At 38.5% G+C, this 144,179-nt stretch overlaps 2 protein-coding genes across 14 annotated transcripts in view; both read left to right on the top strand.

The window, feature by feature from the left end:
• Positions 1–4,268: 4,268 nt before the first annotated feature.
• On the top strand, positions 4,269–120,117 carry LOC127455032 (DNA (cytosine-5)-methyltransferase 3A-like). 12 transcript variants are annotated; one of them, XM_051722570.1, is made up of 23 exons: positions 4,269–4,398; positions 9,019–9,195; positions 16,189–16,293; positions 34,121–34,421; positions 69,026–69,072; positions 69,951–70,097; positions 86,709–86,999; positions 88,563–88,721; positions 89,109–89,216; positions 89,342–89,498; positions 93,354–93,503; positions 96,092–96,136; positions 96,251–96,330; positions 103,291–103,403; positions 103,494–103,677; positions 105,980–106,064; positions 107,982–108,127; positions 111,927–112,017; positions 112,187–112,335; positions 115,033–115,118; positions 115,475–115,544; positions 115,643–115,761; positions 115,947–120,117. In XM_051722570.1, the coding sequence occupies exons 2-23, from the start codon at positions 9,118–9,120 to the stop codon at positions 116,086–116,088; spliced, it is 2,853 nt and encodes a 950-aa protein (XP_051578530.1). In that variant the 5' UTR covers positions 4,269–4,398; positions 9,019–9,117; the 3' UTR covers positions 116,089–120,117. The 12 variants fall into 12 exon arrangements, with proteins under 12 accessions (XP_051578530.1, XP_051578527.1, XP_051578528.1 ...); XM_051722567.1 differs by having other exon boundaries at positions 69,951–70,096; positions 86,693–86,999; XM_051722568.1 differs by having other exon boundaries at positions 69,951–70,096; positions 86,693–86,999; positions 111,927–112,008.
• A 17,831-nt stretch (positions 120,118–137,948) lies between these two features.
• LOC127455040 (dihydropyrimidinase-related protein 5-like) overlaps positions 137,949–144,179 on the top strand; it is a 26,669-nt gene continuing 20,438 nt past the window's right edge. Inside the window, exons 1-2 of one of the 2 annotated variants that reach the window (XM_051722592.1) lie at positions 137,949–138,075; positions 142,518–142,786. In XM_051722592.1, the coding sequence (XP_051578552.1) occupies positions 142,526–142,786 (261 nt within the window). In that variant the 5' untranslated portion in view covers positions 137,949–138,075; positions 142,518–142,525. Of the gene's footprint in view, positions 138,076–139,818; positions 139,991–142,517; positions 142,787–144,179 lie in introns of those variants that run through there. The other variant, XM_051722593.1, reaches the window with a different exon arrangement.

Below are 144,179 nucleotides of genomic sequence, written 5' to 3' on the forward strand. Positions count from 1 at the left end.
GTCTCCCCCAGAGGAACCTGAACAGTCTCGCCTCAATGAATGGTTCCTGCAGTCCGGACGCCGTCAAACGGCAGCGTCCCGCAAATCTGCCCCATTCTTCCCTGAAGTTCATAACAAACTGTCTAAGTCCTGGCGCACGCCCTTCTCGGCGTGCGCGCAGCGCATCCTCTCTATTGTGGATCATGGGGAAGAAAAGGTTATGCCCAACTACCCCCTGTGGAGGAGGCGGTAGCGGCACACCTCTGCCCAGTGAGTAACAGGCCGTGGAAATCACGCCCCATACATCTTTCCAAACCATGCTGACAAACGTCCACACTGACGGGAAAAGCTTACTCAGCAGCAGGACAAGCTGGATCAGCACTCCATGCAATGGCAGTGCTCCAGGTTTTTCAAGCCAAGCTCCTCAAGCAAAAGGACGAGCACAGCTTCGATCCAGAGAAATTCAAAAAGCTCCGCACTGCTACAGACTTAGCGCTGCATGCCATGAATATCATTGCACAGGCCATCGGCAAGTCCATGGCCAACCTGGCAGTTCTGGATCGCAATATATGGCTGACCCTCACAGAAATGAGTGATAAGGAAAAAGCCACTCTGTTGGATGCTCCAGTGTCTCCAGCAGGCCTCTTTGGTGGCTCTGCAAATAAGTTTGCTGAGCGTTATGTCACAACTCAGCAGCAGTCACAGGCTATAAGACACTTTGTGCCCAAACGGAGTATATCACAGCCAATTCGCCCTCGCTCTGTTTCGAGCCAGCGCCCGACTAAAAGCCCCATACCTGCTGCCTCACCAGCACATGTGTATCAGCACGTGCAGAAAAAGCGCTTCTGACAAGCACAACCCTTTGAAGCGGAAAGCAGAGTCCACGGTTCCCTCCGGGTCTGCTTCAAAAAAGGCTCGATTGGAGACACAAAACACTGTTCCCCATCTCTCCACTACTGTTTGTCAGGAAAGGAATATTGTTGTTCACATAGTATTGTTTCCGCATACTCATGTCGGTTGCCGTCCCATTAAACTACGGCATCATGCTTCCTTTCTGGGAGGTTATGTCATGTAGTGTGGCGTGATGGGATTCTGTTTCCCATATGCGTTAATAAACGCAATGTGAAGTGTTCTGACTTGTATGGGAATGTCTCGGTTACGTACGTAACCTCGGTTCCCTGAGATGAAGGGAACGAAACACTGCGAACGCTAGCCGCACTACAGTCCTTGTTCTCAGTCAGACGTTCTCAGGAAATGGTATTTGTGCATCTGTTTTTAAAGTGCACAGTTTCGCGCCAAAACAGGTGGGGCTCAAACACCATAGCCAATATTAGAATAATATTGCCGTTATTGTAGAGAGGTTTCAACTAGGTTGTGTAAGAAGGCACTCCCCATATGCATTAATAAATGCAATGTCTCGTTCCCTTTGTCTCAGGGAACCGAAGTTACGTTCGTAACCGAGATGTTTTCCTGAGCAACCACTGGGCAGTGCCATGATGATTCTAATTGCCTTTTTTGTATTTTTGGTCTCCAGACGCCAAGAAAAAACTACCAAAACGAGCGATCCAGAGGAGAACAACAACCATTTAAGTGTTGCTTAGTGTAAAAAGGAATTTCAGGCTCAACTTGTGCAGTTGTTGGCTGTCATAACTCAAAATAATTAATGATATCAATGTAACTAAACTCGGACCATCTCTTTATGTCATCTACTCACTCAGGTGAGGCACTGTGTATAAAAAAATGGTCATCTGTACTCTGTGAAGTATCGGCATGTTTTCTGACAATTTTTACAAATGTAATACCTTAAACATTACATTACCTGCTAAGAATATACACTGATGTGAGTGAAAACACTGGAGACCAGAAACTGAAAACAGTCGAATCTTGGAACACTTCCACGTTCAGGAAAATGGTTGATACCCAACAGACTTGTGCAGCGTGTGCAAGCCATTTGCGCATCACGAGCCAGCAGCGCTTCACTTTCGGGTAAACGCGCCAACTTTGCTTCGGTCAGGCTGTGCGGATGACAGCCTACATTCCGTGTTTCATTTGTTTCTTTTTGCTTTCAGAACAACACGTGATTTAATAAGGAAATCACCACTATTAATCCTTAAGATTTCGCATATAGGTACACCATCCTTAAACCATAGTCACACTCAAAATTACATTAAACGATAAAAAGAGAAAACTTAAACACACATTGTGGGGTTAAAAAATCTGAGTCTATTCAAAATATAAATTAAACCTGGAAATAAAGTTTTAGGATTTTGCAGGTGCGATTCACCGAAAAGGGCTAAATAATTGATCGGCTTGTGATGCGCGAATGGTTTGCATGCGCAGCGCGAGTCTCATCACACTTTAATAGTGTTTAGTCTCTGATTCAGCTGATGAAAAACACGCTGCATGATCATGAGGAAGGATTACATCAAGATGTAGACTGGAATGCAGGTGCGAAAAACTTCTTATAAATAAAACAGCCTGCTCCTCTCTCACTATTGCTTGCGTGCTAGTGATTACCACTCTGTGTGATTTTGAAAAATGTATGCCATTAGAAATATTTAAGATTCCACACACTTTCGTGATCAGTAATCAAATAAGCACATTTGCGACATTAACTGTGTTAACTCATTTTGTACAAAAGGACAGGTTTTCATTCATTAAAGCACTTGCACATGATGCTCTGTGAAAATAAACTTGCAAGATTTTTCACATGCGGGTTTTGCACACATTTTTCACTCAAACTTTTATCCTGATAATATCATTTGTAATGAAAAATAAACAATCAAAATAGAAAAATGCTAAATAGAAACATTTTCACAAGTGGAATCAAACTTTGGAAAATCACATACATGCGCATGTTTTTTTTGGGGGGGGGGGGGGGGAATATCCATTTGATATTTAGCATTAAGTGCTGCTTTGAACTCCACATGAAAAGCGCTGCAGAGAACGGCCGAGTTTGTAATGGCATACCACCAATACTACTCTTACTGTTTCTATTGTATCTATGTATAACAGAAAAGTAAGAGTAGTATGGTAGTATGCCATTCTGAACATGTCCAACGTCTTTATCTGCTTTTAATGCTAGCACTGCCATGTAAAATCAGCAGTAATGAGTTAAAATTTGAAATTGTTTGAACTCTGAGTGGTGCGTTGACAGACTGTACACGGGAGAGCAAGCTAACCTACCACAGCTATCCCGCGTTAGTGCCATTTATAGTATGTTTGGCTTTTAGATGCCAGTTAAGACTTGAAGATGTGATTCTGTAGTAAGTAAATTCTGCCTTACAAATGCTGCAAACTACTTGGTTTTTGGACATTGGACATTTCGCAAAGGTTTCGCCCTATGCCAGACAGTGTTCAGAAATCACACAGAGCTGAATCTAATGTGAAAATGAATGTGTTAAACATTTTAACCCTTTAAATGAATTTCCCCAAACACCCTTACACAACTGTTTTTAGAGACCCGGCACGTATATCTATCACAAATGGATCTACAAAATGCCCAGATAGTGTACAATTTTCAAAATATCTTCAAGACAAATAGAAAATAATAGAATAAATTATACTTTGAAATATTTTGATGTTTCATTGTTCATATAGCAACGAGATAATGCAACAAATCAGGAAAAATCTAGAACAGGTTTAATTACTTTCACACTGAAATTTCCTGAGACGTAACTGGCTGCCAAAAACAAACTGAGCTACACATAAGCTACACATAAGTATTTTCTCAGGCACTTACTGAGTCTAAATAGATGCGCAACTTACATAATTTCAGTAGTACACCCAAATGACAACAGTCATATCATACTGTTTATGTGTTACACTTGCTATAGTTTACTTCCATATTGTTTCTTCATCAAATAACAATGTCAAATGTAAATCAAGTGAATCACTGAAACAACAGTGCGACCCTTGAGTAAGAAATAACATGTATAATATGTATGTGTACAGGCATATGGAATACTGATAATTCACCATTGTTGTTAATTCATTGTTGCACAGAAAATCAACCTGATACAGTATTTATATGTATAAATATAGTACTAATTTCTCTTGTAATAAACAAAGAAATAGATATCCTGTGATATTAAACTTATATAGACAAATATAATTTATGGAAGTGCAAAGCAAAAAAAAAAAAAAAACAAACAAAAAAAACTGACACTATTACATACCTAGGGGTCCTTCTTCTTAAGGAAGACTTGTATTGTGAATCGGACGTGATGCCTCTCTGAGAAGCACACCCAGAACCCGACTGTCTCTAGGACCAGCGCGGAGCTGCTGTCGGAGCCTCTGCAGTCAGTGTGAGCGGAGCATCTGGAGGAGAGCTGGCCGGCTAGGGTGGTGGTGGAGGACGGGGAGAGCGAAGCAGAAGGAGGATCCGGGAGTCAGCGAAAACAAAAAAGGGCGAAGCGGGTAATTAACACTGCGATCCACTTGTCTAAAACCGAAAGCCTTCATCGAAGTAAGCCTCCGCCGTGGGGTTGGCCTCATTTCGGTGCGCTATTGCACGAGGAGGTTTCAGAAATGGAGGGGGCCAGTGGTTTTTCCTGCTGGTGCAGATGTGCGATTAAATACACCCTGCGATAAGCGCTTGAACTTGAGCACCGCTCGTTTGTAGTACCTCGCGAGCGTAGCGTCAATACATTCGATTTGAAACAATGGCTGTGTCTCAAACTCTAATGAGCTGCCCACCAAGACAGCATTTGTGGGCTTCATACTGTAGGCGTGTTTTTTTATATAATTTGCGCGCACTGAACGCTCCATATTATGCCCAAAAATGCTGTCTAGGTAGGCAGCTCATTAGGGTTTGAGTCTCAGTTAATGTTTCTGCATATTCAGCCTCCTTGGCTTATTGGAAATGACTGTAATATGCAAGGGCCGAATATTCCGAGTAGGCGGATGATTAAAAGAGCTTTTTATGCATTGATAGAATGTGACAGACACATGTGATCAATTAACACCTCCTGATTGGTTACCTGTGACATTCATTTCTCACCGGGTTGTTGAATATTAATGAGTTGTGCCATTACTCTTCCATCATTCAAACAATCATCGTTCCATACTGTGCCACAGTTGCTCTTATTACTGTAAAATCATGATAAATGAATATGTCTCTCCTTCAGAATGTGTAAGAAGCTTTAACTGTAGTCATCATAACAGTTGTATAATGGAATTTTGGCAGAAACTGGTTACTGTGATAATTATATATATAAAAAAGGGTTAATTCTGGAATCGCCTAATTTTATTGACCTCTAAATCTAATATCATGGGACTTTAAAGCCCTTATTGTTCAGAAAAGCATGATGAACTAATTAACATACAGTACATGGGAGTGAATACTATAGTGTACAGATCCCTTTAAAATGGCTCTCATGAAAAAAACAAAAAAGGGAAATACCATAAAGCATAAAGGAGTTCATATTTCAGTCCCTAGAAGTGTATGAGTATGGTTCAACACAAAAATAAGTTGAAATTTAATAACCATTGGAATTAGGACATCTGAATTGCATATTCAATGCATGCCTGTGACATTAACCTTTAAAAAAGGTCTTAATTCCAATGATTTACATATAGGCCAGTCTTTTACATATATGCCAATCAGCATTAAATGAGACAGTTTGGGAATATAAGTTTGAGATGAACTCATCACAATTATCTGAGTGGATTTTGGACTAGGGATGTGCACAAATGATCGATTAATCGAGTACAGCAATCATTTTCTATTTAATTTTTTAGTCTAGATGATGTTGTTTATACATAGTGCTCAATTTTTCATTAGAAAAACATGTTCAAAGGTTGAAGTTGAACTTAAATAGCAAATTTCAAGTAATCATTTACTTGTCTTTTAAGTGTTAAGAGTACTTGACTACAAAAATTACTCTAAATGCCCATTCCTCTTTTGGACAGAACAAGTCAGCACCCATAAGAGCCCCTTGATTTGCCCCAGGAACCTACAAGGGTGTGACTGCACCAACTAAATTTGTGTGTGTGTGTGTGTGTGTGTGTCAGTCGATTAAAAACTTTAATTGCGATTAATCGCATATTTTTTTGTTGTTGTAGTTAATCGTGATTAATCACATATTTTGAAAGTGCTGAAATTTTATACTATATATACTTCTTTTCCTGTCAAAATGCATTCATTTCCATCTTAGGAAAGAAAACAAAACAATATGCAGGCTCAACATTAAAGCTTGTCCAGGGCAAGTGAATGAGAATTTTACTTGCCTGACCGGACAAGCAGACTGATTAAAACGTCAATAAAAAAAATAATAAAAAAAACGATATATACTTGTGATAGCCTAGGCCTGCGTCACTTATTAGAAAGTTGATATTCTTATTCTGCTGTTGAAACTAATCCAGAGCACATAATTTTATAATTCGCTAGCAATCTAGTAACAGCTGCGCCCTGTTTGATTGACAGGCGGCATATGAATGTGTGCTGAAAATGCTCACGCTAATGCGCATCTGAATGGTCAAACACATTTAAAAATTCCACCAAAATGCCCGTCTTGGTGAGGTATTCATGTAAACGCAGAGAGTGATGTCTAATGTGAACGGAAACAGCGGAGAAAAAAGCAGATTTTAATTAAAATGTCGGACTTGTAAGAGTAAATGTAAGCTAATAGACCTGCTGCTGTCTAGTGTGTCATTATAATAATCAAACAACCATAACAAGAAAACGCTCTTGACTGAGTAACTTTAGTAGTTTTAAAAAGTATAAATGTATTATAATCATACAGTGAAGACCAGTAGTAGTTTTGTTGCATTTCATTCTGAATGTTTACTTGAATGCTTGATAGCCTACTGCTGTTAAAAACTTTCAAAGCTGTTAAAAAAGTACTGAATTTTTTATTGATATTTTATTACTGACTGTTTACAGTCTTGAATAATTACTTGAGAACTTGAAACCATTCTTCCATAATTAACAAATTAATTAGTGTTATTATTTGTTGTGGTTTTGAAGCTGGTATTGAGAATCGTCAAATTTCACTATTATGGTATAGTGATAATGTATAGCCTTTATTGCACATGGCAGATCTTGCTGCAATAACATGATGAAAACGTAGATCTCATTCCATAGAACTATGAGCATCCCATTAATGGTGGCGATGGAGGCTTTTCTTTATTTGACTACCATACGTAACATAAAATAATTATCATATGACAATAGCCTCCTCCCCTACCCAGTATAGTTTACATTTCTGTCACAGAGAATTGAGTTGATTGCATAGGTACACTATTAGGTTGGGCATCGGTCGTAGTTTTAGAAAAATATACAACATAAACTTTGACATGTTACTTGAGCATGTAACTTAAATGTCCTTTTTTCTCTCCGGACAAGTAACTTTTTTACTCGGACAAGTGACCAATTTTTCCAATGCTTAATGTCGAGCCCTGATATGTAGCAACATAATGCCCTGATATGTAGCAACATAATACTTAATTAATAATTATTAATTATTAATTATTATTAATGCTTTATAAACATTTTCTAAACAAAGCCTGTATGTAAAGACAGAAATGCACTAAAATAGCACCAATTCAAGTAACACTAAACATTTCCCAAAGTCTAAGTGGAGGTTGACTAATTGAAAGAACTAATCTCCCCATAGGTTGCATTTTCATTGCAATCTTTTAAATTCTCATCCTCCACAATATTAATCTGCTGGTAGACTGTGGCTATCTGCTTTGTTACAGCAATTGTGAAGCTGCGTTCATGATTCGCGTCAGGGCGGCAACGCCAGCACCACTTTGAACTCCACATGAAAAGCGCTTGCAGACAAAAACGTCTCATTCTGTGTTTTGGTGATAGTTAAGACTTGACGCCAAGTTAAGACTTGATGTGCTTCTGTGGTAATTAAAATGCTCCTTACATCGGCTGAAAAATACTTGATTTCTATCACAAGTCCTATCTAGGCTTGTTTTGTACATCAAACAGCGTTAAAAGCTCCTTTCTGCTTCATTTTATCACTGACAGGGAAGCGCTGTGTGTTGTGTTTTGGTGTGTGCGTCAGTGTAATGACTCCAGGCGGACACTTTGCAAAGTTTCTGCCCTTCAAACCAGTGTTTATGCTGGTTTATGCTGTATTAATGGTAAATGCGTTAATCAAGATTAAAGGAATAGTTCACCCAAAAATGAAAATTCTCTCATTATTCACCTACCCTGATGTCATCCCAGGTGTGTATGACTGTCTTTCTTCAGCAGAACACAAATGATGATTTTTAGAAGAAGATAGAGCTCTGTGAGGTCCTTATAATGGAAGTACACAGGTGCCAGCACTTTGACGGTCCAAAAGTCAAATTTAGGCAGCATAAAAGTATTCCACACAACTCCAGTCCATCAATGAATATCTTCTGAAGCGAATCGATAGGTTTATGTAAGAAACAAGTCGATAATGAAAACATTTTTAACTTTAAATCGGTGCTTCCGTCCAGGGCTCTGATGCAGTTTGAAATGGCGAACTCTCATGTGACGTTCGTTCTTCTGATGTAAAAAGTGGCGCTTCGCTTCAGAATTCTGGTGTGAACTTGTCGACGTGCTTATGTCATGTTTCGTGTCAGCTGCTGGCAGGAAGCGCTTTTTAAAAGTTATGAGCGTTTTAATTATCGATTTATTTTTTACACAGAGCAAATCGATTTGCTTCAGAACACATTCATTGATCGACTAGAGTCGTGTGGAATACTTTTATGCTGCCTAAATTTGACTTTTGGACTGTCAAAATGCTGGCACCTGTGTACTTCCATTATAAGGACCTGACAGAGCTCTATCTACTTCTAAAAATCTTCATTTGTGTTCTGCTGAACAACTGGGATGGCATCAGGGTAAGTAAATAATGAGAGAATTTTCATTTTTGGGTGAACTATTCCTTTAAGAAAAATTACTTTGTTAATTAATCACATACATTCTGACAGCTCTAAATATAATATGATCTAAAAAAAAAAAATTACTAACATTATCTCATATTATTTTAAATATTATACTTGAAGTGTGAGTAGTGGTCTTTTTTCTGATTGTGGTCTTCCTTTTCACAGGGGATCCTAAAGAAGGAGGGTCATCATTTTTTTCCTTTTTTGTTCTTTTATTTTTGTTTTGATCTTTTTTTGACTTCTGCATTGTGTTCAACAGTCACAATGCCGTCCAACTCAGTCACAACCTCCACCACATTCAAGAGCTCTGACTTCAACTGTGACACGAATGTGAGTCAAATGGTAAGAGGTTAATGAGTCCCTGGGCATTTTATGATGGGCCTGCTGTGGATCTATTCCCACAGACTGACCACAATAAGGCTAATAACCAAATCCTGCTGTGTTTTCCTGCATCACTGAAGTGTCAAGGGTTTAGAAATAAATACCCTCATACTTAACTGTGAGTTTGCAACTATGTAGCTGTTATTCAGAGAAAAGACTATATGCAATGCCTTAAATATTGTCTAAATCAGAAATCATTACCATATTTTATGCATAAATGAACATAAATGAGCAAACTCACACCACAGGTAAAGGCTCTTAAAGCCTTTTGCAAAATTATAATGAGCGGTGTGAACATCCCCTACAAGATGGATTACTTGTTAAAATCAAATCAAAATTTAGTCCATGTCTGTTAGCTTTGATGCCATCTATATGCTATATGCTAAAAGTTGACAAAACTACTATTTAGCAGATACACATATGTAAAATGTACAGTCTTTTTCCCCTCTGGGAAATAGACCAAAACTATTGATGACATAGATTTTTGTCCAAACAAATGCTTTCCAGAATGAGAATGTCCTTCCCCCTAATACCTTCTGCCACCAACAAACAGCAAATCAGTAACTAAAGCCTAATGGCTATTTTAAATAAAGGGGACGATCCCCTTAAAGGGGTAGTTCACCCAAAAATGAAAATTCTCTAATAATTTACTCACCCTCATTCCATCCTAGATGTGTATGACTTTCTTTCCTCTGCAGAACATTTTTTAGAAGAATATTTCAGCTTTGTAGGTCCATACAATGCAAGTGAATGGTGTCCAGAAATTTGAAGCTCCAAAAATCACATAAAGGCAGCATAAAAGTAATCCATAAGACTCCAGTGGTTTAATATGTCTTTTGAAGTGATGCAATCACTTTGGGTGTGAAACAGATGAAAATTTAAATCCTTTTTACTATAAATCTCCACTTTTACTTTTATGCTGCCTTTGTGTAATTTTTGGAGCTTCAAAGTTCTAGCCACCATTCACTTGCATTTGAACCTTGGACCTACAGAGCTGAAATATTCTTCTAAAAATCTTGTGTTCAGCAGAAGAAAGAAAGTCACACATCTGGGATGACAAGTGAATAATGTGAGAATTTTCATTTTTGGGTGAACTATCCCTTTAATATATCCTCCCACACTTCCTGTTTCAAAAGGAAATACGTCTACACAGGAATGAAAACTGCACTCATCAAGCAGTTTTAATGAGGCCTTTAACTCTTTCCTCAAATCCATCTGCAAATGTCATATACAATGTTTCATTCACTATAAAATTATCATTAGTGATTCATTTCCACCACAGTGACAATCAGTAGGATTATCAGGTGTCAGAGTAAAATAGGCTACTGTGAGTAGAATTAGAAAACACATGTGAATTGTCATCCACTCTGGCCATGGTGATAGTGTCTGCTCAGTTTCGTATGAGTGTTCAATGACGTGGGTGTTGGCTTGTGTTGGAGAGGCTGCCGTATGTCTGATTTACAGGGGAATTCATTCTTCCCCTCCCCTGCACCCATGGACCCATGCTACACTCGTAGTCCTGTTGCCTGGTAACAGCGCTTGCCTTAAATAACCGGCTGCCAACAGAAATAGAGCAAAGATTTAGACGGTGTCACTGAGTTCATGCAAGGCAACATTAATTTCCTAGCACACCCTTTGTTTTTGTTTGTTTAAACGTTTTGTTCATTTATTTATATCGTAATGGGAACATTGTGTGAGGGTAGCGGGTTTTTTTTTTTTTTTTTTACTAATGATGAAACAGAGAACTCGGCAGGAAAAAACACTGCTCTCTTTGCCAAGGGTCCACTACTGTCCAAAAATATATAAATACATTTATATATATTTATAGGTAGAAAATTTAGATTTTTTTATTTTATTTAACTAATAACACTTTTCAGTATGGTTCTATACATTAAAGGGTTAGCTCACCCAAAAATGAAAATTGTTCCTTGTGGAACATAAGAGGTGACATGAGGAATGTTGGCACTGCCTTTTCCCATACAGTGTAAGTAAATGGGGATTGAGGTTGTCTGTCTGTCCCTAACATTTGGACTAACATCTGTTATGTTCCACGAAACAACATGACAGTGTGTAAATGACACAATTTTCATTTTTGGGTGAATTATCCCTTTAAAATTAGTCAATGCATTAGGTGTCATAAACTAACAATGATTAATACTTTTTTTTTTTACAACATTTATTAATCTTGGTTAATGTCAATTCTGGTAACACTTTACAGTAAGGTTGTATTTGTTAACTTTACTGCATAAATTAACGTGTTCATTGTTATTTCATGTTAACTTAACAAATACAACCTTATTGTAAAGTGTTACCAGAAAATTACATTAACAAAGATTAATAAATGTAGGATAAAAAAGTACTCTTTATTGTTAGTTCAGTACATTTACAGCACTTATTAATCTTGGTTAATGTTAATTAACATATACTTATACATTTTTAATATTAAAATTAGTTTCTGTTAATTATTTACTGCATTATAACGTGAACAAACAATTAACAATAGTATATTTATAAATTAACATTAACCACAATTAATAAATGTTGTAAAAAATATTCTTCATTATTAATTAATGATACATACTGCATTAACTAATGTTAACAGATGCAACCTTAATGTAGTGTTACCCAATTTCTCAATATTGTAATGTTCATTGTAAGTTTATGTTAGTCCATAATGTATTAACTAATGTTAATGTATAAACTTTTAATGTAAAAAATGTAACCAAGATTAATGAATTCTGTAAAGTGTTGTTCATGTTAACTACTGCACTGACTACTGATAACCAGTGTTGGGTGTAATGTGATTACAAAGTAATGTTACTGTAATCAAATTACTTTTTTTGTCAAAAAGTAGTGTAACACATTACATTTTAAATTCTTGTAATCAGATTATAGTTACTGACTTTCAATTAGGTTAATTACTTTTAAGTACATTAATTGGGTTACACATATTTCTAAAAAAGATAAATGTAAAATGTATTTACATTTTTATATTTATTTATTTTATGTTCATGCATTTTTATGACTGTGTGTGCCCCCTAATGAGTCATTGTAAGGAAGAAATGAGTGGTGTTCAGTGTATGACTTGTGTGCGACAATGAACAAGGTGGAAATATAGACATTATTTTGAATTTGTTGAGCGGAAAAACAAACTTTCCTTGGAAAGTGTTTTAGAAAGTAACTTTAAAGTAATTAGTAATGTGATTACTTTTTTGGAAGAAGTAATTAGTACAGTAATCTGATTACATAAAAAGTAATTTGTAATTTGTAGTGTTACCCTACACTGCACATAACTTGTACAACCTTATTTTACGTGTTACCATTTAATTTAAAATTTGAATTTAAATTCAGATTTGAAATGTTCTCCCCTATTTACCTTGAAGCCTTGTAAGATGACCCCCACTTAAAATACTATTCATACTGTGTTTATTTTAATAGTAAAAGGATAGTTTGTGCAAAAATGTAAATTGTGTCACATTTACTCACCCTCATTTTGTTTCATGGAGCACAAAAACTCAGTCCCCATTGACTTTAATTGCATAAAAAAAGGATTAATATTGTATAGAAATCAGAATCAGCATTCTTCAGAATTTCTCCTGTTGTGTTCCACAGAAGAAAGAAAGTTATATGGATTTGCAACAACATGAGGGTGAGTTAATGACGACAGAATTTTCATTTTTAGGTGAACTAACCCTTTAAGCGTCATATAGGCTTTACTGCACATAATAATAAGAAATTCCAGCTGTGTTCCACCATCTTTTGGCCAGGCTGGACTTCTCAGTAGTCATGGCAGACAGGGGCAGCATTCTCATTAGCATTCTTCTTTAGAGCCCGTGGTCTTATTCAGCCCCAGAGCTGCAGCAGCTACATTAGGATCATCTTTGCTCCCCCGTCCTCCCTAGGGTGCTTGGCTGGCCGAAGAGTGGCTATTGTGATAGAGGGAAGACAAGGTTGTGTTAAACAAAGAAAAAGTGGAGGAGGCAAGAGAAAGAGCCACTGAATGTCTTTGTAACTGTGTCAAGAGGGAGTGCAGAGTGTTCGGATCTCTCTGCGGTGTAGCACCCCTTACTTTATTCTGACTAAATTGACAATGCATTCAAATGCTGGCTTTTCTCATTATCTAAATAACCTTGTTGAGAGATGTAAAAAGAAATGTAAAAATCTTATTGAGCTCTTTTAAATGTTAAGAGTGGACCTTCTAAAAGCAACATTTTGGTTTGTAAAAGTTAAGGAAAAACACTAGGAATAAACTGAATCACAGTGGTTTTTCTAATGAATTTTAAAAGGTGATGTGTGTTACCTTCTCTCCCATTTTAATATGCAGAGACAACTATAAGTAAGCCATTCATAGGCTGATTTCCCTGAAAAGTGTAAACACTGACCACGTTTGCATGCACTTAAAAAAAACATTCTATTCCTGGGTTTTTGCAGAGAGTGGCAGTCATGTAAACGAGAACGCAGTTTTCCTTATGCCGTTTAAGGGATTAAGAGAATGAGGTTTAACACACCTGGGTTTCTCCCAGATAATGCGGTTTATGTGGCCATGTAAACGCTATAGCGCCATTCTTATAGGTTTTTGAAGAGTGCGCATATGCGTGGAACAGACCCGATACCTAACGTCATAGGATGGAGCCCTACAACAAATAATAACAACATAATGAGCACAAATATATATATATATATATATATATATATATATATATATATATATATATATATATATATATACTGTATACATTTAATTAGGCTTATGAGCGTGGTTTCAATTGAACCACTCTATTTTAGTCTATCACTGCCATCTAGCCGGGTCAACTATAACATGGGTTAACGCCGTTAATTAAATGCGTTGTTTTTGTATTTTCAGTGGGGCTAACAATAAAATTATGAATGTTCACAGTGTATTTTAAATTTTGATTTATAGGAAGATAATTAAATAACTTATATCTATGAAACAACAGTCTTCGTCTATTGAAAAAGGCTGATATTCTTGCATTTTTTTCTATAGACTAGTTCATGAGCTAACTAAGCTATAACTGTAATTTTGCATTGTTAGATTGCCTTGTACACATCAAAATGTAAAAAAAAGAACTAATGTAAATAATAATTCACTTTCTTTACACTAAACGGTGGTGCCAAAAGTGTCCCTTTGCGCCTCCTGGTGGTAAAGTTTTACCACCGCTTTAGTAAGGGTCATTCTGGTTGGATACCTACTGTATCAACAAGTCTACACATTTCTCAGAGTACAGTGGTAAAAGCAAATACACTATAAACTATACCCATTTATAAACACCAATTTAAAATATAGATTGTCCCTCACGTCCCCGTATATGCATTTAAGTACACTGGGTGAATCTTGGATTTTGACGTAAAAGGGAAACCCCACTATTGCAGTGCAATTCCGCTGCAGGTCATGATGGAAAGTTAAGGAAACAAACACAGCAACAACTCTGGAATATCTGGAAACAAACCAAAGAAATAGAGAATAAAATAGGAAAGTCTTCCTCTGATACCATGTTTGTTATTTACTCAAGTGTTGCAGTGAAGTTACGTTGCTGTGGAGAAAGCTGCTTACTGACCGAGCTGCATGTATAGAGTACACCGCTGTGCTTTCCAACCTTAAGCAGCTTTCTCGCAATAAACTACTTTCTGGTGTCCATGTAAAAGAGCTCAGTGGCAATTTTGGCACTTTTAATATTGTTCTGTTCACTTGAGCAACCATATCTGTTTAACGGACCAATGGAAGAATGGGGAGCATTTGGAAAAACGTGTTTGAAAATGATTTTTGCAATTCCATTTGGTGATGCTATTGGTGCAGAAAGTACACACTTCACCTTTAAGTTGACTTCTACTATATCAGTGACACACATCTTGTTTAATCAAATGACTCTTATGGAATAGTGATTGACTAATATGGGTTTTCAGTGGTCGATGGAAATGCAGGGTGGTTGATAACATTTATAATGCTGATATATTCAGTTTGTATATTATACAATAATATATTGGATAACATTCAGTTTGATAATAGCAAAAGAGATTTACACAAAATAACTTAAATGCATTGAACACGTACTTTACACAATATATACTCAAATTAAACAAAATAATTACGATACTTATTTTTGTTAACTGGGCAAACAGGCAGGATTATTGGCCAGTGATCTCAAAAAGGCCAATTATTCACTGAGTTATTGGCCTGGCCATGTATTTCATCTATCACTATTCTAAAATCTAAAAATTATGCACATTTATAACCTGGATGAAACCATATTACTCATCAAATACCAGACAGGGTTCCCATGATCATGGAAAACCTGGACATTTCAGGAAATTTGTGTTTTTCAGGTTTAGAAAAGGTCATGGAAATTTATCAAATTAAAAAAATCGTGTAAAAGTAAAAAAATAAATAAACATTCTGTGATGAATTCACTTTTTCTAGATATTCTCAGCTCTAAAATATTTCATAAGCTAGATGCTCTTGTGTAGAATAAAACTAGCTCGTAAACCTTTGGGGCCATTTACACCGAATTCGTTTTTGTGTCCGTCTGTGCTGTTTATCAAATTTTTTTCTATGTAAACATGCACTAGACAGATTTTTTTCAGTGTCTCGTGCATGAGCGTCATGCTTTTTAGATGTCATGTAAAAGTGCTTAAACTTTTAAAAACATGTCCCGACACCTGCTTTCTGTACTATTCGTTGCGCTGTGTCTAGATTTTTTCAGCGGAAGTATGCATTTGGTGTGAACGGCTGATGCACCAATTAGTGTGAATGATTCATTAGTGTATCGGTCTGAATTTCAAGGATTTCTGAAAGTACTTATTCAGTAATCACAAAGAACTGGACAACTCATGGAAATTCATTGGTCAGAAAGTGTGGGAACCCTGACCAGAGAATTTGCTTTTGGGTCAGTCTAGTTGAGCAGTAATGCTTAATGACATGTGTTTTTATTTGTTTAGAATGAGAGCTCTAGAATGGACACGGTGATTATTGATGAAATGCCTTCGCTCTGCACTCCTGTCCGTAAGGTTGGACGGCCTGGCCGCAAACGCAAGCACTTCCCTGTGAGTATCCTAGAAACTCTCAGCACTCAACTTAACCACAAAACATCCAACTTCTCCTGGGAAATGGTTTATTTTTGTTTATCCACCCGGTGTTAGTCTTGGCAGTGGTTAGTAACATTTAAACAGACAAATGTGATTGCTTTTAATGATACAAAAGCTCTGGATAAATAGTTTGAAATGCATCAGAATTAGTCAATAATGATTGGACATTAATGACATATAAACATCAGTCTAGTTAATGATGCTTACTAAGGATTAAACTTTGTCATGTAACTCATCTCTCACCATTTATGCTACAGATATAAATGATACATCAAATCGTGTGGATTGTTGAGGAGAGGTGTGCGTTTCCTTTTCTAAGTGATCGGACTTAATATTTTTGCCTAGCGGACAATAAAACAGGTGAAAAAATTCCATAAACTTTTATTAAAGGAGGGACTCAAGCCATATCTAGGGATATCATATAGCCATTTTCCACCGAAATTGCGATGGTTCTCATGCCGTGCCTGTGCTCCGCTGGTTCACGGCTGGGGCAATCTTGAGACTATCGTAAACTGGCCGCACTTTTCCACTGACCTTAGAGCCGAACGGTGACGTAACGGGTTACTGTCTACGTGGTAGTTTCACGTGACTACCTCAAACATAAACAAACATGGCGCGTCATATTGTGTTTGTATACAGCTTTTACTCATGTTTTTGAGGACATACGTATTAATGCAATCCATCATTATTACATTGCTCAACAAGATTGTCAGAGACAACATCTACACTAAAGATGACAGGTAATGTAATTACATTATATTGTATGAACTATGGCTTAACTGGCTAAGTTCTGTAAACTGTTACAGTGCAATCTTATTAACATTGGTGAAGCAGATGGTTGTATTTGGATTTTTGCCATAGCATATAATATTATTGATGAGAATCCCCCAGTTTTACTTAATAGATAGCCGCAATCTTCCAATCTTAGTGAGTAGCTGGTCAAAAATCCCCTCACAGAACAAAACAATGCACAGAATAAGATGACAACCATGTAAGAAAAGCTAACAAAGTTGGCAAATATAACAACTTACTGAGATCAGCTGCAGAGGACACCGGTGATTCACTGTTTATCACAAGCATTACTGGTTGAATTCAATGCCCCGGTTAGCTAGCAGGCTGGTCAGTGTCCAAGTCCAAAACACTGTTGCTCCTTCCACTGTCCCTTTTGCTTATGTCCTTCTTATGGTCCCTGCACTCCCTTAAGAGTTTTTCAATTTGTTAATGATTTGGTCAATTGTCAAAAGTAACAGTCAGTATCTGGTGTGGCCACCAGCTGCATTAAGTATAATTTTATAATTATAATTTTATTTATTTATCACACATTATACATTTGCACATATACAGTGAAATTCTTTTTTTTCACATATCCCAGCTAAGCTGGGGTCAGAGTGCAGGGTCAGCCATGTTACGGCACCCCTAGAGCAGTTAGGGTCAAGGGCCTTGCTCAAGGGCCCAACAGTGGCATCTCGGCAGTGCCGGGGCTTGAACCCCCGACCTTCTGATCAGTAACCCAGAGCCTTAACCGCTGAGCCACCACTGCCCCCGTACTGCAGTGCAGCTCCTCCTCATGGACTGCACAAGATTTGCCAGTTCTTGCTGTGAGATGTTTGCCCACTCTTCCACCAAGGCACTTGCAAGTTCCCGGACATTTCTGGGGGGAATGGCCCTAGCCCTCACCCTCCAATCCAACAGGTCCCAGACATGCTCAATGGGATTGAGATCTGGGCTCTTCGCTGGCCATGGCAGAACACTGACATTCCTGTCTTGCAGGAAATCACGCACAGAACAAGCAGTATGGCTGGTGGCATAGTCATGCTGGATGGTCATGTCAGGATGAGCCTGCAGGAAGGGTACTACATGAGGGAGGAGGATGTCTTCCCTGTAACGCACAGCATTGAGATTGCCTGCAATGACAACAAGCTCAGTCCGATGATGCTGTGACACACCGCCCCAGACCATGACAGACCCTCCACTTCCAAATCGATCCTGCTCCAGAGTACAGGCCTCGGTGTAACGCTCATTCCATCGACGATTAACGCGAGTCCGACCATCACCCCTGGTGAGACAAAACCGTGACTCGTCAGTGAAGAGCACTTTTCGCCAGTCCTGTCTGGTCCAGCGAAGGTGGGTTTGTGCCCATAGGTGACGCTGTTGCTGATAATGTCTGGTAAGGACCTGCCTTACAACAGGCTTACAAGCCCTCAGTCCAGCCTCTCTCAGCCTACTGCTGACAGTCTGAGCACTGATAGAGGGATTGTGCATTCCTGGTGTAACTCAGGCAGTTGTTGTTGCCATCCTGTACCTGTCCCGCAGGTGTGATATTCGGATGTACCGATCCTGTGCAGGTGTTGTTACACATGGTCTGCCACTGCAAGGACGATCAGCTGCCTTTCCTGTCTCCCTGTAGTGCTGTCTTAGGCATCTCACAGTACGGACATTGCAATTTATTGCCCTGGCCACATCTGCGGTCCTCATGCCTCCATGCAGAATGCCTAAGGCATGTTCACGCAGATGAGCAGGGACCCTGGGCATCTTTCTTTTGGTGTTTTTCAGAGTCAGTAGAAAGGTCTGTTTAGTGTCCTAAGTTTTTATAACTGTGACCTTAATTGCCTACCGTCTGTAAACTGATATTGTCTTAATGACCGTTCCACAAGGGCATGTTCATTAGTTGTTTATGGTTCATTGAACATTGTTTAAACCCTTTACAATAAAGATCTGTAAAGTTATTTAGATTTTTACAAAATTATCTTTAAAATACAGTGTCCTGAAAAAGGACGTTTCTTTTTTGCTGAGTTTAATAGAAACTGAAATGTTGGTTTTTTGAATGTGATATCTTATAACGGTGTTGGACAGTGTTGCATAGCAGTTTAAGAGTGTGTCCTTGCTTTCACATATGTGTATATTTAAGTTGTCTACTTTGAAGATTCATACTTATTCTGTTTATGTTTTTGTAACTTTTTTCCTTTCCGGCTCTTTCCCAAAACACACCACTTTTATTTTGTCAAACCACTCCGGGAGTGAGTAAGTTTGTCACATTTTCCACACCCAGTCCCTGGGAAATATCCATCCTTCTCCGGAGCCCATATTCCTGTGTTTGAAAATAATCCCTGCTCTCTTGCATAATTAATCCAGAGAGGTCATGTCAGGGCATGTGGATGTTCGGTTGCCCCACATCCTCTCCTGCTTCCCCTGGGGACATTGTGATTGTATTATCCCCCTATCCCATTCCTTCAGCAGGTAATTGCGGTCCTGCGAGGGGAGCGATGGCTTACTCTGTGAAATGTTACCCATGTGAAGACAGATCGAATAATGTTTGACTCATTTCTCATAGAGGTGCTGACTGCTGATGTGAAGGATTTTGTTAGCGCTCTATGTTTGACTGCCTTGCTGAAATGTTTTCTAATTGTGAGGCCATCTGGGAGAGACAAGGTCTTGGTGACATATCAAGACTGATTTCTGGAAGTTTTCCTTCAATGGCTATATTCACACAGTCAGTGTTTGAGATTGACAACTGTATTTTGTAACAGGTGTGACTTTCGAATTGTCCTGTTCATACAACAGTTTAAAAGAGTGGCTCCAATACTGTCTGTATGAATGAATAACCAAAGGCAAGCCTCTATATTTATTTTTGCAATAGCCATGAATAATGCCTGAAACCATCACCACCAGTAAATATCAAAGAGCGCGCCTTTCATAAAAGTCAACAACTTTCCACATTTAAAACAACACAGTATTTAATAAATGAGTCCAAGCGAGGTGCAAGTTTATCAGTGAAGTCTTAATTAAACCGAGAGCAGCTTCGAACGTTTTTTGTTTTTGTTTTTTTATTGTAGAGCACGACGTTTGATAACCAAACTCACTCTAAAAATGCAGATGTAGGTCTTGAAAATTTGGCAACGTCCACACTAATCCATTTAAGTTTAAAACCTCTGTTTTCAGTTTTTCTAACATCATCGTTTTCCAAAGTATGCGGTTTTGGAGAGCATTTTCTAAAGCTTCCTTTTTCGTTGGAGTAAAATGGCATTCTAGTGTGAAAAGAGGCATAAACGTAGCGAAATGAATGCTTTTCAAACAAAAATGTATTAGTGTGGACATGGCCTAAAGGCCCCGATGTACTTCTGGAGAAGGTCTTTGTTCAGGGGTAAAAAAAGGAAGTTTGAAATTGCCAACGGTATACTGTTTGCAAACATTCAGACAGTAAAACCTTAACTAATGTGACATTAAAATATGTTATCAATTACTACATGCCTCGTTCTATGAGTAGAGATTGAAAAAAAAAATCTGTTTTAACCACTCGATGATGAATTAAAGTAATATATATGCAGAATATTTTTTTTATTTGTCTTGTTTACATTCTGAATTCATGGAGCTTTTGAGCTAACACGATATTCACGGCCATGATATGCACCGATTACGCTCTGTTATTGTAATTTATGATGATAGGAATACTACTGCAAAGATGGATGTATAAAAGAGTGTTAATGAGCAAAATGAAGACAAAAGAATGATGAAAAGATATCTTACTATGGACAGATGTGTGAATGGCTTTCGCAGCAGATGACACATGAGTGTATTTGAGGAGATTTGATTCCTTTTGTAGACTAATTAAAAAAAAAAAAATTGCATGACATTTGAAAATTGTCTCTAAGCGAACGACTGTACAGATGTAGGTAAATTTGCCCCAGCTCGCTAATAACTCTGCAGGCCGGTGTGTTCATGTTGACTGATCTTGACTGGCTGAACAGTATAGTACAAAGTACGTGGAGCTCCAGGTCACACCAACCAATGACGTGGACCAATGGCAGTAAGAAGGTGTTTAGCAGCCGGTTAGAAGTTCTCGTAAAAGTTCGACCAAGCAAGCTGTTTCGAATCACCGAAATGAATGAGAAAACACCTTCTTTTTGGCCATATTTTGTTCTAAATAATGTCACACCTGTTCGTTCTTTGATTTCTTATGAAGTATATCAAGTCCTTTACAAACCACTTAAACAAACTCAAAAACACCATCTTTTGGTCAGGATTTTGTTCTGAATGATATCACACCTGTTCGTTCTTCGATTTCGAATGAAGTATATCGGGGCCTTTAAGATCTTAACTTCAGTTATAGAATGCGGTTGTCACTCTTGTTTATTACTGAAATGTGTGTCAACGTAACCATATTTAGCACTCTAAATAAGAGTTTACAACCATCAATTCTTTATATGCTATTTTTACACACATCAGACAGACTTCCAAAGCTCTCGGCAGGGCATCCAGACCGTGACTAAAATGGTAACAAATGCGACCAAAAATAATTGATTGCGACAATAATTGAAAAATATAGTCGCAACTGGCGACAGTCGGGTTGTGTGCGTTCATTTGCGGTTTTGTCAGATATCATATTGTGAATTATTGAATATATTTTTAGAGCGCACACCAGTGTGTATCGCGCCGCATTTCACCCGTTCTGTGTCTGACGAGCTCACTGCACCGCACGCAATAACAAAACCCAGTGCAGTAACAGTAAAGTAAGACTAAGGCATTTGACACTTAGGACAATTGAGGAACTTGTACACAGCTATTACACAAGGTGCAAACGTTCATTGATGCTCAAGAAGGCAACACACTACTATATGCATACTATGCTTTATGTAAATATCTGCTTATGTAGATTCTGAAGGGCAGTACTAAAATAAAAATAATCTTTTATATCTTATATTTGTATAAATTATGAAAGGGGTGTGAACAAAAAGGAATGCAAACTTATCTTCTCGACTATATATACTGTTTATTAAATATTCGATGAATGGGTTATCAGCTGTCTTCCTTTTCTACTAAAAACAACCATTTGGCTCCTTAATGTTTCAGTTTAGGAGCCAATGGTTCCTAAGTAATTTTTTTAGTTTGGAGCCCTGCTCAGTGTGGCCTATATAAGGATACATATGGAGGGATTTGTTTCTAGGACACATAAGGAAGTTGCTAATATCAAAGCATACCACAATGTTTTGAAAACTCGGATTGCTGCCAGCACCTTTGTTGCCTGGTTTTCCGGGCATTTCAGTATTCAGTTGGACTGGAATTATTTGAAATAATATTTTAATTTTTTTACATTGTCTTTAGTATATGTGAGCAGTGCTTGCCCATACAAAGCTTACCGCCACAATGCTAGGGCATTGTGGGTGATTGCCTGGGCATTGTTATACAGTTGCTAAGGTATTCTAAATTGTTTTTAGTACATTGCTATGTAGTTGTTAGGGTGTTATGGGTGGTTGCCAGGTGATTGCTTACTTATTAGGGATGCACCTGTAATGTTATGTCTGTTTATGTAAAACTTTTTGGGTTTATCTAGATAACCGTTTTGCACTATTTAGATCTTGTCTTTTATTTTGACGTTTAGTTCACTGCTTCCTGTTCACTGTGACTTCCTTGTCTTGTCATGTGACCCCCTTGTTTCATGTGTTTTGCTCTCATTGGTTTATTGTCTTATTAACTTGTTATCAGTGCTGTTTTGTTATTGGTTCATGTTTTAGTAGTCTTGTTATCGTGTTACTAGTTTAGTTTTGTCATTGGTTGTCTTTGTCACGTGTTTCCCTTATGTTCTTTTGTTCCTTGTTAAGTATTGTTTTGCTGTTACATATTTTCGCTTGTGGATTACCGTGTTCCTATTTGCTGCGTAGTTTGTCACATCTTAATTGAAGTCTGTGTCAGTCTAGTTAATTTTTTGTTATATTCCTGTTCCTTGTTTTGATTTGTAGTTAGTTTTTGCGTTTACTCAAAAAAAAAAAAAAAAAAAACTGCACTTGGGTTCCTATCTTCGTCATCGTCCTCTGTTCTGCCTGCAAAACGTGACAGAACAGATATGGAATTTCTGGGCTGTTAACTGATAATTCACAGTCCTTAGTGGCTGATACCGATATATGTATATATTTTTTCCACATTAAAAAACCTGTACTCCTTAAGAAATTAATTGTAATTTTGAAACATATGTAGGAAAACCATGACCACTCACATTAAAATAAAGATTCCAGTCATATCAGTAACCTTATAAAAGCAGTTTTATTCTACACGTAGAGGGTCCACACATGGGGGCTGCCATGTTAGATTCACATGACCAGCCAAATACTACTTGCTTAATCTCAGTAACCATCCTGGTATTTGACTTTCACTCACTGATTAAAGTAATCATGGCTGACTGTGAATTGTGAATTTTTACATTGGCATCAGTAACTGAAAACTATTGTGTTTGAATGATGCTGCATCCAGGCCACTAGGTGTCAGTGTAAGTTTTTAATCTTTTAACCTGGAACTGCTAGCTAATTCATTAAAAGCTACTCATTTGAAAAATAGGTGTAACTTAAAAGCTTGGAGTATGAACTTGACAATCTGACCAAATTTTAACAGCTGCTTAGGTTTGCCAGATGTAACATGAACCGGAAATGTGCCTATATTACATATGTATGCTGATTTGAATGAGAAATAAATGACAATGCACTTGCATAAATTGTATGATGCACATTTTTATGAGTATTTACAGTAATCCTGAAGAATCACTAACAGAGAGACAATAATGAACTCGTAACAGCTGTAATAATGCATGAAACCAAAATAAGCAGATATATAAGCAGCATGTAATGAACATTAAACAACAAAAACCAAAATACAAACCATAATCTCTCAATACATGGTGTAATATTTATGCCGGCAGCCAGACTGTGCATGCAGCGGTGGTTCTTGTGTTCCAGTTTGTGTGTTCCATCATTGTGCACATGCGCGTCTCATTCACAGATGATTGTTACAGCACTCATTTGTCAAAAGTTATGAAATGTGAACACAACAATCATAATGGATAAAAGGTAATATGGGTAACATCATAAAGACCAAATAGTCGTGAGTCATTACCTTAGAAACGTTTTAAATACAACAAGCACATTCGTTTCACTTACAAACTGTGTTTTTAGTCATCTCACATTACTTTGTGAGGATTATGTCAAGATCTAAGCACTGAGCTACATTATATTTGGGCTTGTTTTAAACTAGATGCTTTGCTGTATGTGCTATATCCCACATTCTGTTTATGTTTCATGAAGTAATACACCCCCAAAATTATTACCCCCAAGTGACATACCTACATGTTGTTGTCGCGTTTACGTTCATTGCTTCGTGAAACACAAAAAGAATGGAAAAAGGCATGTCGTTACTTACAGCAGATGATCCTGATTAAAACCAGCCCCAAAACAACATAACGAGGTGCAGAGACATTGAAATGATCCTCACAGGGTGACATAAGCGCACTGTCGCTTGAGGCTGCCCGAGTCTCTGGCTGAAAAAGATTAGTATCTGCGAAAATATTGGCGGTAATTCCACTATCGGCACAATAGTTATATTTTGATTTTCCCGGTTATCTGCCAATAATAAGTGCTGTTAGTTAATAAAAATTTGTAATCACAATTAATTGCATAATTGTTTTTAGTTAATTGCGATTAATCGCAGATTTTGAAAGTGCTGAAATTTGACACTAAATATACTTATTTTCTTGTCAAAATAAATTTATTTCCATCTCAGGAAAGAAAACAAAACAATATGCTTTATTAACATTTTCCAAGCAAAGCCTTTCACAAGAAATGCACTGAAACAGCACCAATTCGAGTAACATTAAACGTTTCCCAAAGTGTAAGTGGGAGGTTGACTAATTGAAAGAACTATTTTCTCCATGGGTTGCATATTCATTGCAATGAGCATTAAATCTCTTAAACTCTCATCCTCCATAATATTAATCTGCCAGTATACTGTGGCTATCCGCTTTGTTACAGCAATCATGAAGCTGCGTTCATGATTCACGTCAGAGCATCAACACCTGAAATTTGAACTCACTATGAAAAGGGCTACCAGACAAAAACGTCTCTTTCTGCGTTTTGGTGATAGTTAAGACTTGACTTGCTTCTGTGGTAATTAAAATGCACCTTACAAGTACCATCTGTGCTTGTTTTGTACATTAAATAGCGCTAAGATCTCCTTTCTCCATCATTTTATCACTGACAGAGAAGCGCTGTCAGAGATTCTTTTATTTTCTTAGATAACAACCTCCGCAGCTCTGTCATAGGAGAGTATTACGACAGTACCGCCCACAGAATGTCTATAGGACCACCGTGTTATGCTATTTTATGGTAAGCTTGCAGGCTCATCTTGGTAGAAGTGCTCTGGCGCTGTGAAGTGTGCGTCAGTATAATGACTCCGGGTGGACACATTACATAGGTTCCGCCCTTCAAACCAGTGTTTATGCTGTATTAACGGTAAATGCGTTAATCGCGATTACGAAAAATGAACGCGTTCAACTTTTTTAATCGCATGCGTTAACGCGTTAATAATATATACCAATAATATATTGGCTGCCGATATACAGTATCGTGCATCCCTATTACTGATCCTAGTCAAAAGAGCCCACCTCCAAGTCTCTATGATACTCTGGTCCCTAGAAATGGTCTGGGACCCTCCTTCAATATAATTCTAATATGTTTCGCTAGTTTTATCATCCACAAGGCAAAAATGGTTAGCCTCCTGAGACCCGAGCATGACTGCTGCGTGCATTTCCCTTTCTGATTTGTAACTAGTAGCACCTAATAAACAAAAGCTGCTTTGGAACAATGTGTACTGGGAAAAGCACAAAAATAAAAATTATTTGACTTGATTTGACTCTTTTGTTACAATGTTTTTTTTCTATTTTGGCAAGAAAATCTAAATGTTCTCTCTTTGCACTGTCAAACAAACAAGTGGTAGCCAGTTCTGAAGCATTTTACCAATCATAAATTTGCATATTTAATTCTGATACAAGTAATGGAATACAAGTAATTTGTGATAAATTGCTCAAATTTTAATAAATGGCATATCGAATGAAACTAGAGACTTTAATCTTTTGACTCAATCAGGTTTCAATGTAAAAACTTAATTCCGTTTCTTATGTAATGTTGTTGACGTTTAAAGACAAACTCCGCTGTGATCGTGCCATGTTGTTTTGTCACATGTCTTTACTGACAGCCCAGAGTGTCCTGAACTGAGATCAGTCTGTTTAAATTAATTTAAATTATACTTTGCATATAGTGAAGCCAAAAAAACAACGACCACGCATGTGGACGTGGGTTTGCACGAGGTTAAAGCTAAAGACAGCTAGAGTACTTTCGGGTCTACTTGTTTTTTGCCAGCTACCCTCAGATGAACGGATAACATTCTTCCCATACCACCTCCCTCTGTAATGCCGAATGAAAAACGAGGCAAATGGAAAGAATTAACAGTATAGAAAGTAGGAACCCATAATTCAGGATTTGTGGGCGGCACAGTATAGCTTTTAGTCAAGTTTTCCAAGTCTGGCCAAGGCTTAGCAATAAGGATAGCCTGATGGCCTTAGGCCAGTGTTAGGGAGTTTCAGGCTAGTTGACACATAATCAGTTCATAGTCATTTGTTTTTCTGTTATGTATTGAACATTGTTGTTTTAATGAATCGATTAAAAAATTCACAAGTTACTGGTTTGAATCAGTACAACAAATTAGGGCCAGTACAAATATGAACCTCTGGCCTAATTGGGCAAGCAGAAAAAATACCTTTGTGACAATTACAAAGGTAAGGAGGAAGCTGGGGCCGGCTTGACAAACACATAGACATTTAATGACACTTTTCAGCGTATAAAGAAACAAAAACAATCACTGCTTTCCAGCCAGCTGCGTCAAATCATAAAAACAGTCAAACACGCGGACAAGCTTCGTACATCTCTCTCCCCTCTGCCACTGTCTCTTCTCCTTAAATACTCCCGCCTCCCCTCGCTGGAACGCGAGGCCGGTGTGGCTCACAGGTGGAAGTCATTCGCCACTTATCTTCCCGGCCTCGCTCTGCCCAGATGCCGCTCGGCTCCGCCCTGCTCACCACAACCTTATTGTTGAACCCTCTTGGTACGACAAGTTATGCCACTAAAGATATGCTGAACAATGACTTCATCTGTCATTCATGACATGAGACAGCGACGCAGTTGAGACCTCACTCCTGATTGTGCAATGCAATATTGAAATCCATCAGCTGTTTCACAAGGCCATGTCTTTCCTCTCACTTGAATGGAGTAACGGTTGTGTTATGTCAGATTGCGCTTTTATTTCTTCATGAGAGTGGCTTTGACATCCCAAGGCAGTGAGGCACGGTGGCAGCTGCTGCTAAAGAGAAATGCCACTGTCAGACTGGCACTTCTGCTCTCCCCAGGCTTCCAGTCTGTCTGTCTCCATCTCGTATCAGTCTGGCTTCTCTCACACATGCTAAGCAGGTGGATGGTTCAGACGAGTGATGTATGTCTGACAGTATAGATTAATGGCTTGCTGTACAGGAAGTATGGACATAAAGCATAGGGAATTTGGGTGTGTTTTCATGTGGAATGTGTAAGAGATGTGCATCTAGGATGTGTGTGTGCATGTGCATACAAGATAAGATTCTGGAAGGTCTGGTGTAGTAGTATATTAAGCAAGATGAACTTCTTTGCCCCCAGAGATTCAGGATATGTGGCAGTCACCAAAGTAAACTGTATTATATGTGGATTATGGAATAATTTTAAGTGATTTAAGGTCACTACAAATTAACTGCACACTTTTTAAGATCACTTATGTTATGTTATTTATTATGATACCAGTGATAATAACTTATGTTATTATTGTGATATAAGTGTCAACATAAGTGAAAAACCTTGGCTATGTTCCTAATGGAATACAACTGTATATTTTTTGTACATCTTCTTTAGCCAATCTGATTTGATGTTTTCAATCCAGCCAATTAGTGATCGAGCGATATGGGTTTTTTAATGGGCGATGCCAGTATCCACAGGGCAGGGTGGCTGATAGGCTGATACAATGCCGATATATCACACAATTTAATATTGTATATAACATAAACATAAAATTGCTAAAATATTAATAAACTCTTATTTAGCACTATATTTACTCAATTTCACACTAAACTTTAACTTTGTAAAAAAAAAAAAGAAAATTGTATTTTAAATGGTAGATAGCAGTTTCTTCTGATTTCTGTTTAGTCATCAAATATTAGTAATTTATTTGCACTTGAAGAAATTGTTAATATATTAGGAAGAAGAAAATAACAGTACACACAGTAGTCCAGCAACCATTGATGGCATGTCCATGTTAGAAATTGCATTTTCTCAAAAAATACAGAATCAAACCAATTCCACATACAGGTGCATCTCAATAAATTAGAATGTCGTGGAAAAGTTCATTTATTTCAGTAATTCAACTCAAATTGTGAAACTCGTGTATTAAATAAATTCAATGCACACAGACTGAAGTAGTTTAAGTCTTTGGTTCTTTTAATTGTGATGATTTTGGCTCACATTTAACAAAAACCCACCAATTCACTATCTCAAAAAATTAGAATAAGGTGACATGCCAATCAGCTAATCAACTCAAAACACCTGCAAAGTTTCCTGAGCCTTCAAAATGGTCTCTCAGTTTGATTCACTAGGCTACACAATCTGCTGATCTGACAGTTGTCCAGAAGACAATCATTGACACCCTTCACAAGGAGGGTAAGCCACAAACATTCATTGCCAAAGAAGCTGGCTGTTCACAGAGTGCTGTATCCAAGCATGTTAACAAAAAGTTGAGTGGAAGGAAAAAGTGTGGAAGAAAAAGATGCACAACCAACCGAGAGAACTGCAGCCTTATGAGGATTGTCAAGCAAAATCGATTCAAGAATTTGGGTGAACTTCACAAGGAATGGACTGAGGCTGGGGTCAAGGCATCAAGAGCCACCACACACAGACGTGTCAAGGAATTTGGCTACAGTTGTCGTATTCCTCTTGTTAAGCCACTCCTGAACCACAGACACCGTCAGAGGCGTCTTACCTGGGCTAAGGAGAAGAAGAACTGGACTGTTGCCCAGTGGTCCAAAGTCCTCTTTTCAGATGAGAGCAAGTTTTGTATTTCATTTGGAAACCAAGGTCCTAGAGTCTGGAGGAAGGGTGGAGAAGCTCATAGCCCAAGTTGCTTGAAGTCCAGTGTTAAGTTTCCACAGTCTGTGATGATTTGGGGTGCAGTGTCATCTGCTGGTGTTGGTCCATTGTGTTTTTTGAAAACCAAAGTCACTGCACTCGTTTACCAAGAAATTTTGGAGCACTTCATGCTTCCTTCTGCTGAAAGATGCTGATTTCATTTTCCAGCAGGATTTGGCACCTGCCCACACTGCCAAAAGCACCAAAAGTTGGTTAAATGACCATGGTGTTGGTGTGCTTGACTGGCCAACAAACTCACCAGACCTGAACCCCATAGAGAATCTATGGGGTGTTGTCAAGAGGAAAATGAGAAACAAGAGACCAAAAAATGCAGGTGAGCTGAAGGCCACTGTCAAAGAAACCTGGGCTTCCATACCACCTCAGCAGTGCCACAAACTGATCACCTCCATGCCACGCCGAATTGAGGCAGTAATTAAAGCAAAAGGAGCCCCTACCAAGTATTGAGTACAAATACAGTAAATGAACATACTTTCCAGAAGGCCAACAATTCACTAAAAATGTTTTTTTTATTGGTCTTATGATGTATTCTAATTTTTTGAGATAGTGAATTGGTGGGTTTTTGTTAAATGTGAGCCAAAATCATCACAATTAAAAGAACCAAAGACTTAAACTACTTCAGTCTGCGTGCATTGAATTTATTTAATACACGAGTTTCACAATTTGAGTTGAATTACTGAAATGAACTTTTCCACGACATTCTAATTTATTGAGATGCACCTGTACAGTGTCATTTCACATTTACTTATAGCACACGTGAAGCACTTTTATTTTGAAGTTGCACTCACGCGCTCGTCCCGATCCAGTGCAGACAGCGATCTCCTGACAGTTTAAACAGCCTGGATCGCCTGCTTGGATTGTCACGTACTGACCGTCATGATTTGTGAATTAGAGGAACTATTGATCCTGATCCTGAAGTTTTGATTCTGGCTGATGGATACGACACCAAAAATATAAATAAAAAACATGCACCCTGTCTCTAAAATGTATATATTTACATTTATATACAATACATATGTAAAATGTGTAAAAAATATATGTTTACATTAAACATTTTTTGGCTGTTGTAATTATAGTCCCACATGAATTTACAAAATGTACTGTATATCAGGGTACGTTTTTTTCCGTCATGATGTACAGAAGAACTAAGAACTTGGTGTTAAATATGTATTTAAATGTATAGGTCTTATTAATGTTCATTAGGCTACTATGAAAATTACTCTAATTAACAAACTAATACACATATAATACGCAATAAACTGTTAAGCATTGTAGCTTATGTGAGTGTGTTCACGTTAACATGTTGTCTTGTATTACCATATAAAGCCTATGTAAGAATGAATGGTTATTTGTTTTATTTGTGTACTATAATGTGCTTTTCTGTGTATAGTAAAATTGTCTTCCTTCTTTGAAATATAAATTGAAATGATTTGATATCACGAGAAAAAGGCACCACCGACAGCAGTAAAAGGCACACACACACAAAAAAAGACATTTGATATAATTACAGGACAAAGTTGTTCAGCATCTGCAAAGAGCATCAAAAACTAGCAATGACATGCAGTATTTTCACAAAGTTAAATTGCGCAAGTTAAATTTATATATATATATATATATATATATATATATATATATATATATATATATATATATATACCAGGTCAAAAGCCTACTCGTTGTACTGGCGGCCATACGTATCATCACTTATTTTAGGTGGGCATATGCAAAATCCTAAGAAAGATAGGTGGGCCTGCGTATGCCCTAGACTACACTACTGGCTCGACGGGAAGAAAACGCTGGATTTTTGTGAGGTTCGAGAATTCAATCTGTTTAAATGAGATATCTGCATATTTGCAGACGGTATATATTAGACGTTTTGTTGATATTTGCCTTTTATCATTAGAAAAGTTATAGGGAACTGTTGAGGAGAGACTGTTAGAATACATGCTTCAGAGGAAGATTAATGAGCGTTCCACAGGATGCTGGATCTGCTGAAGTTTTGTGAGGTTGGTTTATTACATCTGTTTAAAGGAGATATGTGCATATTTGCAGATGGTATACTGTATGATATTAGTTTTATTGATATTTGCATTTTTATCATTAGACAAGACAGTTAAAAGTTACAGGGAACTGTTTAGGAGAGAGAGAGAATGAAACAGACGAGCACTTTAATATTATGAGCTCAAACACGTCTGCCGCAGCTCTGACATGCGGACCGTTTAAATGAGACTGTGTTGCACACCGGTCTATTATTGAAATAACACAATGGCACGTAACAACTAAACAAACCGTGACTGGTCGTTTACATGTATCAGTCGCTTCACATGCAAGCAGGTGATTCTCGGCGCCCTCAAGAAACAAATTGGCCAATAATTTAAAATTCTGAATATCGGCCGATTTATTGGCCTCGCCGATATATCAGTCGGCCACTTCAGCCAATCATAGTATGGCTATTTTTCTGAGTTCGTAATGACATACTACCATACTACTCTTACTATTTCTGCCATAGCTTTATATGGCAGAAATAATAAGAGTAGTATGTAGGACTGTGTTGATACAATCAAATATTGATATATCGCAAACCTTTTTTTTCATGATATTGTATCGATACTTTAGATTCATGTATCGATATACTGTATATATGAAACTATTTGTGTATTCATATCATGTTAACACACAACAATGTTGGCACACTGTTACTTCAAAATCAATTTAATGAGCTCACCAAGAGACAAAAATGTGATGTTTCGAGCTACTTGTTCTTCATCAGACATCAGTATACACTCACTGAGCACTTTATTAGTAACACTATGGTCCTAATAAAGTACCCCGATGTGGTCTTCTGCTGTTGTAGCCCATTCGCCTCAAGGTTCGACATGTTGTGCATTCTGAGATGCTGTTATGCTCACTACAGTTGTACAGAGTAGTTATCTGAGTTACTGTAGCCTTTCTGTCAGCTCCAGTCTGGCCATTATCCATTGACCTCTCACATCAACAAGGTGTTTCCGTCCGCAGAACTGCTGCTCACTGCTGATCTCCTGGGATTTTTACACGCAACAGTCTCTAGAGTTTACTCAGAATGGTGCCAAAAAACAAAAACCAAAAAACCATCACTGGATGTTTTTTTGTTGTTGTTTGTTTTTGGCACCATTCTGAGTAAACTCTAGAGACTGTTGTGTGTGAAAATCCCAGGAGATCAGCAGTTACAGAAATACTCAAACCAGCCTGTCTGGCACCAACAATAATGCCACGGTCCAAATCACTGAGATCACATTTTTTCCCCATTCTGATAGTTGATGTGAACATTAACTGAAGCTCTTGACCTGTATCTGCATGATTTTATGCATTGCACTCCTGCCACACAATTGGCTGATTAGATAATCCCATGAATAAGTAGGTATACAGGTGGTCTTAATAAAGTGCTCAGTGAGTGTATAACTGAAATATACCCAAATTAATTTGAACTGGAATTGGAATTGATTCGTAACCAAATCAAATTATGATATTGTGATATAATGCAGTATATTGAATTTTGACGTGTATTGCAATACGTATCGTACTGTGAGGTGCCAGGCAATACCCAGCCCTAGTACTATGGTAATATCCCATTCCGAACTCATATGGATATTTCTGCATTTCATTCATTCATTCATTCTTTTTTTTTTTTTTTTTTTTCGCTCCCTTTAAATTGGAAAGTCAGAATTTCCAACTTCCCACTTGGAAAAATGCAATAGCACTTAAAATGCACTTAAAGTTGGGCTTCCAAATTCAGCTGTCAAATTACCTCATACCGTTGCATGTTTAATTCAGCGATTTTTAATCCTATTGTGTATTGTGCGTTTTGCAATCTGATTGAATTATGAGTAAAAAAAATTGTGGTAGATATTTGGCCCTACTTCATTTGTCACACTTCAAACGAAAGGTCAAGTTTGTTTTGTGGCATTTTTTGGAGATGGTGAGAAACAGTATTCCGCACAGTGTACTCTGTTTTATACTGCACATTTTGGCATATGCAGTAGGTCATCTGATTCCATGCAGAAAGAAAATTTGCTTACTATACACTGTATACATACTGTAAACTTAAAATATAGTAATAGTATGAAAATACTGTAAAACATTTTACTCAGCATATACTTAATGTATACAAAGAATAGCTTCAATCATGTGTCTTCTGTGGTCTATCAGATTAAATTAGATGCTTCAGTGCAGATGTCAAGGCAAGGACATCGGAAATGGCCTTATACTGAACAGCAAATTGCAGGGGCTCTAGAGTAAATGATACATTTTACTTTCAAATTGAGACATATTCTTAATTTATTTCTGTAATAAATTAGCAAACCCTGGTTCGATTCTGCGTTTGTTGCACTCTTTTTCTCATTCTGTTTCCTGTCTCCTCTCTTAATATTTTCTTGAATACTACTTATAATAATACATAAAAATGAATATAAAGGTAGTTTTACTATAGTAATATTGTAATAACCATGTTTTTTTTAACCTTGCCGCCAAAAAAAAAAAAAATTCTGGTTTATGAAATATGAAACAATATTATTTTTTGACATTGGTATAATAATGAAGCGTATAATTAAAGGGGATTTTCTTGTTTTTGGTAATTATAATTTGTTGTATGCTGGAGGGCCATTTTAATCGAAGTATTGAATTAATTTAGCCACAGAGTCAAATATTATTTATTACATCTTATAATAATCTTAAAGATGCATGACAATGCAATCCGATTATGTAATTTCACATTTCAGCACAAAGGGGTGGAGCTCCAGTCGTCTTTGCAGTCTCAGAATGGAGATGTTGAGAAGCACGAGAACAAGTCCTGTGAAGGTTGCCACTCCACACCAGATAAGAATGCTGCAGAAAACGGGCTCCCTCACCAGTCAGCCTGTCGGGCCGAGTCAGCCTCCGATTCGAGCATGATCCTATCCCTGGAGAACGGATTTGTTGTCAGCCAGATCAAGCCGAAATCTGAAAAGTACGAAGAGGACACACTGCCAACTCTGCCTCGCAAGAAACGAGGGAGACGAAAACTGGAGCGGCCAACAAAATGTGAGTTTACACTCAGTCTTCCTCAGCATCATGTTTCACAGCTGTCTGCTCGCTTTGTTCCACTTGTGGGCTAAAGGCCAAGAACGTGCCATTGTGATGATAAAAAAAACCCCCAAAAAACACTGCAACATTCAGTCACGAAACTAGAGGGGCTGTAAAAGGGTTTTGGAGGCTTTGCAGCCAGTATTGACTTAGAAGACAAATAATTATTGTTACATAGTGTATTGATATGTAAATCAATTAATTACAGTGCACTCCCAGAAATTACATTTGTAAACAAAAGACACCAGCTTTCTACAGTAGCCTACACTGTGCACAGAAACGATTTGTGAAATTGTCTCTCCAGTGTGATGGTGGTCAATTATCAGACCTATGAAGCAGTATGCAATATGCAACAATAAACATTTAACAGCAGTGTCCTAAACTGTTGTTACATGACCTCATACCATTTATAACGTATGGATGTTTAATCCAATGTGTGGCATCCAGTAATTAGAAATAAAAATAGGTATTTTAATTTTGAAAGAAATGTAATGTCCTAACTTTTAGCAGTCCGATCAAATGAGTCAAGAAGGAGATGTAAAAAATTGTGGCTGGTATTACTTCCCATTTATTAGTTAAACTGGAACCGGAAGTTCAAGTTGAGTGCATTGCATTGTGTGATACAGTAATCTGCGCACTATGCTCTGGGTATACTACACGTTTCAGCAAATGTATTAGGTCATCAGCCTGTTACAAGGCCTGTTTTGTGCACACAAAAGCACTGTGTAAGCGAAGCAATGGTGTAACTAAAACAACAGGCTCACAAATAATTAATTACACAACTTTGATTGAAATGTACAGTATATAATAACTTTTTTGGACTATGTCTGGACATTAACATTCTTAACTCTAATTCTAAATGATAAAGCTTGTTGCTTTTTAGCTACAGTAGCCTCTGATTTAGCTTTAATAAACTTGTCATATTTCTTGCTATGTAGAGCTTTAAGGTAAGTAATCAAATTAGTTTTGTTAAAAGTTTTAACAGTAGTTCCACCTTGTGGAATCTAGCAGGGCCACGGCACAAGTTGTAGACTAATTTGCACTTTTTTCCACCCCCTTTTGACAAGAAGTAACTGGCCCTGATTAGGCCTGTGGTTAGGATAATTGTGATTACATTTACATTTATGCATTTGGCAGACACTTTTATCCAAAGCGACTTACAGTGCCCTTATTACAGGGACAATCCCCCTGGAGCAACCTGGAGTTAAGTGCCTTGCTCAAGGACACAATGGTGGTGGCTGTGGGGATTGAACCAACAACCTTCCACTTACCAGTTCAGTGCTTTAGACCACTACACCACCACCACTCCATGATTATTGTGCCCTTCAAATTACAACCACATTCTACTGTCCAAATAAGGGAATTTTAAGAATAAATATGTATACTGAAGAGCCAAAACATTATTACCACCTTCCTAATATGCTGTTGGTCCTCCGCGTGGTGCCAAAACAGCCCCCACCCGCCGAGGCATGGACTCATCAAGACCCCTGAAGTTGTTCTGTGGGATCTGGCACCAAGACATTAGCAGCAGATCTTGAGGTGAATCTGCCGTGGATTGGACTTGTTGGTCCAGCACATCCCACAGATGCTCAATTGGATTGAGATCTGGGGAATTTGGAGGCCAGAGAAACACCTTGAACTCTTCATCATGTTCCTCAAACCATTCCCGAACAATGTGTGCAGTGTGGAAAGGCGCATTATCCTGGTGAAAGAGGCCACTGCCATCAGGGAATACCATTGCCATGAAGGGGTGTACTTGGGCTGCAACAATGTTCATGTAGGTGGCACGTGTCAAATTGACATCCACATGAATGGCCGGACCGAGGGCTTCCCAGCAGAACATTGTCCAGAGCATCACACTGCCTCCACCGGCTTCTCGTCTATCCACAGTGCATCCTGGTGTGATCACTTCCACGGGTAAACGGCACGCACGTACACGTCCATCCACGTGATGTAAAAGAAAACGGGACTCATCGGACCAGGCGACCTTCTTCCACTGCTCTAAGGTCCAGTTCTGTTGCTCGTGTGCCCATTGTAGGTGCTTTCTACGGTAGGCAGGGGTCATCATGGGCACTCTGACCAGTCTATGGCTATGCAGCCCCATACGCAGCAGGGTGCAATGCACTGTTTGTTGTGACACATTCCTCCCCTAACCATCCTTAAAATTTTCTGTGACTTGTGCCACAGTAGACCTTCTGTCGGTTTGCACCAGACGGGATATCCTTCGTTGTCCTCGTGCATCGATGAGTCTTGGGCACCCAACACCCTGTCGCCGGTTTGTGGTTTGTCCCTCCTCGGACCACTGTCTATGGTACTCACCAATACTTACCGGGAGCACCCCACAAGCCTTGCCATTTCAGAGATGCTCTGACCCAGTCATCTGACAAGAACAATTTGGCCCTTGTCAAAGTCGCTCAGGTCTTTACTCCTGCCCATTTCTCCTGCATTCAACATGTTGACTACGAGAACTGATTGTTCACTTACCATCTAATCTACCCAGACCTTGACATGTGGGCTTGTTTGGAGATGATTAATGTTATTATTGTCATAATGTTTTGGCTCATCGGTGTAAATGCCATTAATGGCGCACTTGTGTGTTTTATTCAATTGAACTTTGAAGGTCTCACTGAGCCGCACCACCGGCCGCACCCAGTAGAGATTAACTGGGTCTGATGCGCTCTGATACATGCGCCATCTGCGGATGTGCGTGCCAAACTCACACGAAAATATAAAAGAGCAAAGCGCTCTGTGTAATGTCTAATGTTCTTTGTCATTGGGGTTCATACATGCAGCATTAATGACACACAGTGACACAGAGTAGGAGATGCCCGCTTACTCTTTCTGTGGAGAGGATAGAATAAAAAAAAAACACATAATCTTAAAGGTCTCCGTCATCTAAAATAAAAACTTTTTATTTCATTCGGTTTAAAATAACATGTGAAAGTGAAGAATTTAGCACAGAAATACACTATATTGCCAAAAGTATTCGCTCACCTGCCTTTAGACGCATATGAACTTAAGTGACATCCCATTCTTAATCCATAGGGTTTAATATGATGTCGGCCCACCCTTTGCAGCTATAACAGCTTCAACTCTTCTGGGAAGGCTTTCCACAAGGTTTAGGAGTGTGTTTATGGGAATTTTTGACCCTTCTTCCAGAAGCGCATTTGTGAGGTCAGACACTGATGTTGGACGAGAAGGCCTGGCTCGCAGTCTTCGCTCTAATTCATCCCAAAGGTGCTCTGTCGGGTTGAGGTCAGGACTGTCAAATTCTTCCACACCAAACTCGCTCATCCATGTCTTTATGGACCTTGCTTTGTGCACTGGTGCGCAGTCATGTTGGAACAGGAAGGGGCCATCCCCAAACTGTTCCCACAAATTTGGGAGCATGGAATTGTCCAAAATCTCTTGGTATGCTGAAGCATTCAGAGTTCCTTTCACTGGAACTAAGGGGCCAAGCCCAGCTCCTGAAAAATAACCCCACACCATAATCCCCCCTCCACCAAACTTCACAGTTGGCACAATGCAGTCAGACAAGTACCGTTCTCCTGGCAACCGCCAAACCCAGACTCATCTATCAGATTGCCAGATGGAGAAGCGTGATTCGTCACTCCAGAGAACGCGTCTCCACTGCTCTAGAGTCCAGTGGCGGCGTGCTTTACACCACTGCATCCGACGCTTTGCCTTGCACTTGGTGATGTATGGCTTGGATGCAGCTGCTCGGCCATGGAAACCCATTCCATGAAGCTCTCTACGCACTGTTCTTGAGCTAATCTGAAGGCCACATGAACTTTGGAGGTCTGTAGCGATTGACTCTGCAGAAAGTTGGCGACCTCTGCGCACTATGCGCCTCAGCATCCGCTGACCCCGCTCTGTCATTTTACGTGGCCTACCACTCCGTGGCTGAGTTGCTGTCATTCCCAATCGCTTCCACTTTGTTATAATACCACTGACAGTTGACTGTGGAATATTTAGTAGCAAGGAAATTTCACGACTGGACTTGTTGCACAGGTGGCATCCTATCACAGTACCACGCTGGAATTCACTGAGCTCCTGAGAGCGGCCCATTCTTTCACAAATGTTTGTAGAAGCAGTCTGCATGCCTAGGTGCTTCATTTTATACACCTGTGGCCATGGAAGTGATTGGAACACCTGAATTCAATTATTTGGATGGGTGAGCAAATACTTTTGGCAATATAGTGTATTTTGCTATTGCATATTTTAATATTATATTATATTATATTATATTATATTATATTATGTTGACTGGGTTCAAAATAAACACAGTGTAAATGTAAAATGGACCAAGACTAAAGTTGACCAACAAGATATTTAAGTATTTGGAAATATTTTTATATTTAAAATATAATTTTCATGTCATTCATTCAAGTTTATAAAGCCTTAAAAGGAAATGATATATCCTTATTTTATTATATGATTCCCAGTTAAATTGGAATAAATGATTTAAGGTGCGTGAAGCACACATACACCTTAAGAAGTATGACAATTAATTGTAAAAGCCCTAAAACAGACAATTAATCATCATAATCTTGATTATTTTTTTGACAATTAATCATCAGCCAAATTTAATTATTGTGACAGTCCTGATAATCTGCTATTTTTAAACAATCGGCTAATGTTCTGTAGTGCAGACAATTGCTTTTATCGGCCTATAACAACAATTGGCTGATGCATCGGGGCATCACTATTAATATGGGTGGCGCACCTAAGAGGCCTAAGAATAGTATGCAATTCCGAACATAGCTCTTTTGTTTCTTTGCACACAGATGAATATAAACATTTAGTCTCTCCAGTGTGGTGCCATTGTCAATTATTAGACTCACTCTTTCTCTCTCTCTCTCTCCCATTCCCTGCTGCTGGGTCAGCCATTGACCTTGAGGAGAGCAGTAAGTGAAGTCTGGGTTTACAATGCTGTCTTCTGGCAACCTGCCCTGATTATGTGCAGTGCATGGGGAGACAGCAGGTCTGTGTTATGGCCACTCTCTCAGTGGGGGTCGTGCAAGGTGGATAGCATCATGCCCAGTATTGTATACTTACTTAGAATACTATCAAGTCTAGACACTGCACTCAAAGTACTTTGATTATTCGGTATATTATGCTATATAACAGTGCTATAAAGAGGTGTTCACACTGACAGCAATTAAATCATTGTAGGTTGCCAAGGTGTTGCACTGTTGGTCGCTAGTAGGCCTACTCATCTGTCTTGATTGTCTGCACTTCATTTGGACACATTTTACTATGAAAATAAACATAAGAAAAAGACCAATTGCAATTCGTTATGCAAATATTATGATTACGTCATCGTTATCATTTAGATTTTGAATGGTGAACATTCTATAAGTCTAAGTGAGATTTTCAGTCTATTTACTTAAATGTCTTAAAATGTATGAAGTTTGCAAAAAAACTAAAATAGATAACAAACCTAATGCTGAAATCATCTACTTAACAAAGTTTGAATGAAAGTTAATGTCTCTACAGTATGTTAAGCGGTTTCAGGTAGAATGTAACACCATGTCATCGATGTGTTTTCAGCGTCATTATTCTGTCCTCATTAAAAAACAGATGTGACTTCACTGTGGATGTGGCTACCCACTGCGAAGCAACAGAAATAGCCACCAAGCGTGATTTTTTTACGTTTCCTGAAAGATTAAAAATGAAGATATAGGATTTATCACTTTATTGTATTGTGCCTGGTTTGGACATGTTGTTAGATAAAATAATGATACACAGAAACTGAAATCACAACAATACTGTATTGATAAAGACTTGATTAAAGAGCACTTTTTACCATTAAGGTACTTTTTAATGTTCTTGAAAAATAGTATTGATTAATTGGACACAGTGGTCCAGTTTTACAGGCTAAAAGAGGGCCTTGGGTCCTGATCAGCATGTAGGAGCAGATCACACTTTTTGCATAATGCCGGTCTGTTTTGCCAAGCACAGGACATTCCATTGAACACAGACCAACAACAAAGCTGCCCTACAGTGAGCCAAGCACTCTATCTGCCAAGACCTCGTTAACACTATCCAAACTCTAATCAATACTAATCACAAAGAGATAATCACACCTATAAGTGGTTTGTCTGTCATTAATTGAATCCCACCAAAGATTTTATTGATTTTTGTACTCCATACAGTAATAATACAGTACAGTAAAACCACATATTTTTAAATTTGACTAGTTGGTGGGTTGCTTAAATGACTAGTAAACAAATTAGTCTTCAGGAAGCCCTGTAATATTAGGCTGGTTTTTATTTCACCTGACCCTGATCTGACATTTTTCTTAGGGGGTAGTTAACAGCTAGACAGAGTGCAACTTAAGCCCAGTGTACACATCATGACTTGCATTTGGCACCCGGCGACTCACAGTCTGGTTTTCCATCCTGCTGGTGCGCACACTATACGACTGATTGCAGACTGGTTGTATCAACTACACAACCTTTCATCCCCGACTGAAGCTCCCCGACTGTACACCTGGTATTAAGATGTGTTTTGGGTGATCTGATCACAAGTGTACAAGCAAGACACATCACTGTTACACCTGATCATCTCTTTTGACTACTTGTTTGGATTTCGAGGTGAGAGTCTCTGATTTTATGAGGACATACCTCAATCATCACGTCAGAGTGTATTTTACTGAATGATAAAGCACAAAAACAAGAAGAAAAAGAGAGCGCTAATAACCGGTGCAGATTTTCTCTTAATTACAAGCAAACATCACGTTTAGAGCAGAATTATTAGTTATCGTAGTGCAGTACCTGTAACTGAGCTTTTAATGTGCATACTTTGCATATACAGTACATTCAGAAAGTATTCAGACCCCTTAATTTTTTTCACATTTTGTTATGTTGCATCCTAAATGCTTTAAATTATTATTTTTTTCACATCAATCTACACTCCATACCCCATAATGACAAAGCAAAAACCAGATTTTTGCAAATGTATGCAGACTTTGAAAATTTATTAAAAAGAAAAAACTGAAATATCACATTGACATAAGTATTCAGACCCTTAACTCAGTGCATAGTTGAAGCACCTTTGGCAGCGATTACAGCCTCAAGTCTTTTTGGGTATGACGCGACAAGCTTTGCACCCCTGGATTTGGGGGTTTTCTGCCATTCTTCTCTGCAGATCCTCTCAAGCTCTGTCAGGTTGGATGGGGACCATTGTTGGACAGCCATTTCCAGGTCTCTCCAGAGATGTTCGATTGGATTCAAGTCCGGGCTCTGGCTGTGCCACTCATTGACAGAGTTGTCCCCAAGCCACTCTTGCTTTGTCTTGGCTGTGTGCTCAGGGTCATTGTCCTGTTGGAAGGTGAACCTTTTGCCCAGTCTGAGGTCCTGAGCGCTCTGGACCAGGTTTTCATTAAGGATATCTCTGTATTTTGCTGCGTTCAGCTTTCCTTCAACCCTGATCAGTTCCTCAGTCCTTGCTGCTGAAAAACACCCCCACAGCATGATGCTACCACCACCATGTTTCACCGTTGGAATGGTATTGCGCATTTGATGAGCGGTGCCTGTTTTCCTCCAAACATGATGCTTGGAATTGAACCTTCAATGCAGATTACATTTTTTAGTAGCCTTCCCCAGATCTGTACATCGACACAATCCTGTCTCTGAGATCTGCAGGCAGTTCCTTTGACCTCAGGGCTTGGTTTTTGCTCTGATATGCATTTGCAGCTGTGAGATCTTATGTAGACAGGTGTGTGCCTTTCCAAATCATGTCCAATCAATTGAATTTGCCACAGGTGGACTCCAATCAAACTGTAGAAACATCTCAAAGATGATCCTGAGAAATGAGATGCACCTGAGCTAAATTTCAAGTATCATAGCAAAGGGTCTGAATACTTATGTCAATGTGATATTTCAGTTTTTTTCTTTTTAATAAATTTGCAAAGTTATCAAAAATCTGCTTTGTCATTAAGGGATATGAAGTGAAAAAAATAATTTAAAGCATTTAGCATAAGGCTACAACATAAAAAAATGTGACATAATGAAGGGGTCTGAATACTTTCTGAATGCACTGTATGTGTCCCTGTTGTGCATGTTCATGCATTGTTTTGTTTTTACATTTTCAGATTGTATGCTTATTTCCCTTTAAATCCACACTTAACAGGAAAAAACGAAATCTATTACAGCTGTCTTATTCGCCGTTTCAAACGGATCACTCAAAATGCATCTTTAAATTAAGATAACGAAATTAATTCACAAACTCGCAGTTTATTCTTGATAACATGTCAACAAACATATTCACGCATGTTTTCGTGCTTATTTGCGCTTATTTGCAAAGGAAAAAATATAAACAGCTGAAAATAATAAAGACAGTGGGTAGGGAGGTGTGGGTAATGTTTTATTTTATTTTCAAAGTATTTTTGTCTCTTTCTACCAATACCTTGCTCTCCTTTTTCAAAAGACATGAAAAACTTTCTTATGCTTATTTTGCGCTAATTTATAAAGGAAAAAATTAAGAAAAACAGCTGAAAATAATTAAGTCAGAGAGTTGGGAGATGTGGGTGATGTTTTATTTTATTTTCGAATTATTTTTTGTCTCCTGTTTCCTAATAACTTGCCCTCATCTTGCGCTCTCTCTGTATTTCATTGGCTGTAGCTCATTGTCGGTCTCTCGCTTGTCGGGACAGTGCGCACACCTGATGACAAGACGTATAGATATCAAGCTGGTTTGAAATCCTTTGTAGCATCTGGGACTAGTCTCACTATGTTGCAGGAATGCGCACACTACAAGACAGTTGTTCGTGAGATCTGAGACTTCTCGACGCAGACCAGTCCTCGATTCAATATATCAAAGGAGACAAGCTTGAGTTATGTAGTGTACACTTGGCTTTAATAGAACAGAATGCATCCCAGGCATTTTTCTTTTTCAGATTAACTATTTTTTATTGATTCACATAAATGAACACCATAAAACAAAACATATATACACAGAATCAATAACCCCCACTATTACCCCTCCCAATCCCACCCTGACCCCAATAACATCACAGTGGTCTCAAATGATATAGACACACACACGCACAAAAAATAAATAAATAAATAAAATAAAAAATAAATAGATAAATAAACATAAAAAATATATAATAATAATAATAATCACATATCCATAAATTACATATACCCGCCCCATTTCTCCACGAACATGCCGTACCTCCCCATTCTTCTAAATGCCCCTTCCTCAAAGGCCGCCATCCTTTCCATCTCCGAGCACCACTCCTGAAAAGAGGGTGCTCCAGCTGACCTCCAGCCCTTCAAAATTATCTGGCTGGTGAACATGACACTGGTTAAGACCCAACTCTTTATGTGTCTGTTTTCAATGTCGATGACCGCCCCATCGCCCAAGATACAGAGTCTGGGGCAAAATGATACCCAAATATCTAATACATCGCACACTAGACTCTGAACCTTAAACCAAAACTCCTGGATCTCAACACACCCCCAAAAGACATGGGTAATGTCTCCTTCCTCTGATTGGCATCGCCAGCAGGTGGGTGTGTCTTTAAGACCAAGCCTATACAATTTAGGTCCAGTAGAACCAATGTGAAATCTTGAATTGCATAAGGTGCACCCTTGCATCTCTAGATGCAGTTTTGACGTTTTTTAGAATCCTAGCGCACTCTCCCTCCTCCAATTCCAAGTTTAAATCTTTCTCCCATAATCTCTTGATAGTGGTTGAGGCTTCGTCCCCCAGACACTGAATTAACAAGGAGTAATACACTGATGCCTCATGACCTTTTCCAAAAGCAGTAATCACCACTCTCATAGTATCTGCTGCTTTAGGGGGGTGTATGCTATTCCCAAAAATAGTACAGAGCAAGTGGCGTGGCTGTAGATACCTAAAAAACTGAGATCTGGGGATCCCAAAATGTTGAACCAAATTTTCAAAGGATATCAACACACTACTCTCATAGAGGTCACCGAGTGTAGTAACCCCACTCACGATCCACTCTGACCAGCAGAAAGGGGACTTATTAATGCATAGTTTGGGGTTTAGCCATAAGCTCGAGGCAACATTTAGATAAATATCCGAATTAAACACTCTGGACACTTTTATCCATACCGAGCGCAAATGCAATGAAAAAAACGGGGTGATAGAAAGGCTTTGCAATGGCAAAATAGGGGCAAGAAATTCCTGTTCAATACAGAACCAGGGAGGGGCTTTTTCAGGTGGAAGTGACCAATGAGCCAAATATCTGAGACTGAACGCATAATAATAAAACAAAATCTTGGGTAGGCCTAGCCCACCTTTCTCAATCGGCCTATGCAGTTTACTAAAATGTAATCTGGGGCGCTTACCATTCCAAATGAAAGACTTCGCTATGCCCTCAAATTGCTTGAAATAAGAGAGGGGGACTGTAGCAGTTTGTTGAATTTTGGAATACAGTTCATTCTAATAACATTAATCTTCCCAATCATCGATAAATGTAATGAAGCCCACCTGCCCACATCGCTCGAAAACCTTTTTATTAAGAGGTCAAAATGAACTCTAACTAATCAGACAAATTTGCTGGGAATAAAATACCCAAATGCTTAATGCCCTGTTTGGGCCACTGGAAGGCGCCTGGCTGGAAGGCCGTTACTGGACAGTACGATGTCAGAGACAAAGATTCGGATTTAGACCAATTGACTTTGTATCCTGAGAACTTGGAAAAGGAATTAATAATTCTGTGGAGGCAAGGCATAGATCTAGTAGGGTCAGAGACGAATAATAAAATATCATCTGTGTAAAACAGAAGCTTATGTGCCACACCTCCCGCCACCATCCCTGGAAAATCATCTTCCTTTCTTATCGCGGCTGCTAATGGTTCCAGGGCAAAACAGAACAGTAATGGGGAAAGAGGGCAACCCTGCCAGGTGCCCCTATCCAGAGTAAAATAATCTGAAATTAATCCATTTGTTTGTACCACCACTACTTGGTGTCTATAAAGTAACTTAATCCATCCAATAAATGTACTGCCGAACCCATACATTTCCAAAATCTTAAAAAATAATCTCATTCTACCATATCAAACACCTTTTCGGCATCAAGTGAGATGGCAGTGACCAGAGTCTGATCATTTACCACTGAACACATGATATTGATGAAACGCCTAATGTTATCAGAAGAGCTGCGGCCCCAGATAAACCCCACCTGATCTGTATGTATAAGAGATGTCATAACTTTACTTAATCGGTTAGCTAAAATTTTTGACAACATTTTTACATCTAGCTGGATCAGGGAAATTGGACGGTAACTCTTACACTGGCTTGGATCTTTGTCCTATTTAAGAATCAGACTGATCCGGGCTTGTGTCATGGTTGGCGGAAGCTTTCCATTCTTTAATGATTCCATGTAAACTTCTATCAAAAGTGGAGCCAGTTCTGTAGCATAAGATCTAAATAAAATTCAGCAGCAAACCCATCTAGCCCCAGAACCTTGCCTGTAGGCAAGGCCTTAATTACGTCGCCTAGCTCCTCCAAGTTTCTCTCAGAATCAAGATAATTTTTTTGCTCAGTCGTCAATTTAGGGAGTTCTAATGGATCCACAAAGTTTCTAATATCTTCATCAGTAGACGAAGACGTGGAACTATAAAGATAAAGATAGAACTCTTTAAAGGCATTATTAATATCAATGGCCAAGGTAAAAATTTCACCACCAGCAGATTTCACTGAGGGAATGGTAGAAAAGGACTCTCTTTGCTTTATATATCTAGCCAAAAGCTTCCCTACTTTGTCCCCCGACTCAAAGTATGACTGTCTTGCCCTGAATAACCAAAACTCCACTTTCTGTGACAAAATAGTATTATATATGTATTTCAATCAGGTCAATTCTCTGAGGCCATCAGACGACATTCGGCGCTTCAGCTCTGCCTCGGCACTTTTAATATTCCCTTCCAACTCCACGAGTTCTCGTGCTTTGGATTTTTTGATGAATGAGACATACTGTATGATCCGACCCCTAAGAACTGCCTTAAGTGCCTCCCAAGACATGCCCACAAAAGATACTGAGGACCAGTTGGTCTCCATATAGACATTGATTTCAGCCTTTAACATTTGTTGGAAATCAGGATTTTGCAAAAGGGATACATTAAATGCCAGCTGTATGATTTCATTTTCTCCATATGTGGCAACACCTCTAAACTCACCAGGGCGTGATCTGAGATGCTTCAAATTGAGCAGTCAACTACAGATGAAATGATGGACTTAGATATAAAAAAAGTCTATTCTATAATAAAAAAAAGAATGTATAGTCCCTCCCAGATGGGGTCAAAAGTCTCCAAAAAGATTTTTATACATCTTGTGAAGTGTCAGCGTTGCTTTAGGGAGCTTACACACTTTTGTTTCACTATAAACAAGGACTGAGTCCATCAATAGATTAAAGTCTCCTCCCAATATTATATCATGAGAGGTGCCAGCGGCTTGCAACATCCCTTCAAGATCTATAAAAAAGCCCTGATCATCAGTGTTAGGTGCGTAAATATTAGCCAAAATCAACATTTGCCCCTGAATTTCAGTATATAATGATATACTGAAATAATGACTCTTCCTAATTTATCTTTAATCTTTTTGAGACATTTGAATTATAGATGTTTACTTATCAATATAATGACTCCCCTGCTCTTAATTGATCCAGCACTAAAGAAAACATGTTCACCCCATATCTTCCCAAATTTTTCAACTTCCTGCAGGGAAAGATACATTTCTTTAAGAAACACTATATCATATTTCTTGCGTTTAAGAAAAGAAATAACTTTCCTTCTTTTTATGAAGTGCCCCAACCCATTCACATTCCACATGGAGAAAGTCAATCCACTCATGTTAACATCTGACATTTTGACATATTAGAAAAAATAGATTGTGTGTCAAAAATAAAATTATAATGACCACATTCTCCATTAGTGCAACAATCAAACCCCGAACTTCCCCCTGAACCAAACAAACAGAAAAAAGAAAAACGTGCGCATTAACCCCGTGCACGAGAGCGGCAACCGGCGTCCAAAAAGTTAATGTATGCCTACGAGAGTCCCCGCGACAACTTTGCCGTCGGATTGCTCAAGTTCGGTGTTTCAATACAAATTTTGTGAGAGAGAATTACATAATAGAAAATACTCTGTAAAACAAACTCTAGCCAATAGGCAGAATAAACACAAAGTACGTGTAGATTCATTCCCAGAACTGTATCCAAGGTGTGTTCCTCCACAAAACCAACTCCAGCCTCTAGTGGAACCAGCAAAAAAAAAAAAGGGGGCCTTTCAGTTTCCTCGGACAGTCAAACGAATGTTCAGTGAGCCGGCTGTTTATTAGTGCCGCAGATATCCTAATTCTTCCAATGTCCTGTGAAAATACTCCACAAAACAAACTCCAGGCCACAGGAGGCATAGGCACAAAGAATGAGCAAATTCATCCACAACTGTCCCGAAGGAGTGTTATTCCACAAAACAAACTCCAGCCACTAGGCGGAACCAACACAAAAAGAAACAAACAAACAAAAAAAAGTGCCCAGCTTCTTCAGACAGTCAAGAGTATGTACAGTGAGACAGCTCACTCATGGGTCCACGTGAGAAACACCAAATGGCTAACTCACCCCACTGACTCTATGTAAGATAATGCTTGCTGGGGACATATAAATACTTTGCGGCCATTCTTAGTATCTATTCTCAGTTTGGCCAGAATCATCAGTGCAAAAGCGAACTTCCGTTGATGTAAGTGTTTCTTGCATTCCTTGAATTGATCATGTTTCTTTCTTGTCGAATTCGCAAAGTCTGGGAACAAGAAAATGCTGTGATTCTTCCAAGAAAGCTTTCCTTTGCTCCTCGCGCAACATGAGATCTTTATCAGATGATCTCAGAAATTTGGCCAGAATTGATGCCTGTCTCCCTCAGCGGATCTGCGAGCCAGGACTCTGTGAGCTTGCTCAATTTCCAGCTTATGGCCTGTTATGTCGAGCAGACTCGGGAAGAGCTCGTCTAGGAATTTCACCATATCTCTGCCTTCTTCATGCTCAGGAATTCCAACAATTCGGATGTTTATGACATAAAAATGATTAAAAACTAGCAAAGTGTGTGTGTGTGTGTGTGGGATGGGGCTGGGTAGCTCAGTGGTAAAAGATGATGGCTACCACCCCTGGAGTTTGCTAGTTCGAATCCCAGGGCGTACTGAGTGACTCCAACCAGGTCCATTAAGCAACCAAATTGGCCCAGTTGCTAGGGAGGGTAGAGTCACATGGGGTAACGTCCTCGTGATCGCTATAATGTGGTTCGTTCTCGGTGGGGCGCATGGTGAGTTGAGCGTGGATGCCGCGGTGGATGGCGTGAAGCCTCCACATGCGCTATGTATCCGTGGCGGCACGCTCAACAAGCCACGTGATAAGATGCGCGGGTTGACGATCTCAGACGCAGAGGCAGCTGGGATTCGTCCTCCGCCACCCGGACTGAGGGGAACCATTACGTGACCACGAGGACTTAAAAAGCACATTGGGAATTGGGCATTCCAAATTGGGAGAAAATGGAAAAAAAAAAAAAACTGGCAAAGTGCACAGAGCTTGCCATTCACACGTGTGCTTCTCGCATGGTGTCACGTGACTCTCCCCGGGATGCATTTTTAAAGTTGTACTATTTTTAAATTTACAAATCATCTTAAAAACATTAATTTACTCTCAAAAACAGTGCAAGATGTGACACAATGGCTAAAAGTGTCCATCTGAATGTGTACAGCTATAGCAAAGATGCATAAAAGGGGATGATTTTAAATACTTTTTTAGAGGGTGCTGTCAGCATGCTAAAAATATCAGAACTTCATAAAAATTTAGAAAAATTCACTTATCGATCACTAGTTGGTTGCTGAACGACTAGTCTATAAGTTGACGATCATCACCCATCCATTTATAGAATAGTCAAAAGGATTAGTCCAGCTGTGAATGACAGTAATTTAGCTGATGGTGGTGCCCATGTGGTTTTAATGGCTTTTACCGGAAGGATTTCAGTTCAGTGAAGAGGAACTGAATGCACGGAACACGCAGGCTGGCATGTGCTCAAACTGGCGTGCTTGAGGCTTGATTGGCAGAGTGTGCCAACCTTTTGAACCATGAACCTTTTTCTCACCACACCATTGCATTACATATTCCTGTTGAGCGACGTATGTAGAAAGGAAAAGTCAGAGTTGGGAATTCACTAAGAATACATTTCGGCCACTGATAGTGTGGTTTATTTGCAAATGCTGTCTGTGTTGTTTTAGCACCCGATTCACTAAAGGAATTATGCAAATCATGTAACAGCCCTAACAGACAAATATTTGAATGCAATTTTCACAGCACAATTCTCCCACGATCTTGTGAGACCCTTCTGAGTTTCTTTTGGGGATATAGCATATTAAAGCCATCTGGCTTACTGTACTGGGACAGACACCTGTATCGACTCTTTAAAGTGATGAAAGTGCACTCAACTATACCCTCTTCTCCATCATTTGATCATAATTTTAATGAATTACTGCTGCAAATACAAAATGTACACAACTTTTAATAAAATTCAGTTTATTTCTGTTGGTGGTTATAGTGCAACGTTCGTTGTGGCAAGCAAATACTGCTGACTTTTATGAAAATGGCACATTTTATAGCGTGTGTTCGCTAAAAAGAATGACAGTTACTCCATTTAAATATGATGCAGTGCTATTTCAATGCAGATAGGGGCTGGTTAAAGGAGAGGATTTGTACATGCTGTAAATGTGAAGAGGGCTCTTGGGTCAAGGCCTTTTGTTTTGGCTGGGTGTGTGTGGTACTTCACTGGCAGGCTTTTGCTGGCTTTTGTGCAAAAAGCTCTCAGGTTTTGCCTACGGCCTCTCAATGCTCAAGTGTTGTGTCTGGATGGTGGAGCACTGATAGACTTCAAACAGCTCTCTTCCCTTCTTTTAGCAAGTTATTAAAATGAGTGCTGACTACTTCTGATGGCTTCAGGTCATTATGGAGACCCATCATGAAATATGGTTATACCATGGGCTCAGAATCACAGAATGCCAATCAGCATGTATTAAATCCCTCTGAAAGTTTACCCAAGTTCCCCTAATCATTGGTTATCCATCTTAAATTAGGTATTTTCGGTTGACTTGTGTTCGTTTTTTCATTAAGTTTCAGAATTCAGGATCTTTTGTGCATAAGAGTTTTTAGGATATATCTTGTCCCTTTTCCATCAGATGGTTAAATTTGGATTTTTGCCATAGCATGTAATATTAAGTGTACGTCTTGTTTGCGAATTCAAGTCAAGTCATTTTTATTTGTATAGTGCTGTTCACAACACACATAGTTTCAAAGCAGCTTTACAGAATATCATGCTTTAAAAGAAAATTAAACCGTAATATCTATAAAGTCTTAGAGTCATCACTGTGTAATTGTAAATTGTGTATAAAATAAATAGTTAAATAATTATTGTATTTAGAACCCCAGTGAGCAAGAAGAAGGCGACTGTGGCAAGTAACACAAAACTCCATAAGATGTTGGTTAATGGAGAAAAAAAAACCTTGGGAGAAACCAGGCTCAACTGTGGGGGCCAGTTCTCCTCTGACTAAACAGCATGAATATAATGCCAATATTAGTTAGTTGTGTACAGTGCAAGTCATGGTTTAAAATTGGTAAACTAAGTACTTGTTAAGGGCCAGTGTATAAACAAAGATTTTGAATGAACTGTAACATTTATAACTAATGTCTTTGAAGTCCATCCTGGATTAACTGCAGAAGTTTACACAGATGCAATTGTCCTTGTTAGTTGGCTGATGAAGGGTTTTGTTGGCAGTTAATTGAAAGTCTATGTTAGGGGTGTGCAGAGGAGCCATTATCTGTATTTGTATCTGTATCTGTTCATATGACAGAATTATTTGTATCTGTCTCTGTATTCAAATAGAATCGGGTGTGGGTGGGGCTTAAACCGGAAGTGCGTCAAAACTAAATGAAATAAACATTTTTAAGTATTACTCTTACATTTATAGGTTCTATAATTAAAATATGCCTTGTATTTTCCTTTTCATAATAATAGCCTAATAATAATAATAATAATAATAATAATAATATACAATTATTATTTTAAGAAATATTATTATTATTTATTTATTTTTCTTACCAGATTAAGCTGAATTTGTAGGCTACATTAACTGTGGAATATGTTGTGGTTTCTCCTGGTATTTCAGAAATTAATATCTGTATGAAACAGAATTTTCATTTGTCTGTGCATGTATAACAACATTATTCTGGAGGCAAGAGGTGTCAAGTAAAATATGAACAGTCAAGCACATATTTTTGCAGTTAATAATAAATACAAATTCAAACATTAAAATAACTTAAAATAAAATCAACATAGCCTACAAACACGTGAAAGACCCATAAGTCTATCAGGAATTTTCATGATAGGACACCATTATTTAGTTAAATAATAATAATGTTAAATTTATATAGCGCCTTACCAGAGTTTCTTCGTTTTACATTAGGAGGAATATTCCTAATAGACTAATACTCTATGGAGCATGTAAACCTTTATGGAGCATTTTAATTTTTTCGGAATAAAGTCTTAACCAGTTAAATAACCTTAATCACTGATGTGGATCTAAAGATGGTCAGCTTTAAGAGACGGATAGACGAGCTCCGAAGTGAAATCATCATTTCAGGTCAGGAATTTAACATCACTCTCAGGTTTAGGCTATAAATAAAATACATGAGAAACACATGTGAATTATGTGATGCATTAACATAGACATTTTAAGAAGTGGAAAGTGTATATGATGTCGTATCATAGTTAATGTTACACTTGATAAGCTCCAGACGTGCACAATTAACAGAGACCGCAAATGGAGTTGAGACCGCGCCCATCCAATCTGAAATCACAACATGTGCATTTTCGTTCATAAGTTTTATGCATTAGAAATATTGGCTGCACAGATTCATAAATACGTTGTAATTTTGGAAATGTTTATTTAAAATGTCGCTTTACCCTTGTGCTTTTTGGATAATCAGTCAAACAAATATTTTTTATATTATTCGGATGAATCTGTTATTTGTTTTGAAGTCATTATCCGTGCCTTTCCAAATAAGGTATTCGGCCTCGGGCACATCTCTAGTCTATGTATTCCATTTCAAGAGTGTAGTCCATCAATAAACAAAGATGATGCAGGCAGAGATCAATGAGGTGCATCGCAGTTCAACCGGCAGGTAATTTCGGTGAGGTTCGGTGGGGTCCATCCTAAGTCCAAGATTCAGGCAGTGGCATATGAAGTATCTGATGTCTTACAGTTGGAGTTGGCATCAGTTCATCCTCCGAAGTCCATCGTAAAAGGCTGAAGTGATGTTTGGCTAGCACCGGCTGTAGTTTGTCGTCATCACTCAGTGACACGTAGCAGTGGAGTCCAACACCATGCAGGAACGGAGCTGGAAATGGCCGGCTCTGGTAACCTATGAATCCCGAGCTCGAGACAGGGAAACAAATAGTATAATATTAGCATAGATGTCATTCAATTTATTGCATTGTTATAGATTATGAGAAATGTTTCTGAGAAATGTTTCTGGTTCCAGCAGACCTAACTAAAGCAGTCTAATTTTGAATTGATGGATAAATTAGGTGTATGCCTGGCTAAATAGATTCTTTAGTCTAGACTTCTTGTGGTTTACTCAGCAGATAGCCGCAATCTTCATAATTTAGAGATTAGCTGTTCAATAATCCCATTACTGAACAAAACAATGTACAAAATAAGATGAGAACAGTGTAAGGAAGGCTAACAAAGTTGGCAAATGTAATAACTCCTGCAGATGACACCAGCAATTCTGTGTTTATCTTAAGCTTGACTGACTGAATTCAATGATAGTTAGCTGACTGGTCGTGTCCACGACATCGTTGCTCCATTCACTGCCACTTTTAGTTAGGTCCTTCTTATGGTCCCTGTTCTCACTTTACATTTTTTTTCAATTTGTTTATGATTTAGTCAATCGTCTGATTGAAGCCGTGCATCATTTCTTGCCGTATCTCCTCATAGACTCTTTTTTTCCTTTACGATTTCTAGTTTATCTTTAATCTCCGTAGAAGACCATTTCGCAAGTATCGCTCATTTCCTCTGTGTTTCCTGAACGATTCTGATGTCTGACATTTTCGTGTTTTTTTTTTTTATTGTTGTTATAGAGTAAAGGAGTACTCCTTGCTGCAGACGGTAGCTACTGTTGTTGTTTGGAAAACTTTACCTGGTGAAGAAACATCTGCACCCTGACATAATCGGTTCCTGCGTTGAGACCAGCTAGCTTTTAGTGCCGGAGTTGTTAACTTATTTGGTAGTAGAATGGTGAGTGTGTTTTTAGAAATGAATGAATCATGAATCATCATTATAGACCTGCTAGTGTTTCAGGTCACTGGTAATCGTTGCCCCTGGCTAACCTCGGCCTACCCTGCTAAACTCAGCCAAAACAAAGCTGTTAAGGAATTAACTAAACTCAGCAAAAAAAGAAACATCCTTTTTTCAGGACATTGTATTTAAAAGATAATTTTGTAAAAATCCAAATAACTTTAAAGTTCTTTATTGTATTGAACTTAATTAATGAACATGCATCTGTGGAACGGTCATTAAGTCATTAACAGCTTTCAGACAGTAGGCAATTAAGGTCACAGTTATAAAAACTTAGGACACTAAACAGATCTTTCTACTGATTCTGAAAAACACCAAAAGAAATATGCCCAGGGTCCCTGCTCATCTGCATGAACATGCATTAGGCATGCTGCATGGAGGCATGAGGACTGCAGATGTGGCCAGGGCAATAAATTGCAATGTCCGTACTGTGAGACGCCTAAGACAGCACTTCAGGGAGACAGGAAGAACAGCTGATCGTCCTCGCAGTGGCAGAGCATGTGTAACAACACCTGCACAGGATCGGTACATCCGAAAATCACACCTGCAGGACAGGTACAGGATGGCAACAACAACTGCCCGAGTTACACCAGGAACGCACAATTCCTCCATCAGTGCTCAGACTGTCCGCAATAGGCTGAGAGAGGCTGGACTGAGGGCTTGTAGGCCTGTTGTAATGCAGGTCCTTACCAGACATCATCGGCAACAATGTCGCCTATGGGCACAAACCCACCTTCACTGGCCCAGACAGGACTGGCAAAAAGTGCTCTTCACTGATGAGTCACGGTTTTGTCTCACCAGGGGTGATGGTCGGACTCACGTTTATCGTCGAAGGAATGAGCATTACACCGAAGCCTGTACTCTGGAGCGGGATCGATTTGGAGGTGGAGGGTCCGTCATGGTCTGGGGCAGTGTGTCACAGCATCATCGGACTGAGCTTGTTGTCATTGCAGGCAATCTTAACGCTGTGCATTACAGGGAAGACATCCTCCTCCCTCATGTTGATATGACCCTCCAGCATGACAATCCCATCAGCCATACTGCTCGTTCTGTGTGTGATTTCCTGCAAGACAGGAATGTCAGTGTTCTGCCATGGCCAGGGAAGAATCCAGATCTCAATCCCATTGAGCACGTCTGGGACCTGTTGGATCGGAAGGTGAGGGCTAGGGCCATTCCCCCCAGAAATGTCCGTAAACTTGCAAGTGCCTTGGTTGAAGAGTGGGGAAACATCTCACAGCAAGAACTGGCAAATCTGGTGCAGTCCATGAGGAGGAGATGCACTGCAGTACTTAATAGAGCTGGTGGCCACACAAGATACTGACTGTAACTTTTGATTTTGACACCCCCCCCCCACCCCCTTATCTTAGTTGTTGAATCTTTATATGTTCATACAAATATTTACACATGTTAAGTTTGCTGAAAATAAAAGCAGTTGACAGTGAGAGGACGTTTCTTTTTTTGCTGAGTTTACATCTTTTTGTGTGTGAAAACATCAGGAGAATAAATCAATGCCTGGGCAAAAAGAGGAGTCAGAACTTTTCAAGAATTTGGGGAGGAATCATTGTGATGCTGTGGAATGTTTGGAAGATTAACTGTGCTTGGTGTGTAAAGCGAAAGTAGCTTGTCAAAATCAGTGTTTGGAAAGTTATTCCAACAAAGTGATCAGTTACGACTAATTGTTTTTTCTCTAGAAAATAAAGGGAATTGTTTTACTAATGAATCTGTCTGAACAGTAATCACATTACTAATTTCTTACAAATTCATTTTAAAATCTTAAAAATCCAACATTTACCAGATGGGCAATACAAGTAGCCTATTATTCATAAATCCTGAATCAAACAATAAATCAATGTTGAGTAATGCTTAGATACAATAAAGTATCAAGTAAACCAGAGTAGCACATACTCTAGATTACCATGAACATACAACCTCAAAAGGATACGCTGCTCCTGACAGGTCACTAAGAAAATTTTACAAGTCACTGGAAAAAAAGGTTCCTCATTATAATGATTATTACAATTAAAGAATGTGAAAAGCCAGAGACACAAGCCAACCCTGTATGTTTCTATTTAACAGGAGCATACTGTCCACTGTGCAATGTAATCTCAGGTAGAGAATTTGATGTTTGAATAAACCTAGTATTCCTGTGTGATAAAGTTGAGTTCTTGGCAATGGAGGAGTCAGGAGACAACGAAGCAATTCACAGGTAAATCTCTTTAATTTGTTGCTGTCCGTAATATAAACGTAACTCCACTGTGTGATGAAAGCACTTTCTAACAATAGACAGCCTCTCTCTCTCTCTCTGGATGTCGTGCTTCCTAGTCACTCTCTCTCCCACACTGACGCTCTGGCGTGCCTTTTCAGGTCTCCCTCCGCCAACACTATAATTAGAGTACTCACAATCCAGGTGACGAGCCTTACTGCTCTCCCTCTCCCGCAGACCGACACATGACCATGGCCCCCACCGACTCAGACCAGGGCAACATACGGCCTGCCTACTCCCCCCCCCATTTCTGGTGAGAAATTCAACCACAACCATCTGTGCCCCCGGTCTGTGGACCACCTCGAATTTAAAGGGCTGAAGAGCCAGGTACCAATGGGTGATCTGTGCGTTAGTATCCTTCATGTGGTGGAGCCATTGCAGAGGAGCGTGATCGGAACAGAGGGTGAAGTCCCACCCCAACAGGTAGTAGCGAAGGGTAACAACAGCCCACTTAATCGCAAGACACTCCTCGATGGTACTGTACTTTGTCTCCCTGAAGGAGAGCTTCCGACTAATAAACAGCACTGGCTGTTCCTCCCCTCCCACCTCCTGCAAGAGCACTGCCTCCAGCCCCCTGTCAGATGCATCAGTCTGCAAAATAAAGGGGAGAGAGAAGTCAGGAGCATGTAAAAGTGGCCCCCCACAAAGTGCAGACTTTACCTTCAGGAAAGCCTGTTGGCATGACTGTGTCCACTGGACCGGATCAGGGGCCCCCTTTTTAGTAAGGTCAGTCAGCGGGCTGGTGACATCAGAGTAACTAGGCACAAACCTCCGGTAATAGCCAGCCAACCCCAAAAACTGCCTTACCTCCTTTTTGGTCTTGGACATCGGGCAGGCTGCGATCGCTGCGATTTTGTTAACCTGTGGACGCACCTGCCCGTGACCTAAGTGGAACCCCAGATACCTAACTTCCACTTCTTCGGGTTTGCTGTGAGTCCTGCCTGTCGCAGCGCTCTCAGGACAGTCCTCAGATGTTGCATATGCCGCCACCAGTCATTACTATAAATTATAATATCGTCTCGATATGCAGCAGCATATGCTGTATGCGGTCTGAGGATCTTGTCCATGAGGCGCTGAAACGTGGCTGAGGCTCCGAACAAACTGAACAAAAGAATCATGAATTGGTGTAATCCGAACATTATGGAAAAATACATTTTTTCTCGGGATATTGGAGTTAAAGGGATCTGCCAATAACCCTTAGTCAAGTCCAGCGTTGAGTAAAATTGAGCGCCCCAACTGATCGAGTAACTCGGCAATTCACAGCATTTGATGAGCGTCAAATTTGGACACCATGTTCACTTTCCGGTAGTCAACACAGAACCAAACAGAGCCGTCGCTCTTCAGTACCAGAACTACCAGGCTGGCCCAATCACTGTGCAACTCTTGTATTACGCCCATTTCAAGCATTGCATCTAATTTTTCCTGAACAATCTATTTCTTGTGTTCAGGAAGATGATAGGGGCGACTATGAACCACCACCCCTGGGGTGGTCTCAATATGGTGCTCTACAAGGTTTGTGCGACCGGGAAGGTGCGAAAACACGTTTGTGAATTCCGTTTGCAACCGGGCAATGTCTGTAAGATTCAATGGTGAGAGGTGGTCTCCACAAGGGACCGGGGTGAACGAATTTGGTTTGGGAGTCACCTCCGGCCCGATCTCCACCCTCTCCGGAACTGCCATCGCCAAGGCTACAGGCACTGCCTCCCTCCATGGTTTGAGGAGGTTGAGGTGGTAGATTTGACGTGCCCCTCCCTGATCCGTTCGCCTAACCTCGTAATCGAGATCTCCAACTCGTCTTGTGACCTCAAAGGGTCCTTGCCACTTGACAAGTAATTTGTAGCTCGAAATGGGCAGCAATACAAGCACTTTATCTCCCTGTGTGAATTTGCGTAGTCGAGTGCCCCTGTCGTACAGTCAGCATTGCTGATCTTGCGCTTGGAGCAAATTCTCCTGTGTTACCTTCCCCAAAGTGTGGAGTTTTGCTCTAAGCTCAAGAAAGTATCGAATTTGTTTTTTGCTATTTGAAGGTCCTTCCTCCCAAGCTTCCCGTATGACGTAGAGCACACCACGCGGCCGCCGCCTGTACAGTAGCTTGAATGGGGAAAACCCTGTGGAGTCTTGTGGGACCTCTCATACTGCAAACAACAGGGGTTCAAGCCACTTATCCCAAATTTAGCGTCTTTGTGTACAAACTTACGAATCATTTTTTCAAGGTCTTATTAAATCGTTCGACCAACCTGTCAGTTTGCGGGTGATAAACGCTGGTACGAATCGATTTAATGCCTAATAATTCATACAGTTCGCATAGTGTACGTGACATGAATGTTGTGCCTTTGACAGTGATGGTTTCCTTTGGAATCCCCACTCGGGAGATAATTTTGAAGAGTGCCTCCACAACACTAGGTGCTGAGATGTTGTGTAGAGGCACTGCTTCCAGATATCGCATTGCATAGTCCACCAGAACTAATACAAAGCGATGGCCACATGCAGTCCGCTCTAATGGCCCGACGAGGTCCATGCAATTCTCTTGAAGGGAACATTGATCAACAGCAGAGGGTGCAATGGCGCTTTTGTGGTGGCTGGTGGATTCACCAGCTGACATTCACGGCACGCCACACACCATTTGTATACGTCGCCGTGAATGCCCAGCCAAAAGAAACGGGCCATTATATGGTTCAAAGTCTTTTCGTGACCTAAGTGGCCAGCCATTGGTTTATAGTGAGCTGCCTGGAAGAGTGTTTCCCGACAGTTCTTTGGTACTAATAGCTGAGTTGTATGTTCTTTGGTCTGAGTGTCCTACGTTACTCGATACAACTGCTCTTTAATAATAGAAAAGTATGGATATGTGAGCACAACAGGCTGGAGCTCTTGACCATCAATTACTTTCACTTGGTCTAAGGCGTGCTTGAGGGACTCATCGTGTGATTACTCCAGAGGGAAATCCCCTCAGGGAAGCCCCTGAGTATGGGAATTCCCTCATCTGCATCATCATTATGCAGAGCAGTCATCGGCGGCCCTGGCACCGCCTCTCCAGCCATAGCGTCACATGTCACACACTGCGGCACCACTTTGCAGGACCCATCCACACACATTACCCTCAATACATTTTTAAAACCAGGCCAATTGGTTCCCAGAATTAGTGGATGGGTGAGTTGGGAATTAACCACGGCCTCGACTCTATGCTTTTTTTCCTGAATCGTATCTCAGTGGTAACCACCGGATACTTGTGAATGTTACCATGCACACACATCACCCTCACCCATTTATTCTTATCCAATGTCCTGCCTTGCACCAAGCGTTGGTGGATAGAGGTTTGAGAACAATCCGAATCCACCAAAGCTTGATGTGTATCCCCTTTTACCTTTACCGGTATCCGATACACCCCCGCCAGATCGGGGGTGGCCTTCGGAGCATCAGAGATCCATATCAGTGTCCCACCTCCATTACCGGACACTGATCATGGCAGTGCCCGACTTTCCCACAGCTCTGACAGACCAGCCCAGGCTTTCCTACCACACTCATGGTGGTGGTCTCGCCAACCTGGGGAGGAGAGCGGAGAGATACAGGGGGAGCAGGAGGGACGGACAAGGGGAGGAGTTTGGGTGGGGCTCCTCCCCTCTTCTGGGAAGCCGGAACAGGGTGGAACTGGGAGGGACGAGTGGGGGAGGGGGGGAGAATGGGACACTGGGAAGGGAGAGAGAGAAGAGAGAAAAAAAGACACTGCTTTGCTGTCTCCTGGAAACGCCGCCATGAAGTCCTCTGGCAGTTGGATGGCATCCTCCAGCGATGCTGGCCGGTGGCACTGGACCCACTCCGACATTCCTCGGGGAAGCTGGGAGATGAACTGCTCCAGTACCATCAGATCTACGATGTCCACGCAGCGTGGGTTCCCTCGGCCAGTAACCATTTCTGGAAGGCATCCCGGAGCTGTTGTGCAAAGGCAAACAGGTGGCCATGCCTCTCGAAGCTCAGCTATCTGAAGTGCTGGCGACTCTGCTCGGGGCTACGACCAACCCGTTGCTGGATGACTTTTCTCAGGTGTTGGTAATCAAGGAGGCTGGCGGCGGGGAGTTGTTGTGTAGCTAGCTGCGCCTCCCTGGAGAGTAAGGGCACTAAGCAGGCTGCCCACTGGTCGGGAGGCCACCTCCATACCTCAGTGGTTCTCTCGAATAGATCAAGGAAGGCCTCTGGATCATCATTTGGACCCATCTTCATCAGGGTCACGAGTGGGGTGGGCTCCGGGGGGGTCATAGCACCAGCCCCCTTCCTGACAATCAGGCTCTGGAACATGTGCCGGTCCTCCGCTTGTGCCTAGAGTAGGGCTTGGAACCGTTGTTCCAGCTCTAGGCGTAACTCCATGAGGGCTTGGTGTTGGTCTTGCTGGATGCTGGTGAGGGACTTCATATCTTCGTCCAGCGGTGTAGACTCCATAACTGTGTTATCCTTCAAAGTCGGGTTTTCGGCACCACTGTGATGAAGTTGAGTTCTTGGCAAAGCGGCCTAAGGTAAGAACAGATTAAATTTTTTTAGATATTTTGGGTTTACAGCAGCAGTGATCGGCGCATAAAAGAGACAATTATACTTGGTCTTACAGAAATCATATTTCACTTTGTGATTCTTTTGAAAAATCAAAATAAACTGCTATTTGAAAGACGTTTATAGTCATATTAATATTTCTACCACATTACCTCTAGGTGGCTCTTATTTGCATGGATGTTTTCAGGACTTATTTTATGTGATTATTATTTTGTTATCTAAAAGTTCAGATTCAAAGCTTTCAAACGATACCACATATGCCTGACTTATGTATCCGGGGACATTTTCGCGACATAGTGACCCCTTTTGAACCCGCCGGCAACAAAATTTTTTTACATAACTTAAACAACTCATGTAAAATGACAAATTTAAGATGAGCAGAAGCCTCTGCCAAATGGTTGTTCAGCAACGCGCAAGTTGTATGTGGCAATCCTACTATAGTTTGCGTTTATTTTAGCACCTTTCCGCAAATTAGGTTGGACTTCTGGGCAAATGTCACTTTCAAGGAGGCTGGCAGTGGGGAGTTGTTGTGCTGCTAGCTGCATCTCCCTGGAGAGTAAGGGCACTAAACGGGCTGCCCATTGGTCGGGAGGCCACCTCCATACCTCAGCGGTTCTCTCGAATAGTTTTATAATGTTTATAAAGTGAACTTTTCAGATCATTCCTATACTTGTGGCTACAATAATGAATCACAGAGCTTGTTGGTCAGTTTCAATATCACTGTATTTCTATAATCATGTCTTTCACTTTTCAGTGTTGTGACAGTCCTTGATAACATGTTCTACCTCAGAATATCATGATATTTCCTGTTGTTTGTGGTTTTGAAAGCTGCTGACCATGGCTGAAACCGATTTATTGGAACCTCTGATATGCTGTCAATGGGAATATTGCTATTGTCTGAAAGCATTTATTGATATACAGACTCTAATGACCTTCCATTTTGTGGTAACTGCACAGTCTTTTTCAGAGTATTGTAATTATTTGTTGTTGATTAATATTTTGCTTCAGAAGACTGATTTTTCTTCACTCTTTTACATTGCAGGTGTTACAAAATTTACAGACATACAGAAAGTGAAACGGGAAAGTTATAAAGAGTACATTTGGAATCAGAATACTCTTAATATGAAAATATTTACAAAATATAATTCACAAATGCTTTACTAATTCACATTCACAAAATACAATGAATCATATACTCATAAACTGTATTTTTGTTAATGTGTGTACATTTACTTATTAATTGTTAATTGTACATTTTCAAATTGATGCACATTTGTGGGTTGCCTTGGATTTATGTGTAGATGTTTTGAGACAGGAGCTTGTCTTTAGCCAGTCAGATGTCACATTTTCAATCCAGCCGAACTCTACGAATCAAGTAGTGCCTTATTTTGATTTAAGATGTTAATAGCATTTAAACTGTAATTTTTACATGCCACAAACAATGAAACAACTATTTAGAACATGTTTCACATAAGCCCTGTGGCATTTTCATGGTAAATATTAAGTAACCCATTAAGGCTTGTTGATAGTGTTTTACTGACATTGATATTCTCGTTCTGAAATTCTCTTTTATTTGGCAATATGTCTTACCTGCCCTCAAGCTTAAACTGTCTTTCTTTCTGCTTGTCTTTGCTTCTCACTTAAATTATTTAAACCTTTTTTCAAGTACAATACTATGCACATAAATGAGAATCATTTATTTTTGCTCAAAGCTGTTTCAAGCAGGCAGCATGAAGAGGCCTTGTAAAATTATTCTCTTGGTCCAAAATATCTGGAAGGTCTGATAGATTTGACTGCAAAAATATTTTTCTTAATGAGTATTTTTTTATTTTTTTTATCCTCTTTCCAGGAAAAATATCTAAACCTACTAACCTAAGCGAAACTGTAAAAAAAAAAAAAAAAAAAAGACTTGTTATTAGAGGACATATCTTAAAGGTGCACTCAGTAACTTTTGTCTTTGTGTCAACTTGGATTTACAGTGACACCTAGCAGCTTGGATGCAGCATCATTTAAAATCAATAGTTTTCAATATCAGATTCCATTATAGAAATTTAGTATTCACAGTCAGTCATGATTACTTTAATCAATGAGTGAAAGTGTCAAATAACAGGACGGTTACTGAGATTAAACGAGTAGTATTCGGCTGGTCATGTGATTCTAACATGGCAGCCCCCTTGTGTGGACCCTCTCCATGTAGAATAAAACAGCTTTTATAAGGTTACTGATATGACTGGAGTCTTCATTTTAATGTGAGTGGTCATGATTTCCTACATATTTTGCAAAATTACAATTCATGTCTTTAGGAGTTCAACTTCTTTTTTTCCGATTAACATTTTTTATTGATTTGTACATATAACAAAGAAAAACAAAACATTTATACACTGAATCAATATTTAAGCCCCACAGTTTGTTGAATTGTGGAATACAGTTCATTCTAATAACATTAATCTTCCCAATCATCGATAAATGTAATGAAGTCCACCTGCCCACATTGCTCGAAAACCTTTTTATTAAGAGGTCAAAAATTTAACAATCAGACAAATTTGCTGGGAATAAAATGCCCAAATACATAACGCCCTGTTTGGGCCACTGGAAGGCGCCCAGCTGAAAACCCGTTACTGGGCAGTATGCTGTCAGAGCCAAAGCTTCGGATTTAGACCAATTGACTCTGTATCCTGAGAATTTAGAAAAGGAATGAATTATTCTGTGGAGGCAAGACATAGATCTAGTGGGGTCAGAGACGAATAATAAAATATCATGCGCCACAGCTTATGCGCCACACCTCCTGCCATCACCCCTGGAAAATAATCCTCCTTTCTTATCGTGGTTGCTAATGGTCCCAGGTCAAAACAGAACAATATTGGGGAAAGAGGGCAACCCTGCCGGGTGCCCCTATCCAGAGTAAAATTATCTGAAATTAATCCATTTGTTTGTACCACCGCTACCATGTGTCTATAAAGTAACTTCATCCATCCAATAAAAGTATTCCCAAACCCGTATATTTCCAAAATTTTAAAAAGATAATCCCATTCTACCATATCAAACGCCTTTTCGGCATCAAGTGAGATGGCAGTGACCGGAGTCTGATCATTCGCCACTGACCACATTGATGAAACGCCTGATGTTATCAGAAGAGCTGCGGCCCCGAATAAACCCCACCTGAACTGTATGTATAAGAGATGTCATAACTTTACTTAATCGGTTAGCCAAAAATTTGGACAATATTTTTGCATCTAGCTGGATCAGGGAAATTGGACGGTAACTCTTACACTCGCTTGGATCTTTGTCCTTTTTAAGAATCAGACTGATTCTTAAAAAGCCTTGTGTCAGGGTTGCCGGAAGCTTTCCATTCTTTAATGATTCTGTATAAATTTCTAACAAAAGTGGAGCCAGTTCTGAAGCATAAGATCTAAAAAATTTAGTGGCAGAGCCATCTGGCCCTGGAGCCTTGCCTATAGGCAAGGCCTTAATTACCTCGCCAAGCTCCTCCAAGGTTATCTCAGTTTAGGAGGTTCTAATGGTTCCACAAAGTTTCTAATATCTTCATCAGTAGATGAAGACATGGAACTATAGATATCAAGAATTCTTTAAAAGCATTATTAATATCAATGGCCGAGGTAAATATTTTACCACCAGCAGATTTCACTGAGGGAATCTCTCTGCTTTATATATCTAGCCAAAGCTTCCCTGCTTTGTCCCCCAACTCAAAGTATGACTGTCTTGCCCTGAATAGCCAAAAGTCCACCTTCCGCGACAAAAATAGTATTATATCTGTATTTCAATCGGGTCAATTCTCTGATTCCATCAGATGACATTCGGTGCTTCAGCTCCGCCTCGGCACTTTAATTAATCCATTTGTTTGTACCACCGCTACCATGTGTCTATAAAGTAACTTCATCCATCCAATAAAAGTATTCCCAAACCCGTATATTTCCAAAATTTTAAAAAGATAATCCCATTCTACCATATCAAACGCCTTTTCGGCATCAAGTGAGATGGCAGTGACCGGAGTCTGATCATTCGCCACTGACCACATTGATGAAACGCCTGATGTTATCAGAAGAGCTGCGGCCCCGAATAAACCCCACCTGAACTGTATGTATAAGAGATGTCATAACTTTACTTAATCGGTTAGCCAAAAATTTGGACAATATTTTTACATCTAGCTGGATCAGGGAAATTGGACGGTAACTCTTACACTCGCTTATTGGTGGTAATATTTTACCACCAGCAGATTTCACTGAGGGAATCTCTCTGCTTTATATATCTAGCCAAAGCTTCCCTGCTTTGTCCCCCAACTCAAAGTATGACTGTCTTGCCCTGAATAGCCAAAAGTCCACCTTCCGCGACAAAAATAGTATTATATCTGTATTTCAATCGGGTCAATTCTCTGATTCCATCAGATGACATTCGGTGCTTCAGCTCCGCCTCGGCACTTTTAATATTCACTTCCAACTCCACAAGTTCTCGTGCTTTGGATTTATTGGTGAATGAGGCATACTGTATGATCCGACCCCTAAGAACCGCCTTAAGTGCCTCCCAGGCCACACCCACAGAGGATACTGAGGACCAGTTGGTCTCCATATAAACATTGATTTCAGCCTTTAACCTTTGTTGGAATTCAGGATTTTGCAAAAGGGATACATTAAAGTGCCAACTACATGATTTATTTTTCTCCGTATGTGGCAACACCTTTAAACTCACCAGGGCGCGTGATCTGAGACTAAGATGTTTCCAATTGAGCAATCAACAACAGATGAAATGAGGAACTTAAATATATTTTAAAAAATCTATTCTAGAATAAATCTTATGGACTGATAAAAAAAAAAATTTATAGTCCCTACCAGATGGGTTCAAAAGTCTCCAAATATCTGTAAAACCAAGATTTTTGCACATCCTGTGAAGCGTCAGTGTTGCTCTAGGGGGCTTACACACTTTTGCTTCACTATGATCAAGGACTAAGTCCATCAATAGATTAAAGTTTCCTCACAATATTACATCATGAGGGGTGCCAGCGGCTTGCAACATCCCTTCAAGATCTATAAAAAAGCCCTGATCATTAGCGTTAGGTGCATAAATATTAGTCAAAATCAACCTTTGCCCCTGAATTTCTGCTAAAACAATAATGACTCTTCCTAATTTATCTTTAATCTGTTTGCGACATTTGAATTGTAGATGCTTACTTATCAGTGTAATGACTCCCCTGCTCTTACTTGAGCCAGCACTAAAGAAAATATGTCCACCCCATATCTTCCCAAATTTTTCAGCTTCCTGCGGGGAAAGATGCATTTCTTGAAGAAACACTATATCATATTTCTTACATTTAAGAAGCAAAATAACCTTCCTTCTTTTTATGGGGTGCCCCAACCCATTCACATTCCATGTGGAGAGAGATAATCCACTCCTATTAACATTTGACATATTAGAAAAAATAGATTGTGTGTCAAAAACAAGATTATAAAGACCACTTTCCAACATTATTGCAACAATCAAACCCTGATGTTCCCCAGAACCAAACAAACAGAAAAAAGAAAAACGTGAGCATTGACCCCACGCACGACAGTGGCAACCGGCAACCATCCCTCTAAACTCAAACAGTCCATGTACGCCTACGAGAGCCCCCGTGAATACTTTGCCGTCGGATTGCTCAAGTCTGGTGTTTCTATACAAATTTTGAGAGACAAAATTAGACAACAGAAGATAATCTGTAAAACAAACTCCAGACAATAGGCGGAATAAACACAAAGAACATGTATATTCATCCACATAACTGTCCTGAAGGTACACTAACGGAACCAGCAAAAAAAAAAAAAAAGAAAAAAGTTTCTGTTTCCTCGGGCAGTCAAATGAATGTTCAGTGAGCCGGCTCATTCAACTGCTACATGAGTGCAACAAATGACCCAGTCACTCCAATGTCCTGCAAGAAATACTCCACAAAACAAACTCCAACCAATAGGAGGCATAAGCACAAAGAACGTGCAGAATTATCCACAACACTGTCCCGAAGGAGTGTTACTACATAAAACAACTCCACCCTCTAGGTGGAACCAGCACAAAAAGAAACAAAAAAAGGCGCTCAGTTTCTTCAGATGGTCAAGTGAGACGGTCCACTTGGCTGCAATGTGAGTACCACAAAATAACGTACTCAGTCCATTGTCTACATGAAGGACATCGCTTGCCGGGGACATGTAAATATTTTGCAGCCATCCTTAGCATCTATTCTCAATTTGGCCGGGAACATCAGTGCAAAAGCGACCTCCATTGATGTAAGTTTCTTGCATTCCTTGAATTGATCACGTTTCTCTCTTGTCGAATTTGCTAAGTCTGGGAACAAGAAAATGCTATGGTTCTTCTAAGAAAGACTTCCCTTACTCCTCACCTCACATAACATGAGATCTTTATCGGATAATCTCAGAAATGTGGCCAGAATTGATCAGGCCTGTCTCGCTTAGCGGATTGCCGAGCCGGAACCCTGTGAGCTCGCTCGAATTCCAGCTTATCGCCTGTCATGTCGAGCAGACTCAGAAAGAACCGTCCAGGAATTTCACCATATCCCGACCTTATTCATCCTCAGGAATTCCAACAATTCTGACATTATTCCATCCGTTACGGTTCTCCAAGTCCTCCAACTTCTCCCAGACACACTCCAAATCCACCTTGGTCGCTAGCGGATTAGCAGCTAATTCCCTCTCCAAAGACTCCAGATAATCAATCCGTTTCTCGACATCCCCCACTCTTGTAACCACCTCAGTGAATTTCGTCTCCATGGCAGTGATCGATGGACGTATTACAGCAAGATCCTCCAAGTCAACAATGACCTTCGTCAGCATTGCCGACATGTTCAGCAATTCTCACCGAATTTCCCTCACTTCTCCGGCCAAATCGGCTCCCGGGCTTGCGGCCTGCTGCTCAGGGTCGTCAACTTGAGCACATAAGTGTCTTTTAATGTCTCCAGACCCTGACGATTTTGAATTATTGTACATATTGTCTTCCTAGAACAGTTAAGGATCAGGGTGTGTCGAATCTCACCGGTTTATGACATAAAAAGTATTAAAACTAGCAAAGTGCACAGAGCTCGCAATTCACACGTCCGAACCTCGCATGGCGTCATGTTAACTTTTTTAATGGGGAAAACATTACTGAGTGCACCTTTAAATTAAGTTTATTGTTCTTATCCCTTTGGCAATTGTTACCCCGTTGTTTTTTTGTTTTTGTTTGTTTGTTTGTTTGTTTAAATATATATATATATATATATATATATATATATATATATATATATATATATATATATAGTGTGTGACATATATATATGGCACTCCAAACCTGTATGATTTTATTTCTTCTGTGGAACACAAAAAGTAAAAAAAAAAAAAAAGTCTGCACAGGGTTTATTTGGCATAATAACATTGAACTGTCTGGTCTATCAAGCTCGTAAAAAAACACACCATAAAATCACAGTAAAAGTAATCGATACAACTCACGCACTACATTGCAAATCTTATTAAGCGATACAATCACTTTGTGCAATGAACAGAAAGAAATTTAAGTTGTTATTCACTCTCAAATCAAATCATTAATAAAGTGCTTAAATCATATATGGTGACTACATCGATAACATGCAATGTCATTGCTTCTCATCATGTTTTATCACGAGACACAATGAGAACCAATGAGGTTTGATGTTATCAACATCGCAGCCAGATGCTTTAATAATTATTTGATTTCATTTAATTTCATTTCATTTGAGAGTGAATAATGACCGAATTTAAATTTTTGGATGAATCATCCTTTTAGTATCTTAAAGGTGCACTCAGTAATTTTTTCCTTATTTAAAAGATTAACTCCTAAAGACATGAATTGTAATTTTGCAATAAATATAGGAAATCATAGTCATATCAGTAACTCCAGTCATATCAGTAACCTTATAAAAGCTGTTTTATTCTACATGGAGTGGGTCCGCACATGGGGACTGCCATGTTAGAATCACATGACCAGCCGAACTATTCACTTAATCTCAGTGACCGTCCTGTTATTTGTCACTTTCACTCATTGATTAAAGTAATCATGTCTGACTGTGAATACTTTATTTCTACAATGGCATCTGAAACTGAAAGCTATTGATTTTAAATAATGCTGCATCCAAGCCACTAGGTGTCAGTGTAAGTCCAAGTTGACACAAAGACAAAAGTTACTGAGTGCACCTTTACGAAATTTTGCTTTTCAAGTAAATGTATCTTGTTTTTTAAGGCTGTTCAGATATTTTTACTGGAAAACAAAACATAATACTGATTAAGTAAATAATTTCTTCCAGTGTTCCTTTGCTACAAATCCGGCCTGTCAGAAACATTTCAGGTAATCAGTTGTTCTTGTGGCTGTTTTCCCCCTAGACGTGGAGCACAAGGAGGACGAGGCTGGGGACTCTGCAAAGAACGAGGTAAAAACTGTCTTTCTTTTGTGTGTTTGTCTGTGGTATATGTGTGCTAATGTGTACATGTGTGTAACTGTGCTGAGTATTATACAACTACATCTTTCTGTTAATTACTCAAGATCTCCAAAGAAAATTCTTAGGAAAATTACATTCCTATGGAACTAGTTTTTCAAAGCCACTTGATTGTGAAAGAAATGGTACCCTTATGGTGACTAGATTTGAAATATCAAATACACTTGGTCCTCTGGTTGAAAAAATGGTCCCTGTTTTCCACTGGCCATGACCAGATCCATTCTCTGCACCAATGAGTGCCCTAGTTTCAGAATCAGAGATCTTCCCCCAACAGCCATTTTTATTATCATTAAAGTTAAAACTAAAACTCCACAACTACTAAAATAAAATAAAAATTAGAACTCGCCTTCATTAAACATAAAAATGGAACTAGATAACAATAGCAACACTAGATGGCCCTCAGAATTTTAACGCTGTTTAAAACATATTTAAATGATTCCAGTTAACGCATTAACTTTAGGCAGCCCTAAAATACTAAAACTAAAATAAACTAAATATACAGAGAAATTAAAACGAAACTAAAACTAGAAAACACTGAAAAGCTACAACGAAGAGTCACAGAGTAAAATTTAACGAAAACTAAACTAATTTGAAAGCACAAATTGAAAATAAAGTAGAAATATAAACTAAATTAAAATGGAAAACTATAATAACCCTGCTTACAGCTTTTCTAAAAATGCTTCAAAATCATTTGAATTGAAACCGTCTACTTCTTTCATGATTTAGGATCGCAAAGACAGATAAGCAGAGTGCAAAAAGATAGAGTCGTTCATTTTTCTTTTCCTTTTTTTTTCATTTGTCCCTTTAAACAGGGAGCACGAGGGAGGCTCCGTGGGGGAGTGGGCTGGGAAATCAGCCTCCGTCAAAGACCCATGCCCAGAGTAACCTTCCAGGCCGGTGACCCTTATTACATTAACAAGAGGACCAGGGAGGAGTTGCTGGCCAAGTGGAAGTTGGAGGTGAGTACCACTGCTCGCCACTGTCCCATAGAAAGAGCGATAGGGAGCCTGTCAGCATTTCTATTAAAACAGGAACGTTTGCCAGTCAGACAGCGTGCCGAATAAACTCAAGTGTATTTGATAAGTCATTTGATATCTCATTAAGGTACCATTTATTTCATGAGCCATCTTGCTGTCTGCTGCTCAGACTGAAAATCCATTGGTTTCCTCAATGGATGCTGTTTTTATCAGGCAACAGCGCAAACTGCAGCAAAAATCTGTGCTGAATGCAGTTTGCATACTTTTGATACTTTTTCTCACTTTTTCTCTTATTGTATAGACACGTACTTTAGATCCCTGTCTCGATATTTGTATTGTTCCTGTGTATTTGTATCATGTGCAACATATCAATAATGAAGAAGAAGGTAACATAAGTGCAAACTCTGAGATCAGTGTTTCAAGTGAGTGTGGTCAGAACAACTTATATAAGACACGATAGATTGAAACTGATCCTGCATGATTTACTGTTCTCTCACAGACATGCTGTTTCTCTCTCACACGTTTGCCGTGGTTTCAATCGGGATATCGTAATGTATCAGAATATATACGGGGCCTAGGTAGCTCAGTGAGTATTGATGCTGACTACTACCCCTGGAGTTGTAGTTCGAATCCAGGGTGTGCTGAGTGACTTCAGCCAGGTCACCTAAGCAACCAAATTGGCCCGGTTGCTAGGGAGGGTAGAGTCACATGGGGTAACCTCCTCGTGGTCACGATTAGGGGTTCTCGCTCTCAATGGGGCGCGTGGTAAGTTGTGCGTGGATCATGGAGAGTAGCATGAGCCTCCACATGCGGAGTCTCTGTGGTGTCCTGCACAACTAGCCACGTGATAAGATGCGCTGATTGACTGTCTCAGAAGCAGAGGCAAATGAGACTGGTCCTCCGCCACCCGGATTGAGGTGAGTAATTGCGCCACCACAAGGACCTACTCAGTAGTGGGAAATGGGCATTCCAAATTGGGAGAAAAGGGGATACAAAAAAAAAAAGTTGTTCATTCTGAGATGCTATTCTTTTCACTACAATTGTACAGAGTGGTTATCTGAGTTACTCTAGCCTTTCTGTCTGCTAGAACCAGTCTGGCCATTTTCCGTTGACCTCTCTCATCAACAAGGCATTTCCATCCACAGAACTGCTGCTCACTGGATGTTTTTTGCACCATTCTTAGTAAACTCTATAGACTGTTGTGCGTGAAAATCCCATGAGATATGTCTGGCACCAACAATCATGCCACAGTCTAAATCACTGAGAACAAATTTTTTCCCCATTCTGATGGTTGATGTTAACACTAACTGAAGCTCCTGACCCGTATCTGCATGATTTTATGCATTGCACACACGATTGGCTGATTAGATAATCACATGAATATGTAGGTGTCCAGGTGTTCGTAATAAAGTGCTCAGTGAGTGTATGTATCGTGATTAGTATCATATCGTGAGGTGGTTTGCAGTACCCAGCCCTAGTCGGTTCTGAGTGTTATATAGCGGAGAATGTAGCAGACCACTGTGATCTGGCTTACTCTGCTGGGACTGTAGAGCATCACCCCACTACTGTGATCCAGACACCTGAATCATCTCTTTAACATGCCGAAAGTGCACTTGACTACACCGCACATCTGGGTATATGCCAGGTTGTAACACTCTTCTCCTTCATTTGATCATTATTTGATGAATTACTGCTGCGATGATCAATATAGAATTACAAAAACATCTCTTGTAAATAAAATTCAGTTATTGCCTGCTTTCTTTGGGTGGTAAAAGCATATTGTTTGTTGGGCTGGGCTAATAGCTTAGAGTTTTGTCAATGATGGGCAATCTATAACGAGCCTAACCTTTACAAAAAAATCTAGAGTTCTGGCAAACTAGCTGCAAACTTGCAACAACTTTGCCACAAATTTGCCACTCATTTTCACATGCAAATGAGCTTTAGATTCGGCGCACATGTTTGCCAGAAGTTTGCAGCTCTTCACTGGTAGTGGTGAACCTGCAGCAAACCTTTGGCAACAATGGACAGTTTGCAGCCAGTTTGCCAAAAAGCTCATTTGCTTGTAATCAGTGGTGAATTTGCAGACAGTTTGCTTTTTCAATTTTTGTAAGGGAATTTACATAGAAAGGAATTACAATGACTTTATTTATATACTGAAAACACAGTGCTATTTCAGTGCTGAATGTGCCTGATTAAAGTAGATTGCTGATGGTTAAGGAAGGTGCAGTTTCTTTTTTTTTTGTGCTGAAGCACTATGCGGAAAAGTGGTGAAACTGTGAATTCACCCCAGATTGTTTTCAAACAGGATTCCTAAACACTGCCCATATAAAATTGTTCGCAAAACTCACACCAGTAGTTAGCAAAGGATTGGGCTGGTCGGGATGCTTACACAAACAAAGCAATGTGAAGCGATTTGTTTATGAAATGGCACACAGAAAATATCCCCATTTCCTGACAGATATTGTAACACTGAAATGGGTGTCCTGAGAAATCACACCAGTCTCTGTGACAGTGCTTCACTGTAAAGAGAAAACAAAAATTAGATTTTTAAAAAATTTTTTTGGCCCTCTTTGATTAAGAGGTCATGTCAGTGTGTATCTATGTACTGTATATACACCTGATGCAGGAACCAACTTATAGGCCACATGCTGGGATGAAATTGTTATGGTGTATCTTGAATTAATGCAATGCTTTTTGTGAAAGCATTCACAAATCTCTTTTGAAGCAACATGTCTTTACTTTTACTTTGGTGGTGGCTGATGATTTTCCTAATACAAATGTTGCAGATGGTGAGAACCTCTGTTATATAATGTTCTGTTTCCTTGGTAACCAAAAAGAGGGCCGACCCTTCGACATCAACCCTTCACCCCCAACTTCTTTCTCTGCCCTTCACCACACTACGTTTGAGGAAAAGCAATAAAAGTGTCAGAAATCCAAGAAATTAGCAAGACACACAGTTGTCTCGTGAGTGAACATCGTAAAATTCCAGAGAAACGGGCGTTTTGCATTCTTCACGCAGAAGCCTGGGAATTTCTTTCTCTAAATAGACACATTGTAGAAGACACATTTTTTTTCAGTTTGCTTCCAAAGGTTTATACAGTCATGTTGCCATGAATTTCTCAGCACTGGACACAACAATACAAGCAGGAAACTCTATTGAAAGGGGCCTTGAGATATTTCCTTCCTCTGGTTACGAGGCCTGAGTTGCATACAGTCAGCAGAGCTTTTGTAGAGTTTTTTAGTGTAGGAGTGGCCCTTAGGGGGGCATGAAACCCTGCCTGCTTTCATTTTCTTCGAGCCAGAGGGATCATCTCTCTCTTTTTTTTAAATAAGTACCCAACGCTACAGTAGATTCCTCTGTCCCACCCCCATTCTATTGCCATTCACTCCTCCCCCTCTCCCTCGCGCCTCTCCGCTGTGGAAATGAACTCCGTACTATGGATATAAGGGTGAAGATGAGGTTTACAACAAATTTCCAGCTCTACTTGCAAGACAACCTCCTGGCTGGGTGCCAACATTCTGCAAGTTCTCTCTAGCCAACCAGAATTCCTGTTGGGAACCACCTGACCCTGAATTCCCAGACAAAGAAATGTTCATGCTTTATAAATTTCTTTTTTTTTTTTTTTTTTTTTTTTTTTGAAGCGGTCTCCTCTTAGCCAAGAGTGAGACAGGAAAAAAGTGACTCACACATTGGATTTAAAGTGCCGAGTGCAGGCGTGTATGGGTAGGTCGGCTGACTTGTTTGTTGTTGATAGTGCAGAGGACAGTGTGCATGTCTGAGTAGACTTGCTGGAGGAGGAATATGCTGACTTCAGGTATTTTCCAGGAGACTTGTTATGGACCATCTGCCCAGAGTAGCTTAAAGGAAACTCATCTCTTTAAAACCAGAGCTCTGGACTGGGCTAAAAACATTTGCAAGTACATTACAAAATTCTTTGATGTTTGCCTTAAAAGGTTTTTTTTTACTCTAGAGTGTATGTTATCACAGGGGGACTGCAGAGAGCTGGATGTATTTCCTTCTTTACTGCCTCTGCAGGATATTGTGCATATGGCAAATTTTTACCTTTGTTTACGTTTGAAAGTTTATGCTTCTCTTTTAAGTGTACCTTATCTGGCAGCGCACCTTTTGTGGTTATTTACACTGTCAAGCCTAGATGCAACATGTTTTGTCTCAAACTAGTCCTTTCAGACTTATTGACAAGACAATTGCTTTTCGTTTTGCTTTTGAGGCTTAAAACAAAGATATTGTGCTTTTGATCTGTCTGTCAGATTTGGGTCAGCACTGTAAACACATAAAACTGGCAGCAGTTATTGTTTGTGTCGAAACGGAAATGCTGTGCGTGTCTTTTTAAGGATATGCAAATATGAATGAACTGAGTGAACCCGAGAACCGCGTGTGATTAGCGCGCTGCCAGAGCTCACTCAAACTCTAAGTCAGAAAAAGGCAGACTTTTACTGCTATTTTAAAGGCTTAGCTTTTGACAATTAATTCACAATCATAAAGAAATAACAGATTAAAGATGAAAATAATATTTTTGAACAGCTTGCACTGAACAAAATAAAGAGAAGCTTTTAAAAAGCTTAAACTTTAAGACACTTACACATGGACTCATTTAGCATGCCTGACCTCTGCAGCACGACTAATTACTGGAGCCGTTTAATGAAGCCAGCACAATCGCAACTAAATGCATCCTTGACTTGGCTAGTAGTAGGACTGGGTGATATGGCTACAAAAATCTTTATATTTTTCAGCCTTTTGACGATATATGTATTTGCTCTGAAAAGGCAAAAACAATTTTTTCAACAAAATAGCCATGCAGATTCAAAATGTTTAATGCATGACATAAAAATCTAGTTAAAAATAATGAAGTCATGTTTTTCACTAATTGAAGAGAAGGAAGAATTTTTTATTTATATGCACTAATACAACAAAACAGTATGAAAAAGCACTTTCACAAAAAAACTTGTAAGATTATAAAAATAGTTTTTCACATGCTGTTAATTAATAATTATTTTTGTAAATTTACAGGTGTATATATATATATATATATATATATATATATATATATATATATATATATATATATATATATATATATATATATATATACACCTGTAAATTTACAAATTGTGAATTAACAGGGTGTGAAAAACTATGTTTTATAATCTAGTTGAATGTTATTGTAATACTGATTTATTATTGTGGTACACAGTCAAGTTTATTGATATAATAGAATACAGAATAATTATTTTTATTGTTATTTTGAGGATTAGATTTGTTTTATACAGTAGTTACATATTTCTGTCGTATTTACTTCATTTCACGTGTGGCTTCCCAAAAGCATCGTTAGCCAACTATGGTCGCAAGTTCCATCGTTACCAACATAGTTCAACGATTTGATGTTTTTCCTGAAACCATAGTTCCAACGAACATTCGCAAACAGCTTTGCAAATTGTGTGATTGGAACTACAGTTCTTTAACTGTGGTCAGAAGCATAGATCCTTGTTAGTTTGCTGTTTGGACATCATTTGACTTCGCTATGGCTTCTATATATTTTATTCCATGTACATCTTTAATTCCATCAACACTTTGACCACGTTTACATGCATTTAAGAAAACTGCTTATTCCGAGTTTTTGCAGAAAGCGGCAATCTGAAAAATCACGTAAACGTGACTGCAGCTGTTTAAGGGATTAAAGGCTGTTAAGAGAAAGAGCTTTAACACACACAGCTACAAATGTATTTGTTGCATTTACATAATGTTTGGAGCTTTTACGCATTAAACAGCTTTCTGGTTTACATGTAAATGAGCTATTATAATTTGATATCCACAGAAGTTATTACTCCACCTACTGCGTAACGTCATTAAGGACAGCTCTATATTATTGGACCAATGTGGTTTGAACGATAGATATACGACATAGTTACTACAGTTTCGGGAAACAGTACTATGGTGGTTCAGCAGTGAGTTACCGAGTTGTACGGGAAACGCACCCCACGGGGCGTATTCAAGAAAACTTCCTATCTTAAGTCCTAAATTAGATATAATCAGTTAAGTTAGGATTTTTCACAAATTCATATTACAGAAGCAAATCCTATCTATAGTTAAGATAAGAAAATGCACTTTGGAAATGTTATTCTGTAATAGCTTTTGTCCTAAATGGGATCTTAACTGAAATTGCCATGGTTACCAAACAGAGGTAGGAAGGATGGTAGGATTCTAAAGTTAGGATCTTTCTGTAATACATCCCCTGGTGTGCAATGTGTATTTGACAGGTCACAATGTTGGTCATCTCCTTTTCTGTGACACTGTGTTGCGTTTTTAGATTTGTAGCAGTTACAAATGTTTGGAATTGCTTGAATGTGTGAACTAGCATCACTTTGCTTTCACAATGCAAGTGAACAGCTCTGAGAGAAATAAAAACAGTGTATCATGAGCCTTGCGCAAATACTGAACAGTGTGTCACTCATTTATTCTGAAGCAGACCATGGCATGGTATTCATTTAATTTAGCAGCTTTTTGTGGTTTAATACCGCAATTCTGATGTAATTTTGATCATTTGTGCAGCCCTGAAACGTTGTGAAGTTACACGCATGGCATGCACATTGGTAAACATAGTGGTCAAATACAGAGTACATTAAAATAATTGTGAAATTCACGAAAATGCTTAACTTTATATTGCCAGCAAATTTGATAAGTGATATATCGCACAGCCTTATCCTCTAGTCTCTGGACTCTGGAGGCTAAAAAACGAATGGACTTTGTTTGGGCCCACCAAAGTCACATCAAAATAAATGCGATTGTCACAGTGATGATAGCCATTCATACTCCGTGCCTGTTGGAATTTCAGTGTGCACTGCTGTTCTGCCGGGTTTTGAAGTGAATTTTTTTCCAACTTTTTTTTCCATATAGCACAAACTTTGAGGGTAACACATTATGTATCTGTTTGGAAATGTTTTCTACCGTTTGCATTAGAGGTAGACTGATATATCGGTTTTACCATTTAATTGGTGCTGATAGTTGCTTTTTGGAACAATCGTTATCGGCAGAAATCTAATGCGATAGTTGCCGATAGTTTTTTCATCATTACGTCATCTCCAAATAAGAGTCCTCTGTGTGTTTTGGGCTTGTTTATACATAAAGGTACTGGGTTATGGACCAAATCTTTCTGGTTATTTTGGTTGAACAATAAACTACATCAGGGATTTTATTCATTTAGGACTCCTTCTCTGTATCCATCATAGTAAGGAAAGAATGATAATTTTTTTTACATTCTATTTTTTACAAATGTTGGCCGATTAATCAGTTATCAGCCTTTCCCACCACCTTTGTTATTGGTATCGGCAAAATTCACTATTGGTCGACCTCTAGTTTGTATGCAGAGATTAATTCTTGTTTAACTCTTCAACAGACTTGGCTGGCTGTCAGTGTGGTTTTTAACCTTAAATGAATGTTACAAGTTCAACTCAATCGACAGCATTTGGGGCAAAATGATTAACACAAAAAATTATTTTGACTTCTTGCTTGTTTATTTAAAAAAAGTGCAAAAGTCTCAGTTACTGTAAGGCACTTACAATGGAAGTGAATGGGGCCAGTTGATAAATGTTAAAATACTCACTATTTCAAATGTATAGCCACATGACATAAACATTATAATAGTTAACATAATTTTAGTGTGATAAAATAATTTACCAACCTCATCTGTGTAAAGTGTTGTCTAATATTACAACTTTGTTGTCATGATGACATAACAGCAGTAAACCCTTATGTCTGGAACATGAATTAAAGCCTGTAAATCCTGATTTTATCACACTAAAATCATGTTAACATGTATGTTGTTTTATATAAATACTTTTGAAATGGTGTGTATTTTAACGTTTACTGGCTGGCCATATTCACTTCCATTGTAAGTGCCTCACTGAACACGTGATTTTTGCTTTTTTTAAGTTAGCAAGCAACGAGTCAAAATTATTTTTGTGGTAATCGACATAATGCCACAAATGCTGTTGATTGAGCTTGTGTTGAACCTGGAGCATTCCTTTAAAACCACATCATTGTTCATCACCACCATTGTTAACAAAATATAGGGTTTATTTCATGGCTGTATGACATGAAGAGCAAAACATTCAGATGGTCAAATGCGAATTATGGATTTAAATACAGACAGAACAGCGTTGTTCAGTAGGTCGTAATGAGTAACACCTATATCCTCACTGTATATACTATAAATAATAACAAAAAGATCAGGATAAGGAATTTTCAGATGGAGCTTTCTTTGAATGCAGGCTTGGTTGATCATTGTAATGTGGAGAATAGCTTAAGGCTATGGGTGTTTCATTTCACATATAGGTACCACTCCAAAAAACCACACTGTCCTATATTATATCGCACACCAGCTTTAACAAAGAGCTTAAAGGCTTTTATTGAACATTTCTTAGTGAACATCTAGTACTGTAAACTTCCATCACATCTGTATTCCTTGTAATTGCATTCTTTTTGGAATAACAGCAGTACTGTATTGTAATTTACAGTACATAATATAACATTTACATTTTTGGCAAAAACTTTCTAACCAAAGCCACTAACTAAGTTTTCTTAATGCTGATGTAGAATATTAAAGGCCTGAGATTTATGTTGCTCTGATTGTTCCCTAACAAAAATGTACAATATTGTTACAATAGTACAGTAATGGTGTTATGGTAATACCATGTTACTCAGTGTTACATTTATATGTCCCATGGTACTGAATGATTACTATATTGATGTACAATGGTATTTACATACATGGTACTCCAGCATACTTCACAGAAAACCATAGTATTACTATGGTTCATGTTAAAAAATATAGTACTGTGATACCATGGTACATTTTGGTATTTTGAGCTTGGTGACTTTCCAGTCTTGGGAAATTAATAAAATGTACTGCCCATAAATCTCTCTTACCAACCAAATTGCATTTTGGATTATTTTTATTAAAAAAATATTTATTTTTGTTCCTTAAACATTCTGTTTTTCCTCACATGTTTGTAACAAACAGAACAGATCATTGTGTCTCTGACAGCATCATAGATGAGCCCAACTCTGTCTCTTGCACAAATACGTAAAGAAGAAACACCTTATTTTGTTCCTCTTATTTTTAATTTTGGTGGCTTGCTGTAACACATCATAGATGAGCCCAACTCCGTCTCTTGCACAAATACGTAAAGAACAAACACCTTATTTTGTTCCTCTTATTTTTAAGGAAAATTTCACACACTGTATGTGTCGCCACATGTGATTCTGGAGAAAAAATTCCGGCATCCTAGATAAACATGTGTGTACTTTTTCCATCGAGGAAAACGTTTTTTGGAGATGCAACAGATGTTTTTTTTTTGTTTTTTTGTTTTTTTGTAGACAGTTCATTTTGTTCTTGTCATTTTTGCAATTCGCTTAAACCATTCAGCGTTGCAGTTTCTATAAAGTTACTAGCCAACTGGCTCGCCAAAGCCCATTTTAGATGCTTACAGAGTGTTGGTGTTACTATTTTAAACTTGCGTCCTTACACAAGCCGAACAATAACTGAGGGTATCCATATGTAATATGTCATTTCATAATTCCTCCACAATATCTTGATCTACTTTACGGAAACATAATGCAACATTCCCCATTCATGTTTGCAGGATTTGCGGCTTATTAGTTTATTCAGTAAATAGCAAAGCCTAAGTGATTACCACACAACATCTTCTGACTAGCTACTGTATATGTAACCAGTCCTGCTCGACCCGCTCCGAGCGGGATTCGAACTGGCATCTCCGGCATGGGAGGCGGGGGCACTAACAGCTAACTAAAGGCTACAGCACCTAGCGTCCGTCCCTAGTGCGCCTCTTGAGGCCAGGGAGGTTTACACACTACACAGCTACCTACCAGCTGGCTACCATTACACATACGTCCAGTACTCTATACTCTAGGTTATACTTATACATAACAACATTGGTTATTTTAAGCTCTCACTTGTGCATGACCACTGAACATATATGTTGTTATTCCTGAATTGGACTGTGTGGTTGTCACCGATAAAGTCTGTAAAGTACAGTACTGTACTTGTTGAACCCTCCCCCCTTCCTTCCCTCTCGTTTCCCCCTCCTTCGATTTTAAGAGCCAGACTCGCTAAACTGAGGCCCCCAAAGAGGGGCATTTACAGCTGGGAAAAAAGTCCAGAAGCAAATCTCTGCTTATAGCTGTTACTTTCTTCCTCCCCCATTGGCATTTTTGGGGAGTCAGTTTTCTATTGATTTCTTTCTTTTTTATATATATAAATAATCCTCTTCCTTAAAGAAAAAGAAAAGTCGACTTTCTTTTCTCCTCCTCAGTGTAGAATATGATCCCCAATACTGTATTTTGCCTGCAGTGTTAGACTCCTCTATCATTAGTTAAGATCAATTCTGACAGCCGTGAAGTATCTGTGATACTGTAGTTTTGAAAACTTAAATGTGTTGTTTTCCAGATGTAAAAGAAGTTTTGCATGCGTTTTATACAACAACAACAACAAAAAAAACGCCTTTGCCCTTCTCATTTTACATAGGGTGAGTTTGGCTCATTGTGCAGAATATAAATTGTGTACATTTTTAGCAAACAGAGCCAGCCGCAAGCTGGCAAGATAAAATCAGTCTTGGGTAGCTCAAGCTAATATGTTACTAAAATAAGATTCTCAGATTTAAAAGATTTTCCAATTCATTCCCGTTTTTTTGCTTGGCTTGAAATGATTGGTCTAAGATTATCTTAAAGTAAAATTAAGCTTCAGTGATTTATGTTACAGAACACACAAATTTAATACAAAATCATATATCATGGCAGAGGTCATTTTATTTCATAGCAACAGTGTATAAATCAAAATAGTTATTTTTGCTGGAAATTCATTAAAAAAATGGTTTATACAGTATACCAAATAACCCTGATTTTGGGTCTAATGTCTAATTTTGGATAAACCAGTGTATTAAAAGCTTAGCAAATGCAAATTACTGGTAACACATTACAATAAGGTTGTATTTGTTAACATTAGTTCACTACATTAGTTAACATGAACTAACAATGAAAAATCCTTTTACAGCATTTATTAATTTATTAGTAAGTGTTTACTTGGTCAGTATTAATTTTTACATTTACTAATATGTGAAAAGTTGTATATGTTATAATTAGTTTATGCAATATGAATTAACTTATTCAAATAATTAATGAATTAACATTAACTAAGATTAATAAATGCTGTAAACAAATAGTTGTTCATTGTTACGTTATGTCACCTAATGCGTTTACTCATGTTAACGAATAGAACCCTATTGTAAAGTGTTACAAAGTTAATTAATCTCATTTATTACTTTCTCTTTTTACATGGAACTTGATGGATGCAAACCATAGTTAAGATTATTTATAACAAACGAATTATATGTCTGGCGTCAGTACAAAGACAGCTTTACATTATGGAACACATGAGTTAAAAACAAAGGACTCTAAACATTAAAAATCAACCAAAGTCAACCGCTGTCAAAGACAAACAGCACAACACATATGGCCCAGCTCATCGAAGCAGTCAGTAAAGCTACACCGATATTTATAAACTACACTGGAGCTCCTTGATTTTGAGGCCACATGTTTCTACTCCACACCATCATCCCCTCTATTCACACACACATACAAAACCCCACACAAACTCATGAGCTCTTGGCTCCAGATCCACCCTCCCCCCTTGCGGGCTTGTTTGAATGTATAGCCACAATAATGGAGAGAGTGAGCTAAAGACAGACATTGGTGCTCTGTTCCAAAACGAAGCGAGCTGCCTACTGAGGCAGCATTAAAGGTATCATAGGCATGACACAAAGGCTGTTCCAAAAGGTAGGCAATGTAATTATGCTGCCTCCTAAGATTTTTTGAAGATGTTTTGAACAAATTCTAAGCTGAGAGTATAATTAAAAATGGCTAATTTAAACCAATATTTGTGAGTGCTTTGTAAGGCTGTCAAATAAAAATTCGAAATTTTAATATACATCGAAGATAGAAAATACACATTCAAATGCAAAAACTGTGTATTCAAATATTAGATGCATACTAAGCACTGACAATGATTAGATTGAGGTCTTTGGCCATTTCGTCTTTGTCTCTTATCAGCGTTTCGTGGCATAAGCAATGTATTTAAAATGCTGTGTCAGGAAAGGAATTTCAAAAAGCGCATCTCGAAATCAGCGCGTTCTGTTCCAATTTTTTTTTCTTGCACTTCATCCAGCGTCCTGTTTGAACGTTATGCCTTTAGCTGTCAATTAAATGGAAAAATCACATTTTCTCGGGCTTGTTGACAGCCCTAGTATTTTCATGCTTATGAGAGTATGCCGTTAGCTTAGCTACTTACTTATGTCAATTCTTCTACTTCTGGCTGCTCCCATTAGGGGTCACCACAGCAGACCATCTGTGATCCACATATTTGACTCGGCATAGGTTTTATGCTAGACGCCCTTCCTGACACAACCCCCAGAGGCTGGGGGACTTTCACTCACACTTACAGGGTAATTTAGAGTCTTCAATTCACTGAACCTACATGTTATGCAAACTCTACACAGAAAAGCCCAGATGAGACAAGACTTGAACCCAGGACCTTCTTGCTGTGAGGCAACAGTGCTAACCACTGAGCCACCACGTCAATTAAATAAAAAAAATAAAAAAAATAAAAAAATAAATTCTAATTTAGTCTCTCAGCCCTGTTGACGTCCCTAGTGTTTTCATGCTTATGAGAGTATCATGCGTTTAGCTTAGCTTCATGCTAATGTCAAATAAATGAAAAAAAAAAAAAATTCATCTCTCAGCCCTGTTGACGGCCCTAGTATTTTCATACTTATGAGAGTATTGTGCCATTAGCTTAGCTTCATGCTAATGTCAAATAAATGAAAAAAAAAAATCTAATTTCATCTCTCAGCCCTGTTGACAGCCCTAGTATTTTCATACTTATGAGAGTATTGTGCCATTAGATAAGCAACATGCTAATCTCAATTAAATGAAAAAAATCAAACTTAGTCTCTCAGCCCTGTTGACAGCCCTAGTATTTTCATGCTAATGAGAGTATTATGCGTTTAGCTTAGCTTCATGCTAATGTCAAATAAATGAAACAAAATCTAATTTCATCTCTCAGCCCTGTTGACAGCCCTAGTATTTTCATACTTATGAGAGTATTGTGCCATTAGATAAGCAACATGCTAATCTCAATTAAATGAAAAATATCTAATTTAGTCTCTCAGGCCTGTTGACAGCCCTAGTGTTTTCATGCTTATGAGAGTATTTTGCCGTTAGCTTAGCTACATGCTAATGTCAATTAAATAAAAAAAATCTAATTTAGTCTCTCAGGCCTGTTGACAGACCTAGTATTTTCACGCTTATGAGAGTATTGTGCCGTTAGCTTAGCTGCATGCTAATCTCAATTAAATGAAAAAAATCTAACTTAGTCTCTCAGCCCTGTTGACAGCCCTAGTATTTTCTTGCTTATGAGAGTATTGCACCGTTGGCTTAGCTACATGCCAATGTCAAATAAATGAAAAAAAAAATCAAATTTAGTCTCTTAGCCCTGCTGACAGCCCTAGTATTTTATGTTTATGAGAGTATTATGCGTTTAGCTTTGCTAAATGCTAAAGTCCAATAAATGAAAAAAAAAACAATCTAATTTCATCTCACAGCCCTGTTGACAGCCCTAATATTTTCATACTTATGAGAGTATTGTGCCATTGGCTTAGCTACATGCTAATGTCAGTTAAATTAAAAAAATCTAATTTAGTCTCTAAGCCCTGCTGACAGCCCTAGTATTTTCATGCTAATGAGAGTACTATGCGTTTAGCTTAGCTACATGCTAATGTCAAATAAATGAAAAAAAAAAATCTAATTTCATCTCTCAGCCCTGTTGACATCACTAGTATTTTCGTACTTATGATAGTATTGTGCCATTAGCTAAGCAACATGCTAATGTCAATTAAATGAAAAATATCTAATTTAGTCTCTTAGCTCTGTTGACAGCCCTAGTATTTTCATGCCTATGAAAGTATTGTGCCATTAGCTTAGGTACATGCTGATGTCAAATAAATGAATAAAAAATCTAATTTAGTCTCTCAGCCCTGCTGACAGCCCTAGTATTTTATGCTTATGAGAGTATTATGTCTTTAGTTTAGCTACATGCTAATGTCAAATAAATGAATAAAAAAACAACCTATTGATGGTCCTGGTATGTTAATGCTTATGAGAGTATTATGCAGTTAGCTTAGCTACATGCTAATGTCAAATAAATGAAAAAAAATCTAATTTAGTCTCTCAGCCCTGTTGACAGCCCTAGTATTTTCATGCTTATGAGAGTATTGTGCCATTTGCTTAGCTACATGCTAATGTCCATTAGATGAAAAAAAATCTTTGTCTCTCATCCCTGTTTACAGCCCTAGTATTTTCATGCTTATGAGAGTATTATGCCGTTGGCTTAACTACATGCTAATGTCAATTAAATGAACAAAAATCTAATTTAGACTCTCAGCCTGTTGACAGACCTTGTATTTTCATGCTTATGAGAGAATTGTGCCTTTAGCTTATCTACATGCTTATGTCAGTTAAAAGTAGGCTCTCATTGTAGCAGTAGTCTACTATTAAATCTACTTGTGGAACATTGCTGCCTATGTAGAGCATCCCAAATTGCTCATGTATGAGGTTCTGTGATGGTTAGAATGCTGCCTTAGAAGTCAGTTACCTATGTAGTAGGAATGTGTCACAATGGTCGATTGCAATGGTCTTAAGCTGTTTTCCTTAGCATCATGCCAAAAGTGCTGTTTTTTATTGATGGTGTGTCAAGTACAAAATAGTTCAACTTATAAAACTGTGTCTTGAGATCCTTGCATTCTGTTCCATTCTGTTGCGCTACATTTTTTAAATGCAAGAATGCATTTTATGTTAACGCCACCTATTAGTGTCAGGTAAATCCTAAACCAACATTACTGTACAGGTCTCCCTTAACACCAATTAACTGACTAGTGATTTACTAATCCGATCAATTTGTTTGTTTTGAAAATATGTAGTTTTGCACATCCCTACTCTTTAGGCAGTTGGTAGTGAGGCAGCTCATTAGATTTTGGAACAGAGCTAGGGAGAACTTTCTGGGGAAGGATCTAGTCATTTCTTTCTCTTTGCACACACACAAGCAACTCTGCCAGGTTCACGTGTATTTGTGTGAAATTGGAGATGGAGTTGAACCCCAACAGCAGAGAAAGTACAGCTGTGAAAGAGATTCACGTGCAAGTGAGAGTGAAAGAGAGAGCAAGAGAGGTGCAGCTGTTGGGGATTTGCTGTGAGCTGCTTAAGTCATGGCTTGGCTCATGTCCTCTGTTTTTGACCTAATAGCTTAGAGTCAGGTTGGACAAACTCAGTGAACTCTCCAGCGTGTTGCTCTCCATGCGTCCATCTCAGTCATGGGGGGAAAGCTCACTGTTACAAAGTGATCACAAACAGCTTTCCCTTAAATAAAAAGGAGACTGTTTTCACAGATTTCTGCCACTTATCACTCTTAAAGGGACGGTACATGCGCTTTATCAAGAGGATGGGGATATTTATGTTGGCACGTGGGATTACAGTACTGTAAACATACCGACGAGTTATCATTACTCAAGACTAGAGCTGGAACTGTGCTATTCTCAGGAAAGCCTGTTTTCTTTGCCGGTCCATATGCTTTACCAGAGATGGCAGAAGGGCGCCCACTCACTATAGAGAAAGCTCTGATGCCGTTTGACGGATAGGAGTGCATAAGGTCTGTTTGAAGATTGTGGAAAGAGCCGTGTCAATTTGAAATCACATGGGAATATAGTAAACTGGATTTCCGAAGACGCAACTGGACCCGCCTCTCTAAAATCCCTAGTCAACAGATGCCTACATCACAGCAAATGTTTATATGTTCTCGGCTACGTTCGGAATGAGTGCTATGCTCGGAATGGTACACTACCACACTAATCTTAGTATTTCTGTTACTATTTCTGATCTACATGGCAGAAATAGTAAGAGTAGTATGTTAGGATGCCATTCCCAGCATAGCATTCAACTTTTGGTCACAGTGGCGGAGCTTCGCTTTTGCAAACCCTTGCATTTTTCCTCAACATTTTTTTGATGTGCTTTTGAAATCAATGGATTCACAGTGTTCTCTGATACACTGTAAATCCTAGTGTGTAGGTGCCTTAAAGAGTAGGAGTTGGACCACTCGTAGGAAACTGAATGTGTGAAATTGTTAAAATGGTGCTTAATATGGCGGCTGTAGAAATGGAAGTCCCGCCTTTTAGTTAAAAGCCTTTTTGATAGAGGTATCACCTGTTTTTTATTTGTTTTTTTTCTCTAAAACGCATTAACTGCATGCTAGCTGGTCCAACCTGAATTTTTTTTTTTCACGCAATTTGAGCCATAGAAGGAACATTTCTGTTTTTCTTCATTCAAATAGAGTTGTACTTATAATAGCTACCCGGGGAGCTTAACCAAGATGGCCGCAGATTGAACTGACTTTCCTTAAAGGAACTTTGGCTTTACCTCCTTCTCTTCTGGTCTCGCTGTTCCCTATGTTGCAGGCAGAGAAGAAGGCAAAACTGGTGTCTGTGATGAACTCAATGGAGGAACTTGGCGAGTTAGAATCAGAGCCCCAGAAACAGAGCTCCATAGTCACCGTCCCAATGCTGTTTCCTCCATCAGCACCGCCTACTCAGACAAGCCTCAAACCCCAGCAGCAACCTCCACCATTTCAACAGCAACAGCAGCAGCCTACCGATCCAGCCTCTCCAACTGTTGCTACCACACCAGAGCCCGTGTCTATAGGAGATGGAAACAAGACCTCACCCAAGTCCGCTGAGTCAGAGTATGAGGTATGAGAAGCTTCCTCATTATTACAGTTGTAGAAAGTAAAGAAGTATAGTATTATGTTGTCTTGGGTTTGATAAATTTGGAATATCATGTAGCATGCTGCTGATTTTGTTCATCAAACATGTGGTATTTGGTTAGACAGATAAGTTCCAAGATAAACATGGGATATTCTGTTCTTCAAAGTATGCAATTACATTTATTTAGTTATGTTAAAAGAGCAAGAGATCTGACTTTTCACACCTTCTTACTACCAGGCAAATTATTCCAGTAGAGGTCTCAGATTTATGTTATACTGAAACATATCCAAATAACTAAGGAAGAAACATTCAAAGAACGGGTCTTGTGCTTAAGTGTCTGTTTATGTGAGTTATTTGTCAGCATTTTATTACCAGTTTCAACTATTACAGGGTTCCCACGGATCCTTAAAAAGGCTTGAAATGTCTTAAATTCAGTTTTCCAAAATGTAAGGTCATAAAAAATCTTAAATATCTTAAATGATACAATAAAAGTCTTAATCATTTAAAGATGTCTTAAATTTTAAAGGCAGAAAAACAGGAATCCTTATATAACCTACTGTGATAAACTTCAAAAGAATATGGTTTAATTAAATAAATGCATGCACTGCATCCTTCAGAGTGAAAACGTGACTGTTTTATTTTCTCCAAGCACGCGGGGGCTTGTGAGTGTTTTCAGCTGTTGCAGAGCAGTTCGCAATTATTAGGACATATCGAAAAGTTATGACAAGCGATCACTAATGATCATCTGTTGATGATGATGGTATAATGTTGATGAAATATGACAATGTTTATTTTTAATTGTTTATATTGTAATATGTTGTAGATTATTGTAGGAGTATACATTTTATTGCCCTTATCTGTTTGAAGGAGCAGCTAGAAGCAGTGAAGCGTATATATTTCATAATAAGAGTCCCCGGTGTGTTTCAGCCTTTAAAGTTAAAAGTTCCGTGCTATGAATCAAATCTTTTTTATTTATTTAATTTATTTATTTATTTATTTTTCTTGGTTATTGGTATATTGGTTGCAAAATAAACTGCATCTGGAATTTAATTCAGTTTAACACTTTTTTACCGATAAGCAATGTTAAGGCCATGTTGAATGTGCGTCCCAGCCTGTTTAAGTAAGAGTTGGTGATACATGATTTATTTTGAAATTGTGTGGGTTTGTTTTTGTATGGGGATACGGTATTAATTTTATTTATAAAATATAATAGGTCTTAAAAAAGGTCTTAAAAAGTCTTAAATTTGATTTTAGAAACTCTGCAGCAACCCTGTTTTAAAGAGTTCAAAACCATCTTATGGGAGTAGTTATACCTGCATTTTACCACCACAACAACAACAGCAGTCCAGATGCAAAGATTCAAGTTTTATTGCCCGTTTATAGCAATTACGATGAAATTTTTATACAGGCCAAAAGAAAAGAAAGAAGAATAATAGATTTAAAACCCCAACCAAAACAATGGGTTCTTCAAGCTTTCAGCATTATTTTTTCTTCTGTCTCAATACATCGTAGTTGATAAATTCTGTGTGTGTTTTTTTTTTTTTACAGGATGGCAGAGGTTTCGGCATTGGAGAGTTTGTTTGGGGGAAGTTACGAGGATTCTCCTGGTGGCCAGGTCGCATTGTGTCCTGGTTGATGACTGGACGCAGCCGAGCAGCAGAAGGCACCAGATGGGTCATGTGGTTTGGTGACGGCAAGTTTTCTGTGGTGAGTATTTGGTTTTGTTCAGTTTTGTGGCAGAAGGTGTACGTAAATCAAGTGGGAATAGCTGTAAAGCTGATGTGCAATTTTTCCAATATATGCTTAATGTGTACGATTTTTGTAGCTTGATTTTACCTCAAATTGACACTGTGGCTCTGTGGCACTATCAAACTTTCCTCTGTTTGTTTGAGCGACCCATCAAGCCAGACGCAGTAACACTGGCTTGATCAATAGTGCGAGTTTGGGGCGGCAATATCTGTTTGTACAAACAATTGTAGACAAGGGAGTTTTCTGTAATCTGTTTGGAATCTGTGATTATTTTTGCAACTCCGTTTGGTGACGCTAATGTCACCGAAATTACAGCTTTAAAAGTTGTTTCAACCCTCTCGGTAGGTCTGTGTTGAGAAACTGTTGCCTTTGAGTTCTTTCCACAACGCCTTTCACCAGCCAACCTACAATAAACAACCAATGTACAAGAAAGCCATCTTTGAGGTGCTACAGGTAGGATTTTTTTGCTGCTATGAGATGCTACAGGTTGGAGTTAAAACAGTGCTTATTTTATTCTAGTTGTAGTATTATATTTATGATTATTAACTAAATTAAAATGTTGATGCTGTACTATGCAGGTAGCCAGCACTAGAGCAAGCAAAACCTTTCTCACATGCCCTGAGAGTGACGAAACTGACACTTCCAAGTCAGTAGACATGCAAAACAAACAGATGATTGAATGGGCCATGACAGGATTTCAGCCAACGGGACCTAAAGGTCTGGAGCCAACTGAAGGTAAGACAGCTGCAGACTCATACTGGTATAACATTAACTATACATACATGTCTTCCTGCTTTGCAAAAGAAAATGTCAGTCTTGTTTAAGTTTCTTCAAGCTGTAACACTTCTAGCAAGTTGGACTTGCCTTGACCTGACCTGCCTCTAAGGGAAAGATTTCAAATTCACAGGTTTCCATATGTTTTGTTGACCTGTTTTGAGTCCGTGTATGATTGCTGATGACAAGATATATGCAATCTGATGAAATTGATGGTTGTGTATGTCACAGTTCCTTGTTTAGTTTAGGGATTGAAGAATCTTTGCTTTCAAGTAGATGCTCATTTAAAATGTATCCATTGAGCCTGTGCAAATGTTAGCCTTCCAGGAATTAAGCTGGCAAGAAAGTATGGGATAGCAGGGATAATTTTAACACTTTATGGTTTGTGCTTATTTATTCAGAAAATATTTAGCCTAAACCTTTTAAAGTTTACCTCAGACGTCTGAAAAATCAAATTGTATGTTTACATTATAATGTAAGTCAATACACAACACATCCTCCAGGAGTGGCTTCAAATAAAATCATGAAATATGGGCTTTAATAGTGACATCAGACTGTATGTAAACTAGTGCTGTCAGTCTATTACATTTTTTTAATTGCGATTAATCGCATAATTTTTTTTGTAGTTAATTGCGATTAATCACAGATTTTGAAAGTACTGAAATTTGACACTATATTATTTTCTTGTCAAAATGCATTTATTTCCATTATATGAAAGAAAAGAAAAATGTAACAATATAGGGCTTTATTAACATTTTCCAAACAAAGCCTTCCACAAGAAATGAACTAAAATATCACCAGTTCAGTTAACATTAAATGTTTCCCAAAGTCTATGAGGGAGGTTGACTAATTGAAAGAACTAGTTTCCCAATTAGTGTTGTCAAAAGTACCGGTACTTCGGTACCAAGTCGATACTAAAATAAAAAGATGTAACGATACCAGTGTTTCTGCAGTACCGGTAGTACCAAGCACCGACTCAATCCGATACCAGCACACAGTATGACTGACACACAACCACTTTAAAATGCTCACAGGCTTATTTTGAACACATACTCTGTTACTCCTTGTGCACTGAAATGGACAATTAATCAAATTAAAATCGTGACATGTCCTATTGTGATTTATTAAACTGCTAAAGGCTGCAATCTTACTGTGGAAGAGCTGCGTACTTTAAATAAATCCGACGGCTCATCTAATAGAAACTCCACAGACATTGAGAATCATTCACATTGTTTGAGATGACAAAACAGAGAACTTATCCACTGTGAATCATGTAAAATATATATTTATATAATTAAAATCACAGCATCTGCGCTTTAATCTCAGCTCAGCTTTATTTATATTGCATTTAAAACAACAGAGTTGACCAAAGTTCTTCACTGAAATAAAAATTAAAATATAACATTTCAAAATTACCACATACACAAACACCAGTGGTCTAAAATACAAACACTCCAAAACTATGTCCTACATTTCATTTGTCAGACTCATAGGACAGTGTAAACAGATGAGATTTCAGACGTGACTTAAAAGTCTTCAATGATCACGAACTGTTTGTCCGGAAAAGTGAAGCTTCCGCCAAAAAACACACATCATAATAAAAGCACGATTCAAAATAAAATCTAGATGCCTGAAATTGAATAAAAATATATTACAACTGTATAGTAAAATGTAATATTCACTGTAATAATAATAAAAATAATTAATCAAAATATCACAAGCAAGACAGCTGTTGAATACAAGTTTGGCAAAAAAAAAAATGCACTGACATGTTGAAAAGTTATATTTTTACTTGTTAAAAGTTTTAAGAATTTATTGATTAGATACCATTTTGATGATGAAATTAAATTAAACTTTTTAAAAAATTCTGGAAAGTTCTGGAAAATAATAATAATTATTAAACTATAATTATTAAAATAATTATTATATAATTAGCATATTTTTGCTGTGGTATCGAAATTGGTATCGAGAACCGTGAAATTTCACTGGTACTGGTACTGACTACTGAAATTTTGGTACCGCGACAACACTATTCCCCATAGGTTGCATATTCATTGCAATGAGCATTAAATCTCTTAAACTCTCATCCTCCACAATATTAATCTGCCAGTAGACTGTGACTATCTGCTTTGTTACAGCAATCGTGAAGCTGCGTTCATGATTCGCGTCAGAGTGTCAACATCAGCGTCGAGCTTTGAGCTCACCATGAAAAATTCCTCCAGACAAAAATGTCTCATTCTGCGTTTTGGTGATAGTTAAAGACTTGACTTGCTTCTGTGGTAATTAAAATGCACCTTACAAGTCCCATCTGGGCTTGTTTTGCAAATACAATAGTGCTAAGAGCTCCTTTGTCCATCATTTTATCACTGACAGGGAAGCACTGTCAAAGATTCTTTTATTTACTTAGATAACAACCTCCACAGCTCTGTCATAGGAGAGTATTACGACATTACCGGCCACAGAATGTCTATGGGACCGCCGCTATTTTATGCTAAGTTTGTAGGCTCATCTTGGTAGAAGGGCTCTGGCGCTGTGAAGTGTGTGTCAGTTTATTGACTCAAGGCGGACACATTGCAAAGGTTCCGCCCTTCACACAAGTGTTTATGCCGTATTAACGGTAAATGCGTTAATCGCGATTAAGAAAAATGACCACATTAAACTTTTTGTAAATGTAAACACAAAGCAAATAAGTTGATATGGAAACATTCTTTTCACTTATCTAGCTTGTGACATATTGTAATACACTTTACAACCTAAAGTATAACCCAAATACGCTCTTTAAGTAGACAAATAGAACATCAGTGAAATGCAACATTCGTTTAAAATCTAACCCTCATCCACATTTTTTTATCAGCAGTTTTAAATGTGTATGTTTGGTTGCCCTTTTGTATTGCATGCACTGGAAGCAGCTTACATTCATATAGACTGGATAGATGCAGAGTTTTTGTAATATTGCAATCAAATCGGTTAAAAAAAAAAAAACAGCACAAAAACATATGGAACTGAAGGAGAATTATTTATTTATTTTAAATTATGTATTTACTAATTTGTGTATGTAATGATTTCATTAATTGTTAATAAAATTACTATGCAGGGGGCCTAGGTAGCTCAGCAAGTAAAGACGCTGACTACCACTCCTGGAGTCGCAAGATCGATCCAGGGCGTGCTGAGTGATATAATGTGGTTCTCACTCTGGGTGGGGCACGTGGTGAGTTGTGCGTGGATGCCGCAGAGAATAGCGTGGGCCTCCACACGCACTACGTCTCCGCGGTAACTCGCTCAACAAGCCACGTGATAAGATGCATGGATTGATGGTTTCAGACGCGGAGGCAACTGAGATTTGTGCTCCGCCACCCGGATTGAGGCGAGTCACAATGCCACCATGAGGACTTAGAGCGCATTGGGAATTGGGCATTCCAAATTGGTGAGAAAGGGGGAGAAAATAAATAAATAAATAAATAAAATTACTGTGCAAAAATTATGAGAGCCAAAACTTGCATTAAAATATTAATATACAGTATATATTTATTTTATTGTTTTTATTTATTTCGTTTTTAACATAATTAGCTCAAAAACGAACTATCTTTTATTTTGGGAGAAAAAAAAGATTGAATTGTGCTTACACAAACTTGAAATGGCCACCTTGAGTGCATTAAGTTATTATTAATGTTACATTTATTAAGCATTACAATCATCCCTGCTCTCCCCTACTCATCTTAACAGAAAGACATTCATAACCAACAAACATATACAGTACATTGACACACTATATAATCCATTAGCATATAGTTGTACATACAGTTGTGCCTTTTCCAGAGGAGCGTAACCCATACAAGGAAGTATACCCAGAGATGTGGGTGGAGCCAGAAGCGGCGGCCTACATGCCCCCACAAGCAAAAAAGCCCCGCAAGAGCACAGCCACAGAGAAACCCAAGGTCAAAGACATCATCGACGAGAGGACTCGAGGTAAGTGGATACTCTCACTGAAACAGGTGCAAAGAGTTCAAAGAGTTCTCGCTCGTAAACACGCACCCACATGAGCTAAATCTGGATTATCAGACTGATCTACTAAGCCGGCAGTGTAAACACAGGAGGGTGTGTCAGGAACTATGACAGGGGTCTCGAATAATGTTACAAGGTTAAAGAGATACATCCTGGATTAAATAATTGCTCAGAAGATAAATTTCCTTCCTTTAAAGTGTAATTTTCTAAAGCTTTTAAGTAATCTCTTTAAAAAAATCTTAATTAAATGGCTTGACATGCATAGTTTTTTGTCAAGTGTTGATTTATGTTCTGTTTAAACTGTAAGTTTGGGCAGGAGATATCAAAGAGCTCTTATTTTTGAAAATAGCCAGTAGGTTTAAAGAGAATGTTCACCAAAAATGAAAAGTTCTCTCATCATTTGCACATCTCTCACATCCCAGATGTGTATGACTTTCTTTTTTCTGCTGAAAACAAATGGTTTTTAGAAGAATATCTGAGCTCTGTAGGTCCTTACAATGCAAGCGAATAGTGACCAGAACTTTGAAGCCCCAAAAATCACATAAAGGCAGCATAAAAGTAATCCATACAACTCCAGTGGTTATATCCATGTCTTCTGAAGCGATATGATAGGTGTGGGTGAGAAACAGATCGAAATTTAAGTCCCTTTTTACCATAAATCTCCACTTTCACATTCATTTTCAAAATGTGAAAGAATGTGAAACTGAAAGTGGAGATTTATAGTGTTTCTCACCCACACTTATGGCATGAAGGTGAGTAAATGATGAGAGAATTTTGATTTTTGGGTGAACTATCCCTTTAAGATTACAGCTGTGAATTTTCATTAGTTGCAGGTGGTTTTAGGCGGAAGGACATTCACATTCTAGAGCATATGATTAGACAACAATCTGTGTAGTGCAACATGAGTCATCAATAATTTTGCTTTGTTTTCCTAGAAAGGAAAGACTGTAAATTTTAAATACACATATCTGCTAAAAGTTATTTTTTGTCAACTTTTAGGAGTATATTAGCATATAGATTGTTTCAGAGCTAATAGACATGGACTAAAAGCCACAAAACTCCAATTTTTATGTCATAGGTTCTTTAAAACAAATTCATCCCTCAGTGCTATTATTAATATTATTATCTTATGTTTGCATGTAATTGGCTGTGAGTGCCTAGTTGGGTTTATTTTGACATTAAATGCTAAATGTTTCAAAAAATAGTTTCTATGTTTTATGGCTGAAAAGAGTAACAGGAGTAATAAGGAGACAAGCTGTTAAATCAGCAGGGAGCTATATTAACCAATCAAATAGAGAAGAACTAGAGTAGCAGACTTTCATCATCTCTTTTGTGGGTTACATTCATAGCCAAGAGTTTCACTTCATTTGGAAAAGTTCACTAGTGCAGCGGTTTTTTTTTAAAAATTCAGTTATCAGAAATACTTGGAGGACTGATTTTTATTGTAATATACTGTATATTTATATTTTGCATGTAATAGCTAGGACTGGACAATATTGTTAAAATTACTGTATATCTCAATAATTCTTTAAGCCACTTAACATATTAAGTATTTGTCAATATGTATGTATTTGCTTTGAAATGCCTTAAAGAGATAGTTGAAAATTCTTTCATCATTTACTCATCGTCATGTCATCCCAGATGTGTATGACTTTCTTTCTTCTGCAGAACACAAACAAAGATTTTAGGAAGAACATCTCAGCTCTGTAGGTCCATACAATGCAAGTGAATGGGTACCAGATCTTTGAAGCTCCAAAAATCACATAAAGTCAGCATAAAAGTAATCCATACGACTCCAGTGGTTATATCCATGTCTTCAGAAGCGATATGATAGGTGTGGGTGAGAAGCAGATCCATATTTAAGTGCTGTTTTACTATAAATCTGTACTTATCACATTCTATTAGTGAAAGTGGATATTTATAGTAAAAAAGGATTGAAATATTGATCTGTTTCTCACCCAAAGTGATTGCATCCCTTCAGAGGACATATATTAAACCACTGGAGTCGTATGGATTACTTTTATGCTGCCTTTATGTGATTTTTGGAGCCTCAAAGGTCTGGTACCCATTCACTGGCATTGTATGGACCTACAGAGCTGAGATATTCTTCCTAAAATCTTTGTTTGTGTTCTGCAGAAGAAAGAAAGTCATACACATCTGGGATGACATGAGAGGAAATGATGAGAGAATTTTCATTTTTGGGTGAATATCACTTTAAAGGGTGTTTCAACCAGACATAGTTTTTGGAAAATGAATGGCCAAAAAAAGTACATTAAAATAATTATGACATTCATTTTGTTGTGTAATTTTATATTGCCTGAAAAATCATTGCAATAATATCCTGAATATTTGATTTATAGCCCAGCCCCATTTATAACATTACAATATGCAACATTATTTCTAAAAGTAATGTTCATGTCAAGTGAATAAAGCTATTTCATGATAAGTCAGTTGAAGTTCAACAAGTCATTTAACAGAAATCAGTGTTCAAAATGCTGGGAGGTTTTCCAAGTTTCAGATAACATTTTATTTTATATTCTATTGTTTTTCAGAGAGACTTGTTTACGAAGTTCGTCAGAAATGTAGAAACATTGAAGGTATGTATGTTTGTGTTGTGTCATAGCTGGCTGTCTGTCTGCGGTACAGCCTCTGATAATCTCTCTCTTTCTCTTTCTCTCTCTCTCTCTCTCTCTCCTTTTGAACAATTTTAGACCTCTGCATCTCCTGTGGCAGCCTTAATGTTTCCCTGGAGCACCCGCTTTTCATCGGAGGAATGTGCCAAAGCTGTAAGGTAAAAAACCAGGAAATTCCTGCTTCCTACTTCCTTGGGTACTGCTTTGTTAACCTGCTTGTATATTTTGAGCATTTCCATTTATATTTTTTATGGTCTTGACAGATACTGTATTGCCAAAAGCAATTTTTGAAAAGAAATTTTGTATATGCAGGTAGTTAAGCGTATAAACTAATTAAGTTAGTTCCAAACAGGAAAGAATAAAAAATTAAACACAATCATAAATCTTTTAAAAATCTAGTTTAAAAAATGGCAAGGTCATAGAAATGTAATCTTTGTGTCCATATTTCATACATAAAAAATAATTAAAAAAAAAAACATTTATAGCATTTAAAAAAAAAAAAAAAATGTTTTTAATGACTTCAAAAATGGAATTATTCACATGACGCCATGCGAGGTTCGGACGTGTGAATGGCGAGCTCTGCGCACTTTGCTGGTTTTAATACTTTTTATGTCATAAACCGGTGAGATTAGATACACCCTGATCCTTAACTGTTCTAGGAAGACAATATGTCAATGAATTCAAAATCCTCGGGCTCTGGAGACATTAAAAGACACTTATGTGCTCAAGCTGACGCTCCTGACAAGGCCACGGTCCAGGGAGTCAATTTGGCCGGAGAAGTGCGGGAAATTCAGCGAGAATTGTTGAACTTGTCAGCAATGCTGATGAAGGTCGTTGCTGACTTGGTCGCTTTTGCACTGATGATCTCGGCCAAATTGAGAATAGATGCTAAGGATGGCCGAAAAATATTTACATGTCCCCAACAAGCGATGTCCTTCATAAAGTCAATGGACTGAGTAAGTTATTTTGTGGTACTCACGTTGCAGCCAAGTGGGCTGACTCACTGAACACTCACTTGACAATCTGAGGAAACTGAGCGCCTTTTTCGATTCTTTTTGTGCTGGTTCCGCCTAGAGGCTGGAGTTTGTTTTGTGTAGTAATACTCCTTTGGGCCAGTGTTGTGGATGAATCTGCACGTTCTTTGTGCTTATGCCTCCTGTTGGCTGGAGTTTGTTTTGTGGAGTATTTCTTGCAAGACATTGGAATGATTAGGTCATTTGTTGCACTCATGTAACCACCGAATGGGCTGGCTCACTGAACATTCCTTTGACTGTCCAAGGAAACTGAAACTTTTTTTTTTTTTTGTACTGTTCCACTAGCGGCTGGAGTTTGTTTTGTGGAGGAACACACCTTCGGGATGTGGATGAATCTACACGTTCTTTGTGTTTATTCTGCCTATTGGCTGGAGTTTGTTTCATAGATTATCTTCTGTTATGTAACTATGTCTCACAAAATTTGTATAGAAACACCAGACTTGAGCAATCCGACGGCAAAGTTGTCAAGGGGGCTCTCGTAGGCGTACATGGACTGTTTGAGTTTGGGGGGGATGGATGCCATTTGGCGCTGTCAATGCGCATGTTTTTCTTTTTTCTGTTTGTTTGGTTTGGGGGGAAGTTTGGGGTTTGATTGTTGCACTAATGTTGGAATGTGGTCTTTATAACTTTATTTTTGACACACAATCTATTTTTTCTAATATGTCAAAATGTCAAATGTTTAATATGAGTGGATTGTCTCTCTCCATGTGGAATGTGAATGGGTTGGGGCACCCCATAAAAAGAAGGAAGGTTATGTCTCTTCTTAAACGGAAGAAATATGATATAGTGTTTTTTCAAGAAACGCATCTTTCCCCGCAGGAAACTGAAAAATTTGGGAAGATATGGGGTGGACATGTTTTCTTTAGTGCTGGCTCAAGTAAGAGCAGGGGAGTCATTACATTTACATTTACATTTATTCATTTGGCAGCTGCTTTTATGCAAAGTGACTTACAAAAGAGGAACACATAAGCGAATCATCTTAAGGAGACAGTGGTACTAAAAGTGCCATATTACAAAGTTTCGCTAGCATCAGAATAGCATTCAAAACAGATTAAATTGCAACAGGGACATTTTTTTTTTTTTTTTTTTTTTTTTTTGTGATTGGAAGTGCTCATGGAAAAGATGTGTTTTTAGTCATTTTTTGAAGACAGAAAGTGAGTCAGCTTCATTGATGGAGTTGGGAAGGTCATTCCACCATCGTGGTATGATGAAGCCGAAAGTCCAGGAAAGTGTTTTGGTGCCTCTTTGTGTTGGTACAACTGGTGGATTAAGTTACTTTATAGACACCCGGTAGCGGCGGTATAAACAAATGGATTAATTTCAGATTATTTTACTCTGGATAGGGGCACCTGGCAGGGTTGCCCTCTTTCCCCATTATTGTTCTGTCTTACCCTGGAACCATTAGCAGCTGCGATAAGAATGGATGACTTTCCAGGGGTGATGGCGGGAGGTGTGGCGCATAAGCTTTTGCTTTACGCAGATGATATTTTATTATTTGTCTCCGACCCTACTGGATCTATGCCTTGCCTCCACAGAATTATTAATTCCTTTTCTAAGTTCTCAGGATATAAAGTCAATTGGTCTAAATCCGAAGCTTTGGCTCTGACAGCGTACCGCCTGGTAATGGCTTTTCAGCCCCGCGCCTTCCAGTGGCCCAAACAGGGCATTAAGTATTTGGGTATTTTATTCCCAGCAAATTGTTCTGATTTAGTTAGAGTTAATTTTGACCCTTTAATAAAAAGGTTTTCGAGCGATGTGGGCAGGTGGGCTTCATTACATTTATCTATGATTGGGAAGGTTAATGTTATTAAAATTAATTGTATTCCAAAATTCAACTACCTGCTACAGTCTCTCCCTATAGATGTCCCCCTCTCTTATTTTAAGCAATTTGATAGCATAGCAAAGTCCTTCATTTGGAATGGTAAACGTCCCAGATTACATTTCAGTAAGCTGTATAGGCCAATTGACAAAGGTGGGCTAGGCCTACCCAAGATATTGTTTTATTGTTATACATTGAACAGGAAGTTCTTGTCCCATTACAAAGCCTTTCTATCAAACTAACCGGAGAAGTTAAGTTACACCCCGTTGCATTTGCACTCGGTATGGACAAAAGTGTCCAGAGTGTTTAATTCGGACATTTATTTAATTGTTGCCTCGAGCATATGGCTGAACCCAAAATTATGTATTAATAATTCCCCTTTCTGCTGGTCAGAGTGAATTGTGAGGGGGGTTACTACACTCGGTGACATATATGAGAGTGGAGTGTTGAGATCCTTTGAAAATTTGGTTCAACATTTTGGGATTCCCAGATCTCAGTTTTTTAGGTATTTACAGCTGCGCCAACTTCTCTGTACTATTTTTGGGATTAGCATACACCCCCCTAAAGCAGCAGACACTCTGGGAGGGGTGATTACTGCTTTTGGAAAAGGTCATGAGGCATCAGTGTATTTAATTAATAATGGGGGTTAATTGTTGATTCCGTGTATATATGTTTAATATGTGAATCAATAAAAAATTGTTAATCAGAAAATCCTTGCACTTTAAATACATGGGTACACAACTTAATCATTATTTTCAAGAAAAGTTTTAAAGCAATTTAAGGTAAAAAATATTTTTTACAAATATCATGAATTTGAAGTCATACATATCAAAAGGTTTTCTAAGGGTTACACCACATGACCAGAACAAAATGTGCCTTTTATAAAATTATATACAGTATATAATATATATATATATATATATATATATATATATATATATATATATACTGTGTATCATTAAAAAAAATTGTTGTCACATGACAACAAAATGTTGTTAGTTGCAACACCTGACTTTGATTTGATGGACAAATGTTTTTCAAATATTAATAATATTTTTAAACAAAATTGTTTTACTGCTTATTTTTTTAAGAAATATTAATAATGGGGGCCTGGGTAGCTCAGCGAGTAAAGACACTGACTACCACCCCTGGAGTTGTGAGTTCATATCCAGGGTGTTCTGAGTGACTCCAGCCAGGTCTCCTAAGCAGTCAAATTGGCCCGGTTGCTAGGGAGGGTAGAGTCACATGGGGTAATCTCCTCGTGGTCGCTATAATGTGGTTCGCTCTTGGTGGGACACATGGTGAGTTGTGCGTGGATGCTGCAGAGAATAGCGTGAAGCCTCCACACGCGCTATGTGTCCGCGGTAACGCGGTTAACAAGCCACGTGATAAGATGCGTGGATTGATGGTCTCAGACGCAGAGGCAACTGAGTTTCATCCTCTGCCACCCGGATTGAGGCAGGTCACTACGCCACCACGAGGACTTTGAGCGCACTGGGAACTGGGCATTCCAAATTGGGGAGAATAGGGGAGGGGAAAAAAAAGAATCATTAATAATATAGGCATGTGACGATATAAAAATGTTACATCACGATAATTGCTGAAGCTTTTATCACGGTTCACGGTTTTATCACAGTATTGAATTACATTACAAAAAAAAGAAAATATTTTTTTTATTGTTGATCTCTAAATAACAAGTTTAATTACTTTTTTCAGTACCAATCTGGCTTTTTAATTTAACAGATAACAAAGAACTTTGAAAAGAACCCTGAACATTTAAAAAAAACGAATTGAACATTTAAATAATTACACAAAAAAAGAAAATAATATACAATAAACATTTTTATGAATGTACACTGGCGGCCAAAAGTTTGGAATAATGTACAGATTTTGCTCTTATATAAAGAAATTGGTACTTTAATTCACCAAAGTGGCATTCAACCGATCACAGTGTATAGTCAGGACATTAATAATGTGAAAAATTACTATTACAATTTGAAAAAAAAAAAATAATAATTCAAAGAGTTCTCATCAAAAAATCCTCCACGTGCGGCAATGACAGCTTTGCAGATCTTTGGCATTCTAGCTGTCAGTTTGTCCAGATACTCAGGTGACATTTCACCCCACACTTCCTGTTGCACTTGCCATAGATGTGGCTGTCTTGTCGGGAACTTCTCATGCACCTTACAGTCTGGCTGATCCCACAAAAGCTTAATGGGGTTAAGATCCATAACACTCTTTTCCAATTATCTGTTGTCCAATGTCTGTGTTTCTTTGCCCACTCTAACCTTTTCTTTTTGTTTTTCTGTTTCAAAAGTGGCTTTTTCTTTGCAATTCTTCCCATAAGGCCTGCACCCCTCAGTCTTCTCTTTACTGTTGTACATGAAACTGGTGTTGAGCGGGTAGAATTCAATGAAGCTGTCAGCTGAGGACATGTGAGGTGTCTATTTCTCAAACTAGAGACTCTGATGTACTTAACCTCTTGTTTAGTTGTACATCTGGTCCTTCCACATCTCTTTCTGTCCTTGTTAGAGCCAGTTGTCCTTTGTCTTTGAAGACTGTAGTGTACACCTTTGTATGAAATCTTCAGTTTTTTGGCAATTTCAAGCATTGTATAGCCTTCATTCCTCAAAACAATGATTGACTGACAAGTTTCTAGAGTTTCTTTTTTGCCATTTTAGACCTAATATTGACCTTAAGACATGCCAGTCTATTGCATACTGTGGCAACTCAAAAACAAACACAAAGACAATGTTAAGCTTCACTTCATGAACCAAATAGCTTTCAGCTGTATCTGATATAATGGCAAGTGATTTTCTAATACCAAATTAGCAATTTAGCATGATTACTCAAGGATAAGGTGTTGGAGTGATGGCTGCTGGAAATGGGGCCTGTCTAGATTTGATCAAAAATGACTTTTTTCAAATAGTGATGGTGCTGTTTTTTACATCAGTAATGTCCTGACTATATTTTGTGATCAGTTGAATGCCACTTTGGTGAATTAAAGTACCAATTTCCTTCCGAAACAGCAAAATTTTTACATTATTCCAAACTTTTGGCCACCAGTGTATAAAGTAAATAAATAAGTTAATTCGTTAACGCATGTGATTAATTGTAAAAGTTTAACACGTTAATTTTTGTTAATCGTGATTATTGCATTTACCGTTAATGAAGCAGAAACCAAAATATACTTTGGTCATCTGCCTGGAGTCATTAAACTGACGCACACTTCACAAACACACACTACAGCCGTGCAGTGATCAAATGATAGGGAAAATACCTCTTAACGCTATTTGCTGTACAAAACAAGCCCAGATGGGATAAATCAAGTACTTTACAGCCTCTGTAAGTATTTGAAAATAAATATTAAGTCAAATAGTCAGTTACCGCCTTAAAGTGCAAAATTGCAAACATGTTAAGACCCTTATGAACAATCCAACTGTTTAATTATCTGTAAAATGTACAAATAAAAATCTGGCAGACCAGTACCGACCTACAACTTGTCTTGTTGAGGCTTATGTTAAAGTAAGGCTGGACTCATTTTATCAAGCCAGCTACTAGGCTACAACAAAAGTAATGCATGTTTTGTTTTCTGGAAAGCTAGCCAGTTGCTAATATATAGCTAGGCGCTAGCTACAAATTTAATAACCGCAAGTTCACTCACATTGTATTGCATTGTATGAATGCGTTCGTTCCAACTTCAACTTAATATTGAAATCATCGTTGTGCCACAGTGCCATTATTAATTACAGGACATATTATTAGCTGATTACATCTGTAGTTGTTACTACAAGACACAAACGTTGCTGTGTAGCTAGCGTACTACTCTTCAGCCACTTGAAAGCAAGCTTGCTTATTGTGAGGGAACACAAAACTATTTCAGAAAAAAAATCCCGCCCTGTCCTCTAAGGGACTCTGTACCAGATAGTTAGACTTAGACATTTTTTACTGTAAACCCCAGAAAAAAGTGACTTTGAACTCAGAAATGTAATGCATGTTCGTCATAGTAGAGGTGCATTCAAGTAATTGTGTTGTGTGAATTGCTTTTGTGATGTATTTTTGAGTAACTTAATGGATCTGGAGTCCGAACAAAAAACTGTGTCACATCATTCCATAAATGCCATAAATGTCAAATTGATAGCAAATCAATCTCATATTTTTCTGCTCCAGAACAATTTTATTATGCCAAACAAGTTTCATTTTTGTGCCAGTTGCTCCACTATACAATATACATAGTTCATATTTCTGTGTCTGCTATGTTGTAGAACTGTTTCCTAGAATGTGCATATCAATATGATGATGATGGCTACCAGTCCTATTGTACTATCTGCTGTGGGGGGAGAGAAGTGCTCATGTGTGGAAACAATAACTGTTGCAGGTAAGACACCCATTGAAGATTACTGTTTTAGGATTAGTCTTGTCTCCATTATGTCACAACGCAGCATATATCTTCTTGTGACGTCTGCAGGTGTTTCTGTGTGGAATGTGTGGATCTGTTGGTGGGGCCCGGCGCAGCACAGGCAGCTATTAAAGAGGACCCGTGGAACTGCTATATGTGTGGACAGAAAGCACAATGCGGTCTGCTGGAGCGCCGGGCAGACTGGCCTTGTAGGCTGCAACACTTCTTCGCCAACAATCACGATCAGGACTTTGTAAGTGACTTTGCTTTTTGAAGAATCTCAGTGTAAAAGAAGGATATTACTGCTTTGTCCTGCATATCATGACAAAATTGGTTAAGGATTCCTGTCTAAACAAGAGGCAAATAATAATCTAGTCATTATGTTTTCTCTGTTCATTAGATGTAAAATATTGCTCGTTTTGGAAAAGTTTAAAGGGATTTAAAGGGGTAGTTCACCCAGAAATGAAAATTCTCTCATTTACTCACCCTCATGCCATCCCAGATGTGTATGATTTTCTTTCTTCTGCTGAAAACAAATGAAGATTTCTAGAAGAATATTTCAGCTTTGTAGGTCCATACAATGCAAGTGAATGGTGACCAGAACTTTGAAGGTCAAAAAGCACAAAAAGGCAGCATAAAAGTAATCCATAAGACTCCAGTGGTTTAATTCATATCTTCAGACGCTATATGATAGGTGTGGGTGAGAAACAGATCAATATTTAAGTCCTTTTTTACTGTAAATCTTCATTTTCACATTCTTTCACATTCTGAAAGTGAAAGTGGAGACTTATAGTAACAAGGACTTAAATATTGATGTGTTTCTTTTTTTTTGTTTCTCCCACGTCTTTAAGCCGCCATGTCAAATTAAAAGAAGTTCGAGTCATCTGCGTTCTGTCCCATTTGTGGCATTGCACCTAGCTTTTTTAAACGCAATAATGCGTTCGGTCTGAACGGCCCCTAACATTAAATAGATATGTTGTTATTCTCCTGGAATGTAACAATTCAAGTAAAATCGTGGTCCACTGTTAGAAATAAATATAAATGACACAGCTGTTGTAATAAATATAGTGCTAGATAGATATGTATAGTATATACTTCTGTAAGACCAAGGATGTCACCATCTCAACATCCTTTTGCCACATGACCCAAAAGCATCTCAATGGTTGAAAGTTGTTGTTTTTTTTTTTTTTTGGGTCTGTGAACAAACATAAAACAGTTGGTCCATATGGGTTCTTTTGTTTTACATCACTGATGCACTGAAAATCTGTGCTAAAAAGAATCTTTCGATGTGAATAGACCTTTTATTCATCATGATTGTAGAATCTTACTTGGGTTAACGTTAGATATAAATATGTATTTTGTTTTCTCATTGTGGCAGATCACTAGTTCTCTACTGAAGGAGGAAGCGAGGGCCGGGTAAAATGTCCAACGTAAAATTTTTATTTCACACACTCTTCCATCTAACACAAACAGTCTGCTTTTCAGCACAACACATAAATGCACAGATCAACTCTGTGTGCGTCTCTCTCTCTCCCCTCTGGTGGTCTGGACTGCCCTTTTAACCCCCTCCAGCTCTCACTGCAACACAAAACAGCTGTTAGAGGTGATTTCCCACAGGTGTCAATCCTTACCGCTCTTCCTCTCCCGGCCTCGTTATCCACAGACGTTGCTCGGCCACGCCCACATCACCACACTCATCTATATTTTATGGCACTTCTCCAGTCTAGTATTGAGCAGTTGTGGCAACTTTCATTAAAACTGTGGTGCAGTTTTGTGGTATAAAAGTGATACTTCACCCAAAAATGAATATTCTGTCATCATTTACTTACTTTCATGTTTTTTTTCCATACCCATATGACTTTCTTTTTTCAGTGGAACAAAAATGGTGATGCTTGGTAGAATATTAGCCTCAATCACCATTTACTTTCATTGCATCTTTTTCCTTGCAGTGAAAGTGAATGGTGAACATCTCCTCTTGTATTCCACAGAAAAAAAGAAAGTCACAACAGGAGGGTTAGGAAATGATGACAAATTGTTCATTTTTGGAAGGACTATCCCTTTAATAGTTTGAGAGTTTTACTGTGCAGTGCTACTAAACCCTTTGCCTGCCAGACCAAATAAAAAAAGGAGCTCACACATCTTGGCTAACACCCAGTGTGCTTGAAGAACAGCCCAATAATGTTTGGTACATTGTGCCTTTAAAAATAAGTCTTAACATTACACACAGTTTTAGTTTACATGCTTAATTCTTTGTTCGAAAAACAGTACAGGTCGGCAAGTGTTTGCTATTGTTACGTTACATTATTGAATACTCAGACATTTAACAAAGACCACTGATAAGCAGCTACAGTACTCACAAGAGTATGGTTAATAAAACTGCCCAGCAAAACTGCATTTATTTTACAACAATAACCCCTTGTTAATGGACTGGTTTAACATAAAGGGCTTCTTGTTACTTACAGACAGTATGTACAGACAGGTGGTCTTTCATTACAGAAACCGTGTGCTATAAAGGTCCCTCTCGCCCCCCTTCTTTCTCTGTCCTTCTCTTTCAGGAACCACCAAAGCTCTACCCTCCGGTTTTGGCAGAGAACAGAAAACCCATTCGTGTGCTGTCACTTTTTGATGGGATCGCAACAGGTTAGTGAAGAGTGGCCACCCTCCCTTTTATCCTCTCAGCAGAAAATAGTGCTGATCACATTACACTCATCCTGGATTTTAAAGTGCACTTAGCTAAACTGTTATACGGGCCGCCCATCGATACTTCTGTACGCCTCATGTTCTAATCAGCATGATCACACGTGAAGTCGGCATGATGTTTCCGATAGTTTCGGTACCCTAGGATCGGGGACTATATGCCGTCGCGCTGACATGCAGCATTCTTATCAGACATGTTTGCAGTGGTTTCATTGTATTTATCTTTCCACCTGGCGCGATTGGCAGCACGTTGCATCAGCTGCATGGGAGACTAGGGTTCAAAGCCAGGTAGTAACCTCGTTTGAATAATCAATGACAAGCATGATTCAGAGGTTTCACATTTCCCACTTCTCCCTTTTTTACTCCACTAATGGTTGGGGGATAGAATCTATAAATATATGCTTTTCATTGTATAATGTCCTGTAAAGCTGAAAACAACTTGCTTCACTACTAGCTTTTGGCGACCTCTCCTGGACATAAATGGAGCTCACACGTGCCCTACAACACTTTCACCGCTTTGGCCACTGGGGGCAGTGTTTCGAAATTTTGGTCAACGTATACCGATTTTGACGAAAGAAAAGTCGATCTACTTATTCCGATATTACTGTGAGATCAGGCTGGTTCTAATATGTGATAGAACTGTGGGGATTAACTGCAGTTGCAGTTTTGACCAACTAGATGGTCTGTCTTTTTACTTTAAGTCTACACGTTAACCAATAGCAAATAACTGTTTAGGCCTTGTTTTTGGCTACTGTTGTAGGGAATGCAGACTTTATCAAATTTTGCCAATAGTTAAAGGAATATTCCAGGTTCTATACAAGTTAAGCTCAATCAACAGCATCTGTGGCATAATGTAGATTACATATCAGCGCGCTAATAAACATAAAGTCCACATACGTGTATTTTGCGACATTATTTACTCAAAATGTGAAAAAAAAAACATGTTTAACATTAACATCTGTGGGTAATTTCGCTTCATTTTAATATACATTTTGTTATATTTTATTTTGTTATCATCACTGTACAATACGGTTCTATTCATTAACATTAGTAAATGCGTTCCTATATTCACTGTGCATTTTCACATTGAGAAACAATGGGTTTATCCAAAAGCTGAAAAATGTTGAAAATGATTATTTGCATGTTTATTAGGTGCTACTAGTTGTAAATCAAAAAGGGAAATGGAAAATGCACACAGCAGTCACTCTCGGGTCTCAGGAGGTTAAACCCTCCAAAAATTGGCGCCATTCACATTCATGGAAAGTGCCTCACTGAAACCTTGATTTTTGCTTTTTTTTTTTTTTTAAGAAAAGTTGAAATTTTTTTGTGATAATAAACATTATGCCACAAATGCTGTCAAATGAGCTTAACTTTTGAACCTTTAATTCAGTAATTTAAAGTTGGTTAAATTTAATGTAAAAAAGGTTAGAGAAACCAATAAAAAATAACAACAGATCTGAAAAAGAATTGTTATTGAGATATGCTGAGATGCTCTCAAGAGTGAGCTTGACCTTCGGCCTGCACATCCCAGTCAAAATCTTCCTTAAATGTGAGTGCCCCTGTGTTTCAGGAGTAGTCCTCCACAATCAACTGCAAACTCACATTTAGGTCTGACTCCATATGATGGATCAAATTCAAAAATCTAATTATTTTTTAAAACAGAAATGTGCTACATTATGGAAGTAAAATGGTTTGTGAAAGCCTTTTAATTTTGACTGATCATTATGTGACATTCACTTTTACAACTGGGAGGACAAACGACTGGGAGTCATCTATTTATGTAGAGAATAAAACTAACATTTAGTAAACAACAAAATTGTAAATAATTTTTTAATGTCATGTTGTTTGTGATTATTTTAGGGCTGTTGGTTCTAAAAGAGCTGGGGATCCAGGTGGAGCGCTACGTGGCCTCAGAAGTGTGTGAGGACTCCATTACTGTGGGCATTGTTCGGCACCAGGGACGCATCATGTACGTGGGTGATGTGAGGAACGTCACCCGCAAACACGTGAGTATCCACAAGCATCTTTCATCCTAGCTCCCTCATACATAAAGCACACGGTCCACACATCTAATAACAATGTTTTATCATTGGCGGTGTTGTTAGTTCATGCACTCTGACACATTCAGCTGTTGTTCTCATGCGGGTTGCACAAGTTCAAATCTGGCACGCAACATTTTCCAATCCTTTTCCCCCTTGTGCTGGTAATTTTTATACTCTCTCCACTATTAAAATTAAAAGCAAAAACATGCATAATTATATATAAAATAATGCACTGTAATTATTAATAAGTATATATATATATATATATATATATATATATATATATATATATATATATATATATATTAGTGTGTTTGTGTATACATACAGTGGTGTGAAAAAGTGTTTGCCCCCTTCCTGATTTCTTATTTTTTTGCATGTTTGTCACACTTAAATGTTTCAGATCATCAAACAAGTTTAAATATTAGTCAAAGATAACACAAGTAAACACAAAATGCAGTTTTTAAATGAGGGTTGTTATTATTAAGGGAAAACAAAATCCAAACCTACATGGCCCTGTGTGAAAAAGTGTTTGCCCCACCTGTTAAAACATAACTTAACTGTGGTTTATCACACCTGAGTTCAATTTCTCTAGCCACACCCAGGCCTGATTACTGCCACACCTGTTCTCAATCAAGAAATCACTTAAATAGGACCTGCCTGACAAAATGAAGTAGACCAAAAGATCTTCAAAAGCTAGACATCATGCCGAGATCCAAAGAAATTCAGGAACAAATGAGAAAGAAAGTAATTGAGATCTATCAGTCTGGAAAAGGTTATAAAGCCATTTCTAAAGCTTTGGGACTCCAGAGAACCACAGTGAGAGCCATTATCCACAAATGGCGAAAACATGGAACAGTGGTGAACCTTCCCAGGAGTGGCCAGCCGACCAAAATTACCCCAAGAGTGCAGCGACGACTCATCCAAGAGGTCACAAAAGACCCCACAACAACATCCAAAGAACTGCAGGCCTCACTTGCCTCAGTTAAGGTCAGTGTTCATGACTCCACCATAAGAAAGAGACTGGGCAAAAATGGCCTGCATGGCAGAGTTCCAAGACGAAAACCACTGCTGAGCAAAAAGAACATTAAGGCTCGTCTCAGTTTTGCCAGAAAACATCTTGATGATCCCCAAGACTTTTGGGAAAATGCTCTGTGAACTGACGAGACAAAAGTTGAACTTTTTGGAAGGTGTGTGTCCCATTACATCTGGCGTAAAAGTAACACCGCATTTCAGAAAAAGAACATCATACCAACAGTAAAATACGGTGGTGGTAGTGTGATGGTCTGGGGCTGTTTTGCTGCTTCAGGACCTGGAAGACTTGCTGTGATAAATGGAACCATGAATTCTGCTGTCTACCAAAAAATCCTGAAGGAGAATGTCCGGCCATCTGTTCGTGACCTCAAGCTGAAGCGAACTTGGGTTCTGCAGCAGGACAATGATCCAAAACACACCAGCAAGTCCACCTCTGAATAGCTGTAGAAAAACAAAATGAAGACTTTGGAGTGGCCTAGTCAAAGTCCTGACCTGAATCCTATTGAGATGCTGTGGCATGACCTTAAAAAGGCAGTTCATGCTCGAAAACCCTCCAATGTGGCTGAATTACAACAATTCTGCAAAGATGAGTGGGCCAAAATTCCTCCACAGCGCTGTAAAAGACTCATCGCAAGTTATCGCAAACGCTTGATTGCAGTTGTTGCTGCTAAGGGTGGCCCAACCAGTTATTAGGTTTAGTGGGCAATCACTTTTTCACACAGGGCCATGTAGGTTTGGATTTTGTTTTCCTTTAATAATAACAACCTTCATTTAAAAACTGCATTTTGTGTTTACTTGTGTTATCTTTGATTAATATTTAAACTTGTTTGATGATCTGAAACATTTAAGTGTGACAAACATGCAAAAAAATAAGAAATCAGGAAGGGGGCAAACACTTTTTCACACCACTGTGTATATATATATATATATATATACTGTATATTTAACGCATTAAAATTATTAAAATTAAACTTCAAAATTAATTTCTAGCCTTTCATCATGTTTATAGTTGTTGTACTTTAAAATGCACAGTGCCAATAGAAACTCATCATACCTTGTCAAAATCCTTATTATTTGTCACATTACACCCTGGAAATATAATAAAAATAGCATTATAACTTTTCCAGCTGTTTTTACACATTATAACCTTCAACATCAAAGTGAAAATAACATGAACAAAAATGCTGTACAATTATTACAAATTAATTAGTAAAATACCTGATTTAGATAAGTGATCAGCCCCTTAAGAGTAACCATTACAAACCAGTCACCTTTCAGATCACATACCTGGCTAATTGGCCCCACCGGACATCAGTTGTTGGGGGTTTGATTACTTCAGAATAAAACCAGCTGTTCCATGAGGATTCATTACTAGTAGTAGTAGTACATGGTAATGAATTCAAGAATTCACCATGGTTGGAAAGGTGCTTTCAAAAGGGCTCCGGAATAAAATTGTTGAAAGGCACAGGTTAGGAGAAGGGTACAAAAGATTTCAAAGGCTTTAACTATCCCTCTGAGTACCGTTCACAGCATTATTTAGAAGTGGAAAGTGCATTGCACCACCAAAACCTTGCCTAGATCGGGCTGTCCCTCCGAATTGGATGACCGTGCAGGAGGATATTAATCAGCGAAGCTATCAAGAGGCCAAAGGCAACTTTGAAGGGCTTTTACAAGCCTGTATGACTGAGATTGAACGGTCTGTGCATGTGACGACAATCTCCTAAGCTTTACACAAAGCTTGCCTGTTTGGTAGGGTGGCAAGAAAGAAGCCTTCTCTGTAAAGTGCCACGCTAAGTCTCGTTTGCACTTTGTGAAAAACACTGGAGGATTTCGATGCCGTGTGGCACAAGGTTTTATTGTCAGATGAGACAGAAATGTAATTTTTTGGACTGAACTGCAGGTGCCATATTTGGAGGAAACCAAACACAGCACACCACCCAGAACATACCATACCTACTGTGAAGCATGGTGGTGGCAACATTATGTTGTGGGGGGGTTTCTCTTCAGCAGGGACTGGGCAGTTGGTCAGGATTGAAGGGAAAATGGATGCTGCCATGTACACCCAAATTCTTGAGGAAAATCTGTGGCCCTCTGCTTGACCACTGAGGATGGGCAGGTGGTTGACTTTTCAGCACAACAATGACCCTAAACATACCGCCAAAAAAACAACGCAGTTGCTTAAGGATAGGAAGGTCAAAGTGGCCAAGTCAGAGCCCTGACCAGAATCCAATAGAAAACCTGTGGATGGACTTGAAGAGAGCAGTCCATCACCGCTCACCCCGCAATTTGGCTGAACTCAAACAATTCTGCAAGGAAAAATAGGCAAATATTCCGCAATCTAGGTGCGCTAAGCTAGTAGAGACATATCCAAACAGACTGATGGCTGTCATTAAAGCAAAAAGGTAGCTCTACGAAGTATTAAATACAGGGGTATGATCACTTTTCATACCATTATTCAAGTTTTTCTTCTTTTATACATTTTTTGAAAATGGTGCCTTTTTTCCCGTTATTTAAATGTTGTAAGGCATAATGTGTAAATAAAGATGGATTTTGTTTCTTTTTTAATGGGTTTTGATTTCAGGCTGTAAGACAAAAAAGTGACTGTTCCAAAGGGGTATGATGATTTTATATAGGCACTGTAGTTATTCTTGCGTTTGAGTCTACGCACACTTGTAATGCTTCACAGTATTCAGTCATTGTCTATTCTTTTTATTCTTCCATATCACAGATCCAGGAATGGGGTCCATTTGATCTTGTCATAGGAGGAAGTCCATGCAACGACCTCTCCATAGTGAATCCTGCAAGGAAAGGTCTCTACGGTACAGAATATTGTGTTGTGTTTGTGTTCTAGCATTTTGCAGTCATGTCAATAGGACATGACCGTAAACTTCAGTGTTTCTCTACCTATTTTTCTTCATCTTTGTAAGTCGTTTTTCATCTCTGTTTCTAATGTTATTCACATCTTGTTTTTTATCACCGCTCTCTCAGAGGGCACGGGTCGGCTCTTCTTTGAGTTTTACCGGCTGTTACACGAGGCTCGACCTAAAGAGGGAGACAACAGGCCTTTCTTCTGGCTCTTTGAGAACGTGGTGGCCATGGGCGTCAGCGACAAGAGGGACATCTCTCGCTTTTTAGAGGTGCGTGGCTCTTAAAGTCGACATGAAATCAAAATCATGTCATTTCTTCAGGAGAATGGTTTTTTTTTAATGAGGAAACAAAATTAACAAGTGCTCCCCCTCTGAAACGACTGTGCTTTTTTGCTGACGTGACCGAGGCTGTGCATACTGTACATATGAGCTGTGTGTAGAAAATAATGTTATCCAATAGCCAAATAGCTATTTAGGTGTGTAGGTATTGCAGCCTAGTTTGCACAATAATTTAATGGCAGTCATCAGACTATTTAGTGCCATTTACTATGAAGATTGGCTGAATAATGATCCATGATTTGGCTGCAAATAATATATCTTGATGCTGTCCTGTAGTAATGTTGGGCTTTTGATATAAACCAGTGGGTTTTTGCTGCCACCATGTGGTAGACTGACCTGCTGTTTAAGTAAAATTAACCCTTTACAGGGCTCAAAACTAAGCATTTTTCCACTGGCCCAGTCTGGACAGTTGTTCAGATTTCTACTTGCCCTGCCAACATTTTTAATGGCCCCAACACCATTGCAATACCATGACAAAGCTGTTTTTCCATCATGGCTTTAAAAAAATGTGTTCGATGTAAAAAAATGATTTAGTATATAATATACAGTACATTACATTTCTAAGATAATTTCCCCCAAAACTGTAGGCTATCATGTTTATAATTTGCAAGATAGCTTTATGCCTTATGTAACCCCATATAAGTGCTTTTACAGATATTAATTCATAAATACATCATATTAACCTCAGCTGTTCTGCCATTTACACATGTTTTTTTAGCAAAGAGTTCAGTGGAGCAGATGAAAGGTTCTCAGTCACCCATTTAGTCATGCTGCCAATTTTGGGCCATGTATAGTGTTTTCACAAGTAGTATCAAAGAATTAGTCACTGAGTTAAATATTTTATTGTTGGCTGAATGTAATAAACATGCAGAATAAATTCCTTGGAGACCTTGCTACTAAATCGGTTGTGACGTGTAATACACAGTAGGTAGATATTAGGCGGAATCTATGAATTAAGAATGTGGATATAAACATAAAATTAGACAACCCAAACAAGACCAACACTGACTGATAAATGGAAAGAAAATACCTGTACAGTCCAAAAATGAGATATGTAACAGGTGTGTTATGAGAATGATATGAAAAAAGTCATCTTCAAGCTGAACAGCTCTGATAATAATAATAATAACCATAGTGATTTTGATTCTTTTCATATCAAACGGCATTATCATGTCAAATGCTTACATTCTGAAACATTACCTATAGTAGTTGTTAAATGTATACTTATATTTTGGATACTGAGCAGCTCATGATTTCCAGCCACGTGTATTACCGGGGTTTAACAAAGTTTAATTACACATCATCCAGCGCTTTATCTCTAAAGGCAAAATATTATTTTAGAGAAAAGTTTTTTTGTTTTTTTTTTACTGTGGGAACAAAACTAGCGCTCTGTCCCTTTGCAAGTGTGCATGCACGCTGGACAGCACCTATGCCGCACAACAAGAGATGATGAGAGAGATGCAAAGAGAGAGATGGATTTACAGTCCAATACAAATAAACTATTTTTTTTTATTTTGTTTTTAGTTCAAATGCTTGGATTACTAGTTTTCACCATCATGTTAAAACAAATTGTGTAAGTAGGTGTACACCTGTACACCTACTTATTCATACGATTCATCTAATCAGCTAATCGTGTGGCAGCAGTGCAGTGCAGAAAATCATGCTGATACGGATTATGAGCTTTAGTAAATGTTCACATCAACCATCAGAATGTGGAAAAAAATTTGATTTCAGTGATTTCGACAGTGGCCTGATTGTTGGTGCCAGATGGGCTGGTTTGAGTATTTCTGTAACTGCTGATCTCCTGGGATTTTCACACACAATAGTTTCTAGAATTTACTCAGAATTGTGCCAAATGGAATGGATGGAAACACCTTGTTGATGAGAGAGGTCAACAGAGAATGGCCAGTCTGGTTCGAGCTGGCAAAGGCTATGGTAACTCGGATAACCACTCTGTACAATTGTATTGAGCAGAATAGAATCTCAGAATGCACAACATGTCAAACCTTGAGGTGGATGGGCTACAAAACCAGAAGACCACATCGGGCATTTTATTAGGAGAATAGTGTTCCTAATAAGGTGCTCAGTGAGTGTATGTGCAATCCCGTTCTGAAATTCATGAAGTGTGGTTTTTCCCTGGAATTTTCAACCCATTGGAAATTGAAACTGCTAAGACACTTGGAACAGAGCGAGGACAGTTCAAGGAAAGCACGCTTGGTGCTCGTGCTCGTCTGTCTGCACGCTCTTGTGCACTCACGCGACTGCCTCTGTGCGCTCAATATAATGTGCTCACTCGCCTCTGCTTGCTCAAAATAATTGTGCTTGAAGACTGTGTATGCTTTGTGTAATTTTTGTGCTCTCTCACTTCCTGCTTGCACTAACGTTATAAATGTAGCACTTGTTGGGCCCGATAAGGTATGTGACAGTTATAGCAACCGGCCCGAATCGCTCTTACACTGACCTCGGCCTATCGGGCAATCCTTATTATCGAGCCCTGCTTTACACAGTATATTGCCTCAATTATAATGTTGCAAATGCTCATTTTTGCACAACGGGATAGATTTAATGTAAAGGTTTCTGTTATTTTTGAATTTGTGATGTTAATATGTAACCCTCTGCTTCTCATAGTGCAACCCTGTCATGATTGATGCTAAGGAGGTGTCTGCTGCCCATAGAGCGCGCTACTTTTGGGGTAACCTGCCTGGCATGAACAGGTGAGTTATACGTGAACAACAGCATTTGCTCTGAACTGCTTCCTTTATTAAAGGGACAGTCCACCCAAATGACAAATCTGTCATTTACTCACCCTCATGTTGTTCAAAACCCCTTTGAGTTTCTTTCTTCCTTGAAACACAAAAGGAGAAGTTAGACAGAATGACAACCTCAGTAAACATTCACTTTAATTGTATGGAACCAAAAAGCATTCATACGGGTTATGGAACAACATCAGGATTTGTAAATGAGAATTCTCATTTTTGGATGAACTATCCCTTTATTTTCCAAACTCATTTCACTATTGTGTGAACTATTGTAAACTAGAAATTTCTTATTTCCTTTCTGTTTCTTTCAGGCCGTTATCTGCCATGTGCACTGATAAACTGGACCTTCAAGACTGTCTGGAGCATGGCAGGACAGCTAAGGTACCGTAAACCACCTAGTAAGAGCAGTTATCGATTGATTTCTGGATAAAGCTTCGTACAGGACCACAAACAGCATTTTCTCCTTACATCTTTTACAGTTTGACAAAGTGAGGACTATTACCACTCGGTCAAATTCCATAAAGCAAGGCAAAGACCAGCACTTCCCTGTCTTCATGAATGAAAAAGAAGACATCCTGTGGTGCACTGAGATGGAGAGGTAAAAGGAAATACATTTAGCAAAAGGAGAACATATCATATTCATCTATATATGCTAGGAACCTGAAAAGGCCAGAGAGACTGCTAGATTCTTAACAATAACAGATGTCACTTCTTACTAGTGTGAAAACATAAACTAAGTAAACAACTAAAGTAATGTTCATTTCTCTTATTCCTGGACACTAGGGTGTTTGGCTTCCCTGTCCACTACACAGACGTTTCTAACATGAGCCGTCTGGCCAGGCAGAGGCTGCTGGGGCGGTCGTGGAGCGTCCCGGTCATCCGTCACTTGTTTGCACCACTCAAAGAGTACTTTGCCTGCGTCTGAACTCAAAACACAGTACAGATGAGAAAAATCAAAACTGATGTAATACCAAGAGCCTTGAATTTATGCTCTTGTATGTTATTAGCAAGTTAAACATCAGAAAATGTATTTCCTGTTTGTTTTCCTCTGGTTTAGAATGATTGACTCGTTTAAATTCTATTTAAATTTTTTATTATTCATTTTACTTTTTTAGCAGTGTTATCCAGTATTTGAATTGATTTATGTGTGCAAGCTATACTTGAGACATGGACTCCTTTTAAGGCACTGAGAGACGATATGACAACAATCAGAGGCGTAAATGAGGAAATTTGATCAGACGGAATATACCATGGCCAAAAGTATGAGGACTCCCCTTTCTAATTAGCAGTTGGGCTGGTCCCCTTAAAGGGATAGTTCACCCAAAAATGAAAATTCTCTCATCATTTACTCACTTTCATGCCATTCCAGATGTTTATGACTTTCTTCTGCAGAACACAAACGAAGATTTTTAGAAAAATATCTCTGCTCTGTAGGTCCATAAAATGCAAGTGAATGGTGACCAAAATTCAATCCTTTTTTTTACTATAAATCTCTACTCTCTAGAATGTGAAAGTGAAAGTGGAGATTTATAGTAAAAAAAAAAGGACTAACATTGATCTGTTTCTCAACCAAAAATATCAAATCGCTTCAGAGGACATGGATTTAACCACTGGAGTCCTATGGATTACTTTTATGCTGCCGTTATGCGATATTTGGAGCATGAAAGGTATGGTCACCATTCACTTGTGTTGTATGGACCTACAGAGCTGAAATATTCTTCTAAAAATCTTCGTTTGTGTTCTGCAGACGAAAGTCATACACATCTGTGATGGCATGAGGATGAGTAAATGATGAGTTCCCTTAAAAGGCATAGTTTACCCAAAAATTAAACCATCGCCAATAACAGTTAATCACTTACAATGGAAGTTAATGGAGCCAGATGATAAATGTTAAAATACACACTGTCAAAAGTATAGCCACAAGACATAAACATGATATGTGTTAACATGATTTTAGTGTGATAAAATCACTTACTAAGGTTTTTCGTGTAAAGTTATATAAAAAAAACAACAACTTCATTGTCAGGACGACATAATGCCGCAAACCCTGTAATCTAGTAAACAGCATAACGCTGGTAAATCCCTGAATTTATCACACTAAAATCATGTTAACATGTATAATCTTTACGTCTTGTGGCAATACCTTTGAAACCATGTGTATTTTAACGTTTATCATCTGGCCCCATTCACTTCCATTGTAAGTGCCTTACCATAAATGTGATTTGAATTTTTTTGCATTTTTATTTTTTATCAACTTGTACAACTTGGAACATTCCTTCAATCCCCATGGTTTTTAAGTAAATGCTGAACAAGCACATATGGGTGTGGTGTTTAGGTGTCCACATACTGTAGGCTATTTAGTGTATCAGAAGAAAATTGATAAAGCTTTTAAGTTAGCCCAAACATTTCCACTTCCTGAGTTTTTGATTATCAAGCAGCATTGGGGTGCCGATCAGTCTAATTCTCATGGTGCGCGTCTCTCCTCTCCTTCAGCATCTGAGCCTTGGTGAGAGTGAAAGAAGGGTGTCTATCTCTTCAGTGTCAGGGGAGCTCTGTCTTAATCAATCCAAAACACCAGATCACAAATACCTCTTTGTTTACAGTTTCTATACACAACTGAAGGTAATAAAAGGTACTACTGTAATAGGTGACAATATGGTGCTTCAAGGTGGTGAAAAACATTGCAACTCATGTGGTGCTACTTCCCAAAACAAGATGGGGGTCACGTTTTGTACGGTGCCGGGTAAAACGAATGACGCTAAAACATCAACAGGTCAAGCCAGGTCTGCCACATCTCATTTTATATCTTTTTTTACAGCCTTTTTGTACAATGTCCTCTGGTGCTCTTTAAAAAAAACAAAAAAAAACGCCTCAGCCTTTCAATCTTTGAGGTCTGCTTCCTACAGTCTGCTTGCAACCGGAGTGCATGAAAACCAGCCACATGGGCAGTGATGTTTTTTGTCATCCATACCTTGAAATCAAAGGCTGTGGTGAGCTAATTTTTTTACTAGTGTCACACAGACCAGAATCATTACTGTACAACTCGTAGTGTGCGTTGCGGCTGCAGGATGGGTAGCGTCGGTCCTTTCTCGGCCAGGTGAATCAACCTTTGACTGTGGTGCGCGCGCAGACTATTTTCAGTCAGGTGCAAAACTTTAAAAGGTGCGGCTTCACAATGTTCTTCTACCTTTTTATAGCAATTTTGTGCTGTGTTACCAACAATATCAAGCACTTTTGTATATGTATACTTCTTTATTTCTTTGATATTTTTTAAAAATCTTTCCTCTTGATTCTTGTGAATTGTTTTTCGGGTTATGTTAAATGATGTGAAACTCTTGCCGTTATATAAGGTAATACTATGTTGTGTACAGTAGGGCTGTGCCAATAGATGTGAAAGAATGAGCTAGGATAGAATAAGTCCATCTGTCGTGCTAGTGGTGAAGGGGCTGAATTCAAATACCACCCCTCTCATGTTCTCACGTGCTACAGAGTCGCTTTATCATAACTCGCGTCGAGAAAGTAGTGTCTGCTCACAGTTCTACCGGTATATAATCCAAAAGTGAGTGTGTTTGTTAAATATCCCTGTAGGAAATTAGTCGTTTTCACAGATGGGGTGTCATCATGACACAATCATTAACTACGTCTGGTCCCTAGCGTAGATCTGAAAACATAATTATGGATGTTGACCATGTCAATAATTTAGTTGTAACATGCAAGCTATGTAATAGATGAGGCTAAATTTGTGAATTTGGTTAGAAATGGGCTCTAATGAAAACCTTGTTAGCTTCTTTTTTTAATTTAAGGCATTGCACTGCTTACATACCTTAAACATTTTTCATGTTCAGCAATGTTTCTTGTTATTTTCCAAATGCCCAGATTTCTTTTTGTACATTTTGTACATAAAAATTGTCTGTTGCTTTTTTTTTAAATGACCTATGAGATGTACAAATATAATTCTTTGCTAATATATTATCATTGAATCAAAACAGCACTCAAATCGCAAAGAGGGGGTGTAATTGACACAATAGCAACAGGTAAATTGACATAAGCTATAAAGAAGCAGGGTGTTAGAACTGTGTGTCTTTTGTAACTCATATTTATGTGTTAAATGGGGGGAAAACTAAAGAATGAGGTCGCTAAGTAATTTTAACAGTCCCATCTTTACTGCACAGCCCTACATACAAAAGTGTGTTTCAATTTGCTTTTTAATTCTTTTTTTTTAATTAAGAGAGGGATTGTAGGTGTTTCCTAAGGTGCTAAACATTTTATCTAATTGAGAAAAATATATTATTTGGAAAAGATATGAACTTTTTTTTTTCCTTTTATTATTGGAGAAACACTTATTTTACTCACTCATATAAAGATATTAACAAAGGCATTTTAACTTTGTACTTGAAAAAAATAATAAATGATGAAAGATTCTTATATTGTTTTAGAATAGATATTGCTGTAGTTGGTGCTTATCTGTGGGAAATCATGTACTCATAATGGGAAATGACAAAAAATATTATAATAACATTTGCTGTTAACATGAACTTGCTTAATATCCAGGCAGAATTGCTTCTAAGTCCTACATTCCATGCCTTATATCCAACCCTCCATTCTCTTGTTTTGTTTTTTAGTTTCATTTTGTCATTTTATTTTCTCTGTTTTGTTAAATTTTGCTTTATTTTGGTATATTATATTTTTGGCTGTAACAGCCATTTGTTTGCTCTCCAAGCAGGTTCTCTGTATATCTCAGTGACACTGTTGATCTGTGTGAGCTCTGTTGTGTCATATAAACTTATTTTCAGGCCTTCTCTCCTTCTGCAATCAGCTCATACAGCAAATGTAGCAGTCATTCACCACCTCTCCCCATTTCTTTCGTTATGTGCCCAGAACGAAGAAAAAAGGCTCCTTATGTACTTGTGCTGGAGAACACTTGAATAAATGTATTGTTTTTTGTGGAAAAAAAGTGCAGTTGTTTGTTTTCTTTACAAATATTCACAGCAAATACTCATATTATTAAATTATCAATTACATTTTGCAATAATAATGTATCGAAATATTTAGTTAATACTGGGGAAGGTCATTAATATAGCATTTATATTAAAATAATTATATTAACACTTTAGGTCCCATTTGTTAACATTAACAATAAACAATACTTTTAAAGCATTTATTAATCTTGGTTAATGTTAACTTCAACATATAGAACCACTTTTTTTTTTTATTAATTGTTTTTATCAAAAGTTATGTGTTAACAGCACTATGAACTAACAATAAAAATTTGTATTAATTAGCATTAACAAAAATGTATAAATGATGTAAAAATATATATTGTTCATTGTTAGTTCATGATGCTTAATGCATTAACTAATGTTAATGAATGGAACCTTATTGTAAAGTGTTACAATAATTATATATGCTATCTTTTTTTTTTAAGTAATATCCTGCATAGTCACATACCTTGAAGTCTTGGCTACAATATATATATATATATAGTGAACGTTTCCAACATTACTGTCCAGGAAAAAAGATACAGTTCACCTTTTAGATGTGCAATTTTTAGATTATTGAGTGTACATTTATAACATACTTTGTATTATATTATGCTGGAATAAGTTTTAAAAAAATGAGTTACCATAGCTGAGATGGGGTTTCTTATACAGCTGCTGAGGGAGTGACAGAACATTTGGCCTTTTCTGACTGCTGTAATACAAATCCAGCATTTTGCATCAATAATCATGTTTCCGTAACATACCAAAAATGATCTGATTGGCTAGTTTATTCAGACTGACCTCACAGTGAAACTAGAAACAGTAGGTTGACATTTCTTTTGCTAAAATCATACTGTAATTACCGAAATGTGAAACTCTGCCCTCAGTGTCCAAAACATTAACTGATGTTGGGTGTATTGGCACTATAGTGCAACGTACAGCCCTATTTATATCTGAAAAAAAAAAAAATGACGATAATCATCGGGAAAATTTTCTATTTTCCTGGTGAAATGTCCACGGAGGGGCGCCAAAAGTGAGATGTGAAGCGAGTTGTTTTCAGCTGTGCAGGTTGTAATTCAGTGAAGAGGAATGCATATTTTATCAACTGTACCACCCAACCCAAACCTAAACCTAACCATCAGTGGAGTAAAAATTAGGCTTGAGATTGATGCCTTTTTCACGGATCGATAATCAGAAAGTTTTTCAGATGATTATCGATTTATAGGCATTTTTTCAGATATAAAAAGGGCTGCACATTTCACTATAGTCTTTGTCTCTTCAAACATGTTTCTCAACACAGACGACATGGCACATTTTAAAATTTGAAACAATTATTTTCTATGAAGCTACACACACCATTGCTCACCATCTCCGGAGGATGCTCAAAATTCTGCAGCACCAATGAGCTCAACTTGCATACTTTTCCATTAAATTTACTCTAGCCATAACTGGATGATATCTTGTGCATATGTATCTTTCATCTGGCCTACACAATGTATTTTCAGTTACAGGTATGTTGTTTTGTGGTTTGACAGCTTGAACGAAACCTTTTTTCAGTGCCCATCTCTGTGTGCCACTCTCGAAACGAGGGCACTCCATCCGACCTCCATCCCCCTAAGAATACTTTGTCTGTCAATCATAACACTGGCTAGGACCCAATGTTTTATGTATTTATCCCCTATATTAATGACTGCCCCATCACCTAAAATACAGAGTCTGGGGCAAAATGAAATTTTAGTTCCCAATACGTCACACATAAAACTCTGAACCCTCAACCAAAATTCTTGGATCTTAACACACCACCAAAAAACATGGGTTGTGTCCCCATCTTCTGATTGGCATCGCCAGCAGGTGGGTGTGTCTTTAAGACCAAGCCTGTACAATCTAGAGGGGGTCCAATTGAATCGATGTAAAATCTTAAATTGCATAATGCACACCCTTGCATCTCTAGATGTAGACTTGACGTTTTTTAGAATCTTAGCCCACACTCCCTCCTCCAATACCAAGTTCAAATCTTTCTCCCATAATCTCTTGAGAGAAGTTGAAGCTCCGCCCCTCAGACTCTGAGTTAGCAGGGAGTAATACACTGATGCCTCATGACCTTTTCCAAAGGCAGAAATCACTCCTCCCAGAGTGTCTGCCGCTTTAGGGGGGTGTATGCTACTCCCAAAAATAGTACAGAGCAGGTGGCGCAGTTGTAAATATCTAAAGAATTGAGATCTGGGAATCCCAAAATGTTGAACCATATTTTCAAAGGATCTCAACACTCCACTTTCATATAGGTCACCGAGTGTATTAACCTCCCTCACAATCCACTCTGTCCAGCAGAAAGGGGACTTATTAATACATAATTTTGGGTTCAGTCATATGCTCGAGGCAACATTTAAAGAAATGTCTGAATTAAACATTCTGGACACTTTTTCCATACCGCATGCAAATGCAAGATAACGGGGTGTAACTTAACTTCTCCGGTTAGTTTGATAGAAAGGCTTTGCAATGGCGAGATAGGGGCAAGAACTTCCTGTTCAATACAAAACCAGGGAGGGGCTCTCTCAGGTGGAAGCAACCAATGAGCCAAATGTCTGAGACTGAACGCATAATAATAAAACAAAATCTTGGGTAGGCCTAGCCCACCTTTGTCAATCGGTCTATGTAACTTACTGAAATGTAATCTGGGACGTTTACCATTCCAAATGAAGGACTTCGCTATGCTATCAAATTGCTTGAAATAAGAGAGGGGGACATCTACAGGGAGAGATTGTAGCAGGTAGTTGAATTTTGGAATACAATTCATTTTAATAACATTAACCTTCCCAGTCATAGATAAATGTAATGAAGCCCACCTGCCCACATCGCTCGAAAAACTTTTTATTAAAGGGTCAAAATGAGCTCTAACTAAATCACACAAATTTGCTGGGAATAAAATACCCAAATACTAAATGCACTGTTTGGGCCACTGGAAGGCGCCCGGCTGAAAAGCCGTTACCAGGCAGTATGCTGTCAGCGCCAAAGCTTCGGATTTAGACCAATTAACTCTGTATCCTGAGAATTTAGAAAAATAATTAATCTGTGGAGGCAAGGCATAGATCTAGTAGGGTCAGAGACGAATAATAAAATATCATCTGCATTAAGCAACAGCTTATGTGCCACACCTCCCGCCATCACCCCTGGAAAATCATCTTCCTTTCTTATTGTGGCTGCTAATGGTTCAAGGGCAAGACAGAACAATAATGTGGAAAGAGGGCAACCCTGCCGGGTGCCCCTATCCAGAGTAAAATAATCTGAAATTAATCCATTTGTTTGTACCGCCGCTACCGGGTGTCTATAAAGTAACTTAATCCATCCAATAAAAGTATTCCCGAACCCGGACACTTCCAAAATCTTCAAAAGATAATCCCATTCTACCATATCAAATGCCTTTTCAGCAACAAGTGAGATGGCAGCGACCGGAGTCTGATCATTCGCCACTGACCACATGATATTGATGAAATGCCTAATGTTATCAGAAGAGCTATGGCCCTGAATAAACTCCACCTGATCTATATGTATAAGAGATGTAATAACTTTACTTAATTGGTTAGCCAAAATTTTTGACAATATTTTAACGTCTAGCTGGATCAAGGAAATTGGACGGTAACTCTTACACTCGCTTGGATCTTCGTCCTTTTTAGAATCAGACTGATCCGGGCTTGTGTCATGGTTGTCGGAAGCTTTCCATTCTTTAATTAATCCGTATAAACTTCTAGCAAGAGTGGAGCCAGTTATGTAGCATAAGATCTAAAAATTTCAGTGGCAAAGCCATCTGGCCCCAGAGCCTTGTCTGTAGGCAAGGCCTTAATTACCTCACCAAGCTCCTCCAAGGTTATCCCAGAATCAAGATAACTGTTGGCTCAGCCAACAGTTTAGGAAGTTCTAATGGTTCCACAAAGTTTCTAATATCTTCATCAGTAGAAGAGGACGTGGAACTATAAAGATCAAGATAGAATTCTTTAAAAGCCTTATTAATATCAGAGCCCGAGGTAAATATTTCACCACCAGCAGATTTCACTGAGGGAATAGTAGAAAAAGACTCTCTCTGTTTTATATATCTAGCCAGAAGTTTTCCTGCTTTGTCCCCCAACTCAAAGTATGACTGTTTTGCCCTGAATAGCCAAAACTCCACCTTCCGCAACAAAATAGTATTATATCTGTATTTCAATCAGGTCAATTCTCTGAGGCCATTAAATGACATTCGGTGCTTCAGTCCTGCCTCGGCACTTTTAATATTCCCTTCCAGTTCCACAAGTTCTTGTGCTTTGGATTTTTTGGTGAAAGCGGTATACTGTATAATCCGGCCCCTAAAAGCCGCCTTAAGTGCCTCCCAAGCCACACCCACAGAGGATACAGAGGATCAGTTGGTCTCCAAATAGACATTGATTTCAGCCTTTAGCATTTGTTGGAATTCAGGATTTTGCAAGAGGGATACATTAAAATGCCAACTATATGATTTCCTTTTCTTCATATGTGGCAAAACCTCTAAACACATCAGAGCGTGATCTGAGACTAAAATGTTTCGGATTGAGCAATCAACAACAGATGAAATGAGGGACTTGGATATAATAAAAATATCTATTCTAGAGTAAATCTTATGGACTGATGAAAAAATGTATAGTCCCTACCAGATGGGTACAAAAGCCTACAAATATCTGTAAGACCAAGATTTTTACACATCCTGTGAAGCATCAATGTTGCTCTAGGGGGCTTACACTCTTTTGCTTCACTATGATCAAGGACTGAGTCCATCAAAAGATTAAAGTCTCCTCCCAATATTATATCATGAGGGGTGCCAGCGGCTTGCAACATCCCTTCAGGATCTATAAAAAAGCTCTGATCATCGACATTAGGTGCATAAATATTAGCCAAAATAAGACTTCGTCCCTGAATTTAAGCTAAAACAATAATAACTCTTCCTAATTTATCTTTACTCTGTTTGAGACATTTGAATTGTAGATGTTTACTTATCAGTGTAATGACTCCCCTGCTCTTACTCGAGCCAGCACTAAAATAAATGCCCACCCCATATCTTTCCAAATTTTTCAGCTTTCTGTGGTAAAAGGTGCATTTTTTGAAACACAATATCATATTTCTTACGCTTTAGAAGAGAAATAATCTTACTTCTTTTTATGGGGTGTCCCAACTCCAAGAATCGATCACATTTCTCTCTTGTCGAGTTCGCAAAGTCTGGGAACAATAAAATGCTGTGGTTCTTCCAAGATCTTTATCGGATTATCTCAAATATTTGGCCAGAATTGATTGGGACCTGTCTGCCTCATCGGATCGCCAAGCCGGAACCCTGTGAGCTCGCTCGATTTCCAATTTATGGCCTGCTATGTCAAGCAGACTTGGAAAGAGCCCATCCAGGAATTCCACCATATTCTGTCCCTCCACTCCCTCCGGGACTCCCACGATATGGATGTTATTCTACCGGCTATGGTTTTCCATGTTCTCCAACTTCTCCCAGACATGCTCTAAATCCACCTTGGTCGCTAGTGGATTAGCAGATAATTCCCTCTCCAATGACTCCAGATAATCGATCCGTTTCTCGACATCCCCCACTCTTGTGACCACATCAGTAAATTTCGCCTCCATGGCAGTGGTCGATCGACGTATCACAGCAAGATCCTCCAAGTCAGCAACGACCTTCGTCAGCATTGCCGACGTGCTCAACATCTCTCACCACAATTCCCGCATCTCTCCAACCAAATCGACTCCCCGGTCCATGGCCTCCTCAGGGGTGTCAGCCCAAAAACTTAAGTGTCTTTTTTTTCCTCCCAAATTGGAATGCCCAATTCCCAATGTGCTTTTTTTTAAGTCCTCATGGTCGCGTAGTGGTTCGCCTCAGTCCGGGTGGCGGAGGACGAATCCCAGCTTCCTCCGCATCTGAGATCATCAACCCGCTCATCTTATCATGTGGCTTGTTGAACGCATTGCCACGGAGACATAGCGCCTGTGGAGGCTTCACGCCATGTACCGCGGCATCCACGCTCAACTCACCAAGCGCCCCACCGAGAACGAACCACATTATAGCGATCATAAGGAGGTTACCCCATGTGACTCTAGCCTCCCTAGCAACCGGGCCAATTTGGTTACTTAGGAGACCTGGCTGGAGTCACTCAGCACGCCCTGGGATTTGAATTAGTGAACTAGCGAACTCCAGGGGTGGTAGCAAGCGTCTTTTACCACTGAGCTACCCAGGCCCACGTAAATGTCTTTTAATGTCTCCAAAGCCCAAGGATTTTGAATTCTTTGACATATTGTCCTCCTATAACAGTTATGGAACAGAGTGTATCGAATCTCACCGGTTTATGTCATTAAAAGGTATTAAAACTAGCAAAGCTTGCCGTTCACATATCCGATCCTCGCATGGCGTCACGTGACTACATTACATTCTTATTTTAAAGAAATAGTTCTCCCAAAAATGAAAATTCTTTCATTGTTTACTCTCCGTTTCTGTTTAATATAGGAAAGAAAGTCATACAGGTTTGGACTAGCATAAATGTGAGTAAATGATAACTGCATTTTCATTTTTGGTTGAATTATCCCTTTAAAACTATATCTCAGGATGTTGATGTATTAAAAAGGGCCACAGGTAAGTTTATTAGCTTTAGACACAAAAAATATTGCAATTAGAGGCAGAGCACAAGCGGGAAGAGCTGGAAAAGAAGGAGTAAGGCCTGATCCAGAGCAGAGACAAGATGCTGCAAGAGAATATAAAGCCTCCTCCTATGTTTTCTATTAGCCTAACTGTTTTCATCATGTAACTCAAATATGAGTAGGCCTATGTCTTAGCTAAGTTTCCCTACATTGCCCTTTAATATAGATATATTTTTTTTATGTATAATATTTTTAGCTGATCTATATTTAAAGGAGTATCTGCGTTATTACTAAGACTATGTGTGATCTGTTTGGTCTATCCTCACAAACAATTCACAATCACATCTTTATGGGCTGAAATTGAAATATCGTAGGCCTATATTTTATCCAATCACCAGAGAAATATCAATTTTTACATCACTGCAAACAGTTTTGTGTGTTTGGTTAATTAATTTTCCTATTATTGAGATAATTCCTGCCTGTACATGTTATAACCACTGATTTTTGCATCATTTGAAAAAGATTCAGTTTTTCCAAGAGACACAACCAAACAAGCTACTTTTTAAAAGTTGCAAAGAGTATCAGAAGAGACTGGTTTTGCAAAGATGTTTCAGTGCGACATTTAACAAATTTTATTCACAAAAATGTCTTGCCAAAATGCCACACCTTCAGGTAAGACAAAAAAAATCAAATAAAATTCTCAAGATTTAATAGCAGTTATTTTAAAATCCACTTCTGGTTGTTTCGTCTCAGCTATCTATGAAATCCAGATTTTCTACACCACGGCTAACACTAGTCAATATCTCCTATCCAGTCAACAGCCTCACAGAAATGCTTTATGTTCTCCTGTCATTTTTGTGATGGCTGGCAAGAAACCCCAAGCTTTTGTGGTCTCAGGTAAGACCTAAGTGCTGCACAGAATTGTTTAAATATTTTTCTCCATCATACACCACAATGTAAATGATTTCTTTAGGTGGATACTGCTCTTCTGGACCCATGATGGATCAACCAGTGAACGAGGTGGTTTCCACAGAGAGAACAAGTGGAGATGTGCACACATGTGAGACATAAAGTGTTCAATGACATATTTTTATGACTCTTAATCTTTATCACAAGGCAGCATTGTATTGATTTGATGTACCTCAAACGTTCTGGTTATGGCTTGTTCTAAATCTATAACCAGAAAGTTTAAGGTACATCAAATCAATACAGTGCTGCCTTGCGATAAAGATAAAGAGTGTTTGGTTAATTCAGCATTCTTACATCTATCTGCATTATGAAGTGTGATTGGTCTTTGCTTTCTTGCACCAAAGTGGCAAAACTGAAGCCTTCAGGAAATGCAAATTAAGGTTTACCATTCTACAGTACATTCACTCATTCTGAATCATTTTAAATAATTTCATTTCATGGCTGTGTTTTCTAGATCTAGCTGAATTTAAAAAAAAAAAATTTATTATGCAAATTTGTATGTACTAATAACATACAGTAGTTTGTATTATTTCTGTATATAGCTACCCTTTCATAATGATATGTTGATGGCTATGATAAACTTGACTGATTAATTTACCTTTATGTACTCCCAGCAGTTGCATTATTTTCAAGCCGTGATACTGCAGTTGCTGGGACCTCTGCAGCTGGTCAGGCTCTTTCAGTATTTCCAAATGGGCCTACAGTGCATCATTGCTCTCGAAAGAGAACTTCTGCTGCTACGATACCCTTAAACACAGAGGAAACCCAGGCAAACCCCCTGACCTCTGCGACTGGGTCAATGATGTCGCCTAAGAAGCGCTGGATGGAGAAAATGGTGAAAGAGCCTGATATATAACAACTACAAGATGTAGATTAATATATGTCATGTATGTAAATATATGTTATCTTTATGTTGTCCATTGTTTAGGTATTGAAATAAAGCATTTGCAAATAATAAAATTATACAAATTGTCCTGTTTAAAAAGTTTACATACCTTTGGTTTTTTAAGGAATAGTTCACCCAACTCATCATTTACTCACCCTCATGCCATCCCAGATGTGTATGACTTTCTCTCTTCTGCTGAACACAAACAAAGATTTTTAGAAGAATATCTCAGTTCTGTTGGTCCATACAATGCAGGTCAACAGGGTCCAAAACTCTGAAACTCAAATAGCATATAAAGGCAGCATACAAGTAATCCACACGACTCCAGTTGTTAAGTCTATGTCTTCAGAAGTGATATGATAAGTGTGGGTGAGAAACAGATCAATATTTAAGTTCTTTTTTACTAAGAATCACATTCTTCTTCTTTTGTTTTAGGCGATTCACATTCTTTGTGCATATCGCCACCTACTGGGCAGGGAGGAGAATTTATAGTACAAAAGGCCTTAAAGGCACACTCATTAACTTTTGTCTTTGTGTCATCTTGGACTTAACACTGACACCTCACGGCTTGGATGCAGCATAATTCAAAATCAATAGTTTTCAGTTTCAGATGCCATTGTAGAAATTTAGTATTCACAGTCAGCCATGATTACTTTAATCAATGAGTGAAAATGTCAAATAACAGGACGGTTACTGAGAATAAGTGAGTAGTATTCGGCTAGTCATGTGATTCTAACATGGCAGCCTCCATATGCGGACCCTCTCAATGTAGAATAAAACAGCTTTTATAAGGTTACTGATATGAGTCTTTATTTTAATGTGAGTGGTCATAATTTCCTACATATATTGAAAAATTAAAATTCAGTTCTTTAGGAGTATATATGATGACATTCAAAATTTTAGTTCGGGGGATAGAATTCACCAAAATTATTCAAATTTTTAAACAAGGTGTTTGAAGCCAACATATGAAACCAAGGCTAGAGAAAATACACATTTGTGTAATTGTCAAGTCAAGTCATTTTTATTTGTATAGCGCTTTTGACAACACACATAGTTTCAAAGCAGCTTTACAGAATATCATGCTTTCACAGACAATGAAACTGTAATATCTATAAAGTCTTAGAGCCATCATCATCACTGTAATTTGATTAAATATGATTGTAAATTGTGTATAAAAATAAATAATTAAAAAATTAAATAATAATTGTATTAAGAACCCCAGTGAGCAAGCCAAAGGCGACTGTGGCAAGGAAAACAAAACTCCATAAGATGTTGGTTAATGGAGAAAAATAACTTTGGGAGAAACCAGGCCAACTGTGGGGGCCAGTTCCCCTCTGGATAAACAGCATGAATATAATGCCAATATTAGTTATTTGTGTGCAGTGCAAGTCATGGTTTAAAATTTGTAAACTAAGTAAGCGTTAAGGTCCAGTGTTTAAACAAAGATTTTGGATGAACTGTAAGATTAATGGCTAATGTCTTTGAAGTCCATCCTGGATTAACTGCAGAAGTTCACATAGATGCATTGTCCTTTGTTAGCTGGCTGATGAAGGCTTTTGTTGGCAGTTAATTGATAGTCTATGTATTCCATTTCAAGAGTGCAGTCCATTAACAGACAAAGATGATGCAGGCAGAGATCAATGAGGTGCATCGCTTTTCAACCGGCAGGTCATTTCGGTGATGATCGGTGGGGTCCATCCTAAATCCAAGTTTCTGGGAGTGGCATATGAAATATCTGATGTCTTACATTTGGAGTTGGCATCAGTTCTTTCTCTGAAGTCCATCATAAAAGACCGAAGTGATGTCTGGATAGCACCGGCCATAGTTTGTCGTCATCACTCAGCGACACATAGCAGTGGAGTCCGACACCAAGCAGGAACGGAGCTGGATCTGGCCGGCTCTGGTAACCTTGGGATATGAATCCCGAGGTTGAGACAGGGAAACAAATAGAATAATATTAGCGTTGATGTCACTCAATTTTATGCAAAGTTATAGATCATGATAGATGTTTCTGGTTCCGGCAGACCTAACTAAAGCAGCCAAATTGTGAGTTGATGGATAAATTAGGTGTATGCCTGGCTAAATAGATGAGTCTTTAGTCTAGACTTAAACTGAGTGAGTGTGTCTGCATCCCGAACAGTGTTAGGGAGAATATTCCATAGTTCAGGAGCCAAATAGGAAAAGGATCTACCTCCTTTTGTTGGATTTTGATATTCTAGGAACTATTAACAAGCCAGAATTGTATGATCATAATGAATGTGATGGAATATAGCATGACAGAAGGTCACTTAAGTACTGTGGAGCTAGACCATTCAAAGCTTTGTATGTAGTTAACCGAATTTTAAAATAATATGAAATTTAACAGGTAGCCAATGTAACGACGATAAAATGGGGCTAATATGATCATATTTGTTGGTTCTAGTCACCAGTCTGGCAGTTGCATTTTAAACCAATTGAAGTTTATTTATTGAACTTGCTGGACATCCTCCCAGTAATGCATTACAATAATCTAGTCTTGAGGTGATGAACGCATGAATTTGTTTTTCGGCAGAAGCAACAGAGAGCATGTGTCGTAATTTAGCAATATTTCTCAGGTAGAAGAATGCTGTTCTACAAACATTGGTAATTTGATTTTCAAAGGACAGATTGGTATCAAATATAACACCTAAGTTCTTTGCTGAAGAAATTGACATAACAGTACATCCATCGAGAGTCAAATTATATTTTAGCGGCTTATTTTTAGAGGTTTTTGGTCCAATAATTAGTACCTCTGTTTTGTTGGAATTGAGTAGAAGGACATTTCTGGCCATCCAATATTTGAGGTCATTGATACACTCTGCTAATTTGGAGAATTGTGAAATTTTGTCGGGTTTAGATGAAATATAAAGTTGGGTATCGTCGGCATAAAAGTGGAAACTTATTCCACGATTCCTGATAATATCTCCCAGGGGAAGCATTTATAAGCAGAAAAGCAGAGGCCCAAAAACTGATCCCTGAGGCACTCCATACTGAACTTTTGTTTGATTTGACAATTCCTCGTTTACACATACAAAGTGGTAGCGGTCTGATAAATAGGATCTAAACCATGCTAATGTAAGTCCACTAATGCCAACATAATTCTCCAGCCTATTCAAGAGAATGTCGTGATCTATGGTGTTGAAGGCAGCACTAAGTTCTAAAAGCACTAGAAAGGAAATGCAGCCGTGATCAGTTCATAAGAGCAAGTCATTTGTAACTCTGATAAGTGCAGTCTCTGTACAGAATCAGAATCAGAATCAGAATGAGCTTTATTGCCAAGGAATTGTCGTGGTGACAGAAGCTTCCAGTGCACAAACAATACAACAACAAGACAGAATAATAATAAAAAAATGGAATAAAAATAAAAAGTGAATAGAAAATATAAGTATATATAGAAATACATGATAAAAAAAATATATATATATGAGATGGATAGCCTGAGGGAAAAATCTCTTCCTGTGCCTGACGGTTCTGGTGCTCAGTGCTCTGTAGTGCCGGCCAGAAGGCAACAGTTCAAAAAGGTAGTGGGCTGGGTGAGTGGGGTCCAGAGTGATTTTTTCAGTCCTTTTCCTCACTCTGGAAGTATACAGTCCTTGAAGGGAGGGCAGGGGGCAACCAATAATCTGCTCAGCAGTCCGAACTGTCCTTTGTAGGCTTCTGATGTCTGATTTCGTAGCTGAACCAAACCAGACAGTTATTGAAGTGCAGAGGACAGATTCAATGACTGCTGAATAGAACTGTATCAGCAGCGCCTGAGGTAGGTTGAATTTCCTCAGCTGGTGAAGGAAGTACAAACTCTGCTGGGTCTTTTTCACAATGGAGTCAATGTGGGTCTCCCACTTCAGGTCCTATGAGATGGTAGAGCCCATGAACCTGAATGACTCCACTGCTGCCACAGTGCTGTTCAGAATGGTGAGCGGGGTGGATGCTGGGGTGTTCCTCCTAAAGTCCACTATCATCTCCACTGTTTTGAGCGTGTTCAGCTCCAGGTTGTTTTGACTGCACCAGTGAGCCAGCCGTTCAACCTCCCTTCTGTATGCAGACTCATCGTCATCTTGGATGAGGCCGATGACAGTAGTGTTATCTGCAAACTTCAAGAGCTTGACAGAGGGGTCCTTGGTATACTGAGAGAAGAGTAGTGGGGAGAGCACACATCCCTGGGGGGCACCAGTGCTGATCGTACAGGTGCTGGAAGTGAATTCCCCCAGTCTCACTAGCTGCTGCCAGTCCGTCAGAAAGCTGGTGATCTACTGACAGATAGACATGGGAACAGAGAGTTGATGTAATTTAGTCCAGAGGATAGCTGGGGTGATGGTGTTGAAAGCCAAACTGAAGTCCACAAAAAGAATCCTTGCATATGTCCCTGGTCTGTCCAGATGTTGCAGGATGTTATGCAATCCCATGTTGACTGCATCAACCACAGACCTGTTTGTTCAATAAGCAAATTGAAGGGGATCTAGAAAGGGTCCTTCAGGTGGGTCAACACCAGTCTCTCAAATGACTTAATGACCACAGACGTCAGAGCGATGGGTCTGTAGTCATTAAGTTCTGTGATACTGGGTTTCTTTGGGACAGGAATGATAGTGGAGCGTTTGAAGCAACAGGGAACTTCACACTGCTCCAGTGATCTGTTGAAGATCTGTGTGAAGATGGGGGCCAGCTGCACAGCACAGGATTTTAGACAAGTGGGTGAAACATCGTCTGGGCCCTGTTTTTTCCTTGTCTTTTGTTTCCGGAAGACACGGCACACTTCCTCTTCACAGATCTTAAGTGCAGATTGACTAGCAGGATGGGGGAGGAGGGGGGTTGCAGGAGGTGTTGATGTTTGTGTGAAGTGAAGGTCAGAGTGTGTTTGGGGTGTGAGACTAGGCCTTTCAAATCTACAGTAAAACACATTCAAGTCGTCAGCCAGTTGTTGGTTCCCTACAGTTTTGGGAGATGGTGTCTTGTAGTTAGTAATGTCTTTCAGGCCTCTCCACACTGATGCAGGGTCGTTAGCTGAAAACTTGTTTTTCAGCTTATCAGAATAGCTTCTTTTAACCACTCTGATTTCCTTATTCAGTGTGTTCCTGGACTGATTGTACAAGATTTTATCCCCACTTCTGTAAGCATCCTCTTTGGCCTGACGAAGCTGCCTGAGTTTTGCTGTAAACCATGGTTTGTAATTGTTGTATGTTAAATAAGGCCTAGTAGGAATGCACATATCCTCACAGAAACTGATATATGATGTCACAGTATCTGAGTTCATCCAGATTGTTGTCTGCAGCCTCAAATACACTCCAATCAGTACAGTCAAAGCAGGCTTGTAGTTCCAGCTCTGCTTCATTGGTCCATCTCTTTACAGTCTTTTCTACAGGTTTAGCTGATTTTAGTTTCTGCCTGTAGGTTGGAAGAAGATGAACCAGACAGTGATCAGAGAGTCCCAAAGCTGCTCTAGGGACAGAGAGATATGCAACCTTTATTGTTGTGTAGCAATGATCCAGTGTATTTCTGTCTCTGGTGGGGCATGTAATGTGCTGTCTCTATTTTGGCAGTTCATGGGTGAGGTTGGCTTTGTTAAAATCACCGAGTATAATAATAAGTGAGTCCGGGTATTGTTGTTCCATGTCTGTGATCTGATCAGCCAGCTGTTGCAGTGCTGCGTTCACACACATGTATGGAGGAATATAAACACTCACCAGAATAAAAGAGGATAACTCCCGTGGTGAGTAGAAAGGCTTACAGTTGATAAAGAGCACTTCCAAATTAGGACAGCACATCTTCTTTAACATTGTTACAGCTGTACACCAACATTCATTGATGTAAAAACATGTTCCACCACCTCTCGTTTTCCCTGTTAACATCGTAATGTGATCCGCTCTAAACATCTGAAAGCCCGGCAGATGTAATGCGTTGTCCGGAATAGCTTCACTCAGCCAGGTTTCTATGAAGCACAGTGCAGCAGAGTTTGAAAAGTCCTTGTTTGTACGGGTGAGGATATGTAACTTGTCCATTTTGTTAGGGAGAGAGCAGAGATTCACTAGATGAATCATCGGTAGTGCTGTTCAAAAGCCCTGCTGACGGAGCTTGACCAGCGCGCCGGCTCGCATCCCTCGCTTGCGTCTTATAGCGCGCTTAAACAACACAGCTGCGCCTTCGATTAACATGTCAAGCAAAATGTCTGAATAGTCCAAAACTGGGAAAAGATTGTCTGGTATGTGCTACCGAATGTTCAGCAGTTCATCCCTGGTAAAACTGATTGGAAAAAAATAACTAAACACAAGACAAAAAAACAAAAACAACAAAAGAACTGGAGAGCTCCACACCGAGGCTGCCATCTGCGGCGCCACCTTGGCAGTCATGTACAGTGATGGGGCCTAAATCCTGACTGAAATTTTGGGATGTAGTTGGGATCATAGTTGGGATGACACTACCTTTTCTTTTTTGTGATTAACATTTTTTATTGATTCATCTATTAAACAATGAAAAGAAAAACATATATAAACAGAATCAATATTTAACCCTCACAATTGAGCAGCTGTAAATACTTATAGAACTGGGATCTGGGAATCCCAAAAAGTTTAACAAAATTTTGAAAGGATCTCAACACTCCACTCTCATATAGGCCACCGAGTGTAGTAACTCCCCTCACAATCCACTCTGACCTGCAAAAAGGGGACTTGTTGATACATAATATACTCGAGGCAACATTTAAATAAATGTCCGAATTAAAACTCTGGACACTTTTGTCCACACCAAATGCAAATGCGAGACAACGGGGTGTAACTTAACTTCTCTGGTTAGTTTGATAGAAAGGCTTTGCAATGGCAAAATAGGGGCCAGAACTTCCTGTTCAATACAAAACCAGGGAGGGGCTCTCTCAGGTGGAAGAGACCAATGAGCGAAATGTCTGAGACGAATGCATAATCCAAAACTCCTTTTTTGCAACAAAATAGTATTATACCTGTATTTCAATCAGGTCAGTTCTCTGAAGCCCTCAGATGACATTCTGTGCTTCAGCTCTGCCTCAGCACTTTTAATATTCCCTTCCAACTCCACGAGTTCTCGTGCTTTGGACTTTTTGATGAATGAGGCATACTGTACACCTTAAGTGCCTCCCAAGCCCACAGAGGTTACTGAGGACCAGTTGATCTCCATATACACATTGATTTCAGCCTTTAACATTTGTTGGAATTCAAGATTTTGTAAAAGGGATACATTAAAGCGCCAACTATATGATTTATTTTTCTCCGTATATGGCAACACCTCTAAATTCACCAAGGCATGATCTGAGACTAAAATGTTTCCAATTGAACAATCAACAACAGATGAAATGAGGGAATTAGATATATATAAAAAAGAAATCTATTCTAGAATAGATCCCATGGACTGATGAAAAAAATGTATAGTCCCTACCAGATGGTTTCAAAAGTCTCCAAATATCTGTAAGACCAAGATTTTTACACATTCTGTGAAGCGTCAATGTTGCTCTAGGGAGCTTACACACTTTTGCTTCACTATGATCAAGGACTGAGTCCGTCAAGAGATTAAAGTCTCCTCCCAATATTATATCATGAGGGGTGCCAGCGGCTTGCAACATGCCTTCAAGATCTATAAAAAAGCCCTGATCATCAACATTAGGTGCGTAAATATTAGCCAAATTCAACCTTTGTCCCTGAATTTCTGCTAAAATGATAATGACTCTTCCTAATTTATCTTTAAACTGTTTGAGTCATTTGAATTGTAGATGTTTACTTATCAATGTAATGACTCCCCTGCTCTTACTTGAGCCAGCACTAAAGAAAACATGCCCACCCCATATCTTCTCAAATGTTTCAGCTTCCTGTGGGGAAAGATGCGTTTCTTGAAGAAACACTATATCATATTTCTTACGTTTAAGAAGAGAAATAACTTTCCTTCTTTTTATGGGGTGCCCCAACCCATTCACATTCCATGTGGAGAAAGATAATCCACTCATATTAACATTTGACATATTAGGAAAAAAAGACAACAATCAAACCCTGAACTTCTCCCTGAACCAAACAAACAGAAAAAAGAAAAATGTGTGCATTAACCCCATGCACAGCAGTGCCAACTGACTTCATCCCTCTAAACTCAAACAATCCATATATGCCTACGGGAGCCCCCACGACAATTTTGCCGTTGGATTGCTCAAGTCTGGAGCTTTTATAAAAATTTTGTGAGACAGAATTACATAACAGAAAAAATTAAAAAAAATAAAAACTCCAGCCAATAGGCAGAATAAACACAAAGAATATGTAGATTCATCCACATACTGTCCCGAAGGTGTGTTCTTCCCCAAAACAAGCTCCAGCCACTAGTGGACCAACACACACACACACACACACAAAAAACAAACAAAAAAATAAAATTAATAATATATATATATATATATATATATATATATATATATATATATATATAAATTAAATAAATAAAAATAAATGAATTAATAAAAACCGTTCAGTGTCCTCGGGCAGTCAAACGAATGTTCAGTCCAAAAGAGATCTTCCATTGATGTAAGAGTTTCTTGCATTCCTTGAATCGATCACGTTTCTCTCTTGTCGAATTCGCAAAGTCTAGGAACAAGAAAATACTGTGATTCTTCCAAGAAAGCCTTCCCTTACTCCTCACCTCACATAACATGAGATCTTTATCGGATGATCTCAGAAATTTGGCCAGAATCCCTCAGCCTATCTCCGAGACGGGACCCTGTGAGCTCCTCGATTTCCAGCTTATGGCCTGATAATAAGCTTATGGCATAATTCCAATTTTATTTCTGATGATTTCTATTTTATCAGTAAAGAAATTCATGAAGTCATTACTATTGTGCTGAAACGGAATATCTGGTTCAGTCGATGCTTTATTCTAACCAATTTAGCCACAGTTGGAATTTTGACTCAAAACCTTATAGTTTTGTGACCCTATTTTTAAATTTAATATAACATCTTCATAGAGAACAATAAATAAATAAACAAACATTAAAAAATCTTGTTGGGAGCTAGATGAATGCAGCAGGTTTATTGTTTAGATTATATACAGTATATACTTCATATAACTATAATTATTTATTTTGTAATAAGCCATCAAATAAGATTTAAAAAATATATAATTTCTGGTCTGGATTTACAGTTCTGCCACACTGGCATAGTGGTCTTCAATTTCATCCCCTATGATTCCATACAAATGGTACATACCACTGATGACTGGACACGCCCATACTGCAATTCTATTGGTCACTGTAGAGGCTAGCTCTGTGTATCTCGCCTGTGATTGGTCAACGGCTCTCACAGTCTGGATGCTGCTGCAAGCGTACGGTTTGCCGGGCTGGACCAACCGAAGCATCTGCCTGACCGTCTAACCAGGTTTTATTGTTAAACAGCGCTGAAAGTGTACAAAAATTGCGTTTAAGGATATAGCTAAAGAAGTAAGTACACGACGGCTTGTTATTCTGCATGAATTTGCAGGCTATTTGATGAAAATCTTCACTGACTAGTTCACAGAGATATTGCTCGACTCGGTATCATGCAGTTGTCTGTCATGGAAAGGATCTCTCATTCTTGTGTCTCTTATGATGCTCCTTTTAATGGTTAAATGTTTCATTCTCGGTAGCAATTTAATTGTTTTTTTAAATTCTTGTTAATTAGCGTTGATGCCATATGCCCACAGACAGCGCGAGCACACCAGTTATTATAACACGATAATAACACACGAGAGCACATTCTGATGCATTCTGATGATGCTATTATAGCATTTAAATAACAACTAATCTCTCTGTTATCCCGTGTCTTGAAGCATATTGAACGTGATTTGTAGTGTAAGGGCTGGTCGCCCCTTTGTGTGTGACAGGCTCGATATGGTCCAAGTGGGATGAGTCTATCATCATCATCATCAGCAGCAGCAGCAGCCTCTAAATGAAGCCTCGTGCACCTCAATGTTCATATCAGATTAAATTAAATTAGCCTATTACTGCATTGCATGAGTGTTAAACATGTTCATAAAATAGCGCTGTCACTCATGTTTAGGTCTGATACAGATTTCACGTATTGATTCGATTCCGATTCATAAACTCTCGATTCGATTCCGATTCATAAGCTCTCGATTCGATTCCGATTCATAAGCTCTCGATTCGATTCCGATTTCGAAACGTTTCTGTTCGATTCTGTTTCATTTAGGTATATTTACGATATAATGTCCTTTTTGCTTACATACAGTATGAAAGAAATTATCTCTAAGCTAATGCTAGAAATTATACAGGGAACCTTCTAAGTACATTACAAAAATATAATTATTTTAATTAACAACAGGGCCCAAACTATGCAGTTCAGTTGCTGTTTGCTTAACAGTTATACTTAACACACAACCCAAAACTGAAGTACATTTTAAAGTAAAAGATCAATCTTGGTATTTAAAGAATAAAATATTGGGATCATACAAATGAAAATCGTGGTTAATCGGAAAGTCAATATTTTTACCCACCACTAATGTTTACCTAATCGGACTGTTTGAATGGTTGTTTGAAATAACTCGAAGCTAGAAGTATTAACATATTGGCTAAGAAACATTTGACCATATTTGTTATTTTATCTTTTATTTTCCATTCCATTTATTTGTTTTATTTGCATGTCAATTCATTTTTTCCAGCCCCTTGAAAATGTTCCCCTTACAGTCCTTGCCTGGGTTGCTGATTTGATCTCATCCAGTCCAGTTGATTGAATTTAAGTTCCTTTTTCTATGACACAGGTCTGCTTATAGACCCTAGTAGTTTGTCTACTTCATATTGCCCCGAAGAGATCTGTCTTGATCTCTCTGAATATGCCACTGTTCAAAAGTGGATCATTCCTGATGAAGGCCTCCATGAGTCATGACGAGGAACAAATGCTCCAATCTTTTTCCTTCAGGCTATGTTGTGAAGACAGGACAGATGTAGCTTATGCACCATACAGTTTCTTTTTATTGTAGGATGTCTGAGGACACACCCTTCTTCAACTGCTCCATAGTAGCCCCTCCTTGTGCACACACCATTCACCATCAGGGGCTCAGAAAGAATGGGGGTGCCCTGGGCAGCGCCATACTGTGAATCTGCCACACCCACCTGCTCCTCGGCTCACTTTGCAGCATAGACTCGCATGCATGCTTTCACTTGGAATTAGATGATGAGGAAGTGCATTGCTGCAGGGAATGTGCAGCAACAGCTGCCAGCCTACAGTACATAAATTAACGGCTAATAAACCGCATCCCTGTGCATGCAACTCTGGAAAATCTAGGTCAGAATACCTCGGATGTGAGAGATAATGATTTATTTTTAAAGGGATAGTTCACAGAATCTGTCATCATTTTGGGTGAGCTATCCTGCTTTTACTTTACTATACAAGCCAGCATTACACTTTTATACAGTAGTGTATTTACAGTGTGGGATGATTGAGGTTTCAATCTTTTAAAGTGATTCACTGCAGCGCTTGGTCTGGATTTGTGTTAATGTGTCATGAATAATTAGCATTTTCACATATGTAATTATCATGTTAAGAGCTGGAGTTGATAATGTGACGACTCATGCCAAGCTGAGGATATTATCACACAATTTTGGTGTCAGTTTACACACTCAAGTGAGATTCAAGACTGGCATAATGGTTTGTAACCTCTTTAAAACCAAGCCATGGAAAGTTTGGGTTATGCATTTAATGATTGATTCTGTTTGGAAATCAAGTCAAGATCTAGGTTGTCCAATAGACCAAATGTGGAAAAGTCGATTTGCGCAAGCTCTCCATCGAGATATGTGGTATAATTTCAAAAGTATGGGCATACATAAAATACATTAGGTGGGGTCATTTTGAACAGGGTTCCCACTTCCTTGGTCATAGAAAACGTGGAAGTCCAACTCTAAAACATTTAATCGGCTAGAAATTGCTCTTTGTTTACAATCTCTGTAAAATGCAAAATCATTATCCAGTAATTATGAACGTCTGAAAAGCTATGGAAAATCATTGGTCAAAAGGTATGGGAACCCTGTATATACTGCCATGCAAACTATATATTTTTGTCAAAGATCTGTTATGACCAAAATGGGGTCACATAAGGCAAGTTTATACTTACTGGGCGAACAGGTTTTGTTTGGTTCGCCTAAAATTATAATGAAATGCATGGACGTTTTTGTTCTTTTAAGATGTATGTTTGGTGATATTTTTGACTAATCTCACAGTGAAATTGGAAACAGTGGGTTGACATTTCTTTATCTAAAATCAGTCTGTGCTTACCGAAATGCGAAACACTGCCCCCAGTGGCCAAAGTGATAACTGTTGTTGGGCATAGGGGCACGTGTGAACTCCCTGTTCCTGGTGAAATGTCTACGAAGGGGTGCCAAAAGCGAATTGGGAAGCAAGGTGTTTTCATCTGTACAGGCTGTAATACAGTGAAGAGGAATGCATATTTTATAAACTGTATCTCCCCAACCCAAACCTAAACCTAACCATCAGTGGAGTAAAAATGAAATGTAAAAAGGAAAATGCAACCTCCGAATTGCACCCATCACCGATTATGCAAACGCGATTACTTCCTAGTTTCAACATGGGATCCGAACCAGGGTCTTCAACGTACTTCCGGTCACGCCACAAGGGAAGGTAAAGATGCTGGAGCCGATGAAAAAATGTCTGATAGGAGATGCCGCTTGTCTGTGAGTTGGCAGAATGTGACCGATCCTAGGGGACAGGAAGTCTTGGAAACAACATTCAGACTTCCCTTGTGGTCATGTTGTATAATTATCCTGTTCGCACACATCCCTGAAATTCTTGACCCATGAGAAAGCGTTAACATTTTTTACCCAAGTAATGATGCCCCCAACCTGTAAACGAATTCCGTAATTCAAGCAATTCAAGCTTGATATACCACCTTGATTCAGTAGGGGGCAGTCAGCACTCCAGCTTTACAGGCAACACGCCGCGTCAAACCAGCGAGCAGGCAGCACATCCTTCCAGAGATGGGCTTTTGCTCTCAAAGACAGCAGCATGGAGCACAACAGAATGCAGGGATTACGAAACAAGTTTTTTTTAAATGTTTCAAACTAAGTTTAACTTGACATTTTGAACTAAAAATACAGCGCTTATGACTAGAGGTGCTGAAAACTAGTGAGACGTGATGCAATCACGCAGCCAAAGTTAGATGCTCCAAAAGCTTCCATCTGAGGCATGAGTACTCAACAATTAAAAAAAGAGCAGACAGAAGTAGGCCAATAATTGGGCTATGATCAATTACATGGAAATAAAAACAAACAATATTTTGACTTAAAGCCGCTTTTTGTATTTTCTAAATGCTTTACTTGTCTGTTGCCATACTATATACTGCATATTATCTATTTGAATTATCTGAATTATAATATTTATTATATATTATATTTATAATTATTTTAATTACTATATTCTAAATTACCATTATTTGGGGGCCTTTCATAGTAAAGATTGATATGCAATTAATTTGATTAAGTAATCGGCACATCATGTAAATAATTCGATAAAAATTTCCATCGATTGACAACCCTAGTTAAAACTAATTGTGGGGATGGTTTGTACGTGATGTTCTTTATTTATTTATTTTACTCAACAAACTAATTTCAAAATGATGCTGCTTGTTGTATAAATGCCGGCTTCGTTCACCTAGTGAGCTATAGTTTGTTCAGGAGAAAGAGATTCAGCTTTTTCCATTAGGCTAAATTAGGCTATACACTATGATCTGTCCTGTGACAGATGGGTTTGGCTCAACTTATGTATGCTAAGATTAAAAGAAAACAGAGCATGTTTTGCCAAATTGGGTTTTTATAATACACAATCAGTTTTTTAATTCCCTCTCTCTGTCTCTCTCTCCCTCTCTCCCTCTTAGATTGAACCATGTCTACCAGTTCAGCAATGGTGCGCATCCTCATAAAGGGAGGTAAAGTGGTGAATGATGACTTCACACAGGAAGCCGATGTGTACATTGAAAATGGAATTATCCAGCAAGTGGGCAAGGAGCTGATGATCCCTGGAGGGGCCAAAGTTATAGATGCCACAGGAAAGCTGGTGCTGCCGGGGGGTATCGACACCAGTGTTCACCTGAACGAGAGCTTCATGAATGCCAGCACCGCGGATGACTTCTACAGCGGCACAAAGGTATTGTACACTGATCAATAAAGCAGACTGGCTTAACTCCATGACTGTTGGTACGGTTGTACTGTATTACATTCAAACTTTGAGCCACTAAAATTATATCCTCAATTATTGAACTATGCCAGTCTTTTCTGCACTGTTATTCAGCAATGCTGCTTCATCTACAAATCTTGAATCTGAATCTTGGCCATGGCAAAATTTGGTGAATTTCTTCCTAGCTGCATGCAAAACCAAACATGAACGAATAACTCTTAAGAGCTGGTTCGTTTAATGAATCAGTCAAAAAGGCTCATGATTTGACCGTTCAGTTGCGCATTAGCGCGAGCATTTTAGTACACATACATACGCCACCTGTCAATCAAACAGGGCGCAGCTGTTACTAGACTCCTTGCAAATCATAAAATTACATGCTCTTGATTACTTTCAACATCAGCCTAGGCCACAGGCCTAGGCTATCACAATATATATATATATATATATATAGTTTTGTTATTGATGTTTTAATCAGTCTGCTTGTCCAGTCAGGCAAGTAAAATTCTCATTCACTTGCCCCTTCAAAAATCTACTTGTCCCAGACAAGCGTTAATGTTGAGCCCTGTGAGCAATCAAAGAAATGAATCAAAAGTGGTTACCTGTTTTGAACTTGCTCCTCAGATGCTGAAAATAGTTACGTTGTCAGAGCTGCTGGTAATAACGTTAACAGTTCCAGTGTGTGTATGTTGTTTGTGTGTGTGAGCAAATTTTTGTAGACAATTTTTTATTGTCGATGTTGTCGATAACGTTGACTGATCATTTCAGCCCAATTTAAAATGTATGTAATCAGTGACAGTGTATGTTATTGTGAATTTAATAAATTATTTAATTATGAATTTTTCAGCTGGGCAGAATTATTATCCCTATTATGGTGTCACCATTGCCCTCTGCTGGGCTGATTTTTTTGTTCTACTCCATCCCCGACGGATCATTTTACTCTTTAATGAACCATCATTTTTGTTCAACAAAGTTTTACAAGTAATGAAATAAACGGTTTTGCATATGTCCTGAAAGTAATAATAATAATAATAAATTCAAACTTAACTTTTCATGATTCAGGCTTTGTTCAAAGTTTTGTGAGAGTATCGAATCATCAGTTCAGTACTGTAAATCTAACTAAATCCTTACGCCCTTTATCATTTACAGTATGTTTTTTTAAATAATATTTTAATCAAATTTCGTTTTTAAAAATCAGATTAATCGATTATCAAAATAATAGTTAGTTGCAGCCCTAGTCAGATCAGTTACTAAATTACTATCTGACTCATTTATTGACTTGATGTTTATATGACAACATATAGTCAAAGAGACATATTCATAAAAGGGTATTTTATAAAGATGCACATTGAATTTAGCTTAATTA

This window comes from Myxocyprinus asiaticus, chromosome 17, assembly GCF_019703515.2.
Source record: "Myxocyprinus asiaticus isolate MX2 ecotype Aquarium Trade chromosome 17, UBuf_Myxa_2, whole genome shotgun sequence".
Classification (NCBI taxonomy): domain Eukaryota; kingdom Metazoa; phylum Chordata; class Actinopteri; order Cypriniformes; family Catostomidae; genus Myxocyprinus; species Myxocyprinus asiaticus.

Bases quoted from the DNA above. Each gene is read 5' to 3' on its own strand.
- LOC127455032 (XM_051722567.1), top strand. From the start codon at position 9,118: ATGCCGTCCAACTCAGTCACAACCTCCACCACATTCAAGAGCTCTGAC. The intron at 70,097-86,692 runs GGTGAGTACCAC...TCTGGTCTCGCT, and splicing joins CTGGCCAAGTGGAAGTTGGA to GTTCCCTATGTTGCAGGCAG. The intron at 103,678-105,979 runs GTAAGTGACTTT...CTTCTCTTTCAG, and splicing joins ACAATCACGATCAGGACTTT to GAACCACCAAAGCTCTACCC.